Source organism: Somniosus microcephalus, chromosome 2 (genome assembly GCF_052327205.1).
Source record: "Somniosus microcephalus isolate GS21.2 chromosome 2, FLI_Smic_1.0, whole genome shotgun sequence".
In the NCBI taxonomy this organism is placed as follows: Eukaryota; Metazoa; Chordata; class Chondrichthyes; order Squaliformes; family Somniosidae; genus Somniosus; species Somniosus microcephalus.
In genome coordinates this window covers 335,822,653-335,944,548 of record NC_140988.1, presented here as the reverse complement: position 1 = coordinate 335,944,548, position 121,896 = coordinate 335,822,653, and the positions used below count along the sequence as shown (strand labels likewise).

The 121,896-nt window shown below is 47.2% G+C and overlaps 3 protein-coding genes across 13 annotated transcripts; all 3 read right to left on the bottom strand.

Moving 5' to 3' along the window:
- Positions 1-3,162: 3,162 nt before the first annotated feature.
- On the bottom strand, positions 3,163-39,249 carry hdhd2 (haloacid dehalogenase-like hydrolase domain containing 2). 11 transcript variants are annotated; one of them, XR_015074920.1, is made up of 10 exons: positions 39,103-39,247; positions 30,005-30,094; positions 27,498-27,618; positions 26,502-26,710; positions 22,865-22,949; positions 10,033-10,249; positions 8,459-8,590; positions 6,125-6,209; positions 5,262-5,325; positions 3,288-3,299 (listed from the first exon to the last, which is right to left on the bottom strand). XR_015074920.1 is itself a non-coding variant. In XM_085975194.1 (9 exons), the coding sequence occupies exons 4-9, from the start codon at positions 27,596-27,598 to the stop codon at positions 3,196-3,198; spliced, it is 780 nt and encodes a 259-aa protein (XP_085831320.1). In that variant the 5' UTR covers positions 27,599-27,618; positions 30,005-30,094; positions 38,815-38,954; positions 39,068-39,245; the 3' UTR covers positions 3,163-3,195. The 11 variants fall into 11 exon arrangements, 9 of the variants coding, with proteins under 9 accessions (XP_085831320.1, XP_085831313.1, XP_085831355.1 ...); XR_015074922.1 differs by lacking the exon at positions 6,125-6,209 and having other exon boundaries at positions 3,163-3,299; XM_085975194.1 differs by lacking the exons at positions 6,125-6,209; positions 8,459-8,590 and adding an exon at positions 38,815-38,954 and having other exon boundaries at positions 3,163-3,299; positions 39,068-39,245.
- Positions 39,250-52,728: 13,479 nt separating this feature from the next.
- On the bottom strand, positions 52,729-63,134 carry ier3ip1 (immediate early response 3 interacting protein 1). Its single transcript, XM_085975178.1, has 3 exons — positions 62,962-63,134; positions 53,749-53,850; positions 52,729-53,000 (listed from the first exon to the last, which is right to left on the bottom strand). Exons 1-3 carry the CDS (start codon positions 63,050-63,052, stop codon positions 52,945-52,947), a joined length of 249 nt encoding a protein of 82 aa, XP_085831304.1. The 5' UTR covers positions 63,053-63,134; the 3' UTR covers positions 52,729-52,944.
- Positions 63,135-76,555: 13,421 nt separating this feature from the next.
- Positions 76,556-89,414, bottom strand: LOC147123606 (uncharacterized). Its single transcript, XM_086004754.1, has 4 exons — positions 89,369-89,414; positions 88,867-88,922; positions 82,522-82,612; positions 76,556-79,186 (listed from the first exon to the last, which is right to left on the bottom strand). Exons 1-4 carry the CDS (start codon positions 89,389-89,391, stop codon positions 78,949-78,951), a joined length of 408 nt encoding a protein of 135 aa, XP_085860880.1. The 5' UTR covers positions 89,392-89,414; the 3' UTR covers positions 76,556-78,948.
- Between the last annotated feature and the right edge of the window lie 32,482 nt (positions 89,415-121,896).

The window sequence follows — 121,896 nt, the reverse complement described above, 5'->3', positions numbered from 1 at the left end:
CGCAGTATTTTGCTATTGTTCCAGTACAGGGTTTGTTCCATGTGCCCAGTTCATGCCTTGGGACGTTTTACTACATTAAAGGTGCTATATAAATACAAGTTGTGTGCCTGCCTTAACCAATTTCTACCACATAAGAAATAGGAGCAGGAGTAGGCCATTTGGCCCTTCGAGCCTGCTCTGCCATTCAATGAGATCATGGCTGATCTTCTGCCTCAATTCCATTCACCGGCCTTATCACCATATCCCTTGATGCCCTTACTAGTCATAAATCTATTGACTTCTGTTTTGAATATACCCAATGACTGAACCTCCACAGCCCTCTGGGGTAGAGAATTCCAAAGATTCACCACCCTCTGTGTGAAGAAATTTCTTCTCATCTCAGTCCTGAATGGCCTATCCTTCATCCTGAGGCTGTGGCCCCTGGTTCTAGATTCCCCAGTCAAGGGAAACATTCTCCCAGCATCCACCCTATCAAGCCCTGTAATAATTTTGTATGCTTCAATGAGATCCCCTCTCATTCTTCTGAATTCAAGAGAATACAGGCCTAGTTTACTCAATCTCTTCTCATATGACAGTCCCACCATCGCAGGAATCAATCTCGTGAACCTTCGTTGCGCTCTCTCTATGGCAAGTATATCCTTCCTTCGGTAAGGAGACCAAAATTGTACACCATACTCCAGGTGTGGTCTCACCAAGGCCCTATATAATTGGAGCAAAACTTCTTTACTCCTGTACTCAAATCCTCTTGTAATGAAAGCCAGCATACAATTTGCCTTCCTAATGGCTTGCTGCACATTCACTTTGTGACTCATGTATAAGGACACCCAGGTCACTTTGAGCATCTGCATTCCCCAATCTTTCACCATTTAGGAAATACTCTGCCTTTGTTTTTTCTACCAAAGTGGATAACTTCACATTTATCCACATTATATTCCATCTGCCATGTCCTCGCCCACTCACTGAGCCTGTCGAGATCCCCTTGAAGCCTCTTCACATCGTCTTTGCAACTGACACCTAGCTTTGTGTCATCAGCAAATTTTGAAATGTTACATTTAGTCCCCTTATCCAAATCATTGATAAAGATTGTGAATAACTGGGGCCCAAGCACCGATCCTTGCGGTACCCCACTAGTCACAGCCTGCCATCCTGAAAAAGACCCGTTTATCCCTACTTTGTTTTCTGTCTGTTAACCAATTCTCAATCCATGCTAGTATATTACCCCCAATTCCATGTGCCCTAATTTTGTTCACCAACCTCTTGTGTGGGACCTTATCGAAGGCCTTCTGAAAATCCAAATACACCACATCTACCGGTTCCCCTTTGTCTACTCCACTAGTTACATCCTCAAAAAACTCCAATAGGTTTGTTAAATAGGATTTCCCTTTCATAAATCCATGTTGACTGCCCAATTTTACTATTAGTTTCTAAGTGCCCAGTTATTGCATCCTTTATAATAGATTCAAGCATTTTCTCAACTACTGATGTGAGGCTAACAGGTCTGTAGTTCCCTGTTTTCTCTCTCCCTCCTTTCTTAAATAGTGGGGTTACATTTGCTATCCTCCAATCTGCAGGAACCATTCCAGAATCTATAGAATTTTGGAAGATGACAACCAATGCGTCCACTATCCCACTGGCCACCTCTTTCAAAACCTCTCCCGGGAGATCACATGGGTTCGGGTGGGATGGAGAGTGGAAGTAGATTTGAGGTTAGGATCAGATCAGCTATGATCTTATTGAATGGCGGAGCAGGCTCGAGGGGCCGATTGGCCTACTCCTGCTCCTATTTCTTATGTTCTTAATGTAGGTCATCCGGTCCTTGGGATTTATCGACTTTTAGTCCCATTCATTTTGCTAGTACTGTTTTTTTACTAATAATAATTTCTTTGTTATTGGAGTTTGTTTTAATATTTATTAAACTTACATCTATTTACATGCTGGTCACTCGAAGAACAGTACAGTAATTGTAATAAAAGGCATGAGGAAAAAAGATAAAGCATTAATTTGCCTTGGGGGAAAAAAAGGCATTCATAATTTCATTTTATTTTTTTCCATTTTTAAATCTAAAGTAATGTACACCTAATACGCTTTCACAAATATGAACCAATAAAAGTGAAATGAGTAGCTATTTGAATTTTTTGTTCATTCCCGCAACTTTATGAATGGACTGTAATTAACAATCTTTCAGGTTAACAAATGGTACCCTACATGCCAAATTACAGCCTAGATTTTCTGCTTTAGCAGAATTGGGCTGCATTTTTTCTGTGGTGCAACTTCTGCCCGGCCTAAAGATGCTCCCCTGATCCCGAGTGATTTTCTGGCCTTGGACATTTGCTGGTTAATGTTGGCAGGCTCCCTGGCCTCTACTGAGGAACCCACTTAGAACGAAACTGAGGAATGGGTGCGACAGGTATCAAGAGACTTGCTGGAGTGTGGTCCTGCCATCAGCCTCTAAACTGCCACTAAAACATGGGGAATTTTTTCTTAAATTTTGAATTTGGCGTTAAGGCCCACGCAATTGATCTCTCTACAATCAATTACACAGATCTTCTGGATTTAAAACATTAAATTCCCCCTCTTTCATCAACCTTGGGACAAGCAGGCACTCCTTGCATCCAGTGTTCCTATGGTGCAAAGGATGGGAAATAGGTCAGATGGCATACTTCCCTCATTTGCATATGTCTACAATCCATTTGCTCATAAATGCTGGCATATTGTACACTGCCAGCCTTGCCTGGATGGATGAGGACCCGGCCCACCGAAAAATTGGCAGGTGGGTAGGAAACCCATGCCAATTGCAGGCACTCAATTCTAGTGTCTGGTACTCCCAGGTCAGGTATAATTGGAGATACAGGGCTGATTTTTAACTTCCAACCAAAACAGGCGTGCCACCCCCCCCCCCCCCGATGCCAGTGCCAGGAGCCCCTCATGAACTTTGGCTGGGCCAGTGGTAGAGTATCACAACAGGCACAAACTGCCGGAATTGTGTCCCAGCAGAATTTCTAGGCCATAGATCCCATTTTCCAAAAGGGTAACAGAATCATACCTGGTAATTACAATTCATTAATCGGACTTCAATAATCCCTTCAACTATGGTCATTGGGTATCACAGGTAGGACATGACTAAAGGGAGCGAAGCAGGAGTTAGTCACATGGAAAGCCAGGTTAAAATGGGCAGGTATTCAGTTTTATTAATTTTTACAGCAGGTTTTGTAGTATGTGGTCGACAGCCTGTGGAAAAGCATCACATGTCAAATACGGAGCAGGGCTTATTTTGCCTCCATCTCCAGGTCGGTATTTGCCTAAAAAAATAAAAGAACAGTAAGATGAGTGTCAGGAGATACATCAACGGCTGTGATAGTTCAAATGTCCTACATTGCAAAAACAAACAGCAGAGAATCCACTTATTGGCTGCAGAAGTTTTGAAGTGGTTCAATGTCATGAAAATTTAACAAGTTTTTTTTATGAACAATGATTTGACAATGTAAAGGTCACTGAAAGGCAACAGCCTTGTACATTGAGAAACCTAGATGAAGGTTCAGGGTTCAGAGTATAGGATATCACCTAGGTTGAAAAGAGAGAAGAAAAAGTAAATCAGGAAGTTGAGTTTAGCTAATGCCAAGCTAGGGTTTATAACGCTTGCAGGTTGTAGGAGGAAGGGATGTCTGAGAAAGGCAAGTTTTACAGTGCTGAGGTCCTGAGAGAGCATACAGTAGAGTAGGAGTTAGTGTAGCGAGAAAGAACGAACTTGCAATTATATATTGCCTTTCATGACCTCAGGACGTCCTGAAGTGCTTTACAGCCAAATACTTTTGAAGTGTAGTCACTGTTTTGATGTAGGAAACATGACAGCCAATTTGCACACAGCGTGGTCGCACAAACAGCAATGTGATAATGATCAGATCATCTTTTTTCGGTGGTGTTGGCGGAGGGATAAATATTGACCAGGATACCAGTGAGAACTCCCCTGCTCTTCTTCGAAATAGTGCCATAGGATCTTTTACCCCCACCCAAGGGGGTAGACAGGGCCTCGGTTTAACGTCTCATCCAAAAGACGGCACTTCCGACAGTGCAGCACTCCCTCAGTACTGCACTGGAGTGTCGGCCTAGATTTTTGTGCTCAAGTCTCTGGAGTGGGATATGAACCCACAACCTTCTGACTCAAAGGCGAGAGTGCTACTCACCGAGCCAAAATTTCAAGCAGTGAGTCAGCGAAGATGAAGGGAAGCAGAATAGAATATAACATGGTATATTTAGAAATTAGGAGGTAAAAAGGAAAGTTTAGAGGGAAGCACCACGTGTTGTACTATTGATAAAAAGAGATAAAATAAAAGTTGCAGGAGCGAGGGGTTGATGGCTACACATCAAAAATGAAGCATTATTTTCATTGAGCATCATTTCCAGATTTTTTCTTGAACATGGCATACATGGGCTTAAAGTCAGACATGACTCACTGTTTCTGCAACAACAAGTATTTATACAGCGCCTTTAACGTAGTAAAAAGTCCCAAGGCGCTTCAATGGAGGGTTATAAAACAAAATTTGACACCGAGCCACATAAGGAGATATTAGGGCAGATGACCAAAAGCTTGGTCGAAGAGGTAGGTTTTAAGGAGCGTCTTAAATTAGGAAAGAGAGGTAGAGAGGGAATTTGAGAGCTTTAGGGCCTGAAGACACGGCTGCCAATGGTTGAGTGATTTGAATCAGGGATGCTCAAGAGGCCAGAACTGGAGGAGCGCAGAGATTTCTGAGGTTTGCAGATAGGGAGGGACGAGGCCATGGAGGGATTTGAAAACAAGGATGAGCATTTTTAAATCACGGCATTGCATAACCGGGAGCCAATGTAGGTCAGTGACCACAAAAATAATGACAGAACTAACAGACCTCCTGTGATGTTGCTCATAGTGAGTTGGAGGATATGCTGATTTATAACCCATATAATGCACATTGCATTATCAGGGCCACTGATTTACATTCACTTAATCAACAAAGTGAGGCAGAGAAAGAGTTACAGAAATTAAATGCGACACTTACAGGACATGTGCGCTACATTCACAACTGTTGATCTATCATAGATATATAGTGAAAATCAGTTTCCCCTACGTACCTGTTCATGGGCAATTGCATAGAGACAATGGCAGACAATGGAACTGGGCCCCCTGGTCACCCTTTCTACTGGGAAATTGTGTATGAGGTAAAGTAGTAAGAGCAAAACACAAACACCCACTGGAAGCTATACAAGTAGTTAGTTACAAACATACTCACCGGTTTTTACCAAAATACCTAGTATTCCAGCATTTTGTGCTCCACCAACATCATCCCTAGCATCCTATGGACAGAAAGAATTATTCCAAGTTAACATTTCTTCCTGTCTATACAAGATACACTGATCAGGTCATGTGGCAGTAAAGAAAATCAAGCAATAGAAAATATACAGAGGCAGTAACAAAGATTAAAAAGGCTAAGAGGTGTGAAGAAAGACTGGTGTATATCAAATGAAACTATAAAGGATTTCCTAACATAAAAAGTAAAAGAATAGTTAAAGGGTAGGACCAATTAGAAATGAAAAACACAAATCTTTTGGAGGATGAAGGATACTAAAGGAGTATTTTGCCTCAGTTTTCACAGAAGTATATTATATAGTGGTAATGAAAGAGTACAAAATGAAGTAGTGGTTAACTGCAGATAAGGAATTGATGGAACTCAAGCAAAAAAGGCACCAGGCCCTGATGATGTGCATCCTAGAATGCGTAGTGAAGCGAGAGAAGAAATAGCAAAGAGTTTGACCACAATCTTTCAACTATCCTTTGATGTGGAAATTGTGCCAGAGGACTGGAGGGTTGCCAATGTAATACCTCTGTTTAAAAAGGGATAAACAAGGTAATGTTTCCCTGACTGACCTGTTTGGACACCATTCACACCTTTGACTGCTGTGATTATCTCTCTGCCGAGGTGTGATAAATGGCAGTTGGAAAGGTTACCTGTAAACATCTGACATGATTCTCTGACTATATAAGCTGTGTCTTTATGCATTTCTCCACTTCACCTGAAGAAGGAGCAGCGCTCCGAAAGCTTGTGATTTCAAATAAAGCTGTTGGTCTATAACCTGGTGTTGTGTGACTTCTTACATTTGTCCACCCCAGTCCAACTCCGGCATCTCCACACCAAGGTAATTATAGACCAGTCAGCCCAACATCGGTACTAGGTAAGCTTCTAGAGGGCATGAAATGGGATAAAATGAATATTCACTTAGAAAGACATGGATAATTAACAACCTATATGGATCTGTAAAAAGCAAGATGTGTCTGACAAATTTAACAGAGTTCTTTTGAGGAAATAATAGTGTTGATAAAGGAAATGCCATAGATGTTGTGTATATTTGATAAGTTGCTGGATAGGAGGTTTATTCATAAAATGAAGGCACATGGCAATAAGGGAAATGTGACAACATGGATAGGAAGGTATTTAAAAAGACAGAAAACAGTGTAGCTAGTAGTTAATGAATGTGTTCTGGACCAGAGGGATATAAATAGTGGTATATATACATTGCACATGGGTAGTCAAGACCATTTTGAATTTTTCAGGTCAAACAGGGTAAAAGGGTGGCAGACAATGGAACTGATGTGGGGGAGAAGGAGAAAGAGCAGGGAATTAGGAAGGGGAGGGGGAAAGGAGAAGCATGAGGGAAGGGGGGGAAGGAGAGAACACAGTGGGAGGGTGAGAGAGGAGTGGAGATGGAAGGGGGAGAGGAAGGGAAAGAGGAGGGGGAGAGAAAGGAAGTACTGAGGAAGGGGAATTTAGATCACCGGGTTAGGGGGAACTGTGGCATGGAACAGCCAGCCATCGGGGAGGAGAAATACAGTCAATTGGGATGGCAGAGGAAGCAGGTGGTGTGGATGGGAAAAGGAGGCAGGGGTGGTTTTTGTAAAAGAAGAAATGAAACGAGCTTGGGATAGCATGTGAGAGATGGGGGGGCAGGGAAGGATAGGCTGCAAACTTACTCAGTGGGGAGGGCGAGAGCAGAGTTGAAGTGGCTTTACCGCTCAACAAAGGAGTGCGGTTTGTTTGGCCTCAGCATGTTCGTTCACCCTCAGGCCTCCATTTTCATGCTCAGGAGGTGGGGGTGGGGATGGAAATTAAAAGTTTAAAAGTAGAGGAGTAGAGAAGCTTAGGGGTCTGATACACAAATCTTCAAAACTGAGAGGACAAGCTGATCATGCTATAAAAACATACAAGATCTGAGATTTTGAAAAGTGAGTCACAGAATATTAAAGCAAAGAGGTTCTGCTAAACTTAAACAAATTATTGATTAGGCCACAGTTAGAATCGTGTGTCCAGATTTTGACACCTTACTTTAGGAAGGAGGTCAAGACAATTGAGGGTGCAGAAAAGATCCATTAAGGATAGCAGGTCAGAGGGGCTTAAGTTATGGGGTGTGCTCATTGGAGCAGAGAAGGTTAAGAGAGCCAATAGAGACGTTCAAGATTATGAAAGGTTTTGATAAAGTTAATCAGAAAAAAACTATTTCCATTGGTTGGTGAGTTGGTAACCAGAGGGCATAAATTTAAGATCAAAGAAGAAGGGAAAATTATGATTTAAAAAAAAAAAAATTTAATTTTTTTTTTTAAAGTTAGGTCCTGGCATGCTCGACCAGAAACAGTGGTGGAAGCAGAAGTAATAATAACTTTTAAAAGGATAAATATCTGAAAAATAAAAACTTAGAAGGATATGGAGGAATGGGACTAAATGGATAGGTCTTTCAGAGAGCCAGCACAGGTATGCATCAAATTCTATGCAAACAAAAACAGTAGCTTTATTCAGCTTAATATTGTGTAGCGGGAGTGGCTTTTCTATATTTCTGTATCATCAGCTCAGATATCTGGTCATTACAATTTTGTTCAATCTCTGGTGCACCAGCTTGGTGGCATTTCTTCACGGATTTGTTCTGATAGCAGGTGATGGCTGAGGGGCGTCACAGCCAAACCAATGTTCACACATGTGTACCTTTCAGTAGGAATCACTTAGTAGCAATCAGAAGAAGGAAGCCTAGCCGACTGCACCCCTCTTCCTCAATTCAGGGAGGCTGAAGCCAATTATACCACCATCAGCAGCACCACCCTGGCTGAGATCAGCATAGACGGTGACTGAAGTTAGTTCAGGTTATAAAACAAAGTTTCTGAGTTCACGTTTGTTTTATTGATAGAACAAAACTGATCTCAAACAGTGTTCTTAAAACTATTAAAATACCCAGTTTGACTGAGTTGCTCTGTTGAAAACAGAAACACTAGAGGGTGGTAAAGTTCCCTGGGTCTCCATGGTACTCCTATCATCCACTCTCATTGTGTAAAAAACTGTTAAATGCAGCAACAAAAATGAAGCACTTTTCACTACAATGGATTGTCAATTGGCTTCCGTCTTGCTGGCCATGGTACCTGTGGGATTAAATATCCTGGTTCACTTACAGAAAATGTCCAGTCCATTTGATACACAACTGCTGAAGATCTGTATGGGTAGTGTATTTGGGCATCAATGGGACAGGCATATGTAATTGGTAATTCTGTGGTTGAGTGCCTGGTCTATTGTGTTCTAAAATGCTGTTGTAAATAAATGAGAATTAGATTGTGTTACATCAACAATCAAGTAAGACAGGACAGTTTGGTTGGGTTGGGGGTCAAACCATCGAGTTCAAAAGAGCAGTATCCTGTGGATCATTTTGAAGTATATATATGGTGGCTGTATTTGTGTGGGCAAAGATTTTGAATCCTTTAAATAACTGACCACCTAATATAGTTGTGGTATATTCTTAATGTCCTTTATTTCAATATATCTTCAAAGCATCTTGAATGGTGTCTCTGAGGATGACTTTCTCCCAGTCAGCAGTTAGTCTGAAACTGATGATAGGGACAAGCTAGAAACTCCATGGTAACAAAAAGTGATACAAGACCAATCAGAGACTGTGGTTTGAGGGTTAGTTTAATATTGAGCATTAGAAATCAAGAATTGACTTTGTTGTTTTCTATAACTCTAAGAGGTATAGTTACTGTAAATTTATTTTCTCTTTCTGCCATTCGTTAATCTGTTTACTGTTCAATAAAATCAACTTATAGCCTAAGCAACAGGTAGAGTTTTGCAGAAGGTGAGACCATACCGAATTATGGTAAGCCAAAATACAGTGTCAAAAGTTCTGTTAGACCACTGGGCTTGCTACGTTTACAGTGGACAGGTAAAGCAACATTCCTGATCATGGAGAATGGGGACTCACTTACAGGAGTGGTCTGTGGTACTGAACCTGAGGAAAATATCAAGTGTAAAAACCCTAAAAACACATGCCAATTCATTCTGAAGAAAAGGTAGGTTGCAGCAATCCTTACATCATGTAAAGGTATCCAAAAAACAACCTAACTGCTAAAGTATGTCATAAGTAATTGAAATGAAAAAAAAAATCACCACCCAGCAAACCAGACCCAGCATTCTGCCACTGTGAAACTTCCTGTAGTGACCCCAATTAAAACTCAGTGCTGGATAACTGGTGTGGGAGATGGGGAAAAAATCATGTAGATGCAGTGGGGTTCTTCGGAGGCTAGGGTCAAAACAATTTCTTGGGCAAAGAAATTCTACCCTCTACCTGACCTGGGAGTGCTGGCTGCTACGATTCAGTACCAAAGGTGGAAAGGTGTTCTATTCCACTCCCAATAAGGACACTGTTCACCTGGAAGAGCACAAAGAATTACCAAAAGTAGTACAGGTTAAACAAATAAAAGTTTCACCGTGAGGTAGGAGTGACCAAATGGCTATTATTTATTAGGCTCTGGTATAAATTTGTTTTGAAACTGAAAATACCAGCAGAGCCTAACCTACAAAGAAAACAAACCTATAAAGGGCAGTATGAACAGCACCATTAGCTGTGCCGATGGCCCAGATTGTTCATCCTTCAGACCTATAGAGACTGAATGGGAGCAGAGATAATGACAAAAGTTGAATAAGAGAAAAGATGGGGGCGGGGTGAAAGAGAGGCAAAGAGAAGTTCAGTACATACATCACCAATCATGACTGCCTCCTCTGGTTGGCATCCAATGCTTCGGAGAGCCTCAAGGAAGAATGGTTCCTCAGGCTTTCCTACTACTGTGGCCTTGACATCCGTTGCATATTCCAGGCCAGCAATAAAAGGTCCTGGCCCAAGCGATAAGCCATCCACGTTCTTGTAGTACCTTGCCTTGTGTATGGCAATTAGAGGGGCACCATCTAAAATTAACCTGAGTGGGAGAGGCAGAACATAGCTGAAGTATGTATGATCAGTAATTAAATGTATTTTTTCTCTACAATATTCTCTTTTCTCCTCTTTCCCTTTGCTGCCAGTATGGTTCTATGGGTTGCCAGGATGGCTATTTTCCTTGTGTAAACCCAGAGTACGTCAGCACAGCTATTAATCTGTGAAGTGCACGAAAGCCATGTCTGATCCTGTCCTCACCCAACATACACACACAACGATTTCAAACAGTAGCACGAAACTCTGTTCCCTAGACTGAGGACATCAAGAACTACTGTGGTGTCCACCCTGCCCAAAATCAGCTAAATTAGCCCAGACCAGGTATTAAATCTGTGGCCTTTGTGGTGTGTTTGGCTCAGTGCTACAATGTATTTACCCACTAAACCACTGGGGGAGTCAAATACTCCAAAGAGTTCACTTAAGGTGCACCTGTAAAGCAACTATATCTCACTCACAAAATGTATTACTTCCCCTTATCTTTCAGAATCCAACAATACAAGTACAAGAAACTCTCGTTTAAACGGCACCTAAATATCCGGAATTCTCTATTTAACCGGCAAAATTCATACTCCGAAAACAACACCTCAATAACCGGAAATGTTGCCGAGTCCGAGTCTCCCGCGGTGGCCGAGTTAGTCAGTGGGAGTAGTTCTCCAAACTGCCACTACTCGGCTTCTTGGCACTATCGGAAGTCATTAGAGTTATGGATTACCCTCAGCTGACAGTACTGTACTTAATCAAGCATCTTCCACCATCCATTTAACACAACATTGTGTAGGAGAGTACCCAATTACTGTATACTGCACATTTCTTGATTTTTAAAATTTTTGTTTGTTAAAAATAGTCTCGGTAGATAACCCTCGCCGTCATCCGGAATTTTTAATCAACTGGCAACACGCCGGTCCCGGATACCAGAGTTTCCTGTATAAGGTAGCAACCAATTTATTTAACAACATTTGTATAACACCTTTAACATAGTAAAACGTCCCAAAGCGCTTCACAGGAGCGATGTGGTAAACCACGTTCACTATCGTATCACTGTTAGTAGTTAGCACTGTTCACCACTGTTCGTTATAACTGTATCACTGACCACTATTGTATCACGGTACGAGGTCGCCTCTTGCCACACTGCTATACCTGGGATGACCACCGCCGACTCCGCCTTGGCTCCACCCACCAGGCCAGGTATAAAGGTGAGCGACTGACTGGTATTCCTCCTGCTTGGATCGGATCACCCACGAGAGTGGGCTCTGTTATTTAGTCAATAAAAACCTTTAGTCACCTTCGTAACTCTTCGCCTTTTATTGGAGGAATTGATAGGTATATCAATTTTATTGACTAAATTTAATGATGTCCGACAACGAGTCACAACCGGCGGAGGAGCCACCAGCGCAGCTCCCAGGAGCACAGCCACACCAGCCAGCTTGGCTGCGAGCCCTCAGACCGCCGTACCTGGACCTGAACCCACGAGCAGCAAACTCAGCCGCAGACTTTAAACACTGGCTGGTCTGCTTCGAATCATACCTGAGAGAATCCAGCGTCCCTCAGGCATCCAAACTAAGTGTTCTGCAGGCGCAACTGAGCCCGAGAGTATACACTCTCATCGAGGACATGACTACCTACGAGACCGCCATCAACCTGCTGAAACAGAAGTACCGGACCCCGGTAAACTACATGTACGCTAGGCACCTCCTAAGATCACGGCCGCAACAGCCAGGAGAATCAGTAGCCGAATTCTCACAGGCGCTATATGCACTCGCCAGGAACTGTGACTTTAAATCGGTGTCGGCAGCCGAAAATACTGAAGATAATATCCGCGACGCATTCCTGAAAGGCCTACGGTCCGAGTACTCACGGCAAAGACTGCTGGAAGCTAAAGACCTCAGCATGGAAAAAGCTGAAGCCCTCGCTATCTCCCTGGAAGTGGCCCACCAAGATCAGGAAGCATTCACCAGGTACTGCTCGCGACCCTGGGACTCGGGCCCGACCCCTACCACAGCACCCTTCCCAGCGCCGCCCCCGGGACCTACCTCTGCGTCGGCGTCCCGGACCCGACCGGCCCCGCCACCCCCGGCACCGGCCCCGACATCGGGCATCCGCGATCGGGCCGCCGGCTGTTTTTTTTGTGGCCAGGAGAAGCACCCGAGGTCGCGCTGCCCAGCCAAGAACTCCATATGCAGAACCTGCCTGAAGAAAGGCCACTTCTCCAAGGCCTGCAGGAGCGGATCCTCAGAGGCCAGCAGTGCCGCATGCGAACTATGGGGGCGGCCATCTTCGTTTAGGGCAACTGAGGCCAGCATCCCCACACATGAGTCATGGGGGCGGCCATCTTTGATTAAGGCAACCGACCCCAATAGTGCCTCATGTGAGCTACGGGGGCAGCCATCTTCTCCGTCATTTTGCCCTACCTCGTGGGAGACGCCATTTTACTCACCACGCCCGACCGCCTCGCCCGCAGATGACAACGACTCGCTCAGCTACACACTAGCTTCCGTCACCCTGGACCAAGCCCGCCCGCACCATCTGTCCAAGTCAATGATGGACATCAAAGTGAACGGCCACGCCACGACCTGCCTGTTCGACAGCGGAAGCACGGAGAGCTTCATCCACCCAGACACGGTGAGCCACTACTCCCTCTCTGTCCTACCAACGCGCAGCCGAATCTCGATGGCATCGAGGTCCCACGCCACGGACATCAGCGGCTACTGTGTCGTGACCCTGTCGGTTAAGGGCACGGAGTATAAAAACTTTAAACTCCTCGTCCTCCCCCATCTCTGCGCTGCCGTCCTACTAGGGCTGGACTTCCAATCCCACCTCCAAAGCGTAACCCTAGCATACGGTGGACCCCTCCCCCCACTCACAGTCAACAACCAGCAAACGTTAAACCGCCCACCGCGTAACACCTGCAGCCTCTCCACCCTCAAGGTCCCGCCACCCTCTCTGTTTGCTAACCTTACCCCTGACTGCAAACCCGTCGCTACCAAGAGCAGGCGGTATAGCGCCGGGGACAGAGCCTTCATTAGCTCTGAGGTGCGGCGCCTCCTGAAAGAGGGCATTATCGAGGGGAGCAGCAGCCCCTGGCGTGCCCAGGTCGTAGTCGTAAAGACCGGCGATAAAAACCACCTGGTCATCGACTACAGCCAGACCATAAACAGATATACCCAGCTGGACGCATACCCCCTCCCCCGCATATCTGACATGGTCAATCAGATTGCACAGTATAAAGTATTCTCGACCATCGACCTGAGGTCGGCCTACCACCAACTCCCTATCCACCCTGAGGACCGCCAGTATACCGCCTTCGAGGCGAATGGGCGCCTATACCACTTCCTTAGGGTCCCCTTCGGTGTCACTAATGGGGTCTCGGTCTTCCAAAGGGAGATGGACCAGATGGTTGACCAGAACGAACTGCAGGCTACATTCCCCTACCTAGATAACGTCACTATCTGCGGCCGCGACCGGCAGGAACATGACGCGAATCTGGAGAAATTCCTCCGTACGGCCCAACGGCTGAACCTCACCTACAATAAGGAGAAATGCGTGTTTAACACCACGCGCCTTGCCATCCTCGGCTGCGTAGTGGAGAACGGAATCATCGGCCCCGACCCAGAAAGAATGCGCCCCCTCATGGAGCTACCCCTCCCCCACTGCCCTAAAGCACTTAGGAGAACCCTGGGGCTTTTCGCCTACTATGCCCAATGGGTACCCAATTACGCGGACAAAGCCAGACCCCTCCTGAAAGCCACTTCCTTCCCCCTCACGGAGGAGGCGTGCGCGGCCTTCTCCCTCATTAAGGGAGACATAGCCAAGGCCACGATGCACGCAGTGGACGAGTCCATCCCCTTCCAGGTGGAGAGCGACGCATCCGACTTCGCCTTAGCCGCCACCCTAAACCAGGAGGGGAGGCCAGTGGCCTTCTTCTCAAGGACCCTACAGGGCCCCGAGATCCGACATTCGTCGGTCGAGAAAGAGGCCCAGGCGATCGTGGAGGCAGTACGGCGCTGGAGGCACTACCTGGCAGGCAAACGATTTACCCTCCTCACCGACCAGCGTTCGGTGGCTTTCATGTTTAATAACAAGCTGAAGGGCAAAATCAAGAATGACAAGATTTTGAGATGGAGAATCGAGCTCTCCACCTACGATTATGAGATCTTGTACCGGCCAGGCAAGCTGAACGAATCCCCTGATGCCCTTTCACGAATGACATGCGCCAGCGCGCATATCGATAGGCTTCAGACCCTCCACGACCAGCTCTGCCACCCCGGAGTCACCAGACTCTACCATTTCATTAAGGCCCGCAACCTGACCTACTCCATCGAGGAGGTCAGGACCATGACCAGGAACTGCCAGACCTGTGCGGAGTGCAAACCGCACTTCTATAGGCCGGACCGAGCAAGCCTGATCAAGGCCACCCGCCCCTTCGAGCGCCTGAGCATCGACTTTAAGGGGCCCCTCCCGTCCTCTGACCGTAATGTGTACTTCCTCAACATCGTTGATGAGTACTCCCGTTTCCCCTTTGCCTTCCCCTGCCCCGACATGACCAGTAGCACGGTCATTAAGTGCCTGAATGCCCTCTTCGCCTTGTTCGGGTTCCCGAACTATATACACAGCGACCGGGGCTCCTCCTTCATGAGCGAGGAACTCCGGCAATTCCTCCTAGAGAGAGGTATTGCAGCAAGCAGGACCACCAGCTACAACCCCAGAGGTAACGGTCAGGTGGAGAGAGAGAACGCGACGGTATGGAAGGCCGTCCTCTTAGCCTTAAAGTCTAAGGGCCTCCCAACCTCCCGCTGGCAAGAAGTCCTCCCGACAGCGCTGCACTCCATCCGGTCATTACTTTGCACGGCCACTAACACCACCCCCCATGAACGAATGTTCGTTTTCCCCAGGAAGTCGACTACGGGAACCACTCTACCAACCTGGCTGACCGCCCCGGGGCCGGTCTGGCTGCGGAAACACGTGAGGGCCCATAAAACGGACCCCCTGGTCGAGAGGGTGAACCTCCTGCACGCCAACCCCCAGTACGCCTACGTGGCGTACCCAGACGGGCGGGAGGACACTGTCTCCCTACGAGACCTCGCACCCTCAGCCGATCCGGAAACACCGCCACCACCCCCCCCAACCCCAGCCCAGGTAGACGGCATGCCGGAACCCCACGAGCCCTCGCCGACCACGCAAACACCAGCATCAACACCGGATAAGGCACCAGCACCGGATAAGGCAACACCACCGCTGCGGCGATCGGAGAGGCTTACGAAGCCTCCGGACAGACTGACCTACCAGAATTGGTAGTACACTTCACCCCGCCGGACTTAATTCTAAACAAGGGGTGAATGTGGTAAACCACGTTCACTATCGTATCACTGTTAGTAGTTAGCACTGTTCACCACTGTTCGTTATAACTGTATCACTGACCACTATTGTATCACGGTACGAGGTCGCCTCTTGCCACACTGCTATACCTGGGATGACCACCGCCGACTCCGCCTTGGCTCCACCCACCAGGCCAGGTATAAAGGTGAGCGACTGACTGGTATTCCTCCTGCTTGGATCGGATCACCCACGAGAGTGGGCTCTGTTATTTAGTCAATAAAAACCTTTAGTCACCTTCGTAACTCTTCGCCTTTTATTGGAGGAATTGATAGGTATATCAAGCGATAAACAAAATTTGACATTTTGCCACATAAGGAGATATTAGGACAGGTGACCAAAAGCTTGATCAAAGACGCAGGTTTTAAAGAGTGTCTTAAGGGAGGAAAGATACAGAGGCAGAGGGATTTAGAGAGAGAATAGGGTTTAGGGATAGCGTAGGACCTGGGCCACCAATTTAAGAAACAATTAAAAAGACACATTCTATTAAAGTGTATTTTTCCAAGTGCAACAACTCAAAACCTTTCATAATCCCCTTCCCACCCCCCCCCCCCCAATCAATGAAACCACTGCATTCAGCAGAGCCTCGAAAAACACTAATAAGCGACTGGTCAGCAGCAACGCCAGCTGTGGTCGCTCGATCACATAAAATAATAGCCCATCCACTAGATTCTCATATGAAACCACCAATATTTATCCCTCAACCAACATCACTAAAAAAAAACCCAGATTATCTGGTCATTATCACATAGCTGTTTGTGGGAGCTTGCTGTGTGCAATTGGCTGCTGTGTTTCCTACATTACAACAGTGACTACACTTCAAATGTACTTCATTGGCTGTAGCGCACTTTGCGACTTCCTGAGATCATGAAAGGAGCTATATAAATGCAAGTCTTTCTTTTCTGTTACGATTTCTTGTCCTTACCAAAACGGCTCTCATAAAAGTCAGAAATGACATCCTTTGTGACTGTGACAAAGGTAAACTATCCCTCCTCATCCTTCTTGACTTGTCTGTAGCCTTTGACATGGTTGACCACTCCATCCTTCTCCAACACCTCTCCATCGTCGTCCAGCTGGGTGAGACTGCACTTGGCTGGTTCCATTCTTATCCAATTGTAGCCAGAGAATCACTTGCAACAGCTTCTCTTCCCACTCCCGCATCGTTACCTCTGGTGTCCCCCAAGGATCTATCCTTGGCCCCCTCCTATTTCTCATCTAGATGTTGCCCCTTGGCGACATCATCCGAAAACACAGCATCAGTTTCCACATGTACGCTGACGACACCCAGCTCTACCTCAGTACCACTTCTCTCGACCGCTCAACGGTGTCTAAATTGCTTGTCCGATATACAGTTCTGGATGAGCAGAAATTTTCTCTTGGAGCTCAGGACAGACAGTTTGTTCGCATCCGTTACGACCGCAGTGGAGGCAGTCAGGAATGTCTCGAAGCACGTGAGCCAGTGAGCAAACTTGGTGGAAGCGTCCGCTTCCCGACTGTCCAGGTCCAGGCATGCTGGTGTGAGGATCTTCTCCATTATAAAAATTTAGTTAATAAAATTGATGCGCCATCAATTACTCAAAAGACTGAGGTTGAGCGAGTAGCAATCAGGCTTTTATTAACTAAAGAATGAAGGTCTTGTCTCGAGTGGTCGACCCGTCCAGAATACTAAGGGACTGGGAGGTAGTCACTTACATACCTGGAATAGTGGGAGGAGTCAGCCGAGGCATGTCCAGACCTGTACCTAGTGGAATACACATACAGACACAGACAGGTATGACAGTGGTTTACCACAGCCACAAACTCCGTTCCCTAGACACTGACTCCATCCCTCTCCCTAACATCTGTCTCAGGCTGAACCACACTGTTCACAACCTTGGTGTCATATTTGACCCTGAAATGAGCTTCCGACCACATATCCGCAGCATAACTAAGACCGCCTATTTCCACCTCCGTAACATCGCCCGTCTCTGCCCTTGCCTCAGCTCATCCACTGTTGAAACCCTCATCCATGCCTTTGTTACCTCTAGACTTGACTATTCCAACACACTCCTGGCTGGCCTCCCACATTCTACCCTACGTAAACTTGAGGTCATCCAAAACTCGGCTGCCCGTGTCCTAACTCGCACCAAGTCCCGTTCACCCATCACTCTTGTGCTCGCTGACCTACATTGGCTCCCGGTTAAAGCAACGCCTCGATTTCAAAATTCTCATCCTTGGTTTCAAATCCCTCCATGGCCTCGCCCCTCCCTATCTCTGTAATCTCCTTCAGTCCCACAACCCCTGCCCACCCCCCACACCCCCGTGATATCTGCGCTCCTCTGATTCTGCCCTCTTGAACATCCCTGATTATAATCGCTCAACCATTGGTGGTCGTGCCTTCTGTTGCCTAGGCCCTAAGTTCTGGAATTCCCTGCCTAAACCTCTCCGTCTCTCTACCCCTCTTTCCTCCTTTAAGATACTCTTTGAAACCTACCTCTTTGACCAAGTTTTTGGTCACCTGCCCTAATTTCTCCTTATGTGGCTTGGTGTCAAATTTTTTGTCTTATAATACTTCTGTTAAGCACCTTGGGATGTTTTACTATGTTAAAGGCGCTATAGAAATACAAGTTATTGTTGTTGTCCTTATCCAGCCCGACTGTCCCAGTGCTGAAATAAATTCCCACCCAAAGTGTTAAACTACCTTCCTCTTTCAAATGCTGATTGGAAATGCACAGCAGCTCACCATTTTCTATCCTTATTTCATATTTTCAGCAGTTTTTCTTTTTATTTAGAAGCAAGTAATTTTCAAGCGTGGTCTATCACAGACAGTATGAACCCAATGATCCTATGTGTCCATATCTGATATGTGTAAATATCACTTCTTTACAGGCAGAAAAAAATGCTGTAAATAGCCTTGCCCTCATGGATGTGTTGGGCCAGATATTGTATCTGATAAGATCTGTGGGATAAGCTCTGCCAGGTAGTCCATGCCTGGCTGTATCAAGCACCAATTCCACCTACACAGCACCCTTGCCTTCTGATTGTGTGCTGGCATCTAATCTGATCCAAAAAGATACGGCAGTTATCAAATGGTGTAAGGATTTTACAACCTTCGGGTTGTATATTTCATAAAAGATTAGACATCTGCATCCTTTTGTGTTAAGAGACAACTATTTATCAGCCCTTGGAGCTCTGAGGTTGTAGTCTGAACACTGTGGTTAAGCAATGCCTTGATTCTAAAATTCTCATCCTTGTTTTCAAATCCCTCCATGGCCTCGCCCCTCCCCATCTCTGTAATCTCTTCCAGCCCCACAACCCTCAGAGATCTCTGCGCTCTTCAAATTCTGGCCTCTTGAGCATTTCTGATTTTAAATCGCTCAACCATTGGCAGCTGTGTTTTCAGGCCCTAAAGCTCTCGAATTCCCTCCCTAAACCTAACAGCCACCATGAGTCAGCACCTTCAGCAGAGCTGGCATAGTGGAAGAAAAACACTATAATGTAGAATGCATAATTCAAAATCTAGATGCTTAACAGTCTGTTCCGTGGCATCCTAACACAGAAGAGGAGAAACCAAAAATTAATCGAAACTAATTAGGCAGAGATTTCTGTGCATCGTGCATGACAAAAATCATAAAGAATTGGATTATGAAGTCAGTGCACGTAACAGAGGAAATCCCCCCCCCCTCCTCATATTCTTTGGATTGCAAACCAGTCATAAATGATCGAGAAAATACAATCTGGAGAGATACTAAAGCAGTTCCTGCCTCAAGATTTCATAAACTGTATTGAATCTTGTCTCTAGTTTTAACTCTCACCCTGCTGCGTAAAACTGGATTTCTATAGACCTCGTTCCACTGTGACAAATGTGAAAGCTGGATCGGTCTCTGCTGGCTGCAAGGGTCATAGGCGAAATGAGTTTGGGTAGTCTCAGCCCAATTACTACTAGGATTTGGCCCATAACACAAAACTGCTTCTAATTCAGCACTAAGTTGACAATCTCACTGACAGTTCACACGATGTCTGGTGCAGGAAAAGGAAAAATGTCACTCTGTAGGCGTCCAACTCAGAGTTTCAAAATGAAGCACGTGGTTAATGCACAGTAAGGGAACTTTAGTCTCCATCTAATCATGCCATACCTGATCTGGGAAATGCCCGACATGGCCACTGGATCCCATTCCTCATCTTGAGGAACACTAGATTGAGTTAAGCTTTACAAAAAATGGAAGAGTTTTTAAAAATTCATTCCTGGGATGTGGGCGTCGCTGGCAAGGCGAGCACTTATTGCCCTAACTGGACTTGAGAAGGGGGTGGTGAGCTGCCTTCTTGAACCGCTGCAGTCCGTGTGGTGAAGGTACTCCCACAGTGCTGTTAGGGAGGGAGTTCCAGGATTTTGACCCAGTGACGATGAAGGAACAGCGATATATTTCCAAGTCAGGATGGTGTGTGACTTGGAGGGGAACTTGGAGGTGATGGTGTTCCCATGCGCCTGCTGCCCTTGTCCTTCTGGGTGGTAGAGGTCGTGGGTTTGGGAGGTGCTGCTGAAGAAGCCTTGGCGAGTTGCTGCAGTGCATCTTGTAGATGGTACACACTGCAGCCACGGTACGCCGGTGGTGGAGGGAGTGAATGTTTAAGGTGGTGGATGGGGTGCCAATCAAGCGGGCTGCTTTGTCCTGGATGGTGTCAAGCTTCGAGTGTTATTGGAGGTGTACTCATCCAGGCAAGTGGAGAGTATTCCATCACATTCCTTACTTGTGCCTTGTAGATGGTGGAAAGGCTTTGGGGAGTCAGGAGGTGAGACACTCGCCGTAGAATACCCAGCCTCTGACCTGCTCTTGTAGCCACAGTATTTATGTGGCTGGTCCAGTTAAGTTTCTGGTCAATGGTGACCCCCAGGATGTTGATGGTGAGGGATTCAGCAATGGAACTGCCGTTGAATTGTCAAGGGGCGATGGTTAGACTCTCTCTTGTTGTTGGAGATAGTATTTGCCTGGCACTTGTGCAGCGCAAATGTTACTTACCACTTATCAGCTGAAGCCTGAATATCATCCAAGTCTTGTTGCATTCGTGCATGGACAGCTTCATTATCTGAGTGAATGGAACTGAACACTGTGCAATCATCATATGATGGAGGGAAGGTTATTGATGAAGCAGCTGAAGATGGTTGAGACTAAGACACTGACCTGAGAAACTCCTACAGCGATGTCCTGGGATTGAAATGATTGACCTCCAACTACAGCGTGCTGGGCTCCATCATCACTGATGATGGGGATATTCATGGAGCCTCTCCCGTTAGTTGTTTAATTGTCCACCACCATTCACGATTGGATGTGGCAGGACTGCAGAGTTTTGATCTGAACCTTTGATTGTGGGATCGCTTAGCTCTGTCTATAGCATGCTGCTTCCGCTGTTTAGCATGCATGTAGTCCTGTGTTGCTTCCCCAGGTTGGCACCTCATTTTTAGGTATGCCTGGTGCTGCTCCTGGCAAGGTCTTCTGCACTCCTCATTGAACCAGGGTTGGTCCCCTGGCATGATGGTAAGGGTAGAGTGAGGGATATGCCAGGCCATGAGTTCACAGATTGTGGTGGAATACAATTCTGCTGCTGCTGATGGCCCACAGCGCCTCTTGGATGCCCAGATTTGAGCTGCTAGATCTGTTCTGAATCTATCCCATTTGGCACGGTGGTAGTGCCACACAACACGGTGGAGGGTGTTCAGTGTGTAGACGGGGCTTCATCTCCACAATGACTATGCGGTGGTCACTGCTACCAATACAATCATGGACAGATGAATCTGCGACAGGTAGATTGGTGAGGATGAGGTCAAGGTCAAGTAGGTTTTTCCCTTGTGTTGGTTCTCTCACCACCTGCCGCAGGTCCAGTCTGGCAGCTATATCTTTCAGGACTCGGCCTGCTCGGTCAGTAGTGGTGCTACCGAGCCACTCTTGGTGATGGACATTGAAGTCCCCCACCCAGAGTACATTCTGTGCCCTTGCTACTCTCAGTGCTTCTTCCAAGTGGTGTTCAACATGGAGGAGTACTGATTCATCAGCTGAGGGAGGGCGGTAGGTGGTAATCAGCAGGAGGTTTCCTTGCCCATGCTTAACCTAAAGCCACAAGACTTCATGGGGTCCGGAGTCAATGTTGAGGACTCCCAGGGCCACTCCCTCCCGACTGTATACCACTGTGCCTCCACCTCTGGTAGGTCTGTCCTGCCGGTGGGAAAGGACATACCCAGGGATGGTGATGGAGGAATCTGGGACATTGGCTGAAAGGTATGATTCTGTGAGTATGACTGTGTCAGGCTGTTGCTTGACTAGTCTGTGGGACAGCTCTCCCAATTTTGGCAAAAATCCTCAGATGTTAGTGAGGAGGACTTTGCAGGGTCTACTGGGCTGGGTGTGCTGTTGCCATGTCCGAAGCCGGTGCCGAGGTCGATGCCGGGTGGTCTGCCTGGCTTTATTCTTATTATTGTTTTTTGTAGCGGTTGTGTACAACTGAGTGGCTTGCAAGGCCATTTCAGAGGGTAGTTAAGAGTCAACCATATTGCTATGGGTCTGGAGTCACGTATAAGCCAGACCGGGTAAGGACGGCAGATTTCCTTCCCTAAAGGACATTAGTGAACCAGATGGGTTTTTTAATGACAGTCCGATAGTTTCATGGTCACCATTACTGATACTAGCTTTATATTCCAGATCTATTTAATTAACTGAATTTAAATTCCCCAGTTGCCATGGTGCGATTTGAACTCACGTCTCCGGATTATTAGGCCAGGCCTCTGGATTACTAGTCCAATAACATAACTTATTAATAGGGATCGTGGCATAGTGGTTACGTGCGAGATCACAATTTATTCCAATGCCTTTAGCTTTAAAGGGGCAGAGATGGATAGAGAAACAATCCTTCAGTATAAAATACACATCTGTTTTGAAAATAAGTGAGTTATCTCCTGCCATTTGAGTTATTTACTTTCCTTGCCATGAAGGCCTGTCATTTTCTCTGCTTATACCTGGAGACCCTCTAATGGTCTATTTTAAGATGTGGCCAATGTGTCTCAAGATCAGTTACTGAAAGTGCCCATCCTTTCCTCCTTTGCTCCTGAAGGCAATGACTCTTGCTGGGCTATGATTCCATGGGCTCCAACAGTCCCTCAGTAACCTCACCCATTCTTCATCTGTAAGCCTAGACAGTGAGCGTCACCAGGCTAGTTTCCTTCCTCTTTAGCAAAACAATATTATTTCACTTGCACCCTTACCTGAATGCCTTGTTCAATGTGGTGTAATTAAAGTGATGAGGAGCTAATCCAACAACCACAGCATTAGGATCACTCGTGTCTATTCCTGAAAAAGAAACCCATTCAAATTAACCTTTTGAAGTGATATACCTATCAATTCGTCCAATGAAAAGCGACGAGTTAAGAAAGTAACTATAGGTTTTTATTGACTAAATAACAGAGCCCACCCTCGTGGGTGATCGGATCCAAGAAGGAGGAATACCAGCCAGTCGACCACCTTTATACCCGGGCAGGTAGGCGGAGCCATGGGCGGAGTCGGCAGTGGTCAGCCCAGGTATAGCAGCGTGACAAGAGGCGACCTCGTACAGTGATACAACAATGTGAACAGTGATAACTATAGGGAAACGATCTAACAGTGATAACTATAGTGTAACGATAGTGAACGGTAAAAGTGGTTTACCACATGAAGTCTAGAAGATTCGTTGTGCTGCAGAAAGTCACAAATTTCAATTTCAATTGGTTATTTAAAAATAAGTCTTTAATTTTATTTAACAGTGCTCCCTATATCTTCCACACTCTCTCGGTCCACCCCATTCTCTTTCCCCAAATTTCTGGTTGTTCCATCTATTTGCGCGTAATTGTATGACCTTCCGTCCATCTGTCGGTTTATTCATTGTGTTCTGCCCTAGGACAGATCCTAACTAAGTCGCACACAAGATTCTTGAGCCACTTACTAGGGACATATAGCCAAGGTGGTTTCCTGTTGCCTTTTTCACAGCCTTTTTCTTTGATGTACGTACTCTTAGGTGGACAGCAACCAAGGTTAAACAACCTCACTTCCACCTGCACCCATTGGACATAAATGTCCCTGCTGAACATCAACCCAGCATTCAGATCCAGCGATCTGATCTCCGCATCACCGGAGCTGTCTGGAGTGGGGCCCAAATCTGACCCTTCTGACTCAGAGGGGGAATAATACCAATAATTGAGCCAGTCTGACCCAACACAAGTACGCCATTGAATGGCAGCCAGTATTTAGAGATCATATTCTAGACTCCGCTTGCCGGGGTTGCCTGGAGTTGGGCTCGAACCCTTCACTTTGAGGCGAGAATACTATCACTAAGTCAAAGGCTCAGTCAGATAACCTTCACTAGCAGATAAATACCAAACATCCGCCACTATTTAAGCACCCCTTTGCCTTACAGCACAATCACTGATGCCAACCTCGACTCTGGCGCAACATGGTAATGCAAATTAGGTGGCTTTGTTGCTTCTGGAGGACATTGAATTCCACTTGGAGAGATGGTTTTCACAAGTTCCTCTGGAGACAGGCCATGTGTGGACTGGGCGCTCAGCTCGTCCATCAGGCTAGCTCCATTACCAGCCTGTGTGAAACATCTCCAGCCATCATGGGAAGGTCCAGCAGTCAGAAAGCAAGTTGAAGATCACGCCTTTCAATTAACTGTTCCACAAGCTTGCATACAATTTCCCTTCCAATCCAATGCAGCTCTGAGACTTGTTACAGGGACAGATAGATCAAGATACAAAGCTTTAATGCTTCAGTCACACTGCTTAGCTGCACTGACAAAAAATGGTAAGTTAAGAATGCTGGTCCACTTTAATGTTTTTTTTTATGTTAATAAAATTCATTGCCGGGAAACAGAACAACAACTTGTATTTATATAGCGCCTTTAATGTAGTAAAACATCCCAAGGTGCTTCACAGGAGCGTTATAAAACAAAACTTAGACAGAAACAAATAAAGACATATTAGGGTAGATGGCCAAAATCTTTGCCAAAGAGGTAGGTTTTAAGGAGCATCTTAAAGGAGGAAAGAGGTGTAGAGAAGCGGAGGTGTTTAGGCAGGGAATTTCCGAGCTTAGGGCCTAGGCAACAGAAGGCACGGCCACCAATGCGATTAAAGTTGGGGATGCTCAAGAGGCCAGAATTGGAGGAGTGCAGATATCTCAGCGGGTTGTAGGGCTGGAGGAGATTTCAGGAGATAGGGAGTGGCGAGGTCATGGAGGGATTTGAAAACAAGGATGAGAATTTTTTAAATCGAGGCGTTTCTTAACCGGGAGCCAATGTAGGTCAGTGAGCACAAGGGTAATGGGTGAACGGGACTTGGTGCAAGTTAGGACACAGGCAGCAGAGCTTTGGGATGACCTCAAGTTTACGTTGGGATAGTCAAGTCTAGAGGTAACAAAGGCATGGATGAGGTTTCAGCAGCGGATGAGCCGAGGGCAGGGATGGAGTTGGGCGATGGTACGGAGGTGGAAATAGGCAGTCTTAGTGATGGCGCGGATATGTTGTCGGAAACTCATCTCAGGGTCAAATATGACATCAAGGTTGTGAACAGTCTGGTTCAGCCTCACAGTTGCCAGGGCTAGGGAACGGAGTTTGTGGCGGGAACCAAAGACAATGGCTTCGGTCTTCCCAATATTTAGTTTGTGTCATCTAGTATCAGCAACAAACACACTCCGATTCTTAGTTAGATGAAAAATAAAGCTCCTTCTGCAGTATCCCATCAAGCATTCCCGGGCGATGTATACCAAGTGTTAGATATAGAGTAAAGCTCACTCTACAGCATCTCGTTAAACACTTGTAGTTAAGCTACAACAGAATATAGCTCACTCTTATATGCCATGCACACTTGAACTTAGAAAGAACTTGCATTTATATAGCACGGTGGCATAGTGGTTAGCACTGTTGCCTCACAGCGCCAGGGACCCGGGTTCGAATCCGGCCTCGGGTGACTGTCTGTGTGGAGTTTGCACATTCTCCCCGTGTTTGCGTGGGTTTTCTCCGGGTGCTCCGGTTTCCTCCCACAGTCCAAAGATGTGCGGGTTAGGTTGATTGGCTATGATAAATTGACCCTTAGTGTTAGGGGGATTAAATACGTGGGGTTACGGGGATAGGGTGGGATATGTGTTGATGTAGGGGTTACGGGGATCGGGTGGGATATGTGTCGGTGCAGGCTCGATGGGCCGAAATGGCCTCTATCTGCACTGTGGGGTTTCTGTGATTCTGTGATTTCTGTGAGTACCAATCATGTCCTCAGGTTGTTCCAAAGTGCCTCACAGCCAATTAATTTAAAAAAGTGTAGTCAATGTTGTTATGTATGCAGACGTGGCAGTCAATTTGTGTACAGCAAAGTTCCACAATCAGCAATGAGAAAAAATGATGATAAGAACGTAAGAAATAGGAGCTGGAGTAGGCCATTTGGCCCTTTGAGCCTGGTCCGCCATTCAAAAAGATCATGGCTGATCTTCTACCTCAACTCCAGTTAATCTATTTTTGACGGTTTGGTTTCTGAGAGAAATGGTGCTCAGGACACTAGAAGTGCTCCCCTGCTCTCCTTCCAATAGTGCCGTGGGATCTTTTCCGTCTACCTGAACAGACAGAAAGGGCCTTGGTTTAGTTGCATCAAAATGATAGCACCTCTGACAATGCAGTACTCCCTCAGTACTGCACTGAAGAGTCGGCCTAGATTATATACCCAAATTCTAGAGTGAAATTTAAACCCACAAGTATATGAGTGCTAGCACTGACTGTAACTTCAGAATAGCAGTTTGGATTCAAACCCAGGTTCCAGAGGTAAAAGGATGGTGTCTTGCCCGTTGCACCACCCAGTTCAACACACTCGAGTGTCAGCTTACCTTCAAAGTCTTCGAGTGCACCATCATCCACCAATAGTAAGGGTCTGACCTGTTTCTGTTCAACAAGGTTCCTGGCCGCAGTCAGGGAAGTGAAGATCTCGTCCACATGGATGTCAAAGTTGAGTTTCTGCAGTCGTTCAAACAGTGTTCGTTTACACTCTTTGGTGGTGTTAGTCACAAACTTCAGGGCTACAGGAGCACTGCGCAAGCTAAGCATGCAAAATATTACATAAGGCGATGTTAGCTCCTATGCCAGCTAATTGCACAAAAGAGCTTCTTTATTAAAATAATAAAACATTGGTGTGTGTGTGTGTATATATAATATAAATAAATAAAGTGGAAGTCATCATCTTCCAGCTGTGATTACAAACTAAAATCAGTGTCAACCCCAAATCTGGAGGAACACCCAGCATTTACTCCTAACGGACTTAACTTTTTCAGAAACAACGTAGTCTTAAGATTTCGGTGAATGCAATTTTCTTTTTAAACAAAGAAATCATTGGTGAGAACTGGACCTAGAAATTCGTTGACGCCACGCATGCTTTACAAGCGTAAAATGGGTGCCTAGTGCGAATTTGGTGGGCGCGTGCATATTCCGCACCGGCAGTGTGCTGCCCACCATATTGGTAAAGGCTCCAGTAGAGGTGTCCAAGGCCCAGGCCTGAAACAGACCAGTAAAGCCCCCTATTTTCATATGTAAAGTGCCTAATGCTTGTTTTAGGGCCCCCCTTTCCGAAATTGAGCTGCCCTCAACCCAGCTGGCCATGAGCCTGCTGATTTCAGGATAACCATGTCTACATGCACCCTAACTGGCAGTCCTTAAAAGGGAACAATGCAGGCTGACACCACAATGGAAACTTTTTTTTTATTTTTTAAACTTAACCTGAATGTGGAGCCGGGAGAAGCAGGCGTGCTAATACCTTCGGTATTAGAAAAAAAAAACACACATTAAAAAAAACAGAATTTACATGGATCAATAAATTAGGATTTTCTTACTTCTGCAGTGCTTCCTGGGCACCGGATATGGCCGTATCTTCGATATGCAGCGTTCCGCTGAGATCTATCAGAACAGCTTTCAATGCTCGTCGAGTTGCCATTCTCTACTGACAGGAGAAACCTGTTAATAATAATAATAATAATCAACTTTATTGTCATTGTTAGTGCACAAGTGCAGTACAACGAAATGTAGGCTTGCGGCTCCCAAGAGTGTACATTTAGATTAAGACATTTAAACATTCAACATTCATTTGGCTTGTAATACATAAACATAAACATAATAAAGTGCATTGGCAGATGTGCAGGCTTTAGAGTTTATTTGTAGAGTTCAGTAGGATGACAGCCCTGGGAAAGAAGCTGTTCCTAAATCTGGTCGTTCGGGTGCGAATGCATCTGTAGCGTCTCCCAGATGGCGGGGGGGGCGAACAAACTGTGGCTGGGGTGGGTAGGGCTGGGGTGAGAGGGGGAAAAAAAAGAATTAATCTGACATGGGTAGGGATACAGGACCAGATGCTGATGTGGGGTAAAGATGCACTCCGTAACATTTTTATTTGTTCTCGGGACGTGGGTGACGTTGACAAGGCTGCATTTATTACCCATCCCGAGTTGTCCTGAAAAAGGTGGTGGTGGGCCTTCCCCTTGAATCACTGCAGTCCTTGTGGTGACGGTGCTCCCACGATTGTGTTAGGAAGGGAATGTCAGGATTTTGACCCAGTTGTGAAGGAACGGTGATAAAAGAAACAATGGTGATAAATGCCCAAGGAATGGACTGATTCTCAGATTCACACCTACACGTTTGCTGGTCCGGAAGAAAAACAGCACAGAGCAAAACCACACCAACAGCCGCAACAGATACATTTTTAGTCATATACCAGGTGCAGTGTTCGTGGCTGTGCAGCAATCGGAAAGGTCCTGTGCAGGCCGCTTTTCCATTGCAAATATCGCGTGTGCGCAGAAATTTAAAGGGACCGCGCATTAAAAGAAACAGGCCGCGCAGAACAAAGCGCTGCTTACAGGGAACAGTGACCAGGTGTATCTCACTTAATATGATGACGAGGTCAAAATCTGTACGATTAACTCTTCTTCTGCTTTTACTTTTCTGTCATGTCTAAATAGTTCCACATCTGTTCTTTCGTTATTTTAATTATTTTTTTTCTTTGCAAGTCATTTTCATCCCTAATGTGTCTTCTTGAGTCACAGATCATCCCCAGCCAAGGGGAGTGTGTGTGTGTGTGTGTGTGTGTGTGTGTGTGTGTGTGTGTGTGTGTGTGTGTGGGGGGGGGGGGGGGGAAGCAGGCAATCTGGTAAAATATGCAATGTTTTCTTTATTTTGCCCCAATAATGCACCATCAATCCAATTTAGAAGAGCACCACCCGACATCAGTGTGACATTTACATTTTTCCATTTCGCCCACCTGTGGTTATTGTAGCTTGGGCTGGATTCAAACGCTGGAACCAGATATGAAAGGGCAGTGTACTAACCAACTCTATTACCCAGTCCCTTGTGCGAGGATGTATTCGAATGTAACAATGTAGGGCTGGTAAGATTACACAGAGATACTCAATGGAGCAGTATTTACGCTGCAGAATTTCCGATATTAAAAGATAGTTTCAGCGTTATCCAATCATACTTCATCAGATAAAACAGCTATTATTGGAACCAGGATAAAGAAGTTAACGGGTGATGCCAAAGTCTTTTTATGCATAACACTATTGCTCCTCATTAAGCTGTTAAATTCAGGTGGAATCCGAGGATCATTTCATCTCCATGGAAAAATTGATTGCAATCAGACCACAGGCAGTGATATGCCTGTCCTTGAAACATCTATCAGGGGGCACTCAAAGAAATGCTCTCCCAATGGCTCAATGGCTATATGCACCACGTAGTGTTGCACTGAGATATAGGGATCAGAAAGGGCCCGAACTGAACCATTAGTCAATGCTGTGTTTGGCAATCCCAGCTGGGGCTGCTACCATTATCCTCACCTAGGTTAGGGAGAGGGGAAAAAGCAAAAATCACCCAGGAGGAGGTGTTAATGGCAACAGCACCTGCTGTCCGAGAAAATGGAAGCAGTGGTTATGATCTGAAATTGTTGAAATCAATGTTGAGTCCGGAAAGTTATTCCTCAAGCATGCGTTGAGCTTTATTGGAACAGTGTAGGAGGCCAACGACAGAGGGGTCAGAGTGGGAGTGGATGGGGTAACCATTACTTGGGTGTAGATGTGATTTTGCTGGTTCTCGCGGTCTCCCATCGTACCTCCAGTGGGATAACAAGCCTCCCCCCCCCACCCCCGCAACTCTGCGGAATAACAGGCAAGAACAAACTTGGCTTTGATTTCCCCGACCCCAGGTCAAACACATGAATAATAGCCACTTAGGAGAGGTAACAGAGGGCTGCTGTCAGCTGTATAATCACACCCTAACAAAAATTACATTCACATCAACTTCAGGAGAGGAAGGTTTTTTTTAAACTATGACTAAGAAAACACACAGTCATACCACTAACCTGGGATGGGGAAATAAGCAGAAATGGATTTCTCAAGCCTTCAGAATACTGTAATTAGTTGCCAACGATTGGTGACAAGAGGTGACATTCCTGAATCAGATAAGAAATTTATGACGATGACAACGTATACACGGTGAATTGTGTTGCTGGTTACAGGAAAGAACAGAAACAAAACACACACATATATATCAGTCCTGCTGCCGCCCACTTGGTCAGGGCATTGAGGTCAGTACTTGTAGTACTCGATGCTAGTTGCACCATCCCCATCACCTACCTTATCAGTTTGGCTTAGAACTGCGTTTGTGTTCAACCATAAATGTATTTTGATGCTTTGGCAACATAAGATGTACCTTATCATGCCAATAAAGCGATTTGAATTTGAATTTGAATTTAGTTGGTAGTACAGACCCCACCACTTAAACCCCGTGTTTAAATCTGGCAAATAGTGCAACCCGTTTTACCATTACAGGAAACTTTGATTTATCCGGAGGTTAACTGTCCGGAATGCTCGGGCCACCGGCAAAAATCAGGAGCCGTTTCGTTAGGTTTTTTTTCTTTTCGTTGCTTTTTTTTTCCACCAGTCAGGCTCTGCAAGGTCTCGCTGAAGCTGTTGCTAAGCTAGAGATGCTTGTGTGGTAAACCACTTTTATCGTTCACTATCATTACACTATAGTTATCACTGTTATATCGTTACTCTATGGTTATCACTGTTCACACTGTTGTATCACTATACGAGGTCGCCTCTTGTCACGCTGCTATACCTGGGCTGACCACTGCTGACTCCGCCCATGACTCCACCTACCTGCCCAGGTATAAAGGTAGTCGACTGGCTGGCATTCCTCCTTGTTGTATCCGATCACCCACGAGGGTGGGCTCTGTTATTTAGCCAATAAAAACCTATAGTTACTTTCTTAACTCGTCGCTTTTCATTGGATGAATTGATAGGTATATCAATTTTATTGGCTAAATTTTAAAATGTCGACACCTGAGCAGTCAAACGACCAGCCAAGCGACCAGCCAGACGCCCAGCTACAACAGCCGGCCTGGCTGCGAGCCCTCAGACCACCGTACCTGGATCTAAACCCACAGGCAGCAAACTCAGCCCTCGACTTCGAACACTGGCTGAGCTGCTTCGAAGCCTACCTGGGAGAATCCGGCGTGCCTCAGAAATCCATGCTAAGAGTTCTGAACGCCCAAGTGAGCCCTAAAGTATTCGCACTCATCCGGGACCTTAAAACATACGAGGACGCCATCAACCGGCTGAAAAGGCAGTACCAAACCCCGGTAAATTCCATGTATGCCAGACACCTCCTGAGATCCCGCCCGCAACAGCCAGGAGAGCCCGTGGAGGAATTTTTACGGGTGCTACAAGCACTCGGCAGAGACTGTAACTTTAAAGCGGTAACGGCGGCAGAAAATACTGAAGACAATGTCCGCGATGCCTTCGTGAAAGGCCTGCGGTCCGACTACTCACGGCAAAGACTACTGGAAGCAAGGGACCTCGACCTGGACAAAGCTGCAGCCCTCGCTTTCTCTCTAGAGGTGGCCCATCGGGACCTCGAGGCATACTCAAGGTACTGTAACTCCCGACCCTGGGACTTGGGACCGACCCCGACCGCGATACCCCCCGCAGCAACCCCCCTGGGACCTACCTCAGCGTCCCGGACCCGATCGAGACCGCCACCCCCGGTACCGGCTGCGACATCGGACCCCCGCGATCGGGCCGCCGGCTGCTTCTTCTGCGGCCAGGCGAAACACCCGAGGTCGTGCTGCCCAGCCAGGAACTCTACCTGCTCTAACTGCATGAAGAAAGGCCACTTCGCTAAGGCCTGCAGAGGTGGATCATCAGAGGCCAGCAGTGCCTCATGCGAGCTGTGGGGGCAGCCATCTTCCTTCAAGGCAACAGAGGCCAGCATCCCCACATGCGAGTCATGGGGGTGGCCATCTTTGATACAGGCAACAGACACCAGCAGTGCCTCATGCGAGTTATGGGGGCAGCCATCTTCTCCGCCATTTTGTCCAACCTCGTGGGAGACGCCATTTTACCCACCACGCCCGACCGCCACCGCGCCTCTAGACCCGACTACCGCCTCAACCGCAGACTACAACAACTCGCTCAGCTATACACTAGCCTCCGTCACATTGGACCAGGCCCGCCCGCATCACCTGTCCAAGTCGATGATGGACATCAAAGTAAACGGCCACGCCACGACCTGCCTGTTCGACAGCGGAAGCACGGAGAGCTTCATCCACCCAGACACGGTGAGCCTCTACTCCCTCCCTGTCCTGCCAACGTGCAACCGGATCTCGATGGCATCGAGGTCACACGCCACAGACATCAGCGGCTACTCTGTTGTGACCCTGTCGGTTAAGGGTACGGAGTATAAAAATTTTAAAACTCCTCGTCCTGCCCCAGCTATGCGCTGCCGTCCTACTAGGCCTAGACTTCCAATCCCACCTCCAAAGCGTCACGCTAGCATACGGCGGACCCCTCCCCCCACTCACAGTCGACAACCAGCAGATTTTAAACCGCCCACCGCGTAACACCTGCGGCCTATCCACCCTCAAGGTCCCGCCACCTTCCCTGTTCGCTAACCTCACCCCCGACTGCAAACCCGTCGCTACCAAGAGCGGGCGGTACAGCGCCGGGGACAGAGCTTTCATTAGCTCTGAGGTGCAGCGTCTCCTGAAGGAGGGCATCATCGAGGGGAGCACCAGCCCCTGGCGTGCCCAGATCGTGGTCGTTAAGACCGGCAATAAAAACCGCCTGGTCATCGACTACAGCCAGACCATAAACAGGTACACCCAGCTGGACGCATACCCCCTCCCCCGCATATCTGATATGGTCAATCAGATTGCGCAGTACCGGGTAGCCTCCACCATCGACCTTAAGTCGGCCTATCACCAACTCCCTATCCGCCCTGAGGACCGCCAGTATACAGCCTTCGAGGCGAACGGCCGCCTCTACCACTTCCTTAGGGTTCCCTTCGGCGTCACCAACGGGGTTTCGGTCTTCCAAAGGGAGATGGACCGGATGGTTGACCAGAACGGGCTGCACGCCACGTTCCCCTATCTAGATAACGTCACCATCTGCAGCCGCGACCGGCAGGACCACGATGTTAATCTGGAGAGATTCCTCCGTACGGCCCAACGGCTGAACCTCACCTACAATAAGGATAAATGTGTGTTTAACACCTCGCGCCTTGCCATCCTCGGCTGTGTAGTAGAGAACGGAGTCATCGGCCCCGACCCCGAAAGAATGCGCCCCCTCATGGAGCTACCCCTCCCCCACTGTCCAAAGGCACTGAAGAGAACCCTGGGGCTCTTCGCCTACTATGCCCAATGGGTGCCCAATTATGCGGACAAAGCCAGACCCCTCATGAAGTCCACATCCTTCCCCCTTACGGAGGAAGCGTGCGCAGCCTTCTCCCTCATTAAGGGAGACATTGCCAAGGCCACTATGCACGCAGTGGATGGGTCCATCCCCTTCCAAGTGGAGAGCGATGCATCCGACTTCGCCCTAGCCGCCACCCTTAACCAGGAGGGGAGACCGGTGGCCTTCTTCTCAAGGACCCTACAGGGCCCTGAGATCCGACACTTGTCGGTCGAGAAGGAGGCCCAGGCGATTGTGGAGGCGGTATGACGCTGGAGGCACTACCTGGCAGGCAAACGATTTACCCTCCTTACCGACCAACGTTCGGTCGCTTTTATGTTTAGTAACAAGCTGAGGGGCAAAATCAAGAATGACAAGATCTTGAGGTGGAGAATCGAGCTCTCCACCTACGATTATGATATCTTGTACCGGCCAGGTAAGCTGAACGAACCCCCCGATGCTCTGTCACGAATTACATGCGCCAGCGCGCAAAGTGATAGACTTCAGACCCTCCACAACGACCTCTGCCACCCCGGGGTCACCAGACTTTACCACTTCATTAAGGCCCGCAACCTGCCCTACTCCATCGAGGAGGTCAGGACCATGACCAGGAACTGCCAGACCTGTGCTGAGTGCAAACCGCACTTCTTTAGGCCGGACAGAGCAAGCCTGATCAAGGCCACCCGCCCCTTCGAGCGCCTGAGCATCGACTTTAAGGGGCCACTCCCGTCCTCTGACCGTAATGTGTACTTCCTCAACATTGTTGATGAGTACTCCCGTTTCCCCTTTGCCTTCCCCTGCCCAGACATGACCAGTACCACGGTCATTAAATGCCTGAACGACCTCTTCGCCTTGTTCGGGTTCCCAAACTATATACATAGTGACCGGGGCTCCTCCTTCATGAGCGAGGAACTCAGTCAGTTCCTACTAGCGAGAGGTATTGCTGCAAGCAGGACCACCAGCTACAACCCCCGAGGGAACGGCCAGGTAGAAAGAGAGAACGCGACGGTATGGAAGGCCGTCCTCTTGGTCTTAAAGTCTAAGGGCCTCCCAACCTCCCGCTGGCAGGAAGTCCTCCCGGCAGCGCTGCATTCCACCCGGTCACTACTTTGCACTGCCATCAACGCCACCCCCCATGAACGAATGTTTGCTTTCCCCAGGAAGTCGACTACGGGAACCACGCTACCAACCTGGCTGACCTCTCCGGGGCCCGTCTTGCTGCGAAAGCACGTGAGGGCCCATAAAACGGACCCCCTGGTCAAGAGGGTGGACCTCCTGCACGCCAACCCCCAGTACGCCTATGTGGCATACCCAGACGGGCGGGAGGACACAGTCTCCTTACGAGACCTCGCACCCTCGGGCACTCCGGAGACACCACCTTCACCCACCCCCCCACCACCCCCCCAATTCCAGACCAGGTAGACGGCATGCCGGAACCCCACGAGCCTTTGCCGACCACACAGACACCAGCATTAACACCGGATAACGCAACACCGCCGCTGCGACGATCAGAAAGGCTTACGAGGCCTCCGGACAGACTGACATACCAGAACTGGTAGTACACTTCATCCCGCCGGACTCAAATCTAAACAAGGGGTGAATGTGGTAAACCACTTTTATCGTTCACTATCGTTACACTATAGTTATCACTGTTATATCGTTACTCTATGGTTATCACTGTTCACACTGTTGTATCACTATACGAGGTCGCCTCTTGTCACGCTGCTATACCTGGGCTGACCACTGCTGACTCCGCCCATGACTCCACCTACCTGCCCAGGTATAAAGGTAGTCGACTGGCTGGCATTCCTCCTTGTTGTATCCGATCACCCACGAGGGTGGGCTCTGTTATTTAGCCAATAAAAACCTATAGTTACTTTCTTAACTCGTCGCTTTTCATTGGATGAATTGATAGGTATATCAGCTTGCAAGGTACGGCCGACTGTTTAGAAGCACAGGGTTTGTTGCCAGATACGGAGCTCAAAATCTCCATATGTTTCAACATTAGCGCTGGTTTGTCCGGCAGTTTTGATGGGACGGCAACAGCTCGGTCCCGTCGGTGCCAGATAGCACAAAGTTTCCTGTACTATTATTGTCAGTTACAAAGTTGCCGCTTACAGCGTGTTCTGCGCGCAATATTTCGAGCAGAAACAGGTGTTCAGTGAGCAGCTCGTACCTCGTGAAGTGGCAATTACCTATTCAACTTAATAACCTCGGAGAGTCAGGTTACAGTTTGCACTGACTGCAGTAACAAACAGTTCAGTGAGTAGTTACTTTGTAAACTTAATCCCATCTAAATGGAAAAGGGATTTATTGAAGCTTGCCTTGAAATATGAAACAGTGAATTTGCAAGTACAGTGGAATCTTGTTACATTCAATAGTTTGGGCAAACAAAAATGTTGAACATAACTAAATTCATATAAATCGTCCAACACGTATAGCAGGCAAATCACGAGAGTACGAACACGCTCGCTATATGCGGTGGGGACTGTATTGCCCAAATCAAGGCTATGGTTATTAAAGCACACAAACTAGGCTGTCACTTCAGTGCTGTACTGAGGGAATGCTGCACAGTCAGGCACCAACCATCAGATGAGATAAAGAAAGGACTTGCATTTGTGTAGCGCCTTTCATTACCTCAGGATGTCCCAAAGTGCTTTACAGCCAATTAAGTTCTCTTGAAGTGTAGTCACTGTTGTAATGTAAGAAGCGCAGAAGCCAATTTGCGCACAACGGTTAAATTTAAGCCCCTTCTGCCTGTTCTGGTGGATATTAAAGATCCCACGGCACTATTTGAAGAAGAGCATTTCTCCCTCTATGCTGACCAACATTGTTCCATCAACCAACACCACCACAATTAGATCAATTGGTCATTCCCATTACGGTGGTAAAATGGCTGCCGTGTTCGCCAACGTAACAGTCACTGCATTTCAAAGTAACTCATTGTACCTGTAGTGCTTTGAGAATTGTGATGAGGCACTGTATAAATGCATGTTCTTCCACAAATCAAATTGGCAGTGAAATAAATAAAGATATTCTTCTGGCCTTGTGAAAGGCAATGCCTGATAGTGCAGTAAATCACCAAGGTTGAAAGAGTTGGTGAGAAGCCAAGGCAAATCGGGAGACTCCAATTTTAAGCTTTAAGATTCTGCAGATTGCACGAGAAGCAAATACTGAAGAGGGTAGAAAGTTCAATGGATCCTGGAAAAGACTAACTTGGACTGAGACTTGTGCTCCAGAACTAGCCGCGCCTCTAGCCAAGCTGTTCCAGTACAGCTACAACAATGGCATCTATCCGACAATGTGGAAAACTGCCCAGGTATGTCCTGTCCACAAAAAGGACAAATCCAACCCGGCCAATTACCGCCCCATCAGTCTACTCTCAATCATCAGCAAAGTGATGGACGGGGTCATCGACAGTGCTATCACGCGGCACTTACTCACCAATAACCTGCTCACTGATGCCCAGTTTGGGTTCCAAGGCCACTCAGCTCCTGACCTCATTACAGCCTTAGTCCAAACATGGACAAAGGAGCTGAATTCCAGAGGTGAGGTGACATCAAGGCAGCATTTGACCGAGTCTGGCATCAAGGAGCCCTAGTAAAACTGAAGTCAATGGGAATCAGGGGGAAAACGCTCCACTGGCTGGAGTCATACCCAGCACAAAGGAAGATGGTTGTGGTGGTTGAAGGTCAATCATCACAGCCCCAGGACATCCGCTGTAAGAGTTCCTCAGGGCAGTGTCCTAGGCCCAACCACCTTCAGCTGCTTCATCAATTATCTTCCCTCCAACATAAGGTCAGAAATGGGGATGTTCGCTGATGAATGCACAGTGCTCAGCGCCATTCGCAACTCGACAGATAATGAAGCAGTCCATGCCCGCATGCAACAAGACCTGGACGTTCAGGCTTGGGCTGATAAGTGGCAGGTAACATTCGCACCACAGAATTGCCAGGTAATGACTATCTCCAACAAGCGAGAGTCTAACCATTGCCCCTTGACATTCAATGGCATTACCATCGCCAAATCCCCCACTATCAACATCCTGGGAGTCACATTAACCAGAAACTTAACTGGTCCAGCCACATACTGTGGCAACAAGAGGTCAGAGGCTGGGTATTCTGAAGCGAGTGTCTCACCTTCCGACTCCCCAAAGCCTTTCCACCATCTACAAGGCACAAGTAAGGAGTGTGATGGAATACTCTCCACTTGCCTGGATGAGTGCAGCTCCAACGACACTCAAGAAGCTTGACACAATCCAGGACAAAGCAGCCCGCTTGATTGGCACCCCATCCACCATCTTAAACATTCACACCCTCCACCACCGGCGCACCGTGGCTGCAGTGTGTACCATCTACAAGATGCACTGCAACAACTCGCCAAGGCTTCTTCGGCAGCACCTCCCAAACCCACGACCTCTTCCAACTAGAAGGACAAGGGCAGCAGGCGCATGGGAACACCACCACCTCCAAGTTCTCCTCCAAGTCACACACCATCCTGACTTAGAAGTATATCGCCGATCCTTCATCGTCACGGAGTCAAAATCCTGGAACTCCCTCCCTAACAGCACTGTGGGAGTACTTTCACCACACTGGCTGCAGCGGTTCAAGAAGGCGACTCACCACCACCTTCTCAAGGGCAACTAGGGATAGGCAATAAATGCTGGCATTGCCAGCGACACCCTGATCCCGTAAACGAATAAAAAAAAAAGTACTTCATTGGCTGTAAAGCACTTTAGGACATCCTGAGGTTGTGAAAGGCGCAATATAAATGCAAGTCTTTCTTTCTTTAACTAACAGCAGCCTAGGAAAAATCAACGTTCCTTCATGAGGAAGTCGGAAAGGAAACAGCCAGGGGAGAGTTAAAGGAATGGCTCGGAATATTTGTAGATTAGCGCAGCATTCTTCAAAACTGAAAACCATATTTTTGCAGTCTGGTTTTGGACTGTCAGAATTATCGGGTACCAACCCCAAAAACTGGACTTTTAGTTTAAAGTGTGACCCTGCTAATCATTAAAAAATTATTGGAGTAAATAGAAAATTCACACAGAACTATTTTACCCAAATTGCAAGGCCACTGAAACGAGTATAAATACATTAAATAGGCAACTAGTTGCATTCTCTGGGAAGATGAGGAAGGAGGGTTTTGATGAGTAAGTAGGACTAGTCAATCAAAAAGGACAAGCTTGATTGGCTAAATCAGATGATGTTTAAATGAATGGTACGTGCAGATCTTCTGAATGTGACACAAGACGGGACTCTCGCATTTGAAGAATGCTGCGCTAATCTCTACAATCTGACACACCTCACACGTTTGTATGAGCGGATACATTTCACATTTACTCCTGCTCAAGTTTTTTTTTTAATGCTCTTCCTCCCCACCAAAAAAAAATTGGTTTTCAACTGGGCCAAAGTGGAAACTCTGTAAATGATGTTACCTGACTTTTAAACAGTTTGCCATTGTAAACAATTTGCTTGCATCAATTCTCCCTTCATAATGTTGCAAAATTCTCGTAGGTCACCTTCGTCTCCTCTGTTTCAATGAACAATCTGTGCGTGCTTATTCTTTCCTCATAGCCTTAAAACAAAGTCATTTAAAACATATGCAATTTAAAAAAAGTAACCGCAGCTATTAAAATAACATTCAATGCAATCCTACTCCTCTGACATTTGCAAACAGACGCCATTCACCATTTCGGACCGTATATTCTCCGGTCTTTATTCACCTCATGTCCTTCCTTTTACCGTGTTTAAATTATGTTGATTACTGGCGTTCTTTAAACGATATACTTAGCGATTTTTAATTTTATTTTAACTTTCTTGGCAACCCCCCAGGTCGCCTGCCGCGGAACGAAGCCTTTGGGAGGACTCGGAAGAATCGTCGAGCGGAAGCAAAGTAGTCAAGATGGGCCCGTGCTGGGAGGGAGTGACCTCCACAGTGGACTCGGAGGACTCGTCCATTTTTGCCACTGTATGGGATTCAGAGCTGTCTTTCACTTTAAGTGATTCATATTTTGGCTTAAGGAATGTGATTCATTTTTAATATATGTACCTCACTAAGAAGCGGCACTCAGTCATAGAAACATAGAAGATAGGAGCAGGAGTAGGCCATTCGGCCCCTCGAGCCTGCTCTGCCATTTAATGAGATCATGGCTGATCATCCAAATTCAGTACCTTGTCCCTGCTTTCTCCCCATATCCTTTGATCCCTTTAGCCTTAAGAAATATATCTCACTCCTTCTTGAATATATTTAATGAATTGGCCTCTACTGCCTTCTGTAGTAGAGAATTCCACAGATTCACCACTCTCTGGGTGAAGAAATTCCTCCTCATCTCAGTCCTAAATGCCTTACCCCTTATCCTTAGACTGTGCTCCTAGTTCTGGACTCCACCGCCATCGGGAGCAACCTTTCTGCATCTAGTCTGTCTAGTCCTGTTAGAATTGTATAAGTTTCAATGAGATCCCCTCTCATTCGTCTAAACTCCAGCGAATATAAGCCCAATCGACCCAATCTCTCCTCATACGTCATTCCTGCCATCCCAGGTATCAGTCTGGTGAATCTTCGCTGCACTCCCTCCATGGCAAGAACATCCTCAGATAAGGCAACCAAAACTGCACACAATACTCAAGGTGTGGTCTCACCAAGACCCTGTACAAATCAAATCAAATCAAATCAACTTTTATTGTCATTGTTAGTGCACAAGTGCAGTACAACGAAATGTAGGCTTGCGGCTCCCGAGAGTGTACATTTGGATTAAGACATTTAAACATTCAACATACATTTGGCTTGTAGTATATTAACATAAATATGACCATAATAAAGTGCATTGGCAGATGTGCAGGCTTTAGAGTTTATTTGTGGAGTTCAGTAGGATGACAGCCCTGGGAAAGAAGCTGTTCCTAAATCTGGTCGTACGGGTGCGAATGCATCTGTAGCGTCTCCCAGATGGTAGGAGGGCGAACAGACTGTGGCTGGGGTGGGTAGGGTCTTTGATGATGGACCGTGACCTCCGTAGACAGCGTTTCTGGTATATGTGCTCTATGGTCGGTAGCCGGGTGCCGGTAATGCGTTGGGCAGTTTTAACTACCCGCTGCAGGGCTTTCCGGTCATAGTAGCTACAGCTGCCATACCATACTGTGATACAGTTTGTCAGGATGCTCTCTATAGTGCAGCGGTAAAAGTTAGAGAGGATCAGGGGTGACAGATTACATCCCTTCAGCCTCCTTAAGAAATATAAGCGCTGCTGGGCCTTCTTCACCAGAGAGGAGGTGTTGAGGGACCAGGAGAGGTCTTCCGTGATGTGGACTCCGAGGAACTTGAAGATGTCCACCCTCTCCACCACAGCCCCATTGATGTGGATGGGGGTGTGACTTCCGCCTTTGGACTTCCTGAAGTCCACAATGATTTCTTTTGTTTTCTTGGTGTTAAGGGCCAGGTTGTTATCGGCGCACCACTTCATGAGATGCTGGACCTCCTCCCTGTAGGCTGACTCATCGTTGTTGGTGATCTGGCCTACTACCGTGGTGTCATCCGCAAACTTGATGATGGTGTTGGAACCATGAACAGCCACACAGTCGTGGGTGAAGAGGGAGTAGAGGAGGGGGCTCAGCACACATCCTTGTGGGGCCCCCGTGTTCAGGGTCGGGGGGGGAGGTGTGGTTACCTAATTTGACAGACTGGGGTCTGTTTGTTAGGAAGTCCAGGGTCCAGTTGTAGAGGGAAGTGTTCAGGCCAAGAGTTTGAAGTTTGGTGGCCAGCTTGTTGGGGACGATAGTGTTGAATGCTGAGCTGTAGTCTATAAACAGCATTCTGATGTAGGTCTCCTTACCATCTAGGTGATTCAGTGCCGAGTGTAGAGCAGTTGTGATTGCATCCTCCGTTGATCTGTTTGCACGATAGGCAAACTGGTGTTGGTCAAGGGAGGCAGGAACACTGGCTTTGATGTGGGCTAAGACCAGTCTCTCGAAACACTTCATTATGATGGGTGTGAGTGCGACAGGTCGACAGTCGTTCAGGCACGTCACAGCCGTTTGTTTTGGCACAGGAATAATGGTAGCGGTCTTGAAGCATGTAGGGACTACTGCCTGGGCCAATGACAGATTGAAGATGGCGGTGAAGACATCAGCCAGCTGATCAGCACATTCCTTGAGTACCCGTCCAGGGATGCTATCCGGTCCAGCAGCCTTTCGTGTGTTCACTCCGCGTAGAACACCCCTTACGTCGGAGGTCGACAGAGTGAGCACCTGGTCTTCCAGGGGTGGCAAGGCTTTGGTAGCCGGCTCCATGTTGTCCCTGTCGAAGCGAGCGTAGAAGTTGTTAAGCTCCTCCGGAAGGGAGGCATCGCTAACCGGGGGACTGGTGTTTTTGCCCTTGTAGTCAGTGATGGACTGGATGCCTTGCCACATGCGCCGGGGGTCCGAGTTGTTGCGGAAGTGATCCTCTATCCGCAGTGTTTGTTTCCTTTTGGCAGTCCTGATACCCTTTTTTAGGTTACAACTGCAGCAAGACATCCTTGTTCCTGTACTTGAATCCTCTCGCTATGAAGGCCAACATACCATTTGCCTTCTTAACCGCCTGCTGCACCTGCATGCTTACCTTCAGCGACTGATGCACAAGGACACCCAGGTCTCGTTGCACCTCCCCTTCTCCCAATCTATTGCCATTCAGATAATAATCTGCCTTCCTGTTTTTGCCGCCAAAGTGGATAACCTCTCATTTATCCACATTATACTGCACCTGCCATGCATCTGCCCAATCACCCAACCTGTCCAAATCATACTGGAGTTTCTCTGCATCCTCCTCACAGCACACACGGCCACCCAGCTTTGTGTCATCCGCAAACTTGGAGATATTACATCTAGTTCCCTCGTCTAGATCATTAATATATATTGTGAATAGCTGGGGTCCCAGCACCGATCCCTGCGGTACCCCACTAGTCACTGCCTGCCACTCGGTAAAAAGACCCATTTATTCCAACTCTTTGCTTCCTGTCTGCCAACCAGTTCTCTATCCAAGTCAGTACCTTACCCCCAATCCCATGTGCTTTAACTTTGCACGCTAATCTCTTATGCGCGATCTTATCGAAAGCCTTCTGAAAGTCCAAATACACCACATCCACTGGTTCTCCCTTATCTATTCTACCAGTTACATTCTCAAAAAAATTCCAGATTAGTCAAGCACTATTTACCTTTTGTAAATCCATGTTGACTTTGTCCGATCCTGTCAATGTTTTCCACGTGCTCTGCTATTACATCTTTCATAATAGACTCTAGCATTTCCCCCACTACTGATGTCAGGCTTACCAGTCGATAATTCCCCGTTTTCTCTCTACCACCTTTTTTAAATAGTGGGGTTACATTAGCTACCCTCCAATCCATGGGAACTGTGCCAGATTCTATAGAATTTTGGAAGATGACCAGCAATTTGTGGTAAACCACTTTTGTCGTTCACTATCGTTACACTATAGTTATCACTGTTATATCGTTACTCTATGGTTATCACTGTTCACACTGTTGTATCACTATACGAGGTCGCCTCTTGTCACGCTGTTATACCTGGGCTGACCACTGCTGACTCCGCCCGTGGCTCCACCTACCTGCCCAGGTATAAAGGTGGTCGACTGGCTGGTATTCCTCCTTGTTGGATCCGATCACCCACGAGGGTGGGCTCTGTTATTTAGCCAATAAAAACCTATAGTTACTTTCTTAACTCGTCGCTTTTCATTGGATGAATTGATAGGTATATCAATTTTATTGGCTAAATTTTAAAATGTCGACACCTGAGCAGTCAAACGACCAGTCAAACGACCAGCCAAGCGACCAGCCAGACGCCCAGCTACAACAGCCACAGCAGCCAGCCTGGCTGCGAGCCCTCCGACCACCGTACCTGGATCTAAACCCACAGGCAGCAAACTCAGCCCTCGACTTCGAACACTGGCTGAGCTGTTTCGAATCCTACCTGGGAGAATCCGGCGTGCCTCAGAAATCCATGCTAAGAGTTCTGACCGCCCAAGTGAGCCCTAAAGTATTGGCACTCATCCGGGACCTTAAAACATATGAAGCCGCCATCAACCTGCTGAAAGAACAGTACCGGAGCCCGGTAAACTCCATGTATGCCAGACACCTCCTAAGATCCCGCCCGCAACAGCCAGGAGAGTCGGTAGATGAATTTTTACGGGCACTACAAGCACTCGGCAGGGACTGTGACTTTAAAGCGGTATCAGCGGCAGAAAATACTGAAGATAATGTCCGCGATGCCTTCGTGAAAGGCCTGCGGTCCGACTACGCACTGCAAAGACTTCTTGAAGCAAAGGACCTTGACCTGAACACAGCTGCAGCCCTCGCTCGCTCCCTAGAAGTGGCCCATCGGGACCTCGAGGCATACTCCAGGTACAGTAATTTGCGACCCTGGGACTCGGGACCGACCCCGACCGCGATACCTCTCGCAGCGCCGCCCCTGGGACCTACCTCTGCGTCGGCGTCCCGGACCCGATCGGGACCGCCACCCCCGGTACCGGCTGCGACTTCGGACCCCCGCGATCGGGCCGCCGGCTGCTTCTTCTGCGGCCAGGCGAAACATCCTAGGGCGCGCTGCCCAGCGAGAAACGCGACGTGCTCAAGCTGCCTGAAGAAAGGCCACTTTGCTAAGGCCTGCAGAGGCCAACAGAGATCAACAGAGGCCAGCAGTGCCTCATGCGAGTTGTGGGGGCGGCCATCTTCCATCAAGGCACAGATGCCAGCATCCCCACGTGTGAGTCATGGGGCGGCCATCTTTGATCCAGGCAACCGACACCAGCAGTGCCTCATGTGAGTTGTGGGGGCAGCCATCTTCTCCGCCATTTTGTCCAACCTCGTGGGTGCCGCCATTTTACCCTCCACGCTCGACCGCCACCTCGCCTCCGGACTCGACCACCGCCTCACCCGCAGACTACGGCAGCTCGCTGAGCCACACACTAGCCTCCGTCACACTGGACCAAGCCCGCCCGCACCACCTGTCCAAGTCCATGATGGACATCAAAGTAAACGGCCGCGCCACGACCTGCCTGTTCGACAGCGGAAGCACGGAGAGTTTCATCCACCCAGACACGGTGAGCCACTACTCCCTCACTGTCCAGCCAACGCGCAACCGGATCTCGATGGCATCGAGGTCCCACGCCACAGACATCAGCGGCTACTGTGTCATGACCCTGTCGGTTAAGGGCACGGAGTATAAAAATTTTAAACTTTGTTTAATAATAAGCTGAGGGGTAAAATCAAGAACGACAAGATCTTGAGGTGGAGAATCGAACTCTCCACCTATGATTATGATATCTTGTACCGGCCAGGTAAGCTGAACGAACCCCCTGATGCTCTATCACGAATTACATGCGCCAACGCGCAAATTGATAGACTCCAGACCCTCCACAACGACCTCTGCCACCCCGGAGTCACCAGACTTTACCACTTCATTAAGGCCCGCAACCTGCCCTACTCCATCGAGGAGGTCAGGACCATGACCAGGAACTGCCAGACCTGTGCCGAGTGCAAACCGCATTTCTTTAGGCCGGACAGAGCAAGCCTGATCAAGGCCACCCGCCCCTTCGAGCGCTTGAGCATCGATTTTAAGGGGCCCCTCCCGTCCTCTGACCGTAATGTGTATTTCCTCAACATTGTTGATGAGTACTCCCGTTTCCCCTTCGCCTTCCCCTGCCCAGACATGACCAGTACCACGGTCATTAAATGCCTGAACGACCTCTTCGCCTTGTTCGGGTTCCCAAACTATATACATAGTGACCGGGGCTCCTCCTTCATGAGCGAGGAACTCCGCCAGTTCCTACTAGCAAGAGGTATTGCTGCAAGCAGGACCACCAGCTACAACCCTCGAGGGAACGGCCAGGTGGAAAGAGAGAACGCGACTGAATGGAAGGCCGTCCTCTTAGCCTTAAAGTCTAAGGGCCTCCCAACCTCCCGCTGGCAGGAAGTCCTCCCGGCAGCGCTGCATTCCATCCGGTCACTACTTTGCACTGCCATTAACGCCACCCCCCATGAATGAATGTTTGTTTTCCCCAGGAAGTCGACTACGGGAACCACACTACCAACCTGGCTGACCTCTCCGGGGCCCGTCCTGCTGCGAAAGCACGTGAGGGCCCATAAAACGGACCCCCTGGTCGAGAGGGTGAACCTCCTGCACGCCAACCCTCAGTACGCCTATGTGGCATACCCAGACGGGCAGGAGGACACAGTCTCCTTGCGAGACCTCGCACCCTCGGGCATTCCGGAGACACCTCCTTCACCCCGCCCCACCCCCCCCTCCGATTCCAGCTCAGGTAGACGGCATGCCGGAACCCCACGAGCCCTCGCCGACCACGCAGACACTAGCATCACCACCGGAGAATGCAACACTGCCGCTGCGACGATCGGAAAGGCTTACGAGGCCCCCGGACAGACTGACATACCAGAACTGGTAGTACACATCACCCCGCCGGACTCAAATCTAAACAAGGGGTGAATGTGGTAAAACACTTTTGTCGTTCACTATCGTTACACTATAGTTATCACTGTTATATCGTTACTCTATGGTTATCACTGTTCACACTGTTGTATCACTATACGAGGTCGCCTCTTGTCACGCTGTTATACCTGGGCTGACCACTGCTGACTCCGCCCATGGCTCCACCTACCTGCCCAGGTATAAAGGTGGTCGACTGGCTGGTATTCCTCCTTGTTGGATCCGATCACCCACGAGGGTGGGCTCTGTTATTTAGCCAATAAAAACCTATAGTTACTTTCTTAACTCGTCGCTTTTCATTGGATGAATTGATAGGTATATCACAATGCATCTACTATTTCTAGGGCCACTTCCTTAAGTACCCTAGGATGTAGATTATCAGGCCCTGGGGATTTATCGGCCTTCAATCCCGTCAATTTCCCTAACACATTTTCCCTACAAATACTGATTTCATTCAGTTCCTCCCTCTCATTAGACCCTATGTTCCCCAACATCTTTGGGAGATTATTTGTGTCCTCCTTTGTGAAGACAGAACCAATGTATCTATTTAATTGGTCAGCCATTTCTTTGTTCCCCATTATAAATTCCCCTGATTCTGACTGCAAGGGACCTATGCTTGACTTCACCAATCTTTTTCTCTTCACATATCTATAGAAGCTTTTACAGTCAGTTTTTATGTTCCCTGCAAGCTTACTCTCATACTCTATTTCCCCCCTCTTAATTAATCCTTTTGTCCTCCTTTGCTGAATCCTAAACTGCTCCCAATCCTCAGGTTTGCTGCTTTTTCTGGCCAAATTATATGTCCTCTCCTTGGATCTTAGGCTATCCCTAATTTCCCTTGTTAGCCACGGTTAAGTCACCTTTTTTGTTTTATTTTTATGCCAGACAGGGATGAACAAATTGTGTAGTTCATCCATGTGATCTTTAAATGTTTGCCATTGCCTATCCACCGTCAACCCTTTAAGTAACGTTTCTCAATCTATCCTAGCCAACTCGCGCATCATACCATCGTAGTTTCCTTTATTTAAATTCAGGACCCTAGTCTCTGAGTCAACTACTTCACTCTCCATCTTAATGAAGAATTCTATCATATTATGATCGCTCCTCCTCAAGGAGCCTCGCACAACAGGATTGCTAATCAATCCTTTCTCATTACATAATACCCAGTCTAAGATGGCCTGATCTCTAGTTGGTTCCTCGACATATTGGTCCAGGAAACCATCCCGTATACACTCTAGGAATTCCTCCTCCACAGTATTGTTACTAATTTGGTTAGCCCAATCTATATGTAGATTAAAGTCACCCATGATAACTGCTGTGCCCTTATTGCACACGTCTCTAATTTCCCATTTACTGCTATCCCCAACCTCAGCATTACTGTTTGGGGATCTATATACAACTCCCACTAACATTTTCTGCCCCATGGTATTTCTCAGCTCTACCCATACAGATTCCAGATCATCAGAACTAATATCCTTCCTTACTATTGTGTTAATCTCCTCTTTAACTAGCAATGCTACCCACCTCCTTTTCCTTTTTGCCTGTCCTTCCTGAATATTGGATACCCCTGGATGTTGAATTCCCAGCCTTGGTCACCCTGGAGCCATGTCTCCATAATCCCAATTATATCATATCTGTTTACATCTATTTGTGCAGCTAATTCATCCACCTTATTATGAATGCTCCTCGCATTAAGACACAAAGCCTTCAGGCTTGATTTTTTAACACTCTTAGTCCTTTTAGAATTATTATTTACTGTGGCCCTGTTTGATTTACACCCTTGATTTCTCTGCCTTCCACTTTTGCTTTTCTCCTTCCTGTCTTTTGCTTCTATCGTTGCTTCCCTTTCCTCTGTCTCCCTGCACAGGTTCATTCTTTTTGATCATTAACATTTCACTGTTTAGAATGGTAGAATTTTGCAGTAGAGAGCAGGAAGGAAAGACTTGCATTTATATCGCGCCTTTTACCACCACCAGCAGTCCCAAAGCGCTTTACAGCCAATGAAGTACTTTTTGAAGTGTAGTCACTGTTGTAATGTAGGAAACGCGGCAACCAATTAGCACACAGCAAGCACCCACAAACAGCAATGTGATAAAGACCAGATCGTCTGTTTTAGTGATGTTGATTGAGGGATGCATATTCCCTGCCATCACCCTATGCTGGCTCTGTGAAAAAGCTATCTATTTAGACTAATTTCCTTTCCCTTTCAATATTTTTTCTTCAAATAGTTATCCACTTCCCTTTTAAAAGCCATTATGGATTCTGCTTCCACCACTGTTTTTGGTAGGGCATTACATGTCCTAACAACTCTGCGTAAAATAAATTCTCCCATCTCCCTTTTATTTTTTCGTGATGATCTTAAATTGATGCCCTCTAGTTATACACTCACCGACCAGTGGAAATAGTTGCCAATAGTTACATGAAAGTTATCTTATGGCAATAAATGTTACTGTTGCCATCTAAGATAAGATGGTATTTATTGATGACAGATAAAATGTTTTTCATTGAAACATTTGCAGGAGGGCAGAAAAAGTCAGAAAGTTTCTTTGGATGTGTAGAAAGTAAAGGTTGGATTTTCTCAAGAATTTCTAATTTGGAAATAATTTGGCCATTTGTCAAAAGTGTTGTTGAGGGTCTAGAATCTCCATCTTCCACTTTCCCCAGGAAAGTGCCCAATAAATGAGTAAATTTTGTCAAGCAGTTCTTGTTGCCCCTCCCCTGCATAACATTTTACAACTGTAACCTTAAATACTGCCAACTCATAGAAGTTCCATCCTCAGATTTGTTCAGTAAAGTTCTTCACTGTAAAATGAGAATTCATTAGTAAACTCTATGAGGGTGTTTGTTTTTTTAAAAGAAAGCAGACTGAGTAAATTTCCCCTCTGATATTTTCTCTTTCAAAACCACCGTCATTACATGCTCATCAAAAAAGACCACTCAATTCTTCTGTCCTTGCAAACTAGAGTCCCATCTCTAACCTCCCTTTCCTCTTCAAAGATGTTGTCCCCTCCCAAATCTATGTCCATCTCTTCTACAACTCCCTTTTTGAATCTCTCCAATCGGGTTTCTGTCCCTGCCAGTGTCAGCTGTGGCTTAGTGGGTAGCACACTCGCCTCTGAGTCAGAAGGTTGTGGGTTCAAGTCCCACTCCAGAGACTTGTGCACATAAAGCTAGGCTGACACTCCAGTGCTGTGTTGAAGGAGTGCTGCACTGTCAGAGGTGCTGTCTTTCGGATGCGACGTTAAACCGAGGCCCCGTCTGCTCTCTCAGGTGGACGTAAAAGATCCCAAGGCACTATTTTGAAGAACAAGGAAGTTATCCCCGGTGTCCTGGCCAATATTAATCCCTCAATCCACAGAACAAAAACAGATTATCTGGTCATTATCACATTGCTGTTTGTGGGAACTTGCTGTGTGCAAATTGGCTGCTACGTTTCCCACATTATAACAGTGACTACACTCCAAAAGTACTTCATTTGCTGTAAAGTGCTTTGAGACGTCAGGTGGTCGTGAAAGGCACTATATAAATGCAAGTCTTTCTTTCTGTTATGCCACCAAAACAGCTCTAACATTCTCTGTGATTGTGACTATGGTGCATTATCCTTCCTTGAACTCGCTGCAGCTTTTGATAAAGTTGGCCACACCATCCTTCTCTAACACCTCTGTTGCCTACATTGGTGGGACTCCCCTCACTTGCTTCCACTCTTAACTATCCAATTATAGCCAGAACATCTCCAGCAACAGCTTCTCTTTTGGCCCTGCATATTACCTCCCAAGTGCCCCAAGGATCTGTTCTTGGCCCCCTCTTCTCCCTCACACACTGCCCCTTGGTGGTACACAGGACAACTTCCATATGAACTCTCCATGATTACCCCTATGAAACACTTTGGGGCATTTTTCTGTGTTAAAGGTGCTATATAAATGCAAGTTGTTATTGCTCTTCTTGGAAAGAGACTTAGAAGTGATCTAATTGAAATCGTCAAGATTCACAAAGTTAATCTTGGTAAATTGATCACTATGAGGAGTTCAAATTCAAGTTAAAAATAAGAGAAGTCAGGCTAAACACTTTAACCCAATGGATAATAGTTTTGTGAAGGACATTGAAGCAAACACTATAAATGAGTTCAAGACAATTGGATGTGTTTTTGAAAAAAAGTGAAGGGATATGATAGGTAGGTGGGTGAGGTTGAAGGCAATCAAAACAAACTTGTTGGGCCTAATGGTCTTTCCCTGTTCTAAAAATTATGTCTGTGCAATGCACCGCTGAACCAGCTGCTAATAGGTGCAGTCCTGTAACAGCTCTCCCTTCCTTTGGAGAATGTCTGGCACAGTGATTGTAAGATAGATATGGGTGAGGATATCTCCAAATTTGCAGACGACACAAAGCTGGGTGGAGGGTAAGCTGCGAGGAGGATGTTGGGAAACTCCAGTACGATTTGGACAGGTTGGGTGATTGGGCAGAAACATGGCAAATGCACTATAATGTGGATAAATGTGAGGTTATCCACTTTGGTGGCAAAAACAGGAAGGCAGATTATTTGAATGGCAATAGATTGGGAGAAGGGGAAGTGCAAAGAGACCTGGGTGTCCTTGTGCATCAGTTGCTGAAGGTAAGCATGCAGGTGCAGCAGGCGGTTAAGAAGGCAAATGGTATTTTGGCCTTCATAGCAAGAGGGTTCGAGTACAGGAACAAGGATGTCTTGCTACAGTTGTACAGGGCCTTGGTGAGACCACACCTTGAGTATTGTGTGCAGTTTTGGTCACCTTACCTGAGGAAGGACGTTCTTGCCATGGAGGGAGTGCAGCGAAGATTCACCAGGCTGATACCTGGGATGGCAGGAATGGCGTACGAGGAGAGATTGTGTCGATTGGGCTTATACTCACTGGAGTTTAGAAGATTGAGAGGGGATCTCATCGAAACCTATAAAATTCTGTCAGGTCTGGACCGACTAGATGCAGGAAGGATGTTTCTGATGGCCGGGGAGTCCAGAACCAGGGGTCATAGTCTAAGGATAAGGGGTAAGCCATTTAGGACTGAAATGAGGAGGAATTTCTTCACCCAGAGAGTGGTGAACCTGTGGAATTCTCTGCCACAGAGGGCGGTGGAGGCCAGTTCATTAAATATATTCAAGAAAGAGTTGGATATATTTCTTGAGGCTAAAGGGATCAAGGGATATGGGGAAAAGGCAGGGACAGGGTACTGAATTTGGATGATCAGCCATGATCACATTGAATGGCGGAGCAGGCTCGAAGGGCCGAATGGCCTACTCCTGCTCCTATCTTCTATGTTTCTATGTCATTCAGCTCCATCCCATGATATACCAGAATGCTATGTCTTAATAATTATATATACTGTATATCAGTTCAGAGGGACTGCCCTAGAAGGATATACACACAATATATTAGTAGATGTATTTCACCATTATTCACAGCCATCTAGGGCATAATTATAAAGTATTTTGCATGAGTGAAATGAACCAAATTATCAGTGGCTGCTGGTGTGTTTAGGTTTATGTGTAGCCATGCTTCTGCCACCTATAGGCCACATGCAGGCCCCAAGCCCTATTTACACTTATGTTCCTTATTTGCTGGTGTCATGTTTGAATGTTCTAGAATTTTAGAAAGGACTTTTTGACACTGTTTATAATCTTGTATGTCTCCGAGGTCCTCCCAGACACTTCCTTTAAGTTTAACATCCCAAGTTTCTCCAATCTTTCCACTAAACTCAGTCTTTTGGCACTAAGGATCACCCTTGCGTCTCAGTGATTGAAATTGGCCACACCACTTAAGATGCAGCCTGATCGCAGCATTGTGGTTTTTGCAGGACATCCTCCAACTTACATCATAGGAATTTCAATGGGCCAAATGGCCTATATTGTGCCTGTGCTAGCTTCATATTAGTTATCTACCCATTTCCATGTTCTTTCCTCATATCTTTCAATATTTTTAAATCTTTATCCGGTTCCCTCCTGTCATGATTGTCCATTGAAGATAAGTCAATCATAATAATGCATTCTATAGTCTAATATCCCTTGGCATGAAAAATGTCTTGTGACTTCCACTTTTAGTACTAATCTTAAATGTATATTCCCTTATCAATTCAACCAGTGAAATATTATTTGTCTTTTCAAAATGTTGAATATTAGTAAAGTACATGCACCTATTGGCTTTGTTGTTTGCTCCACAGTAACTGGAGATGTTAAATGCAGAGTTTACTAATACCCCAAGATCTTTCAACTTTATCCTAAACTGTTGACACCATTTATGAAGCCCATTATTTTCTTCCCAAGCACAATGCTGTACACTTAGTATTAAAAGTTCAACTGTCACTGGTGGGACTTTCCTGTTCACTTGGAATATCAGTGCCTCAAAAAAGCCAATGAAATATGATCTTCCTTATCTGAACTCATGCTAGCTGCGGTTTACTAGGTTATCATACAGGTAATGCTCAATTTATACCTGATGTCATTGATTCCATTATCTTACCTGGTATTGATGCAAGACTAATGGTTCATCACTCTCTGTCACAGGGACGAGGAAGACACCAGCTTCCATTCCCGGACTGTGCTTGGGTTTAGCCTGTGCGCTACCCTCCATGCATCCAACTCCAGCCCACATGATACCCGACAAACCTGTGCACTTTCCTCCACATAGCCAACTCTGGCCTGTATGCTGCCCTCTCTGTAATACACTGACTTGTGCTCCTCAACATTACTCATACCACCATGTAACACTGTATGTAGATAAGTCAAAACAACACAGTAGAGACTCAAATAAGAGACTAACTGCAAATGTCTTTAAATTCAAACAAAAAAGTTTAGCAGTCCATAGTTTAGTTGTAACAGGACACTGAAAAGTTCAAGTCATTTTTTGCATTGATCCCATATTTTTATTTTTTATAATGTCTACAAAACACTGAAATATGTAATGCCATGGGTTTGCTTGTACTAAAGTTCAAAGAAACTTTTTGAGGGAGATCATGGAGTTAAACAGCAAACTATGTTGCAAATCTCCACTCGTGTAGAAAACACTGCACTGTCCCATCACCGCAGAGGAAAGTGTTGATGCTCTTTTTCAATTTTTCATCCGAAAAGTAACAAGAGTACAATTGTTATGGAGTTCACTACTATCAACGGCACTAGAGAGGGAAAAAAAAGGGAAAGGTCAGTTATTTTATCGATATTGGTGGCCATATTCTAATAAACTCAATAACTTACTGATGGCACAGTTGACAAATGCATTGCACAGTACGAAAATGAGTCAGGCAGGTCCCAGGTTTTATAGCTGGTTTGTATTGAATTAGCTGATCGCAGCTGAGGCAACAGCAGGTGGGAGTGGCACTATAACTGACCTCAGAATCCCTGGACTAACAAAGAGGGGGGGAAAAAAACACAGCCAGGGATCCTACTCCCTATCTAGTGATTCCAGTCAGAAATAAGGACATCAGCGGAGAATAGGATCAGATTTAGCTGTGATGGGCTGTAGTTTAATAGCCTGGTCACACGTGAAGAATGTGCACGTGGCAAAATATTGTTGCATGCTTGGCAACTATGGAGTTGTGCCGGTCACAGATTCAATGCCTCCATGAGAGGTGAGGGGAAGAAACTGGGGAGAAAATACAACGCAAGGTGCATCGCACCATGGGCAAACAGCCATGATTCTCCATGTCCCAAATGTTAGGGGAGCGGAAGAATGGAAAAGATGTTTTGTACAAGAGATCAAGCTGCACCCTACATTTCCCCTGTGATCACCAAGTTTGAAACTTGGTGACCATAATTAACAAATAGGCAATAAAATAATCATGTATAAAATAAGAGGAAGGTAGAGTTCAAAGTCTTTGTGGACCAAGTACGATAGAGGTCAGCTAACGGAGCTATAAAACTTACATCTCATCACCATTCGTACAGATCGGATCAGGTTTACAACCTGTGATTTAATCCCTGGTTCTTCTTCAAAACCGCCGACACTCTGGTCTGTCCCCCAGCCAACTACAAAGACATTGTCAAATGAAATTTAGTTATAAACATAAACTTAAAAATACATGTCACTTTACTTGTTTGGCATTTTATCACCCTGAAGCTCAATTATAATTAAGGATATGGCTTTACAATGGCCTTGATATGGAGTTTTGTTTTTAATGATCAGAGCCCTTTTATTACGTTTATTTAAAAGATAGAAGTCTACTCATCTCTGGGCTGGTTTCTTAATCTGAATAATTATTATTCCTCATTACAGAAATACTAAAAGGTACCCTCCGAGAGCTGACACCAGCATACAGCCCAATTTCCCATCATTCAGCAGGCCACCTGATGCACCTCTTGCGCAAACACACTTGAGACAGGATAAGTTGTCAACGTTTTGTTTAGCAGGGACTGGTAGGCACTGGATTAGTCAGTCAACTTTTACCACCAGGACCTGGGCTTGAATCCAACCCAGACTAATGAGGTGAAAGTCTACTTTCTGCAATGCCAATAAAGGGTATAATGCAATTCCTGGCCTTTTCTACACAAACCTAATTTGAGAAGAATCCCTTACAATCACCCAAAACATGAGAAACTATTTATTTAAAAACACATTCACTGGCTACACATCAAACACAGCAGCTATTCAGATAATTTACTGTAATCCCTCACCATCTGTCCAGCTCCTCCAAACACTTGCATACTTTCTCAACTAACCACATTCTTCCCAAATTCACCTACACTCCTCTGCTGCCTAAGGCTCATCAGCATTTTACCCTCACACCCATAATATCCCTGTCCATATAAAAAGGAAAATAAACACATGAGTAATGAAAGAAAATCTGATAGTGGGGTGGAAATAATAAATTAAAACACGAATGAAAAGTATGACAGAAACAAATAACGTTTATACAAACCTGAAGACTTGCAATTATATAGCGCCTTTCACAACCTCAGAACGTCCCAAAACGTCCCTGCTTTGCAGGCAATGAAGTACTTTTGAACTGCAGTCACTGTTGTAATGTAGGGAAACATTACAAAACAGATCAGCGCAGCAAAGGTCCCACAAACAGCAATGAAATAATGACCAGATAATCTGTTTGTGATATTGGTTGAGGAATAAATATTGGCCAGAACTCCCTTGATCTTCTTCAAATAGTGCCACGTGATTTCTATTATGTCCACCTGAAAGGGCAGGCAGGGCCTCGGTTTAACATTTCATCCAAAGACGGCACTCATTCAGTACTGCTCTGAAGTTTCAGACTAGATTATGTGCTCAAGTCTCTGGAGTAGGACTTGAACCCACAAACTTCTGACTCAGAGGCGAGAGTGCTGCCACTGAGCCAAGACTGACACTGTACAACTCTACCTCAGAGCAGTTCCACTTTATCTTTAAAAAAAAATCTTGATGTATTACTGGTGATGGCACTACCACCAGGTCCCTCAATTAAAGATAAAAACAGACCCTTCCAGACACTCACATATGGCTCACCTATAATCTCTACAGCTTTACGTGGTTACCGACCCGCATGCCAGTGGAACCAGTTTCTCCCTATCTACTCCATCAAAACCCCTCATAATTTTGAACACCTCTATCAAATCTCCGCTTAACCTTCTCTGCTCCAACAATCCCAGCTGCTCCAGTCTCTCCACATAACTGTAGTCCCTCATTCCTGGTAGCATTCTAGTAGATCTCCTCTGCACCCTCTCCAAGGCCTTGACATCCTTCCTAAAGTGTGGTGCCCAGAATTGGACATAACACTCTAGCTAAGGCCTAACCAGTGATTTATAAAGATTTAGCAATAATTTTTTGCACTCTATGCCTCTATTTATAAAGTCAAGGAGCCTGCATGCTTTAAAAAAAAAAACAGCCTTATCAACTTCCTTCATAGTAAGACACCAAGTGGGGCATTTACCAATGGGAGAGAAGGGGGGGGGGGGGGGGAAGGGAGGGGAGACACATTCTTTCCTCCGCCCCATCCCAAAAATAAATATGCAACATTAAAGACATTTAAAAAAAAAAACACAGAATAAAAGGCATCGGTGCATCAGGGATGCTGCAGCTAGCCTCAGTCCCCCGGGTTGGGGAGATGAAAGGGCGCCGCCCCGAGCAGGAGCAGAGGGTTAAAGGGAGCTGAGCGGCAATTTAAAAAAAAACAAAAAAACAAGGAGTGACGTCACAGGACAGCAGGAGGCGGAGTATAAATCGAGCGGGAGGCCCAGAGAGAGCGCAGACTGGAGCAGCGGCAGCAGCGAGGAGACGGAGTATAAATCGAGCGGGAGGCCCAGAGAGAGCGCAGACTGGAGCAGCGGCAGCGAGGAGACGGAGTATAAATCGAGTGGGAGGCCCAGAGAGAGCGCAGACTGGAGCAGCGGTGGCAGCGAGGAGACGGAGTATAAATCGAGCGGGAGGCCCAGAGGGAGCGCAGACTGGAGCAGCGGTGACAGCGAGGAGACGGAGTATAAATCGAGCGGGAGGCCCAGAGAGAGCGCAGACTGGAGCATCGGCGACAGTGAGGAGACGGAGTATAAATCGAGCGGGAGGCCCAGAGAGAGTGCAGACTGGAGCAGCGGTGACAGCGAGGAGACGGAGTATAAATCGAGCAGGAGGCCCAGAGAGAGCGCAGACTGGAGCAGCGGTGACAGCGAGGAGACGGAGTATAAATCGAGCGGGAGGCCCAGAGAGAGCGCAGACTGGAGCAGCGGTGACAGCGAGGAGACGGAGTATAAATCGAGCTGGAGGCCCAGAGAGAGCGCAGACTCGAGCAGCGGTGACAGCGAGGAGACGGAGTATAAATCGAGCGGGAGGCCCAGAGAGAGTGCAGACTGGAGCAGCGGTGACAGTGAGGAGACGGAGTATAAATCGAGCAGGAGGCCCAGAGAGAGCGCAGACTGGAGCAGCGGTGACAGTGAGGAGACGGAGTATAAATTGAGCAGGAGGCCCAGAGAGAGCGCAGACTGGAGCAGCGGTGACAGCGAGGAGACGGAGTATAAATCGAGTGGGAGGCCCAGAGAGTGCGCAGACTGGAGCAGCGAGGAGACGGAGTATAAATCGAGCAGGAGGCCCAGAGAGAGCGCAGACTGGAGCAGCGGTGACAGTGAGGAGACGGAGTATAAATCGAGTGGGAGGCCCAGAGAGTGCAGACTGGAGCAGCGGTGACAGCGAGGAGACGGAGTATAAGTCAAGCGGGGGGCCCAGAGAGAGCGCAGACTGGAGCAGCGGTGACAGCGAGGAGACGGAGTATAAATCGAGTGGGAGGCCCAGAGAGAGCGCAGACTGGAGCAGCGGTGACAGTGAGGAGACGGAGTATAAATCGAGTGGGAGGCCCAGAGAGTGCAGACTGGAGCAGCGGTGACAGCGAGGAGACGGAGTATAAATCGAGCGGGGGGCCCAGAGAGAGCGCAGACTGGAGCAGCGGTGACAGCGAGGAGACGGAGTATAAATCGAGCGGGGGGCCCAGAGAGAGCGCAGACTGGAGCAGCGGTGACAGCGAGGAGACGGAGTATAAATCAAGTGGGAGGCCCAGAGAGAGTGCAGACTGGAGCAGCGGTGACAGCGAGGAGACGGAGTATAAATCAAGCAGGAGGCCCAGAGAGAGCGCAGACTGGAGCAGCGGTGACAGCGAGGAGACAGAGTATAAATCGAGCGGGAGGCCCAGAGAGAGCGCAGACTGGAGCAGCGGTGACAGCGAGGAGACGGAGTATAAATCGAGCGGGAGGCCCAGAGAGAGTGCAGACTGGAGCAGCGGTGACAGCGAGGAGGCGGAGTATAAATCGAGCGGGAGGCCCAGAGAGAGCGCAGACTGGAGCAGCGGCAGCAGTGAGGAGACGGAGTATAAATCGAGAGTGAGGCCCAGAGAGAGCGCAGACTGGAGCAGCGGTGACAGCGAGGAGACGGAGTATAAATCGAGTGGGAGGCCCAGAGAGAGCGCAGACTGGAGCAGCGGTGACAGCGAGGAGACGGAGTATAAATCGAGCTGGAGGCCCAGAGAGAGCGCAGACTGGAGCAGCGGCAGCGAGGGGACGGAGTATAAATCGAGCTGGAGGCCCAGAGAGAGCGCAGACTGGAGCAGCGGTGACAGCGAGGAGACGGAGTATAAATCGAGCTGGAGGCCCAGAGAGAGCGCAGACTGGAGCAGCGGCAGCGAGGAGACGGAGTATAAATCGAGCTGGAGGCCCAGAGAGAGCGCAGACTGGAGCAGCGGTGACAGCGAGGAGACGGAGTATAAATCGAGCGGGAGGCCCAGAGAGAGCGCAGACAGTGAGGAAACGGAGTATAAATCGAGCGGGAGGCCCAGAGAGAGAGTGCAGACTGGAGCAGCAGCGGCAGTGAGGAGACGGAGTATAAATCGAGCGGGAGTCCCAGAGAGAGCGCAGACTGGAGCAGCGGCGACAGCGAGGAGCCAGAGTATAATTCGAGTGGGAGGCCCAGAGAGAGCGCAGACTGGAGCAGCGGTGACAGCGAGGAGACGGAGTATAAATTGAGCGGGAGGCCCAGAGAGAGCGCAGACTGGAGCAGCGGCGGCAGTGAGGAGACGGAGTATAAATCGAGCGGGAGTCCCAGAGAGAGCGCAGACTGGAGCAGCGGCGACAGCGAGGAGCCAGAGTATAATTCGAGTGGGAGGCCCAGAGAGAGCGCAGACTGGAGCAGCGGTGACAGCGAGGAGACGGAGTATAAATCGAGCGGGAGGCCCAGAGAGAGCGCAGACTGGAGCAGCGGCAGCGAGGAGACGGAGTATAAATCGAGTGGGAGGCCCAGAGAGTGTGCAGACTGGAGCAGCGGTGACAGCGAGGAGGCAGAGTATAAATCGAGCGGGAGGCCCAGAGGGAGCGCAGACTGGAGCAGCGGCGGCAGTGAGGAGACGGAGTATAAATCGAGAGTGAGGCCCAGAGAGAGCGCAGACTGGAGCAGCGGCAGCGAGGAGACGGAGTATAAATCGAGCGGGAGGCCCAGAGAGAGAGTGCAGACTGGAGCAGCGGTGACAGCGAGGAGACGGAGTATAAATCGAGTGGGAGGCCCAGAGAGAGCGCAGACTGGAGCAGCGGTGACAGCGAGGAGATGGAGTATAAATCGAGCAGGAGGCCCAGAGAGAGCGCAGACTGGAGCAGCGGCAGCGAGGAGACGGAGTATAAATCGAGCCGGGGGCCCAGAGAGAGTGCAGACTGGAGCAGCGGTGACAGCGAGGAGACGGAGTATAAATCGAGCGGGAGGCCCAGAGAGAGAGTGCAGACTGGAGCAGCAGTGACAGCGAGGAGACGGAGTATAAATCGAGTGGGAGGCCCAGAGAGAGCACAGACTGGAGCAGCAGTGACAGCGAGGAGAAGGAGTATAAATCGAGCGGGATGTCCAGAGAGAGTGCAGACTGGAGCAGCGGCGGCAGCGAGGAGACGGAGTATAAATCGAGCAGGAGGCCCAGAGAGAGTGCAGACTGGAGCAGCGGTGACAGCAAGGAGACGGAGTATAAATCGAGCGGGAGGCCCAGAGAGTGTGCAGACTGGAGCAGCGTCGGCAGCGAGGAGACGGGGAACCTCTAGCGAAAACAACAACAAAAGCAACAACTGCAAAGCAGCTAAAGTGACGTCACAAACAGGGAAGGAGCCGATTGGTGAGTAGCTGGTAAGTGTTTCTAGTTAATAGTCTATTAAGTAAAGGCATGGCAGGGCAGCTCAGTTCCGTGGAAAGCACATCCTGTGCCATGTGGGAACTCCGGGACGCTTTCCGTGTCCTGGACAACCATGTGTGCAGGAAGTGTCGTCAGCTGGAGGAGCTCGAGCTCTGGGTTTTGGAGCTTGAGCAGCAGCTGGCGTCACTGCGGTGCATCCGTGAGGCTGAGAGCTTCGTGGATAGCACGTTTCAGGAGGTGGTCACCCCGCAGATAAAGAGTGTGCAGGCAGAAAGGGAATGGGTGACTACCAGACAGAAGAGGAGGACCAGGCAGGTAGTGCAGGAGTCCCCTGAGTGCATCTCGCTCTCCAACCAGTATTCGGATCTGAGTACTGGTGAGGGCGATGGTTTCTCTGGGGAGTACAGCCAGAGCCAAGTCTGTGGCACCACGGGTGGCTCAGCTGTACGGGGGGGGGGGGGAGGAAGAAGTGTGGGAAAGCAATAGGGGATTCGATAGTTAGGGGAGCAGACAGGCGTTTCTGCGGCTGCAGATGTGACTCCAGGGTGGTATGTTGTCTCCCTGGTGCCAGGGTCAAGGATGTCACCGAGTGGCTGCAGAACATTCTGAAGCAGGAGGGTGAACAGCCAGAGGTCGTGGTCCATATCAGTACCAACGACATAGGTAGAAAGAGGGATGAAGTCCTGCAGACAGATTTCAGGGAGCTAGGAAACAGATTAAAAAGCAGGACCTCAAAAGGTAGTCATTTCTGGATTACTCCCGGTGCCACGCGCTCGTGAGTATAGAAATAGGAGAATAGTGCAGATGAATGCTTGGCTGGAGAGATGGTGCAGGAGGGAGGGCTTTAGATTCCTGGAGCATTGGGACCGGTTCTGGGGGAGGTGGGACCTGTACAGGCCGGATGGGTTGCACCTCAACAGGGCCGGAACCAATATCCTCACGGGGAGGTTTGCTAGTGCTGTTGGGGAGGGTTTAAACTAATTTGGCAAGGGGATGGGCACCAGGATGTAACATTAGAAAGGGGAAATATAGTGCTCAAAGGATTGAGAGAGGCAGAGAGCACAGGCTGCCTTTAAAGAGGAAATAGTTCAGGTACAGTTGAGGTACATTCCCACTAGGGGGAAAGACAGGGCAACTAAAGTCAGGGCTCCCTGGATGACGAAAGAGATAGAGAATATGATGAAGCAGAAAAAGAGCGTGTATGACAGATGTCAGGTTGCAAATACATCTGAGAATCAGGCTAAATAGAAAGGTCAGAGGAGAAGTGAAAAAGAAAATAAAAGGGGCAAAGAGAGGGTATGAGAATAGAATGGCAGCCAACATAAAAGGTAATCCAAAAGTCTGCTATAGGCATATAAATAGTAAAAGGGTAGTAAGAGGAGGGGTGGGGCCGATTAGGGACCAAAAAGGAGACCTATGCATGGAGGCAGAGGGTATTGCTGAGGTACTAAATGAGTACTTTGCATCTGTCTTCACCAAGGAAGAGGATGCTGCCACAGACATAGTAAAAGGAGGAGATAGTGGGGATACTTGATAGGATAAAAATTGATAAAGAGGAGGTATTAGAGAAGCTGGCTGTACTTAAACTAGATCAATCACCAGGATCGGATGGGATGCATCCTAGGATGATGAGGGAACTGAGGGAGGAAATCGCAGAGGTACTGGCCATAATATTCCAATCCTCCTTAGATACGGGGGTGGTGCCAGAGGACTGGAGAATTGCAAATGTTACATCATTGTTCAAAAAAAGGGTGTAAAGATAAACCCAGCAACTACAGGCCAGTCAGTTTTATCTCAGTAGTGGGGAAGCTTTCAGAAACAGTAATCAGGGACAAAATTAACAGTCGCTTGGACAAGTGTGGATTAATTAAGGAAAGCCAGCATGGATTTGTTAAAGGCAAATTGTGTTTAACTAACTTGATTGAGTTCTTTGATGAGGTAACAGAGACGGTTGATGAGGGTAATGCAGTTGACGTGGTGTACGTGGATTTCCAAAAGGCGTTCGACAAAGTGCCACATAATAGGCTTGCCAGCAAAGTTGAAGCCCATGGAATAAAAGGGACAGTGGCAGCATGTATACGGAATTGGCTAAGTGACAGGAAACAGAGAGTAGTGGTGAACAGTTGTTAATCGGAATGGAGGAAGGTATACAGTGGTGTTCCTCAGGGGTTGGTTCTAGGACCACTGCTTTTCTTGATATATATTAATGACTTGGAGTTGGGAGTACAGGGCACAATTTCAAAATTTGCACATGACACAAAACTTGGAAGTACAGGTAGACTATTCTTTATCCGAAAACCTCGGGACCAGCCATGTTTCGGTTTTCGGAAAATTTCGGATTTCAGAAGGTATTTTATAAGACTGGGAAATTTGTCGGGGGTGGGGGTCGGCGGGGGGGTCGGCGTCGGCGGGGGGGTCGGGGTCGTGCGCACGACTTATGCTGAACGAAAAAACTTTCGGTTTTTAGAGGTTTTCGGAAGTTCGGATAAAGGATCGTCTACCTGTATAGTGAACAGTGAGGAGGAGAGTGATAGACTTCAGGAAGATATAAGACAGGCTGGTGAAATGGGCGGACACATGGCAGATGAAATTTAACGCAGAAAAGTGTGAAGTGATACATTTTGGTAGAAAGAGTGAGGAAAGGACATATAAACTAAATGGTACAATCCTGAAGTGGGTGCACGAACAGAGAGACCTGGGGGTATGTGTGCACAAATCGTTGAAGGTGGCAGGGCAGGTTGAGAAAAAGTTAAAAAGGCTTACGGGATCCTGGGCTTCATAAATAGAGGTATAGAGTACAAAAGTGTGAAAATTATGATGAACCTGTATAAAACACTGGTTCGGCCCCGACTGGAGTACTGTGTCCAATTCTGGGTACTTTAGGAAGGATGTGAAGGCGTTGGAGAGAGTGCAGAAAAGATTTACGAGAATGGTTCCAGGGATGAGGGACTTCAGTTCAGTTGATAGACTGGAGAAACTGGGGTTGTTCTCCTTGGAGCAGAGAAGATTGAGAGATTTGATAGCGGTGTTCAAAATCTCATGAGGGGTCTGGACAGAGAGGGAAACTGTTCCCATTGGCAGAAGGGTCGAGAACCAGAGGACACAGATTTAAGGTGATTGGCAAAAGAACCAAAGGTGACGCAAGAAAAAACTTTTTTTACACAGCGAGTGGTTAAGATCAGGGATGCAATGCCTGAAAGGGTGGTGGAGGCAGACTCCATCAAGGAAGTTGGAGAAGGAAAGAAATTTGCAGGGCTATGGGGGAAAAGGGCAGACAGGGGAGTGGGACTAGTTGAAGTGCTCCTGCAGAGAGCCGGCACAGGCTGGACGGGCCGAACGGCCTCCTACCGTGCTGTAATCATTCTATGATTGTGACGTCACGGCCTTGCTTCCCCTGCCCGCGGTGTCCCTTTAACAACAGTCCCCTTTAAGAAGCTCGCGCGTTACTTGTTCTCCAGTTTTCGTTGTAACGCGGGGGGTATTTTTTTGTCGGATGACAGACGCAGCCACTCACTCTTGCTGAGGAAGCGCTCCTCGTGCAGCACGGCGACGGCGTTGACACAGAGCAGCGCGGCCTGGAGCAGCGAGTAGAGGGTGAAGGCCATGGCGCCACAGCCAGCGTCAGCGCCAGCAGGGACAACGGGCAGTCGCACGGCCCAGAAAGCGCGGCGAGCAACGCCAATTTCAAAATCCAGCAAACAGCGGACGGATGAGCCGCAGGTTCTCCTAAATATAATCAGAGTGCAGGAACGCACCCAGGACAAACCCCTCGGAGAGAAACGCGGAATTCAAAATGTAGACTGGGTGGAGCAAACGAAGGGGGAAAGAGTCTACAACTAGGAACAAGAAGAGGCTTGCCTTTTGTCTTCTGTTATTATCACTTCTGTCAGTTAACCATCTCCTGTTCTCCACCTAATCACTTTACAGCTCATTCTTTTTGTGTGTGTGTTTTTCCCCCTCCTCTGTTCTTTCTTATAAGCTGTTTATCTACTTCTGATGAAGGGCTAGGGTTGCCAACCCTCTCTTCGCCGGGAGCAAGTGCAAGGAGCGCACGTCAACCCAAGCATCCCACCCACCTGCCCCTTCAACCACCATCTGCCTCACCTGTGACAGACTGTAGGTCCCGCATTGGACCCATCAGTCACCTGCGAACTCATTTTTAATGTGGAAGCAAGTCATCCTCGGTTCCGAGGGACTGCCTAAGAAGAAGAAGATTGGCCTGGAGTCTCCAGGAATGGAAGATTAATCTCCAGGACATTTTTGTGAGCAATCACGGGGGCCATTAAATAAATTGTGTTTTTTTTTTCCATTTTAGTTGAATATTTTTGTTTATTAGTTATAAAAACATTGCAAACCAGGGGGAAAAGACTGGTTGATAGAATGATTCTTTACGATCAATCAGGTAATGAAGAGTCTGTTCGCTTTTCGATTGGCTGTGGGAAGGCGGGGGGAGTGTGAGGATGCACGTGCCGGGGGACCAATGGTGGGAGCGTGAGGAGTGGGGGCGGTTCAATGTCATCTGCTGAAATTTCGTAGAACATGTCCAATCTGAGTTGGCAACCCTAGTTGTGTCTGAAATGTTAACTTGTCACTTCTCTCCACAGATGCTGCCTGACCTGCTGAGTGTTTCCAGCATTTTCTGGTTTTAAACTTGCCAAATTCTCTAAAGACCTGCCAAGTGTTCCGTATTCGGGATGATAGCGTATGCTACGCTTGACAAGATAATTACAGATGATGGCGAGCGTTTCGCTGATCTCAGCTCATCTATCCAGAAAGGCCCTAAGGTCCGTGGGCTGCACTGCAGCATCCTGTTGGTTTTTAAATGACTCCAGGGGAGACCTAACAGACCTAATAGAGCAAATAGGGAAAATTGTTTCCTCTGGCAAGTGGGTCGGTAACCAGAGGTCATAGGTTTAAAACAATTGGCAAGTGAACTCGAGGGAAATGAGGAAAAACATTTTCACACACTGTTGTTAAGATCTGGAACGCACGATCTGAAAGGGTGGTGGAATCAGATTCCATAGGAACTTTCAAAAGGCAATTGAACATGTGCTTGAAGAGGACTAATTTGCAGAGTTATGGGGAAGAAGCTGGGGTGTGGGACTAAATTGGACAGCTCTTTCAAAGAGCCGGTACAGGCATGACGGGCCGAATGGCCTCCTTCTCTGTTGTAAGATTCTATGATTGTGCGCAGGGAGGTGCAACAGTGAGGGGAGGGAGATAAGAAGGTCGTGAGTTCAAATTCTACTGCTGAATTCAATTAATCTGGGAATTTGTGGGCTAGCACCACAGATATGGCCATGACATTTTGTTGCTTTAAAAAACAAGTGAGTTCACTAATTTCCTTCCAGGAAAGGGATGTGCCACCCCTACCCTGGCTCACAGGTGACTTCTCTTAGCAAGCCACTCAGTTGTAAAGCAAATGCTACAGAACAGCAGAGTGATAAATAATGGACACCATTAGCATGGAGAGAGGATTGGCTAACTAACAGAAAACAAAGAGTCGGGATAAATGGGTAATTTTCCGATTGGCAAACTGTAACTAGTGGGATGCCACAGGGATCAGTGCTGGGGCCTCAACTATTTACAATCTATATTAATGACTTGGATGAAGGAACCATGTGTACTGTAGCCAAATTTGCTGATGATAAAAAGATAGGTGGGAAAGCAAGTTGTGAGGAGGACACAAAGGGGTAGATTTTCCTGGGGCCATCAGGCGGGGTTTCAGGCGTGTGGGGGGGGGGGAAAATCCTGAATTCAGGGGTCCCGACACCATCCCGCCCAAAACCCGCCTCCACATAAGTTTCAAAGGAGGCGGGTACCCGCCCCGCACTGGAACCCGCCGACCCAAGGCGGGAAGGGATTAGTGCCAATTAACTGCCTGTTAACAGGCAGTTAACAGGCAGTTTTTAGCCTAATCCCTATTTTGAGGGGTGTCGTGTGGGATTCCCAACGGCTCCAAACCACGCCAGGTTAGAGCAGTCGGGCCGTCGGGTTGAAGGACTTGGAGGGGTCACGATGTCAGCGCTCAGGTGAGTGATGGGTGCATAAGTGCAAAGGTTGGTGTGTCTAAAGTGTGTAAAGAAGTTTAAATTACCTGTACTTACCTTAACAGCCTTTCTTCCTCTAGGTTTCGGGAGTCCACCACTCAGCTGGCACTGAAAGCAAAATGGCTGCGATCTGTCAAAAGTGACAGCCTTCAGCTTTCATTGCCAATGACAGTTCTAGCTGAGTCTGTGTAGAAGGACTCAGGTTAGAAGTCAGACTGTCAGTGTTTGACAGCTTCAAACAGCTATGAAACACTGATATTCCATCTGTCAACACCTCTTGACAGATGAAATTTCAGTCTGTGACGTCACCTGTTGCCGGGTGGCCCTTAATTGGCCTGCTGAGCCCGCTGGGCCGGCTCAACAAGGTCAATCAAGGGAAAATCGCGTGGGTTGGCCGGACGTCGATGTAGGCGGGACTAAAACCCGAAAGTTGTAGTCCCGCCTCCTTCCCGACAGCTTCAGGAAAATCTACCCCTAAGAGTCTGCAAAGGGATATAGATAAGTGAGTGGGCAAAAATCTGGCCGATGGAGTATAATATGGGAAAATGTTAGGTTATCCATTTTGGTAGGAAAAATAAAAAAGCAAATTATTATTTAAATGAATAGAGACTACATAATGCTGCGGTACAGAGGGATCTGGGGGTCCTCGTACATGAAACACAAAAGGTTAGCATGCAGGTACAGCAAGTAATTAGGAAGGCAAATGGTATGTTGGCCTTTATTGCAAGGGTTATGGAGTATAAAAGTAGGGAAGTCTTGCTACAACTGTACAGGTCACTGGTGAGACCACACCTGGAGTACTGCATGCAGTTTTGGTCTCCTTATTTAAGGAGGGTGTAGGGGGATGGGGCTCTGCTCTGCCCAATTGCAGGGGTCTTTAGTGCCTGTTGATGTATTGGGCCTCGGTCTCCTTTATACCCTTGCAGCTTATGTTAGCCTGCAGGTCCGGTGTCACTAAACACCCTCTAAGGAGATAGAGAACAACAGCTTATAGAGGAGGACTAAAATACGGTGGCGACCCGCACAGTTTATACCTAATCTGTGGGGTACTCCTGAGCCCAAGTTCTCCTGGAGTCCTCTCTCTTTTCCCTAGTCTGCTGTTCCCTTGTTTGGCGGGTTCGAAGCGCCCTAATGCCCCTATCTGGTTCTAACTCCAGAATTTGGGTGGAGAACGATGCACTTTAAATAGACACTCGGAGACAAGTAGTCCTTGGAAAAAGAACAGGTGACAACCAATTTTATTTGCCAAGGTAAGTTCTACCACAAACCTAATAAATACACACACACATTTATAACTATAAACAAAATATGAGAGAGAACGGACACAACGAGAATGTTTACACAGTTTTATCTTTACCAAGTCCAATCCCACCAACCCACTTTTCTACCTAAACTAGACTGACAGTTGCAGGCCCTTGGATTATACTCACAGCCTCCTCCCTTGACAGATGGAATTTTGAGTGCGGTTGTTGGGTTGTTGTTGTTGTTGCTGTCGTCGTCGGAATTTGACCTGTGCCTCGGGGTTCACCGTACCTCGAACCTTGGAGAGGACCTTGCTGCATCTGGTCGGGTTTTCTCGAAGTTTGGTTTTGTTGATTGCGCTTTCGGTCGGTTGTCGTTGGTTGGTTTGTGCTTGATGGAAAAGGTTCCCGAAATGACTGGAGTGAATGCCGTCTTCCACAGCCACTTCGATCGTTGGTGTCTTCTTGTCGAGGTCCCCGGAACGGGAGTCGGTATACGGTACGGCTTCTTGTGGTGATGTTGCGCCGTCTGGTAGCGGAGTAAACCTTCAGTATACCGATTGAGCCTGGGGCCTGATGGTGGATCTTCTCCTCAACGCGGTTGGAGTTCTTTCGATGTTAGTTCACCCCAGCTCGTCCCTCCCGGGCTCGTCTTTTCCCTCAGCGTCTTAACTCGCTCTCCTGTTCGTTCTTCTGGTAATAGTTTTCTCTCAGCCTTGGTCCTTGTGTTCCATATTTATACAGGTAGGTGTGAGGACAGGGGTATTGTTTTGAGTGCACATCGGCTCCTCCAAGTCTGCTGCCCCATTGTGTCAGTCCTGGGACTTGATTAGTTTGGGCCACCTCTTAACTGTAGTGATCCCAAGACTATTGTCCCTAGTCCGAGTTGATTAAGGTGATGATGGCTTGTATTCATAGCCCGATTAGGGGTGAGTCACATATTCAAACCCGGACCGGGTGGTCCCCATTGGCCGGGGGTTTCCTCGCTTCAGGTCTGACTCGGTCCCCTGATTGGCCTTTGAGAATGCACTCTGCTTTGATTGGCCGACATCTATGGCTCGCCTCTGAGCCACAGTCCCCTGTATTCGGATGTCCCAGGCATATCCCAGCCTGCTTGTCGGGACCTCTGCCTTGGCCGAAAATGTTGGTTTTAAACTGTATAGGTGTGGTAAGCCACTTTTGTCGTTCACTATCGTTACACTATAGTTATCACTGTTATATCGTTACTCTATGGTTATCACTGTTCACACTGTTGTATCACTATACGAGGTCGCCTCTTGTCACGCTGTTATACCTGGGCTGACCACTGCTGACTCCGCCCATGGCTCCACCTACCTGCCCAGGTATAAAGGTGGTCGACTGGCTGGTATTCCTCCTTGTTGGATCCGATCACCCACGAGGGTGGGCTCTGTTATTTAGCCAATAAAAACCTATAGTTACTTTCTTAACTCGTCGCTTTTCATTGGATGAATTGATAGGTATATCAATTTTATTGGCTAAATTTTAAAATGTCGACACTTGAGCAGTCAAACGACCAGTCAAACGACCAGCCAAGCGACCAGCCAGACGCCCAGCTACAACAGCCACAGCAGCCAGCCTGGCTGCGAGCCCTCCGACCACCGTACCTGGATCTAAACCCACAGGCAGCAAACTCAGCCCTCGACTTCGAACACTGGCTGAGCTGTTTCGAATCCTACCTGGGAGAATCCGGCGTGCCTCAGAAATCCATGCTAAGAGTTCTGACCGCCCAAGTGAGCCCTAAAGTATTCGCACTCATCCGGGACCTTAAAACATACGAAGCCGCCATCAACCTGCTGAAAGAACAGTACCGGAGCCCGGTAAACTCCATGTATGCCAGACACCTCCTAAGATCCCGCCCGCAACAGCCAGGAGAGTCGGTAGATGAATTTTTACGGGCGCTACAAGCACTCGGCAGGGACTGTGACTTTAAAGCGGTATCAGCGGCAGAAAATACTGAAGATAATGTCCGCGATGCCTTCGTGAAAGGCCTGTGGTCCGACTACGCACTGCAAAGACTTCTTGAAGCAAAGGACCTTGACCTGAACACAGCTGCAGCCCTCGCTCGCTCCCTAGAAGTGGCCCATCGGGACCTCGAGGCGTACTCCAGGTACAGTAATTTGCGACCCTGGGACTCGGGACCAACCCCGACCGCGATACCCCTCGCAGCGCCGCCCCTGGGACCTACCTCTGCGTCGGCGTCCCGGACCCGATCGGGACCGCCACCCCCGGTACCGGCTGCGACTTCGGACCCCCGCGATTGGGCCACTGGCTGCTTCTTCTGCGGCCAGGCGAAACATCCTAGGGCGCGCTGCCCAGCGAGAAATGCGACGTGCTCAAGCTGCCTGAAGAAAGGCCACTTTGCTAAGGCCTGCAGAGGCCAACAGAGATCAACAGAGGCCAGCAGTGCCTCATGCGAGTTGTGGGGGCGGCCATCTTCCATCAAGGCCACAGATGCCAGCATCCCCACGTGAGTCATGGGGCGGCCATCTTTGATCCAGGCAACCGACACCAGCAGTGCCTCATGTGAGTTGTGGGGGCAGCCATCTTCTCCGCCATTTTGTCCAACCTCGTGGGCGCCGCCATTTTACCCTCCACGCTCGACCGCCACCTCGCCTCCGGACTCGACCACCGCCTCACCCGCAGACTACGGCAGCTCGCTGAGCCACACACTAGCCTCCGTCACACTGGACCAAGCCCGCCCGCACCACCTGTCCAAGTCCATGATGGACATCAAAGTAAACGGCCGCGCCACGACCTGCCTGTTCGACAGCGGAAGCACGGAGAGTTTCATCCACCCAGACACGGTGAGCCACTACTCCCTCACTGTCCGGCCAACGCGCAACCGGATCTCGATGGCATCGAGGTCCCACGCCACAGACATCAGCGGCTACTGTGTCGTGATCCTGTCGGTTAAGGGCACGGAGTATAAAAATTTTAAACTCCTCGTCCTCCCCCAGCTCTGCGCTGCCGTCCTACTAGGGCTGGACTTCCAATCCCACCTCCAAAGCGTCACTCTAGCATACGGCGGACCCCTCCCCCCACTCACAGTCGACAACCAGCAGCCTTTAAACCGCCCACCGCGTAACACCTGCGGCCTATCCACACTCAAGGTCCCGCCACCTTCCCTGTTTGCTAACCTCACCCCCGACTGCAAACCCATTGCTACCAAGAGCAGGCGGTACAGCGCCGGGGACAGAGCCTTCATTAGCTCTGAGGTGCAGCGTCTCCTGAAGGAGGGCATCATCGACGGGAGCAGCAGCCCCTGGCGTGCCAGGTCGTGGTCGTTAAGACCGGCAATAAAAACCGCTTGGTCATCGACTACAGCCAGACCATAAACCGGTACACCCAGCTGGACGCATACCCGCTTCCCCGCATATCTGATATGGTCAATCAGATTGCACAATACCGAGTATTCTCTACCATCGACCTTAAGTCGGCCTACCACCAACTCCCTATCCGCCCTGAGGACCGCCAGTATACCGCCTTCGAGGCGAATGGCCGCCTCTACCACTTCCTTAGGGTTCCCTTCGGCGTCACCAACGGGGTTTCGGTCTTCCAAAGGGAGATGGACCGGATGGTTGACCAGAACGGGCTGCACGCCACGTTCCCCTATCTAGATAACGTCACCATCTGCGGCCGCGACCGGCAGGACCATGATGTTAATCTGGAGAGATTCCTCCGTACGGCCCAACGGCTGAACCTCACCTACAATAAGGAGAAATGTGTGTTTAACACCTCACGCCTTGCCATCCTCACCCCACCGGACTCAAATCTAAACAAGGGGTGAATGTGGTAAACCACTTTTGTCGTTCACTATCGTTACACTATAGTTATCACTGTTATATCGTTACTCTATGGTTATCACTGTTCACACTGTTGTATCACTATACGAGGTCGCCTCTTGTCACGCTGTTATACCTGGGCTGACCACTGCTGGCTCCACCTACCTGCCCAGGTATAAAGGTGGTCGACTGGCTGGTATTCCTCCTTGTTGTATCCGATCACCCACGAGGGTGGGCTCTGTTATTTAGCCAATAAAAACCTATAGTTACTTTCTTAACTCGTCGCTTTTCATTGGATGAATTGATAGGTATATCAATAGGGCAATCCAATTTTTGGTAAAACGTGGTTGTGGATTTTCGAACCCTACAAGGGATATACTTGCATTGGAGGCAGTTCAGAGGAGGTTCACTGGGTTAATTCCTGAGATGAAGGCATTGCCTTATGAAGAAAGGTTGAGCAGGTTAGGCCTATACTCATTGGAGTTTAGAAGAATGAGAGGTGATCTTATTGAAACATAAGATTCTGAGGGGGCTTGACAGGGTAGATGCAGGGAGGATGTTTCCCCTCGTGGGGGAATCTAGAACTAGGGGGCATAATTTCAGGATAAGGGGTTGCCAATTTAAAATGGAGATGAGGAGGAATTTCTTCTCTGAGGGTTGTGAATCCTTGGAATTCTCTACCCCGGAGAGCTGTGGAGACGGAGTCATTGAATATATTCAAGGTGGAGATGGACAGATATTTGAGTTGCAGAGGAGTCAAAGGTTATGGGGAGCGGGCAGGAAAGTGGAGTTGAGGCCAAGATCAGATCAGCCATGATCTTATTGAATGGCGGAGCAGGCTCGAGGGGCCAAATGGCCTACTCCTGCTCCTATTTCTTATGTTCTTATGTGACAGCACCATCACTATAAGGATTGCAGCGGCTCAAGGAAAAGGCCTTCTTATGCCAACTCTTGATGGGCAATAGATGTGGCCTTGCCAGCATCATCCACATCCTGAGAATATTTTTTTTTTAATTCATCTCATCAGTCTGCATTGGATATCAATTCAGTTCTTGGAGGTGCAAGTCCAGTGCCTAACCCACTGCACCACCCAGCTCGACACAGATATAGCTTAATGGATGCTTTTCTGTGAGGAAATGCTTCAGTTGAGGCAGATCAGTGCCTGCTAGGGCCCAGTGAGAGGGCCTAATATGCGTAGTTAGCGTGGGCTATTGCTAAGATTTCTCTGTGATCTTGGTACCACACCGGTCATGGGAATTCACTTGAATCCCTCGAAGAAATGATTAAAGCAATTTGTGTAATATCCACTGGAGAAAGTGTCCGTACAGACCTTTGGGGCGATTTTCGACGGCTCCTTCAGGCGCTAAAGAGCCTCCGAGGTGGCCAAGATGGGGTCTTGAGCTGAAATGCCGGTTTAACCCGCGTTGAGTACAAGACGCTATCTTGGTAAAGGCGTTGAAGCTTGAGCTAGGAATGGCTGCCCGGACGATTGTTAAGGGGTTGATTAAAATGCCTGCCAGCTCTCATTAACAAGGCTGCATGGCATTTTTGATGGATAGCGCTTGACCCAACACCCTCTCCGAACAGCAAGCAGCTGATTGGGAGTAAGCTAGTTGTTGCTGAAGATTGAGTGCTACTTAAAGGTATATCAGCTTTTACTGTTCAGTTGCTGCTGGAGGTTTCAAGAAGAATTTTGAAACTCATCGGGAGACTTTCTGGGACACTTTGTCAAGGCTTTACCAACACTCTATCAACATTTATTCCAGAAATTCTCTGAGGACTTCACCTACAAAGAGTGTATGTTGTGTTGTGCTACTCTATCATATTGGACACAACATAGGAGTCACCAGGAGAAAGGGAGTGCTTGGTCTTTGGCATCTTGCCAGGGGTCCCCCTTTAGTCTGCAGGATGAATGGGAGGAGGATCTGAGGCCAGGCAGAGCAGCACCAGCTGCTGCAGGAGAGAGGGACAGGAGGGCGAGGTGGGCTCCGCTCCTCTCCTCTCCCACAGTGCTGCATCCGAGAACTTGTGCGTCCTCTCACTCGGTCCCTGAGCCATCCTGAAACCAGCACACTCCACACCTTCAGTGGAAGTGGGTGCATGGAGCCCACATATACCGCTCCACGACAATTGCGTCTAATTAGCGCTTGAGTGCTAAACTTGCAGGTGTGTGTTTTAGCACCTCCAGGCAAGTTTAAATTATGGTAATCGCCAATTAGGACCAAAATTGCAAGCTAAAACCAGACTTTCAAAACAGGCGTGTCTTATTAGCACAGCACCCATTTAGCCTGTGATTTCACCCTTTGCTCTCAGTTTCCACCACAATGTGTAGACAGTTTAAAGTTTGGAAACCACCAGAAAGTTTACGATGATGTCACAGTGCAAGTGAGTATACGGATGTGGGTAAACATCATAAAAAATCTGGCCTGATGCTTTATTCAGATACTAGCTGGAGAGCCCCGCGTTGCGAGGGCAATTTTGGGGCGCTTGGTCTCCCTGCCCATGTGTGTCCCCCCTCTCCCTGTCATGTCCTCTCCCTGTCCTATCCCTCCCTCCCCTCCTCTCCCTTCCCTCTCCTCCTCTCCCTCCCTTCCCCCTCCCTCCCCTCCTCTCCCTCCTCTCCCCTCCCTCCTCTCCCCTCCCTCCTCTCCCCTCCCTCCTCTCCCCTCCCTCCTCTCCCCTCTCCCCTCCCCTCCCCCTCCCCTCCCCCTCCCCTCCCTCCCCTCCTCTCCCTCCCCTCCCTCCCCCTGTCTCCCTCCCTCCCTCCGCCCACTCCTCCCCTCCCCCACTCCTCCCCTCCCCCTCCCCTCCCTCTCCCCCTCCCCCACTCCTCCCCTCCCCCACTCCTCCCCTCCCCCACTCCTCCCCTCCCCCTCCTCCCCCTCCCCCTCACTCCTCCCCTCCCCCTCCCCCCCACTCCTCCCCTCCCCCCACTCCTCCCCTCCCCCACTCTCCTCCCCCCCACTCCTCCCCTCCCCCACTCCTCCCCTCCCCCACTCCCCTCTGTCCCTCTCTCCGGCCCCTCCCCCTGCCTAGCGCCTGAGGTCCGGCGCTGAGGTCCCCCCGCATATCGCGCGGCTGATGGACGGCCGCTGTGGGCGGGCGGGCGGCGCATGCGCGGTCAGTGCGGGCGGCGCATGCGCGGTCAGTGCGGGCGGCGCGAGCCCACCGTGATTTCCCGAGGCTCGCCCCCCCCCCCACGATTTCCCGAGGCTCTCCGCCCCCCCCCCCCCGCGATTTCCCGAGGCTCCCCCCCCCGCGATTTCCCGATGCTCCCCCCCCCGCGATTTCCCGAGGCTCTCCCCCCCCCTTTTAAAATTGTTATTTAATTCCCTAACACATCATTAAAATATTTACCTTAGTTCCCTAACACACAGAAAGTGTGGGGGAAAAAATTGTGAAAAATCAAGATGGCGGCCACTCACCTCGGTTCAGAAGGATAAGGCCCGCCCACACACGCACCGATTGGTCGACCGGTCAGGTCACCGAAGCGTAGGATTGGTCAATCGTCGAGTCACTCGACACTCAACTATAGGATGGCATGCGCCCGTCCGATTGGTCGACCTCGACGTCACACGGTCGCTAATGAGATGCTAATGAGCGGAACGCTGAACGTTTTTCGGATACCGCGGGCGGGATTTTTGTCCGGCCGAAATGTAAATACGCCTATGACCGGTCCGGAATCGCAAGCTTTCTTTTGAGGCGACGCGCGCGTCGGTACGCTCTCTAACTTTCAAACGTATAGAGAACAGGCGGACAGACAGACATCCGGACAGACAGAAGAGCCGCTTTATATATATATATAGACTAGCTGGGGAGCCCCGCGTTGCGAGGGCAATTTTGGGGCGCTTGGTCTCCCTGCCCCTGTGTGTCCCCCCTCTCCCTGTCATGTCCTCTCCCTGTCATGTCCTCTCCCTGTCCTATCCCTCCCTCCCCTACCCTCTCTCCCTCCCCTCCTCTCCCTCCCCTCCTCTCCCTCCCTCCCCTGTCTCCCTCCCTCCCTCCCCTCCCCCACCCCCACACCTACCCTCCCCCACCCCCACTCCCCTCTGTCCCTCTCTCCGGCCCCTCCCCCTGCCTAGCGCCTGAGGTCCGGTGCCGTTGCGATAGCGGCCGTGCGGGGCCTAGCGCTTAAGGCGCGGTCGGGTTCTGAGGCCGGGACGGACTGGAGCTGAGGTCCCCCGCGTATCGCGCGGCTGATGGACGGCCGCTGCGGGCGGGCGGCGCATGCGCGGTCAGTGCGGGCGGCGTGAGGCGGCCCGCGGGGAGCAGGCAAGGGCAGCTTGGCAGCCATTAGCGAGCGGGAAACTTCGGGCGGCCCGCCCGCGCTCCGTCCGCGACACCGTGAAACCTGAGAGGGGGAAGTAGAGAGAGACAGAGAGGGAAGAGGAGAAGGAGAGAGAGGGAAGAGGAGAGAGGGAAGAGGAGAAGGAGAGAGAGGGAAGAGGAGAAGGAGAGAGAGAGAGGGAAGAAAGAGAGAGCGAGAGAGAGACATTTTTTGAGCTTCAGGCCCCGAGTCCCCCCTGCGCGAGGGTGAGGAGGAGGGGGGGTGGTTGCTGAACACAATATAAAACTCAAATAAATTGTTAATTAATTCCCTAACACATAATTCAAATATTTACCTTACTTCCCTAACACACTGAAAGTGTGGGGAAAAAATCGTGAAAAATCAAGATGGCGGCCACTCACCTCGGTTCAGAAGGATAAGGCCCGCCCACACACGCACCGATTGGTCGACCGGTCAGGTAACCGAAGCGTAGGATCGCTTCCCCCTCAGTGCGGGCCCTGCCCCCCCCCCCCCCCAGTGCGGGGCCTGCCTCTCTCCCCTCCCCCCCCCCCTCTCAGTGCGGGGCCTGCCTCTTCTCTTTCCCCCCGCCCCAGTGTGGGGCTTGCCTCTTCTCTACCCCTCCCCCCCCCCAGTGCGGGACCCGCCATCCCCCACCAGCCCCCCAGTGCGGGCCCTGCCTCCTCCCCCCCCCCTCAGTGCGGGGTCTGCATCTTCTCTCCCCCGCCCCCCAGTGCGGGGCCCGCCTTCCCCCACCCCCCCCCCAGTGCGGGGCACGCCTCCTCCCAATGCGCGGACCATTCAAATTTTTGCGCACGTGTGGTATCTACAATGGGCCAGTAATTCCGGTCCCAACGCGTGAGTATGGACGGGGTACTCATGCGTGGGCCCGTTGGAAGTGCCGGATTTCAGCATGCACAGCGCATGCGCGGGAAACCGGCATTTCCTCCAAGGGTTCAGAGGTCCAACGCGTGCGCGCAGGACTCTGCGCGCACGCGTTGAACTTCCTTCTTTTTGACAGGTTTGCCCGTGTGTAAGGGCCTGAACTTTTTAGAAATGTAAAAAGGAGACGTAAGGACTTGATTCTTTAAGGTAAGTGGTATATTATTTAAAATTATAACATTTTTTCCACAGCTTTATTGTTTTTAAGGACTTTACAGTAAGGTAAGTGTATTTTTAGACCCGATTTCTGAAAAAATTATTTTTTTCAAAAATTTGATTAATTGTTTAAAATAGTTTTTTAAAGTTATTTATAGTTCATTTAATTAGTGGGATGTTTTTTAAAATTTTATTTAAAGTTTAAGTAGTGTTTTGGGTGCCCGTAGTTTTCATGAGTTTGACAGTTCTTACTATCAAACTCATGAATGAATTTTCCCCTCCCCCGATTGGCTGCCCAGTGCTCACCTGATCCCAGCCAGCACATCGCACTAACTACGCCACTGGATCAGGCAAGCACAGCGCGCCGACAGCTGAACCGGACCAGTGACAGGAATTCCAAGCAGTCCCAGGCTTCAGCTGTCGGCGCGCCGGGTAAGTGCACATCGGGGGCTTGCATGCGCGGCAAGCCCCCGATCCTAATTTCTGGGCCAATGTAAAATCTGGTGAGCGGCCTGCGCGGGACCTCTCCAATTATAATCCGAAAGATATAGGGAATATTTTACTGTTGCACCTCCAGAGCTTCCTATCCAGCCTGAATTTTACACATAATGATGTCTAACTGCTTTATCAGTGGCATTTATTTAAACATAACTTTATTTACAGATTGACACACAGGATTTATATAATAATTAAAAACATGTAACTATTTCTACTGTACACAGTACACTGTTTCATACAATTATTAATCTTGTACAAGCAAGGACACTATAAAAAGCAATGGAATTGCACAAATTCTGGTCTGCAGAGACGAGACGAGAAAGAGAAAGCTGCAATATAGCATTATCACCTTTTTCCGATGTTCAAAACTGGGCTGTGGGTGGGACTTAGGAAAGGGGCAAGTCTTTAGCTGATTGACAGCAAACAAAAAAATAAGCAGCACCAATCGATGCATAAATACTCTTACGTTGAATCACTATAAATGAGCAACTGTTGAGGCTTGACTTACTCCATGCACATGCTCTGCTGAGGGACAGGCCTTCAGCCTGCGGAATGTGAAGTCCCCGCTCATGTGCAGGGGAAAGCATCATCAAAGGGAGTTGTAGTCTTTCCTGTCAGAGGTGCTGCACAATAGCAGCCTCGTCTTTAGAAAAAAAAAAGCTTTAAATAATTTATATGCTTTCTAAGGCATGGTAGCATAGTGGTTATGTTACTGGACTAGTTATCCAGAGGCCTGGATTAATGATCCGGACACACGAGTTCAAATCTCACCATGGCAGCTGGGGAATTCAAATTCAATTAAATAAATCTGGAATTAAAAAGCTAGTATCAGTAATGGTGACCATGAAACTACTGGATTGTCGTTTTAAAAAAAAAAAAAAAACCCCACCTGGAAATCTGCCGTCCTTACCCGGTCTGGCCTATATGTGACTCCAGACCCACAGCAATGTAATTGACTCTCAACTGCCCCTCTGAAATGGCTTAGCTAGCCACTCCGTTACCACACGGACTGCAGCGGTTCAAGAAGGCGGCTCACCACCACCTTCTCGAGGGCAATTAGGGGTGGGCAATAAATGCCGGCATTGCCAGCGACCCCCACATCCCATGAACGAATAAAAATAAAACACTCGCGTGCACCCTGATTGACTTAGACAAATTCTCTTAAGATGGAACTCACTGCAATGCAACTTTCTGTGACTTGCAAAAGTGGAGAATGTCAGAATACGTGCATAAAAATGAACTTTAGCTGCTGTATTTCCTACATTACAACAGTGACTACACTTCAAAAGTGGCTGTAAAACGCTTTGTGATGTCTGAGGTTGTGAAAGGTGCTATATAAATGCAAGTCCTTTTTTTCTATGAGCTTCTCACACTTGTTGGAGGTGAGGGTGGAGTGGCAGGGAGAGGGAAACCCTATGGCTCAGATACTCACTGCACTGGCAGGGGAAGATGATTTTTGTAAAGAGAAGGGAAATTGTCACCATTTTAGAATAGGAACATTAGAAAGCACAGAATGAAAAAGGATAGTCTGACCATCAAGCCCCTGTACTTCCACAAACCAATCCAATCCTCACTATCATGGACTCTACCCAGCCTTTAAAAAAAAATTAAACTTTGGTGAATTTTGTACTCATTATCATGAAGGATGTCAGTAATGGGGAATAAAAAAGTTATTACACTTTTCTCAGCCAACAATTGTATTGAGTATTCCAACAGCTGCAAAGTTAAATTCCCTCTACTCTCTCCCAACCATGTGCTCCTCCCTACCTGCACTTCAGAAATACATTCTTTACTACATCAAAGTGAAATTTCCCATTCCTTAAACAAGCAAACAAGTAAAAGGCAACCTCATTCAGGTATATAAAATTTAAATGGCACAGATAAGGTGACTTCTCTGAATGGCACTGTTAATTTTCTGCTCATTTGGGTGAAATTAAAGGCAATTTTGCACTGTGGGCCTAAATCCATTAGGAACTGAGAATCATTTCACACAGGACTCTTCCAGCCAGCAGAGAGAGGAGGCGTTCACCCATCAGTCTGGATTGGGTTGTAATTCAGGCCCAGTGGTAAAAAGGCAATGTGCGAAGCTACTGCTGCACTCAGTCTCGCTCCACCTAAACCCACCCCTTTAATCTCCTAAACAAAGGTTCTGTATAACTGTTTCCCCTCCTTGCCCTGAAGGTAAATCAAGAAACTCCAGAATACCCGTCTATCCTTGCATCTTACATTATACACCCTGGAAAGGTTTCCTTCCTTGAAATAATAGTTCCACGGTCTCAGAAGCTTGGGAACCATCATGCTCCACTGAACATTTGCTTATCTGTACCTGTTCTTATCTTTGCAACCCTCCGTTCTCTTCTTAACTAGCTCCTTGCACTATTTTGCAGGTGTAAATCAGCACAGCATCAACAGCTTTAGCTCTAACCACTCTTTGTGGTGGGGGAGGGGTGGGGGGTGGAGACAAGCCTGAGCCCAGAAGAGCTGTGCTTAAGTTTACAATGTACGCAGGTAATACAATTATGTTTGTCAAATAGTAATGTGGATGTCATTGAAACATTCATCAGGGCGACCCAGTGAAGCGTCTCTTTGCTCATGCGTGTCTCTGCATTTTTTGTCCACCACTTCACAAATATAGAAGATGTGTGCTTGGCTAGACAGGTCTGGTGCTGAAATTCCATTGCGGTTATTTCTCTCACGGCTGAAGGTTACCATCACTACTGCTCTTGTACTAGGGTCTTCTAACGATCTGCGCTTCTTCCAGTATCTATAATCAAATATAACAGTATCAATGCCAAGAAAATAAGCAAATACAGAAATATGAACAACATGGGAGCAGTGGTGGTGGTAACACTCAGCAGTGAGAGAAATAGCTATAATGAGATTTCACCGCCAGGGCCTGTTACCACATCAAGCCTGTTCCTTCCATAAATCATGTATAATTTGTCTGAACTTGGACACAACTCAACCTATTTTTGAATTAATTAAGAAATCTAGGTGAAGAGCCAAGGTGTATAGTACAGGACACTAGCAAGGTTGAAAACAGTAATGAATGAAGAGGCGGTAAAGTAATGGTGGTTACGCGATGGTTTAAAAGCCTGCAAATCCTAAGAGTAAGGGAAGATTGAAGGAGGTAAAGAATTCAACAGCTTTGAGGATCTGGAAAAGAATGCCTTAAACAGTGGGAGATGGTGCGATGAATTTAAGAAAAGGTCAACAAGAAAGGCCATTCTGACAATCGAGCTCACCCCTATAGATTTTAACTTGCTTAATCTAGCATCGAACTGTATCTTGAACTCCCCTACAGCATTTGATTCTACCACCTTACCTGGTAGATTATTTCAAACGTTTATCAGCCTTTGAGTGAAGAAGCGTTTTGTACGATCTTTTAAAATTTACTTCTTACTAATTTAAGTTTGTGTCTTTTTCTACTGGCCTGTCTGACATTAGACAGATTCATCTTAACTGCGTAATTTACATTTTATATGGCTCAATGAAGATGCCTTTTATCCTTTACTTCAGTTGAAGCTTCTCTAATCTGTCCTGCTAGCTCATCCTTTTTATACCCGGGATCATTCTATTTGCTCTTCTCTGCAGGTAGGTCTTTTTTGAAGTGTGATGACCAGAACTGCAAAAATAGTCCAAGTTTGGTTTGACCAGTGCATTATAAAGTCACAGCATAACCTCCACTGTAGACACACTCCACTGTTCTGATTATATATCCCAACATCCTGTTTGCTTCTTTTATTGCTTCTCAACTTGGTCCTGACATGAAAAGTAATGTCTTCCATCACTTTCAGATCTCTTTCAAAGACCCACTATACCAACTGTATTTGTGCATTGGAAGCAAGAATGAGCAACATAGGTTTACAATGTGCAATATTTAATTTAGCACTTGTCTGTCCAGTTGCCTAGTAGATACATTTTTTTCTGTCTTGACTGCACTTTCTATTTTAGTATTGTTAGTAAATTTCATAAGCTTACAATTGGTTTCTGTATTCAGGTCATTTATGTAGATAAATAACAAACAACAAGGGTCTAAGCACTGATTCCCTGCCCCCAGTACTCCACTCAGCACCTCCCCCAGTCTGCCATTAGTGTCAGACTGGGAAGGGGCTTTTGCATCTTTCTACCCCATGTCTATTAGGGATCTATCCAACTGCAAGACAGGTATCGGCCTATCCCTTCCCCCATTACCAGTGTCCATCTATAAAACAACTCCACTACCCTGAACCGAGATCTGTTGTCTGGAGCCTGTTTAATCTGCACCCTTTTCTTCCTATGGGAAGGGGGAAAGTGCTGCTGTGGTGATGCAGCCCCAGCTTTACGATGCATACAGACATTCTTTCAAAATAAAGTAACAATAACAAGCTCTATTACTGTAACATTAGTGCAATACTTCCAAAGCTCTAATTAAGAAAATTCTAAAGAAAGAAGACTGAACTGTCCCAGCCTTACACATAATCATGTTATGAATTTAAGAGTTTAGGGAGGAAGAAGAATCAGCAGGATGGCATATTGGGAGGAAGAAGAGAGTAAGGTACAAAGAGGCAATGCCTATCATAATATTGATGAAATAGAGGGACAAGAAAGATTTCACTGGAGAAAGGTTGGAGGCAGGAGCGTAAATAAAATTAGTTGTCTGATGAGCTTTTATTTGGTAATAAGGAGAGATGCCAGATGAGCTCCCAGATATGGGAGGAGTATTTTAGTTTTGGATCAACTTGGGCTTTATAGAGCTAAGCTTTGCTTGGGCAGGGAAAGAAGTGATTAGCATGAACGAGGAAACTGAGATCCTTTGAGGATTGAGGCAGCTTCAATGAATGACGAGAGGAGACAATGAGCAGGAATTTCCCCCTTTCCCCTGCTAGGGTTTCTGCCAAACTCCTGGCACAGTTAAGGCGGCAGAGCAGGAGCACCTTTGAGGAAATTCCTGGCCAATGACGAAGGATGGAGCCAAAGGTAAGAGTTATAGCTGTTGGTTAGATTTGCAAGAGACAATAAAATGTCTTCAAATAATTGAAAGAGAAATGGTTTTTGGTGCTCCATAGAAGACTGCTGAGAATCAAGTATTGTGCTGCAAGAGGAATGATGGTTGTGTGCACCGAGGGCATGCAATCCCATGAGGTAAATGTCTACAAATACCCTCTGATCTCCAAAGCTAAGCGGGCACATTTCCCAACTTGCTATTTGACTTTACAACCTACATTGTTGAATGGTAGCCAGTTAATTTCAACTGTTGATGTTTCCAGGGTCTCAGCAGTTCAGGAACCAGAGTTGATGCCCAGGTCTCAGCGAAGAAAGGAAAGCCTTCTTTTGACCCTATTAAACTGCTTAGTCACTCACCAGAGAGACAAACTCAGATCAAAGAGATCCTAGAGCTGCAAAGATAGTTACTGCACAAGTTCTAAAAGTGAATGGAGAGAATTATTTTACAGACCAGTTCCATTGCACAGTTTTGAGTTGATGCAAACTGATTTGAGCTTTGCAGTGACACAAACTGAGTACTGTAGTATAATTGAAGATTGAAGTCAGCTAGATCGAGTTCTGGAAAGTAGAATGGGATCCTTGGCGGAGATGGTCTCACACCATTTCAGTTTCATACCACCTGCAGTGCAACTAACTAAGGGCAAAGTTAACGTTACGATGCATTTCAAATGTTCCCAAGTGGTCAGTGCGACTGCCCAGGGATTTCTTAAATTTCATTTTTAAACTGTTAAATGATAGAGAAGAGGTTTTTGCTAACATTATGTGTAAGGCTGGGACAGTTCAGGCTGAGATAGATAGATTTTTGGACTCTAAGGGAATCAGGGGATATGGCGATAGGGTGGGAAAGTGGAGTTGAAGTGGATGATCAGCCATGATCTTATTGAATAGCAGAGCAGGCTAGAGGGGATGTATGGCCTACTTCCGCTTCTATTTCTTATGTTCTTATTGAAAATATGACTGGCATTTGTACACTACTGAGCAAAGCCCTGTGCATGTGTGGAATATCTCTTTATCTGGCCAGACAGTGACAGAGAGCTGGCAGTATAACTCCACATTGCTCTACTATAGCACAGCCATTAGAAATGCCTTTAAATTGGAATTATTCAAACTTACTTTCTGAGAATTGCCACCAGCGCAGCAACAGCAGTTATCAGAAGGATCACCCCACTCACTGACAACATGACGATCTCATATGCAGTGGAACCTGCATTCAAGAAATGGCACAAATTGATAATAAAATCAATGAATAGACTATAAATATTCTTCAGAAAGGTGCCGAAGTAACAATATTGATTATTATTGTTTTCAATATTTTGTACAAACTGAAACTGAAGGAAAGTTATTCACTATCCAGTGTGACACTGAGTCAGGTTCTCATTCTGATACGTGGTTTACACTGAGTTCACTGATCTCAGACACAGCACCAGCTGAGGTGCTACAACTTAACCTTGGCACACTGGGCTGCAGAGGTTCCTGCTTCTAATCACTATGCAGTGAAATCTGCTGAAAAAAAACGTGTGGCCATCAGGTGAGGACAAGGTTAGATTTGTCTGTGATGCCTTCCATGGTTGAATAATCTGCCAAATCTGCTTGAAATGTTTATAAAGGTGAGAAAGAGGCAATGCTGCAGTCTAGACACAGAGGATCAGACACTCCCAGGTTAGGTACAGAGTAATAGTCCTGTTACATTGCCCCAATAATCAGAGTGAAATAAAAACAGAAAATGCTGGAAATACTCAGCAGGTCAGGCAGCATCTTTGGAGAGAGAAACAGTTAACGTTTCAGGTCGATGACCTTTCGTCAGAACTGGAAAAAGTTAGAGATGTAACAGATTTTAAGCAAGTGTAGGGGCAGGAAAAGGTGGACGGGAGGAAAGAACAAAAGGGAAGGTCTGTGATTGGGTGGAAGGCAGGAGTGATTAGATGACAAAAGGTATGATAGTACAAAGCAAAAGGAGATGGTCAGGAGATCGTGAGATGGTAATTGGACAAGCAAAGAAACAAAAGATGGGTCTAGAAGAGGTGTAAATGGGAATAGCAGAATCATCAACAGCTGCCATCTGAAAAAGATAGGGGCCGAGGTTATGGTCTGAAATTGTTGAACTCGATGTTGAGTCCAGAAGGCTGTAAAGTGCCTAATCGAAAGATGAGGTGCTGATCCTCGAGCTTATGTTGAGCTTCGTTGGAACAGTGTAAGAGGCCGAGGTCAGAGAGGTCAGAGTGGGAGTGGAATGGAGAATTAAAGTGACAGGCAACCGGAAGCTCAGGGTCACACTTGCAGACTGAATGGAAGTGTTCCGCAAAGTGGTCACCCAATCTGCATTTGGTCTCCCCAATGTAGAGGGGACCGCGTAGTGAGCAGCGAACACAGTATACTAAATTGCAAGAAGTACAAGTAAATCGCTGTTTCACCTGGAAGGGGTGTTTGGGGCCCTGGATGGTGGGATGGGAGGAGGTAAAAGGGCAGGTGTTGCATCTCCTGCGCTTGCACGGGAAGGTGCTGTGGGAAGGGGAGCGGGTGTTGGGGGGGATTGAGGAGTGGACCAGGGTGTCACGGAGGGAGCGGTCCCTTCGGAATACTGAAAATCAGAGTGAAATTCCTGTTTTTACTAATTTTAGTGAAAACGTAAATATGTATATAAAGTGGCAAAAGTAGATATGAGAATAAAGTGGCTTTTTACTCATATGATAGCAAAATACTGCGGATGCTGGAAATCTGAAATAACAACAGAAAATGCTGGAAATACTCAGCAGGCCAGGCAGCATCCGTGGAGAGAGAAACAGGGTTAACGTTTCAGCTCTGTGGCTTTTTACTCATGTCTACTTTTTGCTAAAATTAGTGAAAAAATGAATTTCACCTGATGTGTCTTTTCTGTTTTCCGCACCAGCCACCTTTGCTTCCTCTCCGAGGAGATTGGCAGTTCAGTGCTGATTAGTTTTCTGCTTTCTGCCAACATTTACTCCTAACTGGAGTGAGGCTTCTCAAACTCATCTCACTTTAGTTCCCTTCCAGCCAGAGACTGAGTTTTACATCCCCTCTGCCTGCACTTGATTTGAAGCCAAGCCCAGAGTGTGTCATTGCCATTTGCAATGGTTACATATCTGGTCAAGGCAAGGTTGGGTTATACAGCACACCTACGCTACATATATTTTACACTGTTAGGTGAATCATCATGGTACATGGTGCAAGGCTACATGACACAAATACACAAGAATGCAGTAATTAATATAGAAAGAGAATCTGTACAGTTCTAAGCATGGATCAGTTCACTTCACAGCAGGGGGCTGCAAGCTGGACTATCATTCATTTTAAATATTTAATGCAGGAATCTGCAACTATCAAACCATTCAAAAGCTAAGGCCAGATTTTTCTTGTAGGCACATGAAATGGATCTTCAGTATTTTATCTATCGATGTACAGTACAGTATCATATATAGCACAGATCACATCTTAAATCTAATGTCACATTTTAATGATCACTCAACCAAGATTTGTTCAGTTAAGCATGCTGACTTGCATGGCTATCCAACACACTGACTAACGCTAAACAGGGCAGAGGACTAGCAGAACTAAGCCCCACCCCTGTTTATATATTTTAGATAATATCTGAGACTTTGGTCAGGATTTTCCACTTTGGCATAAGGCTGATGGAATCCTGGTTGAATGGCTTTTGAATCTGCTGTCAGCCTCTACTCCTGAATTTGGCTGATTTTCAGGGGTAGGTCACTTTGTATATTTTAGGTGGGCTACCCACCCTCTTTGGGTGAACCTGCCTTTCAGCTGAAATAGATGAGCAGGACTGTAGGAACCTGCTGCAGTGTAACATGGCCCCAAACTAATGTTTTTCATTCAAAAAATCTCACCTAGCCACATCAGTCTGCAATTGATTGCCCTGCCATTGGTTGCTAAGACTCTGATGACATCTTAGATTTCAAAAGGCACCCCCACCCTAGCAACCCTGATGCCAGGAACATATCAATGTTCTTAGCGCCCAGCATTGCTAGGATGCAACTGATGAGAAATACGACGATGTATTCCCGTCACTAGCATGTCCTTAGAATAGACATGCCCTTATTTGGGTGGAGGTATCCCACATCTCCCGTCACCTCTGGTGGAAAATCCAAGAAGCAAAGGGTGGGAGTGGAGCGGCTCCCGAAGTATTTTCCACCCACATGTAAGGACTGCCTCTATTTGGTCTTATCACTGTTGCTTATGACACAGTTGAAATACCAAGTTTAAATGGGAACTGCAAATCCTTGCCCCTGACTATCCTATTCACCCCATGTGGGTGTTTTACTGCTGGGTAAAAGCATTGGAAAATTATGCTCACACATGGAAAAATTGCTACTCGAGCAAGATGCCAGATGCCTGCATGAGAAGGAGAACTTTCTTCTCTTGTTTCTCCTAAGCTGCAAACATCTCGTCCAGCATACTCTTCCTCTTCCCTGCATCCTCACTGCATTGAAGTCACAGCTCGTCCTATCGTAACTCATTCTTTTCCAGGGCCTTCAAACTGTGGAACTCTTTACCTCCCTTAGTCTTTCCTTCTTCCTGCAATCCAAAGGCTTTTCAAACCCAAGCTTGGTGTCACCTGGTCACAACATCTTGATTTATAACACCTTTTCTCCTTGTCCTGCACTTTGAGCATTGGCATTTAACCAGCTTTCTCAATAAACAAAATCTTAATCAATTTACTTCCCCCCCCCTTTTCTCCCCTCTCCCAAAGGTGCTGACTTATGCTGGTATATGGTGCTGACCACCCTGTGTTCGTCACTCGAGTGGCCTTTCTTCATTTGTGACCCTAGACAGTGAGTTTATGGAAGCCATTCAGCTGTGGAGAACATCACAGCTAAGTCCAATCATATTCTCACTCGATATAAGAACATAAGAAATAGGAGCAGGAATAGGCCACTTGGCCCCTCGAGCCTGCTCCGCCATTCAATAAGATCATGGCTGATCTTGGGCTCAAAGCCACTTCCCTGCCCGCTCCCCATAACCCTTCACTCCCTTATCTTGCAAAAATCTGTCTATCTCCAACTTAAACGTATTTAATGACCCAGCCTCCACGGCTCTCTGGGGCAGAGAATTCCACAGATTTACGACCCTCTGAGAGAAGAAATTCCTCCTCATTTCAGTTCTAAAAGGGCGACCCTTTATTCTAAAACTGTGCCCCCGTGTTCTAGATTTCCCCACAAAGGGAAACAGCCTCTCTGCATCTACCACGTCGAGCCCCTTCAGTATCTTATATGTTTCAATAAGATCACCTCTCATTCTTCTAAATTCCAATGGGTATAGGCCCAGCCTGCTCAACCTTTCCTCATAAGTCAACCCCCTCATCTCAGGAATCAACCGTGTGAATCGTCTCTGAACTGCCTCCAATGCAAGTATATCCTTCCTTAAATAAGGAGACCAAAACTGTACGCATTACTCAAGGTGTGGTCTCACCAATACCCTGTACAGTTGTAGCAGGACTTCCCTGCTTTTATACTCCAACCCCTTTGAAATAAAGACCAACATTCCATTTGCCTCTTTGATTACTTGCTGTACCTGCATGCTAACTGTTTGTGTTTCATGCACAAGGACCCCCAGGTCCCTCTGAACTGTAGCATTTTGTCATCTCTTCCTTTAAATAATAATTAGCTTTTTTATTTTTCCTGCCAAAGTGTATAACCTCGCACTTTCCCACGTTATACTTCATCTGCCAAATGTTTGCCCACTCACTTAGTCTGTCTGTATCCCTTAGCACGTTCTTTAAGTCCTCTGCACAACTTGCTTTCCCACCCATCTTTGTATCATCCGCAAACTTGGCTACATTACACTCGGTCCCTTCATCCAAGTCATTAATGTAGATTGTAAATAGTTGAGGCCCCAGCTCCGATCCCTGTGGCACCCCACTAGTTACCGTTTGCCAACCGGAAAATTACCCATTTATGCCGACTCTCTGCTTTCTGTTAGCCAATTTTCTCTCCATGCTAGTATATTACCCCCAATTCCGTGAGCTCTTATCTTATGCAGTAACCTTTTATCACAGAATCACAACAGTGCAGATAGAGGCCATTTCGGCCCATCGAGCCTGCACCGACACATATCCCACCCGATCCCCGTAACCCCTACACCAACACATATCCCACCCTATCCCCGTAACCCCACGTATTTAATCCCCCTAACACTAAGGGTCAATTTATCATAGCCAATCAACCTAACCCGCACATCTTTGGACTGTGGGAGGAAACCGGAGCACCCGGAGGAAACCCACGCAAACACGGGGAGAATGTGCAAACTCCACACAGTCACCCGAGGCCGGATTCGAACCCGGGTCCCTGGCGCTGTGAGGCAACAGTGCTAACCACTATGTCACCGTGCTGTGTGGCACCTTATCGAATATCTGCCTCTGCGCACATTTTTTTATTCATTTCCGGGATGGGAATGTCGCCAGTAAGGCCAGCATTTGTTGTTCATCCCCAATTACCCTTGAGAGAATGAGTCATTAATGAGGGAGGTGGCATTGAGCCACCTGCTTGAATACAACTGAGTGGTTTGCTAGGCCATTTCAGAGCGCTGTGGGTCTGGAGTCACATACAGGCTTGACCAGGTAAAGACAGCAGATTTCCTTCCCCTAAAGGGACATTAGTGAACCAGATGGGTTTTTTCGACAAAACGGTAGTTTCATTTGAACTCGGGCCTCTGGATTACTAGTCCAGTAACATAATCACTAAGCTACCATTCCTACTTTTGAGGTAAGAGTAACTGTAGAGTGATCAGGAGTAGGAATTCTGGCCAACTTTTCTCCGTCCTAGCCTGGGAACTCCAGAACAAACGTGTCCCCTCCACTTCTTCAGCTGAGATTAACTAGCATGGCCCTTTCTTGGGCTATGTGTCTCAGTACCACTCCAGATATATTTATTCAGTGGCAAAGTTCTACAATCAACTAATATATATAATCAAATTATCTACCACTTATGGGGTTGTTCCAGGATCCCTGAATGTAAATAAGACAATGCTGTAAGTTACGTCTGTGACAGCAGGGTAACCCTTCTCTCACTATAACATTACCGAGTTCTGATACTGTAATGTCCCTGCTGTAAAATTAACCCTGTATCTATATTCATTGCAGCGCATTAATTCCTATAAAATTTGCAATATACATAGTCTCTAATATTGAACCTGTATAAAATACAGCCACTCGTTATAACGCAGTCATATGCTCAACCTCTCCTACTAATAGTAAACCTTTATAAAATACCTTTACTACGCCTTGTTATAATAGTGTAACATACCATAAAGGTGATCCATATAAAAACATTTTGCTATGCACACCCTACTCTATTCCCACATGGCATTGTATTGCTGTGGAAAGAAGTATCACAAAGAAGATCTGTCCAGTGGCATCTCAAATGTCATAAAAGGGCAGCCTAACATATTCAGAATATTTCACATTAAGATAAAAAAAAAACTCACCCATCTTGGAGTCTGGTAAAGCATTGTTTGTTGTTGATATATACATTTCTGGAATTCTGCGACAAAACAAGATGATTTCATTAGGCAGAGAGTTTGCAGATTGTAAAACACACAACGGCTGCACAAGGGACTGTTCTACCACAGCGAACGGCTTGAGTCCAGTACCCGCTGAGAGTAAGGTGGATCCGGCAGCCCCAAGTCGTATTGCTGACCCTCACTCTATGGCCAGGTAAAGCTGCGCTCAGTGCTCACCAGCATCCGAATACTGGTTAAATATAAAGAGCCGACTGGATCGTCCACTCTTTGCTAACATTAAAACGATTAAACTGCCATTTACCAAGCTTACAAGTAACTTTTAAAACTGCTTCACACCATTTGAAGTTATGCTCCAGCCAGAACTGGTGCATCAGTATAACTGATCCATAAGAATATCAGAATTTATTTTGCCAATTGTTTAATAAAAAAAACAGTATCAAAACAACTCTTTAAAATCACTTGGTACCTTGCAGCTATTATATGCAGCATGGGATGTGGCAGCGTGGCTGAACTGAAGGAGCCACCAAGGTATTTCTTATAATCTTGCCCTCTGACTGAGGAGGTTAATTGCTGGGTGGGGCTACCTTTATCTGAATCATGGGAAGCCATAAAGTGGTGACTCTTTTATCAGTTTATTGTCATGTTGACTTAAAACAGTGAAATCACAGCAAGACCAGCTCACTCTGATGTCAGTGTAGGTCTGCTTAAACTGGGGGGGCTGATTTGTTGTCATGGCAAAACCATAGTTTTCTGCTGGCCGTACCCTACATCGCACCAAGTCCTGTTCACCCATCACCCTTATGCTCACTAACCTACACTGGCTCACAGTCCGACAATGCTTCAATTTTAAAATTCTCATCCTTGTTTTCAAATTCCTCCGTTGCCTCGCCCCTCCCTATCTCTGTAACCTCCTCCAGCCCTAAAACCCTCTGAGATCTCTGCGCTCCTCCAATTCTGACCTCTTGAGCATCCCTGATTATAATCGCTCCAATATTAGCGGCTGTGCCTTCAGCTGCCTAGGCCCTAAGCTCTGGAATTCCCTCCCTAAACCTCTCCGCCTCGCTACCTCACTCTCCTCCTTTAAGATACTCCTTAAAACCTACCTCATTTGGTCATAGAGTCACAACATAGAAACATAGAAGATAGGAGCAGGAGTAGGCCATTTGGCCCCTCGAGCCTGCTATGCCATTCAATGCGATCATGGCTGATCATCCAAATTCAGTACCCGGTCTCGGCTTTCTCCCCATATCCCTTGATCCCTTTAGCTTTAAGAAATATATCCAACTCCTTCTTGAATATATTTAATGAATTGGCCTCTACTGCCTTCTGTGGTAGAGACTTCCACAGGTTCACCACTCTCTGGGTGAAGAAATTCCTCCTCATTTCTGTCCTAAATGGCTTACCCCTTATCCTTAGACTGTGACCCCTGGTTCTGGACTCCCTGACCATCGGGAACATCCTTCCTGCATCTAGTCTGTCCAGTCCTGTCAGAATTTTATAAGTTTCAATGAGATCCCCTCTCATTCTTCTAAACTCCAGCGAGTATAAGCCCAATCGACCCAATCTCTCCTCATACGTCATTCCTGCCATCCCAGGTATCAGCCTGGTGAATCTTCGCTGAACTCCCTCCATGGCAAGAACATCCTTCCTCAGATAAGGTGACCAAAACTACACACAATACTCAAGATGTGGTCTCACCAAGGCCCTGTACAACTGCAGCAAGACATCCTTCTTCCTGTACTCAAACCCTCTCGCTACAAAGGCCAACATACCATTTGCCTTCTTAACCGCCTGCTGCACCTGTATGCTTACCTTCAGCGACTGGTGCACAAGGATGCCCAGGTCTCGTTGCACTTCCCCTTCTCCCAATCTATTGCCATTCAGATAATAATCTGCCTTCCTGTTTTTGACACCAAAGTGGATAACCTCGCATTTATCCACGTTATATTGCATCTGCCATGTTTCTGCCCAATCACCCAACCTGTCCAAATCATCCTGGAGTTTCTCGGCATCTTCCTCACAGCACACACGCCCACCCAGCTTTGTGTCGTCTGCAAACTTGGAGATATTACATCTAGTTCCTTTGTCTAGATCATTAATATATATTGTGAATAGCTGGGGTCCAAGGACCGATCCCTGCGATACCCCACTAGTCACTGCCTGCCACTCGGAAAAAGACCTGTTTATTCCAACTCTTTGCTTTCTGCCTGCCAACCAGTTCTCTATCCAAGTTAATACCTTGCCCCCAATCCCATTCAATAATGGCACAGAAGGAGGCCATTCGGCCCATCGAGTCCGTGCCGGCTCTCTGTAGAGCAATCCAGTCAGTCCCATTCCCCCGCTCTATCCCCGTAGCCCTCAAGTTTATTTCCTTCAAGTGCCTATCCAGTCTCCCCTTAAAAAAATTGAGTGTCTCTGCTTCCACCACTTCCATCGGCAGCGAATTTCAGGTCTTCACCACTCGCTGCGTAAAAAAGTTTTTCCTCACATCCCCCCTGTATCTCTTGCCCAAAACCTTAAATCTGTGTCCCCTAGTCCTTGTACCATCAACTAGTGGGATCAGCCTTTCCCCGTCTAGCCTATCCAAACCCGTCATAATCTTGTACACCTCTATCAAATCACCCTTCAACTTCCTTTGTTCTAATGAAAACAAATCCAGCTTCTCCAACCTGTCCTTGTAGCTAAGATCCCCCATCCCGGAACCATTCTGGTAAATCTCCTCTGCACCTTCTCGAGGGCCTTCACACCCTTCCTAAAGTGTGGTGACCAGAACTGGACGCAATACTCCAGTTGTGGTCTAACCAGTGCTTTATAAAGATTCAGTATAACTTCTCTACTTTTGTACTCAATACCTCTATTTATGAAGCCCAAGATCCCATATGCTTTGTTAACCACTCTCTCTCAATATGTCCTGCCACCTTCAGAGACCTATGCACATTAACTCCCAGGTCCCTCTGTCCCTGCACACTCTTTAAAACTGTGCCATTAGTGTATATTGCCTCTCCCTGTTCCTTCTGCCAAAATGCATCACCTCACACTTCTCTGTATTAAATTCCATCCGCCACTTGCCTGCCCATTCTGCCAGCCTTTCTATGTCCTGTTGCAGTCGATTGGTATCATCATCACTGTTTGCTACACCCCCAAGTTTGGTGTCATTGGCAAATTTAGAAATTATACTCTCTATTCCAATACCTAGGTTTTTATATATATATATATATATCAAAAAAAGCAGCGGCCCCAGCACTGACCCTTGGGGAACACCACTGCCTACCATCCTCCAGTCTGAAAAACAGCCATTTACCACAACTCGCTGTTTTCTGTCCTTAAGCCAATTCCTGATCCAAGCTGCCACTGACCCACCTATTCCATGAGCCTCAATTTTGTTAACCAGCCTTCTATGTGGCACTTTGTCAAATGCCTTCCGAAAATCCATGTAGACAACACCCATTGCATTCCCTTCATGAATCCTCTCTATTACTTCATCAAAAAATTCAATTAGATTAGTCAAACACGATCTTTTACAAATCTGTGTTGGCTCTCCTTAATTAGTGCCCGTTAATTTTTTCCTTGATTATTGTTTCTAAAACTTTACCCACAACTGATGTTAAACTGACCGGCCTATAGTTACTAGAATTGTCCTTACACCCTTTCTTGAACAATGGTGTCACATTTGCCACTTTCCAATCCTCAGGCACCTCTCCCGCAGCTAGGGAAGATTGGAAAATTATAGCAAGCCCTTCCGCTATCTCCTCCCCCAATTTCCTTAGCAACCTGGGATGCAAGTCATCTGGACCAGGCGACGTGTCCACTCTAAGCATACCCTGCCTTTCTAGTACATCCTGTCTATCAATTTTCACCCCTTCCATTGCTTCTACCTTTTCCACTTATACCGATATTTTGTCAGCATCCACCTCCTTAGTAAACACCGATACAAAGTACTCATTGAGTATTCTAGCCTTGTCTTGCACCTCTAAGCATATATCACCTTCTTTGTCTCTAATAGGCCCTATAAAGTATGTGTCTATACTTAATGCAATAATGACGAGACAGCTTGGAAGATTCAACGTAGGTCTTTACTTAATACCAACAGGCGGGAAACTGAGGGGAGATCAGTACCCACAGTACTATTTATACCCCTATGGCCAGGAGTGGTACTACGGTATCGCTACGCCCTACAAAGTAGTGCTGCCCTGGCCATAGGTTTAAAGTAACATACCTATTACATACACAACATTCCTCCCCTTTTAATTAAAACGTACCCGTGCAATTAAGTCAATAGATGCCCCATAACTAGGGCTAATAACATTTGGTAACACAATATACATAACATATTTACATCAAGAGTTGTCTACTTATATATATATAAACAGAAACATGTTATAGATTCAGTCTCTGAGGAGGCCTCCTGTCTCGACTAGGATAACGTCTTTCTCTCGTCGGTCTCGGTGTAGGCGGCGGTACTTCCGTCACCCCTTCATCGCTGGACTCGTCGGTGTCTGATGGCACATCCTGTGCCGTGGAGGTCACTGGAGTGCTGAACTCCTCGCAATCCTGAGACCTCTGTAACGACGAGCTGGGCCGTGATTCCGCTGTAACAATGTGCTGAGACGTTTGAGGTAGTGAATCAGTTGGGTTTCTGGACTCCACAAGTTGATCAGCATGTCGTCTGATTATGCCTTCCCCTGTCTCAACTGTGTACATCAAGGGTCCCTGGCGGGCCTTTATCGTACCAGACCGCCACTTTTCCTTCCTATAATCACGGGCCAACACTTGCTGCCCCACCTCGAAGCTCCGTGTCTGTCTGTCAGGAGCCCTATGAAATACTCGGTTTTCCACATCTCTCCGAATGTTTGGCCTGAGCAATTCAAGGCGAGACCTTAACCTTCTATTAAAGAACATGACGGCGGGGGCCTGGTTGGTCACCGTATGTGCAGCATTATGGTATGCGAATAGGAAGTTGTCCACCTTGTGTTGTAGTGGCAACCTTTCCTCCCCCATCGCCTTGATGGCCTTTTTAAAAGTCTGCACAAATCGCTCTGCCAGCCCATTTGTAGCCGGATGATATGGTGCGGACGTATAATGTCGCACTCCATTCCTTTTTAGGAATGCTTGAAATTCTTCTGCCACAAATTGTGGCCCATTGTCCGAACAGACTTGCTCGGGCACCCCGTTTCGGGCAAAAATGGTCCTTAAGACTGCGACCGTCTTTTCGGCTGTCGTTGATGACATCTTTATGACCTCCGGCTATTTTGAATGGGCGTCCACTACAATAAGGAACATCGCATCCAGGAAGGGGCCAGCGAAGTCCACGTGGATCCTTTGCCACGGCGTTGAGGGCCACTCCCACGGATGTAGTGGGGCTTGTGGTGGTATGTTCTGTACCATCTGGCACCCTTGGCACGCTTTTGCTACTTCCTCAATGTCCCTGTCAATGCCGGGCCACCAGATGTAGGCTCTGGCGAGGCTTTTCATTTTGACACCCCCCAGATGACCTTCGTGTAAGTCCTGCAACACTTTATGTTGTAATTTTTGAGGGACCACCACCCTGGCTCCGCACATCAATGTGCCCCGGCAGACGGACAACTGGTCCTTCCTTGCCGAAAACGCCGGCAATGATGCGTCACCCTGCGCCGGCCAGCCTTTCACGGTTAATTCGTAAACCCTTGCCAATGTCGGGTCATTCCGTGTTTCCCGCTCGATACATTGGCTGGTGATGGGCAAGTGTTCCATAACAGCCGTATGATATATTTCCACGGGGTCCTGTACTATCTCTTCAATCTCGGCAGGCAAGGGTAGCCGCGACAGGCCATCCGCATTGCCATGCTGTTTGGTACCCTTATATTCGATAAGGTACTGGTGTGCTCCTAAGAACAGTGACCATCTCTGTAGCCTTTGGGCCGTCATCAGGGGCACCCCTTTTGTTGGATTAAATATCGACACCAACGGTTGATGATCCGTCAGTAGTGTGAAACGTTGCCCATGCAGGTAGTGGTGGAATTTTTTTACCCCCCACACCAGACTGAGGGCCTCCCTGTCGATTTGCGCACAGTTTCTTTCGGCTGTAGTTAACGACCTTGAGGCAAATGCTATTGGCCTCTCCGTCCCGTTGGGAAATTTGTGTGATAACACTGCCCCTATACCATACGGGGAGGCGTCACATGCCAACCTCATTGGCATTTTTGGGTCAAAGTGTGCGAGCACTTCCTTTGATGTAATGAATTGTTTACCCTTTTTAAAAGCAGCCTCACACGCTTCGTCCCAATTCCAGGAGACTCCCTTTTGCAGCAATGAATTTAGTGGATGTAAAATGGACGATAAGTTCGGGAGGAACTTATGGTAATAGTTTATAAGGCTTAAGAATGATCGTAACTGAGATACATTCTCAGGGGGCGGGGCCTTCACTACTGCCTCGATCTTTTCCGGGGACTTATGCAGGCCTTCCTTATCTATAATGTGACCACAGTATGAGATACGTTCCTGGAAAAACTCACATTTCTGCTTGTTCGCCCTGAGTCCGTATTGTTGTAACCGCAGAAGTACTCGCTCCAGGTTAGCGAGGTGGTCGTTATCCGTTTGTCCTGTCACCAGGATGTCATCCAGGTAGCATTGCGTTCCTGGAATGCCCTGTAGGACCTGTTCCATGGTCCTCTGCCATGTTGCCGGGGCGGACACCACACCAAATACCAGGCGATTGTACTGGTACAATCCCTTGTGTGCGTTAATCGTTAGGAGCTTTTTCGAGTCCTGCTCCACCTCCATCTGTAAATAAGCTTGACAAAGGTCAATCTTCGTAAAGTGTCTACCCCCAGCTAACGATGCGAATATGTCCTCTATCCGCGGCAGCAGATACTGTACCGTGTGCAGGGCTGGGTTAATAGTTATCTTAAAATCCCCGCAAATGCGAACCTTCTTTGGTTCCCCCGGTGTGTTATTTGCAGATTTCTTTATAACTGGGATGATGGGCGTGGCCCACTCGCTCCACTCAATCTTTGTAAGGACACCTGCACTCTCTAAGGCATCCAGTTCTGCTTCCACCGTTGGCCGAATGGCAAAAGGCACCGGTCTGGCCTTACAAAACTTGGGGTTTGCGTCTTGAGCAATAGTTATTTTTGCTCTAATGTCCTTTAAGGTCCCCAGCCCTTGTTGGAACACCTCTGGCGTTTTTGCCAATAGTTTCGACAGCCTGCTTGTAATGGTTGTATCATCCGTGGTGGTCTCTACTTTTAACTCGTGTATCGACTTCCAGTCGAAATGGATTTTTCTTATCCATTCCCTACCCAAAAGTGGTGGTCCACCGTTTGGTAGGACGTATAAATAAAGTCCTGGCACTTTTCTGCCGTTGTATTTAACTGTTACTTGCATTTTTCCCTTCGGGTAAACTTTTTGTCCCGTATATGTTTTAAATTTAATTGCCGTATCCTTTAAGGGAATGCGTTTGAACAGCCTGTTATAATCTTGTTCATTAATTACTGATAGGGCTGAACCCGTGTCCAGCTCCATATTAACTTCGACGCCTGCTACCTTCATTTTAACCCACATTGTGCTGTGGTCCTCCGTTTTGTCTACACCATATAACTTGAGACATCCCAGACCTTTAGGCTCCACTTTTGTGCCTTCCTGTGACTTGTCTGAGCTACTGTCAGACATCTTATGTATTTTTGTCCTTGCCTTGGTACTGCTCGGATTGCCCCCACGATTGGGTTTCGTACCAGACCGACAAACTTTCGCTATATGCCCCTTTTTCCCACACTGCCGGCATATTTTATCACGAAACCAACAATTACTTTGGTCGTGGGTGGTTTTGCCACAACGGTAGCATTTACCTTTGTGAAATGTCACCTCATGGGTGTCATAGCCGGTTGTGTTTTGTCGTATTTGAGCAGCACCCTGTGCTGCTGCTTCGTGGACCGATGCTATTTCAATCGCCTGATCTAGGCTGAGCTGTTTCTTGGCTAGCAACCGTTTACGTGTAGTCTCATTTAACATGCCACAGACAAATCTGTCTTTGATCGCGTCCGCCAATATGGCTCCAAACTGGCAATGTTTGGACAACCTTCTGAGCTCAGCTAAATAGGCTGCCTGCGACTCATCATTCCTTTGGTCGCGTCTGTAGAAGCGGTACCTTTCCGCTATAAATGGTGGCTTAGGGTTTAAATGTTCCCTTAACGTATCAACAATTTGGGCGTACGTTTTGTCTGCTGGCTTTTCTGGAGTAAGAAGATTCCTCAGCAGACCGTATGTTTTTGCCCCCATAAAATTTAATAAGGTTGCTACCTTTCGGTCATCTTCCACCTTGTTTACTATGCAATAAAGTTCATGCCTTTCGATATAGGCATCCCACTCTTCTGTGTCCTCAACAAATGCTGACAAACAACCTTCTTTAGCCATTTTAAACTTTTGAAGAGAAAAAAAAAACTTTTCCCGCTTTCTCCACTAGATGGCGTTTTTCCCGCCTTTTCTCCCTCTGCTGTCAACGACCTCTCTCCAGCGTCGTTATTTTTGGCCCTTGCAGCTCCCGTTCCCCGAGAAGGATTACCTGGCCCTGGGTGGACTTTTGCCCCGTGGCTGGAGCGCCCGTTCAGCCTCTTCTCTCAGCTGCCGCAGCCTCCGCTGGAAACCTCTCTCTCTCGCTCCGTTGCTGCCGCTCCTCCCGAACCCGGAGTGCTGGGCGGCCTCCTTCGGCCGACGCTGGACTCTGCAGGCTGGCTGGTAAGAAGCCTCTCTCCTTCTCTCTCCGTACTGCTACCATTCCTTTGTTGCACCGTGTACTGGTGAGTTCGAACCTTACTCGTCGCCAGTATAAAGTATGTGTCTATACTTAATGCAATAATGACGAGACAGCTTGGAAGATTCAACGTAGGTCTTTACTTAATACCAACAGGCGGGAAACTGAGGGGAGGTCAGTACCCACAGTACTATTTATACCCCTATGGCCAGGAGTGGTACTATGGTATCGCTACACCCTACAAAGTAGTGCTGCCCTGGCCATAGGTTTAAAGTAACATACCTATTACATACACAACAGGCCCCACCCCAATAGGCCCCACCCCACCTCTTACTACCTGCTTACTGTTTACATGGCGGTAGAAGATTTTTGGGTTCCCTTTTATGTTAACCGCCATTCTACTTTCATATTCTCTCTTTGCCAATCGTATTTTCATCTTCACATCCCCTCTCAAATTATTGTATTTGGTCTGGTTCTCCCTTGAAGAATTCACCTGACATGCATCATACACCCTCTTTTTTTGTTTCATCATCTTTTCTATCTCCCTCGTCATCCAAGGAGCCCTTGCTTTGGTCCCTTACCCTTCCCTCTTGTTGGAATGTACCTAGCCTGTACTTGGATCATCTCCTCCTTAAAGATCACCCATTGTTCCGTTACAGTTTTTCCTGTCAGTCTTTGGTTCCATTTTACCCTGGTTAGATCCTTTCACATCCGATTGAAGTTAGCCCTATTCCAGTTTAGAAGTTCCACTCTAGATTGTTCCTTGCTCCTCTCCATTGCTAATCTAAATCTTATGATACGATGATCACTCGTACTCAAGTGTTCTCCCACAGACACTTGGTTGACCTGGCCCACCTCATTCCCCAGCACCAGATCCAGCAATGCCTCCTTTCTAGTTGGGCCAAGAATATATTGGTCAAGGAAATTCTCCTGAACACATTTCAGAAATTCCTCCACCTCCTGTCCCTTTACCCTAGCATTATACCAATCGATATTTGGGTAATTAAAGTCCCCCAATATCACCACTCTATAGCTCTTGCATATCTCTGTGATTTCCCTGCAGATTTGCTCCTCTACCTCCCTCTCACTATTTGGAGGCCTGTAGAATACCCCCAATAACATGACCATACCTTTTTTGCTCCTCAACTTTAACCAAATGGATTCTGTCCTTGTCCCCTCAAGAACAGCCTCCCTTTCCAACACTACAATGTCTTCCTTAATCAGCACTGCCACCCCACCTCCCTTTTTTCCTTCCCTATCTTTTCTGAACACCCTGTACCTTGAATATTAAGTGCCCAGTCCTCACTGTTTTCAAGCCACGTTTCCGTTATTGACACATCATATTGCCACACGACTAATTGTGCTTGTAGTTCACCAACCTTATTCAGCACGCTTTGTGCATTTATGTACATGCATTCTAAACCCATTTTTGAATTTTTCATGGTCTTTCTTAGTCTTCACCTATCTAATATGGTACTACTACCGCCTCTAGTAACTATCTTCGCTGGTACTATCCAACACACTCACTCTTTTATGCACCTTATTCCTCTTTTCTACTCCTATCTGTTGGTGCCCATATCCCCTGCCAAGCTAGTTTAAACCCTCCCCAACAGCACTAACAAACCTCCCTGCGAGAATATTGGTCCCGGCTCTGTTGAAGTGTAACCCGTCCGGCTTGTATAGGTCCCACCTTCCCCAGAAATGGTCCCAAAAATGCCCCAGGAATCTAAAGCCCTCCCTCCTGCACCATCTCTCCAGCCACGCATTCATCTATTCTATCCTCCTATTCCTGTACTCACTAGCACATGGCACCGGGAGTAATCCGGAGATTACTACCTTTGAGGTCCTGCTTTTTAATCTCTCTCCTAGCTCCCTAAACTCTGCCTGCAGGACCTCATCCCTCTTTCTGTCTATATCGTTGATACCGATATGGACAACGACCTCTGGCTGTTCACCCTCCCCCCTCAGAGTGTCCTGCAGCCAGTCAGTGACATCCTTGACCCTGGCATCAGGGAAGCAACATACCATCCTGGAGTCATGTCTATGACCGTCACCTGTCCGAATATCTCCTTATGTGGCTCAGTGTCAATTTCTTTTTGATAACGCTCCTGTGAAGCCCTTTGGGATGTTTTACTATGTTAAAGGCACTATATAAATGCAAGTTGTTCTATGGTTTATGTATATGATCTTCTGTATTGACTTCAGGGAAAGATCTTCAAAGAATAAGTTTAGAAGTTTTGCTCAATTACCTTTGAGGGTTAAGGATACATTTCAGAGATATATCTTTATGTATTTTTATACCATTGGTTGACCAATGGGACATTTGAATGGGTTGTATAGAGGCTATGACAAGACAATTGATACATTTCAGCCAATGTCCCAAACTCCTCCATCACCATCCCTGGGTATGTCCTGTCCCACCGGCAGGACAGACCCACCAGGGGTGGTGGCACAGTGGTATACAGTCGGGAAAGAGTGGCCCTGGGAGTGCTCAACATTGACTCCGGACCCCATGAAGTCTCATGGCTTCAGGTCAAGCATGGGCAAGGAAACCTCCTGCTGATTACCACCTACCGCCCTCCCTCTGCTGATGAATCAGTACTCCGCCATGTTGAACACCACTTGGAAGAAGCACTGAGAGTAGCAAGGGCACAGAATGTACTCTGGGTGGGGGACTTGTGGCTCGGTAGCACCACTACTGACTGAGCTGGCCGAGTCCTGAAGGACATAGCTGCCAGTCTGGGCCTGCAACAGGTGGTGAGAGAACCAACACGAGGGAAAAACCTACTTGACCTCGTCCTCACCAATCTACCTGTCGCAGATGCATCTGTCCATGACAGTATTGGAAGCAGTGACCACTGCACAGTCATTGTGGAGACAAAGTCCTGTCTCCACACTGAGGACACCCTCCATCGTGTTGTGTGGCACTACCACCGTGCTAAATGGGATAGATTCAGAACAGATCTAGCAGCTCAAAACTGGGCATCCATGAGGCGCTGTGGGCCGTCAGCAGCAGCAGAATTGTATTCCACCACAATCTATAACCTCATGGCCTGGCATATCCCTCACTCTACCATTACCGTCAAATGGGGGACCAACTCTGGTTCAATAAGGAGTGTAGAAGAGCATGCCAGGAGCAGCACCAGGCATACCTACAAATGAGGTGCCAACCTGGGGAAGCTGCAACACAGCACTACATGCATGCTATAAAGCGGAAGCAGCATGATATAGACAAGGCTAAGCGATCCCACAACTAACGGGAGGAGGAGACTCCATGAATATCCCCATCCTCAATGATGGTGGAGCCCAGCACGTGAGTGCAAAAGACAAGGCTGAAGCATTTGCAACCATCTTCATCCAGAAGTGCCGAGTGGATGATTCATATCGGCCTGCTCCTGAGGTCTCCACCATCACAGAAGCCAGTCTTCAGCCAATTCGATTCACTCCACGTGATATCAAGAAATGGCTGAGCGCACTGGATACAACAAAGGCTATGGGCCCTGACAACATCCCGGCTATTGTGCTGAAGACTTGTGCTCCAGAACTAGCCGTGCCTCTAGCCAAGCTGTTCCAGTACAGCTACAACACTGGCATCTATCTGACAATGTGGAAAACTGCCCAGGTATGTCCTGTCCACAAAAAGCAGGACAAATCCAATCCGGCCAATTACCACCCTATCAGTCTACTCTCAATCATCGGCAAAGTGATGGAAGGTGTCATCGACAGTGCTATCAAGCAGCACTTACTCACCAATAACCTGCTCACTGATGTCCAGTTTGGGTTCCACCAAGGCCACTCAGCTCCCGACCTCATTACAGCCTTGGTCCAAACATGGACAAGGGAGCTGAATTCCAGAGGTGAGGTGAGAGTGACTGCCCTTGACATCAAGGCAGCATTTGACCGAGTTTGGCATGAAGGAGCCCTAGTAAAACTGAAGTCAATGGGAATCGGGGGGGGGGGGTGGGGTGGCGCGAGGGGAAACTCTCTCCACTGGCTGGAGTCATCCCTAGCACAAAGGAAGATGGTTGTGGTGATTGAAGGTCAATCATCACAGCCCCAGGACATAGCTGCAGGAGTTGCTCAGGGCAGTGTCCTAGGCCCAACCATCTTCAGTTGTTTCATCAATGACCTTCCCTCCAACATAAGGTCAGAAATGGGGATGTTTGCTGATGACTGCACAGTGTTCAGCGCCATTCATAACTCCTCAGATAATGAAGCAGTCCATGCCCGCATGCAACAAGACCTGGACGATGTTCAGGCTTGGGCTGATAAGTGGCAAGTAACATTCGCGCCACAGAAGTGCCAGGCAATGACTATCTCCAACAAGCAAGAGTCTAACCACCGCCCCTTGACATTCAATGGCTTTACCATTGCCGAATTCCCCACCATCAACATCCTGGGGGTCACCATTGACCAGAAACTTAACTAGACCAGCCACATAAATACTGTGGCAACAAGAGCAGGTTAGAGGCTGGGTATTCTGCAGTGAGTGTCTCACCTTCTGACTCCCCAAAGCCTTTCCACCATCTACAAGGCACAAGTAAGGAGTGTGATGGAATACTCTCCATTTGCCTGGATGAGTGCAGCTCCAGCAACACTCAAGAAGCTTGCCACCACCCGGGACTAAGCAGCCCGCTTGATTGGTACCCTAGCCACCATCTTAAACATTCACTCCCTCCATCACCGGTGTATCGTGTCTGCAGTGTGTGCCGTCTACAAGATGCACTGCAGCAACTCGCCAAGGCATCTTCGGCAGCACCTCCCAAACCCGCGGCCTCTTCCTCCTAGAAGGACAAGGGCAGCAGGCGCATGGGAACACCACCACCTCCAAGTTCCCCTCCAAGTCACACACCATCCTGACTTAGAAATATATCGCTGATCCTTCATCGTCGCTGGGTCAAAATCCTGGAACTCCCTCCCTAACAGCACTGTGGGAGTACCTTCACCACACGGACTGCAGCGGTTTAAGAAGGCGGCTCACTACCACCTTCTGAAGGGCAATTAGGGATGGGCAATAAATGCTGGCTTTGCCAGCGACGCCCATATCTCATAAACAAATTTAAAAAAAAAACAGATCAGTTGCAATTAACAAAGGACTCGATTCACATTTCTGTGAAATTGTGAAACTCTTGACTTACTTGTAGATGTCATCCTTGGCTTGCCAACACTGGTTGGACATATTCCTGGAAGTTTCATCACATGACTTCCTGCCTCCAACTGCCCCACCCAAACAGCCTCTTTTCCCAAAATTGTAATTCCAGGAGGATCGAGCTGGTGGAAGCCAGGGGAAGTGTGTCATATTCACAAGAGGCAGCCTCCTGACCAAGAAAGAAAGCAAAGATGGAAAGGAGGTGGAAGAGGAGCTTGGCATCATGCCCAACTTGCAATTTGTTGAGGTGGGTCATAGAAGATGAAGCTAAGACCCTTACTCAAGAGATGTTTCAGGGTCAAAAAGGGGAAGGTCAGAGAGGATGGTGATAACCTGGCAAACAGGCATCCAGACAGAAGCGGTTAGAATGGGGAGATGGGGTCAGAAAGAGGGTGACAGGTTTTGGGGGATTGGCTGACACACAAGAGTTGCTTGGGCCTCTTGTCCTTGCTACCTGAAAGAAAAGTTTATCGGTGGGGGAAAGGGAACTGCATGGGAGTAAAGACCTGAGTTTCTTCTCAGGGGGGAGGGGGAGTTGATTGTTTCGTCAATGGAGGGATGGTTCAGGGATGATAGTTGCTGGGATTCTACTTACTGTTTGCCAGTGGGTTGATCTGTTTCCTTAAATCTTCTGTTCACGTTGCGGCACTTTAACCGTGCATGGCTTTCCACACTTTCCAAGTTGATTGCCGTCTCTGTTGTTCATGAGGCCATTAGGCAAGTGTTTTTTTTTGGCAAATGTGAGGATGGAGCGGGACTGTTTTATGAAGGTATCACTAATTTTAGGAGGGCCAATTTCAAAGATAAGTTTACTGTACGATGAGGCTCCCATGCGGGGCCATTTAAAAGTGAGTCAGCTACTGACTGCTCTTTGTGCTGCCACTTGTAGCTTTAGATAAATAATTGTCTTTGGGGATATCTGGGGATTTAACTTTTTGCTGGTTTGACATAGTTTGAACTGTTGGGCGGGTTTCAGAGATCATTTGAGGAAGAATTTGTGAAAATAATGAGGATAACTGCTACTTCCAAATATCTGGAGGGGGAGAGGAAAGTTAAAGCAGCCCGTCACAGTTTGAACAGGCAGGTAATTGGAGGCAATAATTAGAAAATAGATGTAATAGGGTTAATGACAACATGGCTGTCGACAGGACAGGATTGGCAGTTAAATATTGCAGGCTATAATGTTTAGAAATAATAGGGAAGGAAAAAGGATTGTGGAATAGCTGTATTAATCAGAAATTGTGATAAAGGATAGGAAGGGATCGGTCACACTATTAGGGGCATACTATTAGGCTCACCAAATAGTGGAAAGCAAGTGGAGGGAGAAATATGTAGGCAAATCTATGAAATGAGTAAATAACATAGGGGGAGAAATTCAGTATCACCCCATTTGGAGCGCAATTATCGGCTGGGCGCAAAATTTAGCGCCTGCCGCTAATTATCGCCTCCGAGTGCAGACTTAGCTTCTATTGCCCCTGGAGGTGATTGGATCGCTAAATCAGGCGCTGCACACTTGTCTTAAGGTGCTAATGCCGAGGAGCGAGACGCTACCTCACAGCGCTGGCGAAGTTCAAGTGATGTCAGTCAGCAATGGAACACAGACACACTGGCGCCGGCCAGTTCTTAAAGGGAAGGGCCGATCTTGCTCTCCAGCCACACCCTGCTCATTGGAACCTTGAATCTCGGCCTGGAGAGACCTGTGACTACATTTTCCTACCAAGGACTATGGAGAGGGTGAGAGAACGAGCTCAGCGCTTCAGCGAACGGGCCTTGGAGGCTCTGGTTGACGCGGTGGAGCGCAGAAGATCAATACTGTTCTCTGAGAGTGGCAGGAGGCCTTTGCCGCGCGACTACAGAAGAGTGTGGAGGGAGGCGGCTCAGCACGTCTCCTCCAGGAGCATGGTGCCCAGGACCCATACTCAATGTTGCAAAAAGTTCAACGACCTCACTTGGGTCGTCAGGGTGAGTGGCTTTTTTTCAACACCTCTCCATCCCTCCATTTCAACCTCACTCTATGGCCAGCGGGTCTTAAAACCCCAATGCCCAACACTCATCCAACACCTATGGCCCTCTCATGAAACACACATGCACATTCCACACCTTGCATACAGTAAGGGCTATTAAACTATGGGAGGCACACCAGGCAAGACCATGGCTCCATACATTAAGGGCTATTCAATTATGGGAGGCACATCAGTCAAGACCATGGCTGTATATTTCTTTTTCTTGTAGGCCAAGCTATCTCATAATAGGAGACAGCAGCAACGGATGGGTGGAGGGCGGCCTCAGCTGCAACCCCTCAGCGATCTTGAGGTGTGCGTCCACAGGATTGTGGCAAGCCAGGTGATCAGTCCCGTCGCCCCTGGAGAGGCCGACCCCGTTCTGGACAGCAATGGTAAGGTCATCAACTTTCTCTCCTCTCTCATTCCACTTGTCCCTCACAACACCAGCCTTTGACACTTTCAATCCAACTTACTAAATCGCTGCACTCCTTCCTCCCTTACTGCCCCCCTGTCCTCACGCTAAAGCCACTCTTGTACCTCCCTGCTTTCAGATGGTGATTCACCAGCTGAGGAGACGGGCCTTGAAGCTACCAGTGGGAGCGAAGCTGCAGGCGAGGAGGAAGAGGAAGCCGGAGCATCAGCGCCACCCTCTCCCGAGGAAGCCCATGCCCACACTGGGAACACGCCTTCCCTGGAGGGGAGCAGGGGGGAAGGATATGATGTGGGTGAAGCTCCGGGACTCAGCGGGCTGCAGCAATGAGATGTGGCTGGGGAAGCTCGGGGGCCTTCTCCCCGGAGGGAGAGTAGGCCAGCGAGTCCTGCTGCACTGGACGCAGAGGAGGAGCGGCTCATCGCTGAAATGAACACCCAGGCGGTAGACGTGCACACTCAGCTCATGGGTGCAGTGGGAAGGGTGCCCGATTGCATTGATGCACTAGCAAGGAGTGTGGAGCACTACGCTGTAGCACAGGCAGATGCCACGGTAATGCTTAGTGTTGCAATTCAGTCACTGGCTGCCATGATCCAATCTCAGATTGGCCTCATGCAGACTCAGATTGAGGCCACGCAAGCACTGACTGCTGCCATTGTCGCTGGTTCGGACACATTTCCCCGGGGCTCTCACTGCATCGCAGCAGGCCAACAATCTGTGCTCCAGCAGATTGCTCCGGATGCTGAGGTGCTGCCCCTTGGGAGTGCCAGTGTGTCGGTCGAGCAGGGAGTTGCTGTCCTCTCTCAAGATAACAGCATTCCTGCTGCCACCACTGTCACTTCCCCATTGCACTTGCCACCGCCTGTAGCCCAGACTGCTGCCGCCCATGCAGAGTTGGTGCAGTCTGCAGCTGGACCCTCCAGGCCCAGAGCTGGTCGAGGCCATCCTTCAAGGGCATCTGTCGTCTCAGGTTCTGACAATCAGCAGCCTTCCACCAGCCTTGCCGCAGCCACTGGGGCCCCATTACGGAGGAGCAGTAGGGTGGGAAGGGGGGAAGTGCGCAAGGGAAGATCACCCTCGAAGGGCAAAAAGTAGGAGGTTGTACGAAATGTTGGTCAATTTTTTATTAAAGGCCGAGGTTCGTGTTCAAACTTTTGTTTAGTGTTTTGGACATTATCTCCAGGTTGTGAGGACCAGTTATGTTAATGAATGATTTTTTGTGTTTGTTTCTATTAGTTTGTCATGAAGAAATGACACACACAGAGTTTGTAAAATAAAAATGTATTTGTATTCAAAATATACAGGTTTGGCCTTTGGAATCATTGCTGCCTTGGCCGGCTTTAGGGTTGCGGGTTGATTTCATTCATGTTGTTCACCATGCCAGAAGCCATTTCCTCAGCAGGGGCCTAGAAGCGGCTTGTTATCAGCCATTGATGGATGGCCCTTGCAGTTTCAACATTGTGGGCCTCCCTCCCGCCTTGGAGCTGCTGCTGATCATCCTCCTCCTCTTCCTCCTCCTCTTCCTCCTCCTCCTCCGGTGGTACTCCAAGGCCTGGTGGCATTGGCTGGGTCCTGAGGATTGCCAGGTTATGAAGCATGCAGAACACAACTATGAAGAGGAAGACTCGCTCAGGCGAGTACTGCAGGGCTCCTCCTGAGTGGTCCATGTAATGATATCAGCAAATAGTGATGGTATTTGCCTGTTTGATTATGATGCCTTACCAGCATGTTTGCATGTATTGATTACTTATGCCTGACCAGCAGAGGTCATGTGAGAGACAAGCAGTTGAGTTTAGTTTCAGTTTCGTTCTAGATGGATCACTAGCATGGTGTCTCCTGTAATGCTGTGAAAAGAGTTGAACAGACTTTAGATTAAAAGACATTCTCTTTCATAAATGTCTCATCATTGAACCCACAAAGAAATCAATACATGGTGTCAGAAGTGGTTGAAAGAGATGAAGAGGAAAAATCTGAAGTTAAATCAGCTCTCCACAGATTAGCAAGCCAAAAGAGAACATCGTTGCTTACCATTGGAGAATAGCTAACGAAGTGAAAAAATGGAAGGATTACACCCACCGGCGAAGCTTCAGTTGACAGGTAATGTGGCTGAAAATTGGAGGAGATTCAAACAATGTGTGGAATTGTATTTTGCGGCAATCGGAGCTGACGAGAAAAGTAATAAAAAGAAATCGTCACTGTTCTTACATGTCGTGGGTGATGAAGCGCTGGAGGTGTATAATAACTTCACATTCGCTGCTGATGGAGACAAAATGAAACTAGATAAAATAATGGAACAGTTTGAGGCCTACTGCATACCTAAACGTAACGTGACGTTTGAGAGGCATAGATTTTTCACGTGTACAGAAAACGGGAGAGACTATTGATCAGTATGTGAATGAACTGAGAAACAGAAGCAAATCGTGTGAATTTGGGGGACTGACAGACTCGTTGATAAAAGACAGACTGGTGTGTGGTATTCCAAATAATGGTCTAAGGGAAAGACTGCTAAGAGAGCAAGATCTAGACCTGGGAAAAGCCATAGCACTGTGTAGGGCTACAGAGACTGTGAAGTTGCAGGCAAAGGAGCTGTTCAGTGACAATAGCTGCAACGTGGATGCAGTGAGAATGAACGGACACAAACCGTTTAACAAAAAGAGCGCCAATGTGAAAAAAGAGGCGTGGCCAGCGAACGAAAATGAAAGGGACAATTGAAAGTCATGTAGTCGATGCGGTACACAGCATCCACCAAGAAAGTGTCCAGCATATGGTAAAACATGCAATAGTTGCAACAAAAACAACCATTATGCCCGTTGCTGTAAGAACCAAGTGCAACAAAGCAAGGTCCATGCAGTAGATGAAAGCGGGATAGAGGAGTTCAATGTGGATGTTGTGTCTGAAAACAAAAAAGAAGAAAGAGAATGGATGTTGACACTAAAAGTGAATGACATACATATTCCATTTAAATTGGATACTGGAGCACAAGTTAATGTGATATCAGAGACTGATTTTAAGAAAATGAGACCCAGACCAAAGATACATGGAATAAAAGTGAAAGTGACAGGATACTCAGGTACTGATATACCAGTGAAAGGAAGATGCATTGTCAAAGTAACACACAAGGACAGAGAGCACACGCTAGCATTAATCATGGTGCCAAAGGATGTGCAAGCCATACTAGGTTTAAAAGCCTGTGAGAGACTGAACCTGGTAAAGAGAGTCCTCATTGTGGAAAGCGAAGGAGAGACAGTCTATGATGAACTCATGAAAGAGTACAACGACCTATTTAAGGGTCTAGGCTGCCTGCCAGGAGAACACACGATCAGAGTAGATAAAAGTATGCCAACGGTCATACATCCATGCAGAAAAGTTCCATTTGCTCTTCAAAAGCAACTGAAGGCAGAGTTGGACAGGATGGAAAGCCTGAACATGATTCAGAAGATAGATGAGCCAACTGAGTGGGTGAGTTCCCTCGTCGTTGTGGACAAAAAGAATGGAAAGCTCAGAATTTGCCTGGATCCAAGAGATCTAAACAGAGCAATAAAGAGAGAGCACTTCAAGCTTCCTACACGTGAGGAAATCATGGCACAGTTTGCAAATGCAAAGTATTTCAGCAAGTTAGATGCATCATCAGGATTTTGGCAGATGAAATTGGACGAAGCAAGTTCAAGACTGTGCATGTTCAACAGTCCATTTGGCAGATACAGATTCCTAAGGTTACCATTTGGCATTGCCTCAGCTCCTGAAGTGTATCACAAAACTATCCATATGATCTATGAGCACCTGGAGGGAGTTGATACATCAATGGATGACATCATAGTATGGGGAACCACGAGAACGGAGCATGACGAGAGACTGAAAAAAGTGCTGGAAGCAACAAGGAAAACAAACCTGAAGCTGAATAGAGAGAAATGCCAGCTCGGGATGACAGAACTGACATTCGTGGGAGATATCCTTAGTGGTGAGGGCATCAGACCAGATCCCAGAAAGGTGTCCGCCATTGAGAATATGCCAAAGCCACAATGCAAAAAGGACGTGCAGAGGTTTAATGGAATGATCAATTACATGGGTAAATTCATATCCAATCTCTCAGAAAAGATGGCGCCACTGAGAAGACTAACTGAAAAGAACATAGTATGGGAATGGAATCATGAGCATGAGAAGTCATGGAGCGATCTAAAGAAACTGCTCACAGAGGAACCAGTTCTGAGGTTTTATGACCCAGCGAGACCCATCAAGATATCATCAGATGCGTCACAGAGTGGGCTCGGTGCTGTTCTTCTGCAAAAATATGACTACTGGCAACCTATTGCATATGCATCGCGCTCAATGACAGATGCGGAGGCGCGATATGCTCAAATAGAAAAGGAGCTGCTCAGCATCACATACGCCTGTGAAAGATTTCACCAGTTTGTGGCAGGACAAGCAATCAGTGTAGAGACTGACCATAAGCCCTTGATTGCATTGTTCCAAAAGCCACTAAATAGCTGTCCGCTTAGAATACAAAGAATGATGATCAGGCTGCAACGCTATACACTGAATGTTGCGTACACACCGGGTAAGCTGATGTATACAGCAGACATGTTGTCCAGAGCTGTTGACCCAAGTGAGCCCGCAAACACCAAAATGGATGAAAAAGTGAACGCCTACGTGGACATGATCACAAGTGCACTGCCCATAGCAGATGCAAAAATGGAGCTCATAAAGACTGAGACAAACAAAGATGAAACAATGAGACGACTGAGGAAAAGCATCTTGGATGGATGGCCCAACATGAAGCAAGACTGTTCACCTGACATGGCAGAGTACTGGAACTGCAGGGCGGAACTATCAGTGGTCGAAGACATCATCTACAAAGGAAGTAAAATAGTTATCCCAAAGAGTCTGAGAAAAGAGATGCTAAAAAGGATCCATGGAGGACATCTGGGAATTGAAAAGTGTAAGAAAAGAGCACGAGAGGTGATGTACTGGCCACGAATCAACCAAGATGTGACAAATGAGGTGTCAAACTGCACAATATGCCTGAAATATCGAGCAAGCAATCCGGTAGAACCACTAAAGCCACACCCAGCGCCAGACAGACCTTACCAGAAGGTAGGCGCTGACCTATTCGTGTGTCAAGGGAAGGACTATCTTGTAGTCACAGACTATTACTCCCTGTATCCAGAGGTGTGTAGACTGTACACCACCACTGCAGATGCTGTGATAACATGTATGAAAGCCATATTCTCCAGACATGGCGTGGCAAGCGAGGTCTTCACAGACAACGGACCCCAGTTTTACAATGCAAGTTTCCGACACTTTGCCAAAGAGTGGGACTTTGTCCACACAACGTCAAGTCCTCACTATCCACAGTCCAATGGACTAGTGGAAAAATCGGTCCAGACAGTGAAAAGACTGATGTACAAGGCAAAAGACAGTGGAACTGACTTCTACCAGAGCATGCTTGTATACCGCACAATGCCGCTCGAGTGTGGTATGTCACCAGCCCAACTCCTTATGGGACGTCGGCTAAGGTCAAACCTACCCATCCCAGAGAACCTCCTGAAAACAAAAGAGGGGGAGAAAGTGAGGAAGTTCAAAGAACAACAGAAAGAAAAGCAAAAGTACTACTATGACCGAGGAACACAAAACCTACCTGAACTCCACACTGGTGACCAAGTAAGGTTCAAAGACAAAACAAACATATGGACTCAGAAGGGAACTGTCCTGAGTGAAGCTCAACCAAGATCATACACCATTCAGACAGATGAGGGTGCTGTTCTGAGAAGAAATCGTCGAGATCTTCTCATGGGACCAGCCACAGCAAGTTAAAAGACTGATACTGTTGAACAACCTGATCACACAGCAGGTCAAAAGACTGATACTGTTGAACAACCTGATCACACAGCTGAGAAACCATCATCTGAGGCAACAACTCAGATTCAAGGACAATCAATCAGAAAATCCTCAAGACACGTGAAGCCTCCTGAGAGACTCATTGAGCAAATTTAAGGACTATTGTTATAGAAGGAAGTAATGTTATCTTATTCTTTCTTCAAGTTCTAGTGTATTTACATATTTCATGTGAACACACAAAGCAAGGTTAAAAAAACCTTGATCATGATAATGATAATGTAAGTTCATTAAGTGTTACAGTTAAAATGCAGAAGGAAGACACAAAAAACCTCCCTGGGATATCGGGAAAAATAGGGACATTGGCAAAGGAGGAACTGACGCAAATCAATATCTCTAAGGATATGGTGTTAAGGAAGCTAAAGGGATTGAAGGTGGACAAATCCCCAGGGCCTGATAACATGCATCCTAGGGTACTGAAGGAGGTGGCCCTAGAGATAGCGGATGCACTAAGGATGATTTTTCAGAATTCATTAGACTCGGGAACAGTGCCGATGGATTGGAGGGTAGCTAACGTTACCCCACTATTCAAAAAGGGGGGTAGGGAAAAAGCAGGTAATTACAGACCTGTAAGCCTTACATCAGTTGTGGGCAAAATGCTGGAGTCCATCATTAAGGATGAAATAGCGGAGCACTTAGCAAATGGGGACAGGATAGGACAGAGTCAACATGGATTTACAAAGGGTAAATCGTGCTTGACTAATCTATTGGAATTTTTTGAGGGAGTAACTGGTAGAATAGATGGGGGAGAGCCAGTAGATGTGGTGTACCTGGACTTCCAAAAGGCCTTCGATAAGGTCCCACATAAAAGATTAGCATGGAAAATTGAGGCTCATGGGATAAAGGGGAAAGTTTTGGCGTGGATAGGGAACTGGCTGTCAGATAGAAAACAGAGAGTTGGAATAAACGGCTCATTTTCTGAATGGCAGGCAGTAACAAGTGGGGTACCACAGGGATCTGTCCTGGGCCCCCAGCTGTTCACAATTTACATTAATGACCTGGATCAGGGAGTCGGATGCAGCATTTCCAAATTTGCAGACGACACTAAACTAGGAGGGGGGGTGGGCTCAGAGGAAGAGACCAGGAAGCTCCAGAGCGATTTGGACAGACTGGGCGATTGGGCGGATAAATGGCAGATGCACTATAATGTGGACAAGTGCGAAGTTATCCACCTTGGGTGCAGGAACGGGAGGGCAAATTATTATTTAAATGGCAATAGATTGGGAGAGGGGGAAGTACAGAGAGACCTGGGTGTTCTTGTACACCAGTCACTGAAGGCGAGCATGCAGGTGCAACAGGCGGTCAAGAAGGCAAACGGTATGCTGGCCTTCATAGCAAAAGGGTTAGAATACAGGAACAGGGATACCTTGCTGCAGCTGTACAGGGCACTGGTGAGACCACACCTCGAGTACTGTGTACAGTTTTGGTCGCCTCATCTGAGGAAGGATGTTCTTGCCATGGAGGGGGTGCAGCGGCGATTCACCAGGCTGATACCAGGAATGGCGGGAATGACCTATGAGGAGAGACTATGTAGTTTAGGGATGTACACACTGGAGTTTAGAAGATTGAGAGGGGACCTCATAGAAGTGTATAAAATTCTGACAGGTCTAGACAGACTGGATGCAGAAGGAATGTTTCCCTTGGCGGGTGAGAACAGAACTAGAGGACATAATTTAAGGATAAGGGCTAAACCATTTAGGACAGAGATGAGGGGGAATTTCTTCACTCAGAGAGTGGTGAACCTGTGGAACTCATTGCCACAGAGGGCAGTGTACGCCAGCTCATTAAATATATTTAAGAGGGAATTAGATATATTTCTACGGGCAAAAGGGGTTAAGGGTTACGGAGAGAAGGCGGGGACGGGATACTGAATTAAAGGATCAGCCATGATCTCATCGAATGGCGGAGCAGGCACGAAGGGCCGAATGGCCTACTCCTGCTCCTATCTTCTATGTATCTATGTATAATACAAAGAAAACATGTTGTTAGTTAAAAGTAAAATACTTTTGTTTTAAGAAAAGGAGATGTAATGATATCATCAAATAGTGATGGTATTTGCCTGTTTGATTATGATGCCTTACCAGCATGTTTGCATGTATTGATTACTTATGCCTGACCAGCAGAGGTCATGTGAGAGACAAGCAGTTTAGTTTCAGTTTCGTTCTAGATGGATCACTAGCATGGTGTCTCCTGTAATGCTGTGAAAAGAGTTGAACAGACTTTAGATTAAAAGACATTCTCTTTCATAAATGTCTCGTCATTGAACCCACAAAGAAATCAATACAGTCCAGACAGCGGAACCGTTGCTTGAGCACGCCGATCGTCTGCTCAACGATGTTCCTGGTGGCGAGATGCCTCTCATTGTACCGCAACTCAGCAGTGGTGTTGGGGTTACGGAGCGGTGTCATCAGCCAGGTGCACAGTGGATAACCCTTGTCCCCGAGGAGCCAACCACTTGGCTGATTCGGTGCCTGGAAAAGTTCTGGCACAGCAGTCTGGCGCAGGATGAAAGCATCGTGGCTGCTGCCAGGATAGCGGGCATTGAGAGCGAGTATCAGCTGTCTGTGGTCACAGACCAACTGGACGTTTAAGGAGTGGAACCCCTTGTGGTTTCAGAAAACCTCTGCATTCTCATGCGGTGCCCGCAATGCCACATGCGTGCAGTCAATGGTACCCTGCACCATGGGTAAGCCCGCTATCCTCGCAAAGCCCAATGCGCGTTCATGCTGTTTGGCCCGGGTCATGGGGTCTCCTTTTATAGAGGGCATTTGTGACCTGATGGATACAGCAATGGACCGCAAACTGGGAGATATTGGCGATGTCCCCAGTAGCTGCTTGAAAGAAGCCGGTGGCATAAAAATTCAGAGCCACTGTGACCTTCACTGTCACCGACAGAGACGTCCTGGTCCTCAGTAGAGGCTGCAGATCTGGCTGCAGCAGGTGGCAGAGCTCAGTGACCACCTCCTTGCTGAAGCGCAGCCTGCGCAAACACTGCTCCTCAGACAAATTAATGTAGGAGAATTGTTCCCGGAATACCCTGGGAGGGTAAGGTCTCCTGTGCAGAGGCCTGTTGGCCCTCCTCCGTCTGGCCATGATTGCCACTCTCTCTCTGTGTCTCTGTTGCCTCCGATTCTGCAGGTGCAGGACGATGCCCCGAATCAGTGCAGCCCCCTGAGCAATCGAAGTAATGAAGGTCAAATCCAACTCTTTGCAGAAGTCTCTCTTTCTCTCTCTCAGAATCTCTCTCTCTTTCAGAATGAGTGGTGCAAAAATGTCTACCACAGAAAAAGCCAGGAAGAGGCCGCCTTTAAATAGCTCCCCTCCAGCCCCCCACTGACTGGGAAACGTTCCAGTCTCCCTGTCGTTGCTTGCGCCAGGCGGAAAGGAGGGGGGTGCCACTCAGTATCCGGTCCGGGGCACCACCAGGGCATTGCACGCTCGACTGACGTCACGATCTGTGGGCGCAGGAGATCGGGGCGCTAAACTTTTGCGCCTTTGCAAACACTCTAGTCAATTTCGCGAGCGGCGCAAACATCGCCGCACCTGGGCGCTAAGAGGGTGCTAACGAGAGACGCAAGCCAACCGAATTTTTCCCCCATAGAATCATAATCATGGGGGATTTCAACTACCCCCAAATAAACTGGCAGGGAGAGGGAGTGGAAGGGGAGAAGCAGATGGAGTTTTTACAGTGTGTACAAGACTGCTTTCTGACCCAATATGTAAGAAGCCTAACTAGGCAGGAAACATTGCCAGACCTAGTACTCGGAAATGAACCAGAGCAGATAAGAGAAGTAAGCGTGGGAGTAAGGCTAAGGAACAGTGATCGTAATATAATAAGTTTTAAGACAACGATTGAGAAATATATATATTGTACAAAGACCAAAGTAATAAACTGGAAAAAAGCCAATGATGAGAAAATAAGGATAGAACTAAGGAAATTAAACTGGAGAAAAATATAGAGATAGAACAACAGTGGGTAATTTTAAAGCAGAGATCGATAGAGTTCAAGAGAAATATTTTTCTACTAAAAAAATAAGAACAAACTAACCAAGAATGAGATGCCATGGATAAATAGAGGTGAGGATAAAATTAAATCTAATGTAAAAGGCATATGCAAAGTATATAAACAATAAAGGAGAGGATGAACAAAGGGAATATGCTGAGCTTAAAAAAGAAGAAAAAATACGAGTAAGGTAAAGAGGAAATATGAAATGAAAATAACGAAGAATAGAAAAAGAAATAGTAAACTATTCTATAGGTACATAATTAACAATAGAAGAATTAAGATAGGGATAGGGGCAATGAGAGATGTGCAAGAGAAACCCAACTGAAATGGCAGGGTTACTGATTACATACTTTGCCTCAGGTTTCACTGAAGAGTCTGTCAAAGAGGAAATGACAACAGTAGAAGAAATTAAGAGGGATGTTACAATAATTGAGATAGAAGGAAAGGAGATACTAGTCAAACTAGCCAAACTTAAGGAGGGCAAAACCCCAGTTCCAGATGGTTTGCACCTGTGGATATCAAAGAAACTAGTGAGAATTTAGCAGAGGCACAAATATTCACGACTGATTAGCACTAAATTGTCAATTTCATGAAATGAGAATTGGTTGTGTGGAAAATGGAAAAATATCACATCAATGGAAGGGAGGCACTTTTCTGAAGTTGGAACTGAGGAACATTGTTTTGGGCAGAGAAAAGCAAGTTTTACTCTGCATCTAATTGTGATGTACTTGACCTGGAAGTGCTTGATGCTGACACTGAATGCCCAAAATAGGACCCTATTCTATTTACCAGCAGCATAAGGAAAGAAAAAAATGGCCATAGTTCCTGAATGCTTTCCAGTAACCTTGGTGGAAGTGCCCATGTGTGGACGTCTGGTGAGGACTCGATCACGTTCGACCAACTCATAGATAACGAATATCCATATGGGTACAGTACTGGAGGCTGGTGAAACCAATGGGCCAATAGGAACGGTTGCCTTCAATGAGATGGGGATAAAACTGAGAATTAAAATATTTAGGTAAGATAAAATCAGTGCATCCGCACTTTGCACCAGTAGAGAGCTGTGATTAAAGAGACACGAGTTGGGGAATCAGTGCTGGAGCCCTAAAATCTGAGCTACAAGTGTAAGATTGGTGATTTTCCCTGATTATGTCTACAGCTTGTGTGTATATTTTTGTTTATACACAAACAAAGATATACATACAGTATATATTTTACTCCCACATTCCGAGACAATCCACTTGCCTTCATTGCAGTAATTGGTATATGACAGGCTTTATTTACACTCCTAATTAATTAGGGAGTTGCACAAAGAGGATTTAAATACATTTTAATAATAACAGTAATATTAAATACACCCAATATTTTAAGCCAAAATATTTCAAGTGATAGAGGATACTCTTATTTAACCATTAATAAATTAAGCAGGCAAAAGCAAGAGAAGGATTGGATTAGAGGTGTTGTTTCCTATCCAACTGTTGGAACCGCAGTGTTTAAATTGCTGCCTTCCTTCTTGAGCCTAATGCAATTCAAGTCCATAAAACAAGAGTTGAGTTCGCAGTATTTCTTCCAGTGACTCATTCAATGAGTCAACTGATGGTCTTCCTGTAGTCCACACACAGGTGCATGCGCACACACACATACACATACATTGCTCTTCATTAATCCGTTGGGTTCACATACTTTACATAGGCTTACCAACCTCTTTAAAGTGGGCACACTAAACCCCTCAAAGTGGGCTCACCAATCTTCTTATGAGTGGTTTTAACAATCTTCTGTAAAATGTTCTTGGCAATCTTCTTAAGGTGAGATAACTAATACCCTTAAAGTGGGCTCGCCAACCTTCTTTATATGACAAAAATATCTAAATGTAAGCACCACCAATTTGTGAAGCCAGTTAATAGTGGTTCTTTGTGCTACTAATAAAGTTTGAACTACTTTTTATGTCTCTTGGGGAATCATTGATTTGGGGATTAACTTTTGTTGAGTTTGAATATCCAGAGTTTTATTATGCCTCGTCTTCAATCCTTTGTCTGATCTTTCTTCTGATGCTCAAGGTTTGCACGTGGAACTTTGCTCTGTGGTTATATCTTACAAATGACGTGCACTTCGCCATATGCTTCTGTGTAATGGAAAAAAACCACAGTAAGTGTAGAGTACAATAAAATTACTTTATAATAAGATAGGAAAGAATGAAACAAGAAGAGCCCATTGAAGTGAGTGAAGGAGCTGCTTCCAATGGACCAGGTGCAGTTTGTTCTGACATGGAGTTTTCCCCAATGTATTTATACAGATACGCAGTATTTATTTTGCTATTGTATTTATACAGATTAACTGGTCATTCATCTCATTGCTGTCTGTAGAACATTGCTGGTGCAGATTGACTGCCGCATTTGCCTACACAACTGCAGTCACTGAATTTCAAAAAGCTATTCATTGTATAAAATGCTTTGAGATGCTTCAAGGATGGGAGAAGGCATTACATATTGAAAATTCATAAAAACATTTCTGCAATGTGTGAAGGACTGCTGATGCTCTGAATTCACCCTGTTTATGGTGTGGCAACATGGAAGAAACTGAGTATACGCAAGATTGTGCACACACCATGGCTCAAACGAAGCATTCACGACTCTATGTTTGTGCGTGTGAATGTTTCCCAGTGTCCACAGGGGCAAGGTAGGTTCAAACCAGCAATGTAAAAACAACATTACTCCAGAGGGAGGGATCAAAGGCTATTTGTGAGGTGAGGTCCTGTGCCTCCAGAGACTTGCATACTCTAAAAATCAACATGCTTCCAAGTCAGAGTTGCAATATAAACTGGGTATTAATCCCTACAGATAAACCTTCCAAGAAAAAATAATCATGAAATATTCAGTGAATTCAAGGATATTACAATATAACTCAACTCTGACCCAGTTTATACAACAAGTTTACGACAAAGAGAGGCTGGAGAGACAGATGGGTAGTAATTGGTCCTCATTGCGCCCATTTTTCGGGTGGCAAATGGGGGAAAAATGACCAATTTTGCCTGAAATACGTCTGACACCATAGTGACCGTGGACGATTTTCAAGTGTCCCTTGTTGCCTCCTTTACAACAGCAACAACAACTTGCATTTATATAGCACCTTTAAAGTAGTAAAAGGTCCCAAGGTGCTTCACAGGAGCGTAATCAGACACAAATTTACACTGAGCCAAAGAAGGAGACTGTAGGACAGGTGACCAAAATATTAGTCAAAGGCGTAGGTTTAAAGGAACATTTTAAAGGAGGAGAGAGAGAGGGGGAGAAATTTGGGGAGGGTATTCCAGAGCTTAAGGCATAGATGACTGAAGGCACGGCCACTAAAGGTGAGGCAAAAGAAGAGGGAGATGGGCAAGAGGCCAGAATTGGAGGAATGCAGAGTTCTCGGAGGGTTGTAGGGTTGGAGGAGGTACAGAGATAGGGCGGGACGAGGCCATGGAGCCATTTGCACACGAGGATGAGAATTTTAAAGTCGAGGTGTTGGTGGGCTAGGGAGCCAATGTAGGTCAGTGAGCACAGGGGTGACGGGTAAAAGGAATTTAGTATGAGTCAGGGCAGCAGAGTTTTGGATGAGCTTAAGTTTATGGAGGGACAGATGCTAATCAGGGGCCTCCTTAAGAACCCTTCAGCAGAATTAGTCAGTGCTGGGCCTGCTGTACTCAGGATTTGGTGGGATTGCTATGGCCTAAGCGATCGCCACCATAAAGTAAGTATTTTTTTTTAACTTACCTCCTGAGAGCCACTGATCGCCCCCCTCCCGTCCCAAGCTGTTCTTCTCCCACCGCCCCGCCCCCCCCCCCCCCCCCCCCGTTCCAGGAGCTATGCTACGGCCACTGTTGGCGAGGCAAGTGACCCAAATTGGATCGGGCCACATAGGCGAGCTGCTTCTGGTGCCATGATAGTTGCCGGCTGCCTGCTGCAATTATTAAAATGAGGCGCAAGGCCCATTTTCGCGCCCAACTTTGGCCCTCTGAGTTCAGGCATGCTCTGGAAGCGCTCCATCAATTATGCACCCGAAAAAAGGATACAACAAATGTCTACTCCTGGGGACAGGGTGGTGCAGTGGGCTAGAGACACCTTTGACATTGGGACTTGGGTTGATGGGATGAAAGTCTTCTCTCTCTATCTCCTTTCTCCCTCTGCTGGCTATAAGTGCCACTGTGAAATGATCCTTAGCAAACCTAATTTAGTTCCCTATTGTAGTGTGTTCAAAACATGAAATTAGCCACCTGTACTGACCTGAAACTTCAGTCCAGTTCATTAACCTTTTAACTTTTATTCAGCTGTGTGTTGAGCCTTTCTTTCCTCATCAAGCTTGCTGCATATGGAATCTGGAAGAATGGGAGAGAGAGACAATGGATTAGGTACAGTATAATGTGGAGGGCACCAACAAGGTGGATGGGGGAGTGTCTTTGGATGTTGTCTCTGCACAAGAGATTGCATGAAATTGGAGGTAAACTTGTGACATCAGTTGGTAATTGGTTGGGAGGTAGGAGACAGGGAAAAAGGGAATGTACTCTGATTGACAGAGTGACTAGTGTCATTCCCCACCATTCTGTACTGGGGCCTCAGATTTTCACCATATATATCTCAATGACATGGATGAAGGAATAGTGAGTTGTATAGTTTGCGGATGCACAGTAAATTGTGTAGATGGGAGCAGGAAGTTACAAAGGGACATAAACAGATTAAGTGAGTGGGCAAAACTGTGGCAAATGGAGTTAATGTGGGGAAGTGTGAGGTCATCTACTTTGGATCCAAGAAAGACAAATTGGAATATTTTCTTAATGGTGAGAGACCAGATGCGGAGGAGCAAAGGAATTTAGATCTCCATGTCCATAAACCTAAAAGCCAGTGCACAGGTAGAAAGAGTAATCAAAAAGGCTAATGGAATGTTAGCCGTTATCCCAAGGGGGTTGGAATACAAAGGGGGGGAAGTTATGCTTCAGTTGGTCAGACACCATCTGGAGCACTGCATTCAGTTCTGGACACCACCTCAGGAAGGATATATTGGCCTTGAAGGAGTGTAGCGCAGATTCACCAGAATGATACCAGGACTGAAAGGCTTACATTTTAAGGGCAGGTTACATAAACTTGGGTTGTATTTTCTTGAGTTTAGAAGGTTGAGAAGTAATCTAATTGAGGTGTTTAAAATGTTAAAAGGATTCGATAGGGTAGATACAGAAAAGCTATTTCCTCTGTTGGGGGAATCCAGAACAAGGGGGCACAATCTTAAAATTAGAGCTAGGCGCTTCAGGAGTGAAATCACATAGCAATTTTTCACACAAAGGGTACTGGTAATGTGGAATTCTCTTCCCCAAAAGGCTGTGGATGCTGGGTCAAGTGACATTTTCAAGACTACCATCGACAGAATTTTATTAGGTAAGGGATATGGATCAAAGGCAGGTAAATGGACTTGAGCTACAGATCAGCCATGATCTAATTGAATGGTGGATCAGCCTGGAGAGACTGAATAGCCTACAACCTGTTCCTAGATATATCCCCGCTTCACATGGGCAATGTGCTGGTTCATTGTCTGAGAGAATGCAAGATATTTAGGGTTCTATCAGAACTACAATAATAGGTCACATTTTGTAAAGCAGACCTCCAGGCTATCTAATGGTGCTTTTACATTTAGCACTTCGAATTGCATTTTATTGGTCTATGATTCTGCTGCCAGTAATGGGAGACGGTTTTAGCAACCTAAACACTGAGAGCTGGTCACAGATGTCACTCATTTACAATCTGACATACAAAAGCTGTAAATGTAAAAACACTTTAGGGATGGCATACAGCATGCAAAGGGGGGCTAAGAGGAAAAAGAGAACACCTATATTAGCTCAATCTTTCCCAGGACCTCAAGTGGAAATCCTTACTTCCCCCCAGCTCCCCCTTCCTCTTGTAAGTTTTTAAAACCCAAGCATGATGTCACTTAATCAATCACTCCTTCTGGAGTTACCTCATTTTGTCTTTTACTCTTTCCAACCTTGGTTGTGAGCTCACTGTGGGCCTTGGCATTTCAGCTTGCTTTCTCATTAAAAGAATCACATCTAAAGAATCACATGTAAGGACACATTTTTAGACTTCACCTATTTTATTAGCTCCTAACTGAATGACAATCCTTTGTTGCACTCTGCCTATGGAGACGGTACCAAAACTAGTTTCACTTTGGGGGGGGGGGGGGGTAGAAACTGGTTTGCATTGCGCCCATTTTTTCGGCATAATATGGGCGCACAACATACCAACTCAGCAGTGGGACGGCCTGCGACCAATCTGCGTAGGAGTTGATCCCATTGCTAAATTCATGGGGCCCATTTTTTAGACAACCTGGGCATACATCTACCACAGGCATTAGACCTCTGATTTACATATTCAAGGGGTTAATGCCCATTGAATGACCCCTTTTCAAGATTAGTCAGTGATGAGCTCAGGCTTCTTCAGCCAATCCGTGGCCACCAACAAAAGGTAAGTTGTAAAAAAAAAAATTTCAAATAAACCCTTCCTGGAGAGCTAGGAGGAGCAGGAGAACTCCCACAGACATCACGATTGCCGCCAACCCCCCCCCCCCCGCCACCCACCCCACCCCCAGCATGCTCCAACCTCCTTCCTAGGACTTCCCTGAGGGCTGCTGGCTGCGTTGCAGCTCCCACCACTGAGCCGGTGAGCTGCCTGGAGACGTGCAGTAGATGTCCTCAGCTCACTGGTCTAATTTAAATGACGCTGGAGGCCGAATTTTGATCAGGCCATGGGCCTACATGTTCCGGGTGCA

What these genes read in the sequence shown, in the direction of transcription:
- LOC147123606 (XM_086004754.1), bottom strand. Translation starts at nt 89,391, where the DNA reads ATGCTGCATATAATAGCTGCAAG. An exon ending in CTGCATATAATAGCTGCAAG is followed by an intron (nt 88,923 to 89,368) that starts GTACCAAGTGAT and finishes GTTTTGTCGCAG; the next exon opens with AATTCCAGAAATGTATATAT. An exon ending in CTGGTGGCAATTCTCAGAAA is followed by an intron (nt 79,187 to 82,521) that starts GTAAGTTTGAAT and finishes ATTTGATTATAG; the next exon opens with ATACTGGAAGAAGCGCAGAT.
- hdhd2 (XM_085975210.1), bottom strand. Translation starts at nt 27,598, where the DNA reads ATGGCAACTCGACGAGCATTGAAAGCTGTTCTGATAGATCTCAGCGGA. An exon ending in ACATTGAACAAGGCATTCAG is followed by an intron (nt 10,250 to 22,864) that starts GTAAGGGTGCAA and finishes TCTCCCACTCAG; the next exon opens with GTTAATTTTAGATGGTGCCC. An exon ending in AGGTATTTTGGTAAAAACCG is followed by an intron (nt 3,300 to 5,261) that starts GTGAGTATGTTT and finishes TTATTTTTTTAG; the next exon opens with GCAAATACCGACCTGGAGAT.
- ier3ip1 (XM_085975178.1), bottom strand. Translation starts at nt 63,052, where the DNA reads ATGGCCTTCACCCTCTACTCGCTGCTCCAGGCCGCGCTGCTCTGTGTC. An exon ending in GGAGCGCTTCCTCAGCAAGA is followed by an intron (nt 53,851 to 62,961) that starts GTGAGTGGCTGC and finishes ATGTCTTTGTAG; the next exon opens with TTGGCTGGGGGACAGACCAG. An exon ending in TGTACGAATGGTGATGAGAT is followed by an intron (nt 53,001 to 53,748) that starts GTAAGTTTTATA and finishes TTCCCTCTCTAG; the next exon opens with TGCCGTTGATAGTAGTGAAC.